Source organism: Hippocampus guttulatus, chromosome 1 (genome assembly GCF_054856545.1).
Source record: "Hippocampus guttulatus isolate MCC_2025c chromosome 1, RoL_Hgut_1.0, whole genome shotgun sequence".
NCBI classification, from domain to species: Eukaryota; Metazoa; Chordata; class Actinopteri; order Syngnathiformes; family Syngnathidae; genus Hippocampus; species Hippocampus guttulatus.
The window spans coordinates 14,875,412-14,988,495 of record NC_141261.1 but is presented as its reverse complement, the minus strand read 5'-3'; the positions used below and the strand labels follow the sequence as shown (position 1 = coordinate 14,988,495).

Below are 113,084 nucleotides of genomic sequence, written 5' to 3'. Positions count from 1 at the left end.
ATGGTCCACTCGGACTCAATGTCCCCCGTCTCCCCCGGAACATGGGAAAAGCTCTGTCGGAGGTGGGAGTTGAAACTCCTTCTGACAGGGGATTCCGCCAGACGCTCCCAACAAACCCTCACAATACGTTTGGGTCTGCCAGGACGGACCGGCATCTTTCCCCACCATCGGAGCCTACTCACCACCAGGTGGTGATCAGTTGACAGCTCCGCCCCTCTCTTCACCCGAGTGTCCAAAACATGCGGCCGCAAATCCGATGATACAAGACATGCTCATACTTATAATAAAGAATGCTTAGTGCACTGTGTGAAAGTTAGGGGGACACAACCACCTTTCCGAGAATGTGGTTGGAAAGAGATAAGGTAATAAGACAAAACAAGAGCAAGGTCGGGCGCGGATGGCGCTGTCAACACCAGCTGCAGCTTACTTGGACACACATGTTTGTCATTTTCACTCACGTACACACACATAGTCACACACGTTCAGTGTGCGTCTTCGACAGCCCTCACTCCTTAGGTTGGACACGCCCTATAAGATTCCCATTGAGGAATAAATGAGAGGGCGAGCGGGGAGACGTGACGTGCAGAGAACTGAAACCTAACGCTTCTCCTTGTCCCCCCCCCCACCCCCCGAGTGATTTGGTACCAGAATCGAGTGTCTCCTCTCCTCATTGGCTCTTGATTATGAATGTCGAGTTGATGACTGACAGTAAATGAGGCATTTTGTCTGTCTACATGTGTTGCTCCACCATTTTTTCTGATATCCAGTGCTGAAATGTTTCTAACAATTCGTTGGCGTGTCTGTGCCGTTTGTCATTGTGCCAAAGCATTACGCGAGTGTTTGTTCCTCGAGCAAAAGCGCTGGATTGTTTTTGACACAAAAGGCGTAATCCTCAATTTGGAGTGACATGAAACAGACAAAGGAATAGGTTCTCGAGTTGCCGAGCTGCTGCTTCACGTGAAGTGAGTGGCGTTTGCTGCCACAACGCACCGCTTGTATCTCAAGTCTGCGCTCTCAAGACAAAAGCATTTTTTTAAAAGATTTTTTGATAGGGGCGGAGCAGATATTTGGGATTGAATTCTCACGCATTTTATCCATTGCCGAGTGACTGGGGGATACATTTGATAGCATAGCAATAAAATTCAGCAGGAATCTGACCACAGAAAAAGAAAACGTCGCTAGGGTATCATGAACAAGCGGAATGTAGATCGCACTCAGTATTTCATCTCACAGGCCGGCTTTCATTCTTACGGCCTTCATTTTTGGCACCGTGCATTAAAAAGAAAAGAAAAAGCTGCGGTTCCTAACAGTGCATCCAAATGAGCTTTTGTGTAAATATTTGACAAGACAAACATGCTGGCTGATTATGCAATACATTTTTCAAGCTATGCCTGCCCTACTATGCCGCTTACATCGGTAAAATAAGTCCTCCATTGGGTGGCAATTTATCGAATAAAATAGATATCTCTGTTCATTTCAGGATAACGTCAGCGAGGCCTCCCCATTAATACCTGAAGACAAAATACAGCATGATTGTATACGCGCAAGATCAAACCAGCCACGCGCTGCCGTAAAGCGTGCGCGGAAACACCCGGTACCTGTAATAGTTGGGCTTGAAGGGTCCGTTCTTGTTGAGGCCCATGTACTTGGCCTGCTCATCAGAGAGCTCCGTGAGGTGAGCGTCAAAGTTGGCAAGATGCAAACTGGCCACGTACTCGTCTGCAGGGGGGGGGAGACGTCATCGCAGTGCCCAAGCGTTCAATCCAATTTCACTGGATTGGCTCAGAAATATGATTTCTCCACAGCGCTAACTCGACCTTCTCCAAACCCAAATCCAATCAAGTTGGGACATTGTGCTTTTTCTTTTTTTTTTTTTGGAACATGTCGCAGATAAACTATTCAAAGTGAAGGATTATTGGCGAAAACCAGCAAGCTTGAACGTGACATATCTTTGTCTTAGTAGGCGGAACATGATTTGCAAATTCTGTTTTGATTTGTGTTTAACACGACGACTTCATTGGATTTGGGTTCTTGATTTCCACCTATGGGGGGGGTTCATTGCAGAAATTTTTTTGTGACATTTTGATTTGGGTCGGGGGGGGGCTGTGTCATGAGATACTTCTACATGGCATGAGTGACCACATTCAGTACGTGCGTCGCCGTGGCTTTGCTTTGTCGGGCGGAGAAAACACAAAACACATGCGCATGTTTACCCATTTTCTTCGGCAGGAGATACACGTCCTGCTTGTAACGTCCCTCCGGGGCGTTGAACAACTCAATTAAGGCCAGAGCCTGCAGCCAAGCAATCACACAAGAGACAGTCAGTCACAAACATTGCCATGAACAACTTGTGTTGTGTGCGCAGCCCCTGACATGACATGGGGAAAAAACATCAACAACAGAGCTTGAGAGTGAAGCCAGGCGTGTGCATGGGTTGGCATTCACACATCTATTTATTTTGTTTTTGTTTCAACTTGTCCTCGATTATTGGCTGGAAAACCGCTCACACGTCTCGTATTAGACTTTAGCTTTGGCGCCGTCTGGTGGTGAACATCTATTTTTAAACGAAGGGAAGCAACTCTTGAGTCAGGCCCCAGCTTTTTCGAATGCTTTGCCACCACCTCTTGGTATCCATGGATCATTACGGTCCAAAGCATTTTTTGTATGAGCATGGTTAATGCTCCAAACATTCCCTCTCTACTGGGCTCACAAAATACCGAGGCCACAAAATATTCCGATGTAGCTACGAAATGCGTACAAGCAACAAAATACTAATTTGTGAGCTTCACATCATTCTGATGAACAACTTCAAGTTCGAGCCAATAGAGAGCGCATCTTAAAATGATGTCAATAGATCGAAATGGTGATCAGACGAGGTGCGCCTCATTTGCTTCTCCAAATGTCCAGGAATTAGATCAGTCATATCAATTGGTATTTTCTGTGCACATCTGACTCATTTAGTGGCCGGAATTTGGTGTTTCGTGGCCACAAATGACAATTTTGCCTACACTTTATATCGACAGTCGGGCCACCAATTCAATTCCCATGTCATGTGCGGGGCTCCGTCGTGGTGATTGAAGGCGGAGCGGGCGCACAAGAACCGACCTGAGTGGTCGCCGTGATGGACAACACGAAGGTGGGCACCGTGGAGCAGCTCAGGTTCAGCAGGCGACCCTGAGAGAGAAGGCAAACAAACCAAGATGGACGCCGACTACGAGCGCCAACATTCCAAAGCGATCTCGCCAATGATCCGTCACCTCGGCCAGAAGCACAACCCTCTTGCCGTCGGGCCAGATGATGTGGTCCACCTGCGAGCGGACCCTCTCCCAGGTCAGCTCGTGGCTGCGTAGGCTGGCCTGCGTGACGAGGATCAGACACAATCGGAGAGTCGGCGAGGTTTGGGGGGAAGGGTGGGGGGGTCGTCAACACGCAATGGTTACCACGTCAATCTCCGTGTTGGAGTGGCCCATGTTGCACACCACGCAGCCGTTCTTCATGCGATCCAGTTGCTCTCTGGTGACGACGTTCTTGTTGCCTTCGGGAGCAAAAAGACTCCAGAAACTCACAACGGGAACACAATGGAGCCAGTAGCTTGGAGGGCCAAGTGCTTTCATTGAATGCCTCTGTCCCATTTTTTTTAAAAATTAATTTAGGTTGGTTAAAGTAACCTTGGTGACGGGTCCATTGTTTGACTTGATAAACTCCGCCCCCCAAAAAGATGCGAATGTTAAAGGAAAACGACTAAAAATTGATCAGGTTGAAATGAAACCAACACGTTTTACAGCTTGAACTCCAACTACTCAAGAAATTGTGTACAGGTTAAAATAAAACTAGAGAGAAATTTTGTCCAAGTCTGATTTCAAGCGTGTGTGTGTGTGTGTGTGTGTGTGTGTGTGTGTGTGTGTGTGTGTGTGTGTGTGTGTGTGTGTGTGTGTGTGTTTCTCTGCCGTCTTACCAGTGCAAGTGATGACCACGTCCATCTGCCGGATGACCTCGCCCAGTTTGACCACTCGGAAGCCGTCCATGCTGATTGGGTGTGATCACACAAATATTGTCAACACCTTGAAAAAAAATCCCAACAATTCCAGGATATATTCGCGGCTTCCACTAACAACATGGCTTCGAACAGAGACTAACTAGTTTACAAAAGCATGGGCAGCGTTCTCAACTCAACTCAACTCAACTCAAGTGTATTTCTGGAGCACTTGAAAACAATCACCGCTGCAGACAAAGCGCTGTATGTGAAGCAAAAAGAATTCATACAACAATAAATCAGTAACAAAGACAGTAGAAAGCACAACAGCGGTCCAACTCAAAATCAAGTCTCATGCTGAGCCAAAGCCAAAAATAAATTTTAAAGAGAGTTTTAAAGATGGGCAGCCAGGGGGCTTGCCGAACATTCATTCCAAAGAGAGGGACCGGCAACGCAAAAGGCTCCATCCCCTCTGAGCTTAGTTCTCGGTACCTCTAGTGGTGTCTGGTCCGCAGACCTGAGGAGCTCAGAGTGGGGTCAGGCCATTTCAAGATTGGAAAACAAATCAGAGGATCTTCAAAATCTTCTTCAAAAGAACTCTATAGAGATGCCAGAGTAGGAGTGATGCCTTCCCTGTTATGAGTACTCATCAAGAGGCGAGCAGCAGCATTGTGGAGCAACTGGAGACACTTAACGGAGGATTGACTGACTCCAAAGTAAAGTGCATTACAGTAAACCTGCCGGGATGTGACGTTGGCAAATTAGCAACTTTTCCGACCCCTCCGGCAACTATTTTTCCCCCCAAAAAACGAGCAACATGAATAGACATGAAAAAAAATCTGAAGAGACTCACCACGCCTGTAGGGCGCAGATCGGGTCAATCTCAGTGATGCACACGATGGCTCCGAGCGCTTTCAGAGCCGTGCAGCAGCCTTTGCCCACCTACGCCACATACAGGGGGCATCTCAGTCCATTTGATATGCTGGAAAACGTTTCGATGATGGGATTGCTTTCTGCGCTATTTGCTGACCATCTTGATCTCTCAAGAATGGATGCGGTCATGAGTTCGGGACTCTCATCTGGATCGAAGTTGTACTTTGCCACGTTCTTAGGGCATCGGCAGGGAATTACAAATCTTATCAGGGCCTGTCAATTACTTCTATTCATTCGTTCGTTCATTCATTTTCTGACCCGCTAATCCTCACAAGGGTCGCGGGGGGTGCTGGAGCCTATCCCAGCCGTCTTCGGGCAGTAGGCGGGGGACACCCTGAACCGCTTACCAGCCAATCGCAGTCAATGACTTCTCAATTTTTGTAATAGTGGCGGGTGTTTACTGTTCGCTCTCCTCAAGTCTTTTTTTTTTTTTATCAGTTGAAAGCTATCATCATAACAATGAACAAACATTGTGACTTTCTATCACGTTCTCATTTATGGAGATGCACCTGTGAAACACGCGTTATGGGAGCATTTCAATCAATTCCGAAGGATAAATCACCTCTCCGTAGCCGCACACCACCACTTGTTTGCCACCAAACATGATGTCCGTGGTCCTCTTCAAGCTGCGCGCCCCCCCCCCCAAAAAAAATTGTGAATTTCGGTGTCTTTGTCCGAAGGACGGATGTTGCACTCACGCTCACCCGTCCAGGATGGATTCGCGGCAGCAGTAGAGGTTGTCAAACTTCTGCTTGGTGACCGAGTCGTTGACGTTCATCGCCGGGACGCACAGCTTGCCGGCTTTCGACAGCTGGTACAATCTGCAACGTGGCCGCACAGTCAAAACTCGACCGGCAGTGGTTCTCAACTCTTGTCACCCAGGGGACCCGCATCGTCCTATTGTTGGAAAAGTCACAACTATGCGTTTTTTAGCCCCCACGCCCTTGAGTATAAATGTATAGTATGTTACCTTTTTAAATGAAGTTTCAAATGAGTTTGTCCGCCAGCCAAATGCTGAGCTGCACTGCATTTCTATTTCCTCAATATTTTTGTCATGACGCCATTCTGTTTGTCTCCAGCAGGTGGCAACGGAGGGCCTTCTCCTCCAGATTCACACCTGTTTTTCCAGTGTGCCGCGGAAGTGTTTTTGTTCATATAGTTTGTTCAGTCCACTGCCTGCCTGCCTTTTTGGGTCCTCCACCATCAACCTTAACCCGATGTCACTGAAAGCTAATCATGCCAGAAATGTTCATGCAATTATTGACTCAGACCTGAATTTTAACAAGCACTTTAAAGCAATGTGCCCATTGTCATGGGAACAACCTAGCTCGCATTAAGGGTTTGCTGTCTCAACAAGACACAGAAAAACGTGTTTATGCTTTTATTTTCAGGAGACGACATTAGTGTATCGTTGTCTTTACAGGGCTAAATTAAAAAAAAAAAAATCAATCAGGCAGGTGCAGCAAGTCGAAAAATGCTGCCGCCAGAGTCCTACCCAAAATCCAGGAAACTGGACCACATCACACCTGTCCTCGAATCACGACACTGGCTTCCCGTGAGTCAAAGAATAGATTTTAAAATCTTTCTGTTGGTCTTTAAATGGTCTTGGACCAAAACACAGGCAAAGTGTACTTGTATTTGACAAAGGCAGCCAGGCCCCTCAGGTCACCTGGAACCTGAACCCAGAACGGTTCCCAGAACCGGAAGCAAACAAAACGAAGCAGCATTTCGTTACTGTGCTCCTCACCTGCGGAAACAAACTCCCAGGAAAAAAATGAAGCTATCCTTTATTTGCATTGTTGGCTTTTAATTGCTCTAGACTGAAGCTAATTATTTGAGAAGATTTAATTGTGATTTTTGCAAAGGTTATGTTCACTTTTGTGCCTTTCTGTGACTCTTCCACTCTCTCGATTGTCATTGCAGACCGCTCGCGATACTCAAGGGTCTCACCGATGAACTCCGGTGACGCTCTCCTCAACGATGCCTCGCACTTTCTTGAACACGTTGGGGTACTTCTTGTAAACCCAGTGTGTCAAGTCTCCGCCGTCGTCCAAAATCTAGAAAAGAGGCCGATGAGATCGGAAGGTCTCCTCGCCGCACCGAAGCCGCAGCCCCACTGTACCATATTGGCCTGCCAGCCCTCCGTGTTGACACAGCGGTCGATGCACCACCAGAAGTCGTCCTCGGTCTCGCCCTTCCAGGCAAACACGGGCACTCCTGCGGGAGACGACAGGCGCGGAGGATCAAGACCAATGGCCGCAAAACGTTGGCACACTTTGGGAAGCCCACCAGATTTTTTCCTTCTTCATTCCAAAAACTTCTTGGCTGTCCGTGAGTGGGAATGTTTGCCTTTAAGTGACACACCGATCCGTTGTTTGTCTATCTGTGCCCCGATACTGGTTAGCGACCAATCGCTAGTTAGTATGTATGTGCTCTGACATTAGCTAGCAAAGCGTCTATTTTTTGAGTGCCCCCACCAATTTTTTCCCCCTTAGGGTTAAACTAAAACGAATCACGTTAATAATTACATCAATAAAGAAAGATGTAGAGGTTAAACTAAACATACAACAACAACAACAAAAACGTGTACAGGTTAAAATCAAACCAGCATAAAAAAACAAACTCATACAGGTTAAACTACAGCTATCAAATGTGCAAAATAAAACTGAAAAACAATCATGAGGTCAAAACAAAACTACCACAGAAAGCAAAGTGGTGTACGTTAAGCTAAAACTATCAAATTAAAATTAACCGTGCAACAGCGGTTTTGCAGCTTAAAATAAAACTACCCCCCGCCAAAAAAAAGAAGTTGCGCAGGTAAGAATAAAACTACCAAGAGACTTTGTGCAGTTCAAATAAAACTACCCCCAAAAGATTGTACATGTTAAAATGAAATGATGGAAGGAAATTGTTTTGTAGATGAAAATAAAAGCAATCCAGTTCATCACGTTCAAGCAAAACGATCAAATACAGGCTGTACCGGTTGGAATATAAAACTACCCCCACAGGTTAAAATAGAACTAACAAAAAAGTCACAAGGGTGAAATTAAAGGAGCATAGCGAGACCAGCTGTTCAGGCGAACATTCAACTTCCCAAAAAGTTGCACACATTGAGAAAAAAAGAAGAAAAAAAAACCTGCACAGAAGAAAATAAAACAGGAATACAGAACAGTTGTTGATGTTGCATTTCACGCGGTTGTCAAAGGAATGAAAAAGGAAGTGCGGACCTCTTGCTCGGTGGCGCCTCACCTGTCTCGGCCAGAGCGGCGGCCACCTCGTTCTGGGTGGAGTAGATGTTGCAGGCGGTCCAGCGACACTGAGCCCCCAGAGCCACCAGAGTCTCGATCAGCACCTGACAGGCAATCGAGACGGACACATTGACAAGCGCGCTGGAACGCAAGCAGAAAAAAAAAAAAGAGTGGGCAACCTACTGCAGTTTGAGCGGTGATGTGGGTACAGCCCACCACCTTGGCCCCTGCCAGAGGCTTCTCACCCTGGGCTCGCTTCCTCAGGGAAATGAGGGCCGACATATCTGGAGCAAGCAAACACATGGAGCGGACGCTCGTTCAAGGTCAAAATTGCCACAAGGTGCAAATGTCCCGCTTTGATCTCATTTCGGTGCAATTGGGACATCCCTGTCAGCAAATGAAGCGCACCTTTGCTGAGAACGACAGTGACCGATGTGACCTCTGCTTCTCTAGTTCGACGGGTGCGCTCCGTTTGCCGACCCAACTGTTGAGGAACGATCCCGATAGGAATCGCTTGGAGTTGGTGGCCATGTCTTAGAATTTGGAAAAGACTGTTGATATTTTTGGACTTGGAATTTATTTGGATGGTGAGCATGCAGGAGCCTATTCCAGCTGACTCTGGGCGATACTAACATTCGTCAAAATAAAATGCCGATAACCGATTCATCGTATGACTAACTTAAAAAGGGTCAAAACAATAAGAATGTAAATTACAGGCGGAAGATTTATTTCACACTTGCCTCGAACATTTGTTTGACTTTACACCAAAGAGAAAAGTCTGCCTTTGGGGGCGGGCTGTCCGAATGCCACTGTCTTTGTCTTATGTTACAATGTGTTAATATGTGTTTAAAAAAAAAAAAATTATAATAATAATAATAATCTGCAGAATAATTGATGAATCTTATTATTATCATTATTATTACGTCTTTGGAATGTGGGAGGAACCGAAATAAAGCCAAGATTCAAATCTCAGACCTCACAACTGCGATGCAGACACATTCGCCCCACCACCAACATTCTGCGCCTCTTTTCTTATCTGATTATTTTCAATTCTATCCATAACTTGCACTCACACGCATCTCAAAAAAAAAGAAAAAAAAAAGAGTGATAATTCCAAAATGTACCTTGTTCGGCAATCTCAATCTCACGGCGGCCAAACTCGGCCTGTTTGATGTTCTTCACGCAGAAGTCGCTGCTGCCCTGTGTGTTGACCTGAGCTTTGTCTCTTGGGGAGGTTTCATCATCGGAGCTGTCGGAGTACGACGCAGCTGGCGGAAGAAGGAAGGAAGGAAGGAAGGGTTGAAGAAAGGAAGGGAGGAAGGACAGAAGGAATCAAAATGGGAAAGGAGGGAAGGAAGGGAGAAAGAATGAATAAACACATCAAAAGAGGTCATTTTATGAATGTACCGCATGAACACGCATAAATGACTGACACACAGTGAACCTGGGAAGCGCTTCACTTTTTCGACATTTTGTTATGTTGTCGGCTCATTCCCAAAATAGACCGAATTGGCATGCATCCAAGGCCTTCGGTATCTATTTCTGAAAATCTGTATGCGCGAGCGTGCTAATTTATCTCCCAGCATCCCCGCGCCGTTTCTCCAGCCCGCGACTAATTGACAAGTGGATCGTATGAAGTGCTGATACACACACACACACACACACACTGTGTAGTGCACGCCTGTGAGCAAACAGCTCTTGCCCAGTTCAATCCCCTAATTTCACCTCAACCAAAATCCGGACTCACCGTCGGCTCAGCTATACATCGGCTGGGGTGAACTGCACGAGACGGGACCGCGCCCTTCAAAGTTAATTTGAGTAAAGCCGCTGAATAGGATGAAAAAGCGGCTCATATGTAGATTAGGCAAAATGAAAAAAAAAACATTTGGCAGGACTGTTGATGCTATAAATGCTCGGTGGGCCCGACGAAAAAAAAGGAGCGGGACGTAAATGTGCCCAACTTGAAGCAGCGCGGCTCTCGGCACCTGAGCTGTAGCTGTCCGTGGACGACTGCGAGATGGACCGAGAGAGGGAGCGGCGGCCAGCCTTGGTTGGGTATTTGCTGAACTCCTGTTTGTCCTCCGTATTGGCAAACTGGATCTACAGGAGAGGAAAAACACGACAGTCAGGCGGACAATTTTAGAGGACTTTTGGAAATGCTTTTTTTCCCCTCATCGACCCCGATGGCATCCACGTCGTTTTGTCCGCAGCGTTTCAGGCGTGTGTCAGTCGCACGTGCCGTTTTTGTTCTCGCAGCTATCGAGAACATTTTGCAAAATAAAAATGCTCTCACGGGGCAATTATGTCTTGAACGGCAACCAACTACAATAACGTGAATATAAAACCCCAGATTGTTTCTTTGGCCTTCTAATTCCTCAACATTTGCGAGCATAAGCTCGGTCTCTTGCAAACATATCCACCGGACTTGGGCGATCCCTTCGTTCAAATGCTTTCATTCACTGAGGAATGCTGTCTAATTTCCTCCTTATTTGAGATGTCCATACAATGTGTTTGCACCAAAAACCAACACGCGCGTCAGCAGAGTTGACACAACACGAGTCAATCCGGGAGCACGCCAATGACAAGGCCTTGTACTTTGACAAAGTCAAACTCCTTCAAGGGAACTTGCTCAAATGGGCCCAATTCTGAATTCTATCAGGAATGTGCATTGGAAAGACATAAAGAAATGAATAGCCCCCCCCCCCGCAAATAACCAATCGAGAGGAAATTGAGTGGACCCGTCTATCATAAATTTAAATATACTGTGTGTGTGTGTAAAATATATATTTTTTTTGGGGGGGGGGGTTCTCTCCACAGATTGACACAAAAAAAATGGGCAGGCATGCCTAAATTAACAGGATGCACCAAAAAGTCGCAGATTGAACGCAGCTCAGCCATTTTGGTTTTGAAGCAGCCATTTTGGGGCGTAGTCATCAGTCAAGCCCTTTTGGGGCTGGGGGAGGAGGGTAAAATAATGAGCCATCGACCCCAGACACCATTTTATCTGATGGACATGAAAGTGGGTATGTTTGGTCATAAAAAAACGTCCGAAGGGCCCCATGACTGAAACGACACAGAAAGTCGGCCATTTTGGTTCGAACAATTTGAGTGAATTCCATCGTCAATGACCTCACAGAAAGATTTTGGGGAAAATAAATACATCAAATTACAAATAAAAATGTGCCCCAGACACCACTTCCACCCGTCGGCAACAGGACACGCCCAAAAGTCTGAGTCTGAAACTGAAGAGCAATTCTACCATTTTGGTTTTGAAGCCGCCATTTTGAGTCAGTTGGCTCACACGTTGAGAAAGTGGAGGCGGTTAGTTATCTACGGTGGATCACATTGAAGTCAGAAGATTTTTGGGGGGGGGCTATATGCCATCTGGTCTCTTCAAGTCTGACAAAGTTCAGGCGTGCGACGGCCCCTTGACAACTCCTCACAAGGTCATACAGTTGTGCTCCTAAGCTAACGTAGCCCCACCTGCCTGCGCTTCGTCATTGGTTTCAGCGCATCTAAGATTGACGCATTTCATATTATCGGGCCGAGCTCCATCTTCCGGTCCGGTCGAATTCCAAAGCACCTCAGGGGGACTGCTTGTGTTCTCTTTCAAATCTAAGACTGGAACAACTCCGGATAGCCTCAGATTGATTTGGGGACATGCAGTCACCCGCTGAAAACGATGAGCATTCGCTCTCTGGTGGACAGCACCTTTCCCTTCCTCCCCAAGTCATTTTCATGCCCAAAGAGGACATGGGTGAGCATTTTTCCCAAGCGGCGCGCCTCGCTTTGATCTGCCGGAGGTGCGGAAGAGCAATTCAAGTCTGCGTAATTGCCGTTCCTTTGCGGCCACTCACCCTTTCCGTGTGCGCCATCGCTGCCCGGTCCCTTCCTCGGCGTCCTCCTTGTGACATTTCAGCACCTGATGGACTCGCTGATAATACGGTGGGAAAAAAACCCTCCCAGAAAAAGCCAGGTGGGTGGCACCCGTCACCTTTCTAACGAGCGCGGGAGGGAGACGGGCACGGAGAGTGAGAGAGAGCGAGAAAGAGGCACAAGACGGGAGCATTTGAGTTTTCTTGTCTTCTTTTGTTCCTTCTTTCCTGGATTTTCTTCTGTCTTCTCTTCCACGCTTCCTTCTTTCAGCGTTTCCTTCCTTCTGTTGTTTCCTTGCTGCCCTGCTGTCTGCTGCTCTTTTGCCCGTTCCTTTCCTTGCTCCCATTCTCCCTTCCTTCTCCTTCCCTCCTTAACTCCTGACTTGCTCATTCGTTCCTTCCTCTCTGTATTTCTCCTCTGTCCTTTTTTTCCCTTTTCTTTTTCCTTCCTTGAGTTCCTTCCTTCTGTCCGCGCTTCTCCCATTCCTCGTTTTCCTCCATGCCCCCTTTTTCATTCCTCTTATTTCCTTCCTCCATTTTTTTTATCCATCCGACCTTTTGGGGGGGGGGGGGGGCGACATAAATGCCCGGGCTGACGCTCAGCGATGCCTCTCCTCCAAATTGGCACAACAGGCACAACTTTAGCAGCCTGACAAACAAAGCCGTCCAGGTACACCTCCAATCTAAAAAAAAGTATTTCTCAAGGCGATCACTGGCCAAGCGGCAGACTTAAGCTGGCTCCGTCTGGCCGCGTGAGCCACTTACTGACCCGGACGTCATCCAACAGACGGCGTTAAACCAACGCGCTGGCCGTTTGTCTACGTCTTAAAATAAATGCCTCAAGGCTGTGGCGTCGCGACGGATTAGCCCCAAAAAATAAAAATAAATCGTGCAGCTACATTGTGAGATGGAAGAATTCGCATTTTCCCAAGATAAAGTCATGTTTTGGTACCAACGCAATGCGACGCCGCCCACGTATGTCGCTGGTGACATATGAACCGCCACTGTTGATATGATGTATGTATGTCTTTTTTTTTTTAAGGAACATGACATCATCATTTATTGCAAATTACCCCCAAGCTGCGGACTCGCAGACCTCCCCCATCGACCCCCCCGAGGGTCCGGGTACCCCAGTTTGAGAACCGCCGGGAGAACACATTCTGCTCACCTGCCAGGCAATCACAACAAGATGTGGGACTGTGTTCCAATATGAAAACATATTGGATGGTAGGAATGCCGCCGCGAGCTTATGACAACAAAGCACTTTGTTATGAATACATGCCGGAGGATCAAATCCAACTGAGCTGGCACCGGAGAAAAACAGTGAACGTGCGAGTCAGGCGCATGCTTCAAGGAGACAGATTGTGCTCGTTTTTGGTACATCGGCCTTTGTTCTTGAGACAGTAAAAAAAAAAAATCTAACTTTTTGAAACAGTCTTGATCAAGTTGTCCAAATTGTGTGTGTGTCTGTGAGAGAGAGAGAGAGCATGTCCGCAAAGGAGAATGTGAGCGAGTGAGTGAATGAGTGAATGAGTCCGACTGTCCGCGAGTGTGAGTCGGTGACCTTCTGTCTCCTTCCCATGGAGCCATTACACAACCTCCCCAGCTGAGAATGACATCAACCGAATATTTGTTCATACGTCAGCATTTGAAAAAGTCTCCTGTTAATACAGGTCAAGTTGACCTGTGAATATCTGGGGGGGGGGGGGGGGGGGGGGGGTCTGCTGGAGTATTTCTCCTCTTCATGTTTATTTTTATTTGACATCCATGTTTTTTTTCCATTGGCAAATGCCTTGATTTACTTCATTTAATTCGTTCGTGACCAAGCTCGTGAGTCACATTTCACCATTCGCATGTTTCCGATTGAAATGAAGTGAACTGCCACACAGTCGTCTTTTCGTGTTGGTGTGCCTTTGAGGGGCGTGGTCAAGTAAGTGATGTCAGGAGTCACAGTCATTTAAGGAGTGGTGAGCACGTCTGCCCCACAGTTATGAGGTTCAGGGTTCCAATCTGGGCTTCAGCTCACCCTTGAGCCGAGTGTGCATAAGCAGAATAGAAAATTCATGAATGGATGTATCGAGGGTGGCACAGTTGCGACTGGTTAGCACGTTTGTCTCACAGTGCAGAGGTGCAGGATTTGATTCCGGCCTTCCTGTGTGGAGTTTGCATGTTCTCCCCCGTGTCTGCGTGGACTTTCTCCGGGTACACAACGCTGATGTATACTGAATCAGATCATTAGTGATGGACAAGCGAAGCTTCATGAGGCACTCGTGATCGTTTTTGACTCCTCTAGATGGCACTCTTGGTTTAAAGATGCAGTGGCATTTGAACACATTTTCATTGAACTAAACCAAGAGCATCATCGAGAGGAGTCAAAAGTGCTTTATGAAGCTTCGTTTTCCCTTCACTGCTGATCATGATTATTGTAATACAGATTAATATATGAACCCTTTTTTCCGGAGCAATTAATGGTTAATTTGTCATTATTTTAGCAGAAGGCGAACCTATAATAACAAAATATTGTATAATAAATCTAATATTGTTTGTTGTAAAACAGACTAAGTTATTACTTGTGTTTTTTTTATGAATTTTTATGGGAAGAGGACGTTGAAAAAAAATAATTGCCAGCACAGATTATATCGCGATCACAATATTTAAAATTGTACTTAATTAGATAATTTTTCAAAAACGCTTTCAGAGCAAGCCGCCACTCAATATCGGGTTTTGTAGAGACAAAGAATAGAGTGGTCGCAAGTGAATAGCGGGGTACATACAGACAAACAAGCCTTCCCACTCACATTGGCACTTGTGGACGACGTGTTCTCTCATGAAGCGAACAGGTTGACATGTTTTTGAATTGTCGGGTGGAAAAAAACGCAGCCAACTCGAACCCAACCAACCCAAACGTGCTAACTCATCACTTGTCCAACGCGTTTCTCGGAGCCCGACGTTTTGATGTCTTCATCATTTAACGCTACTGCGGCAGGACCAACCAACCGGGCCAATAATACGGTCTCCGCCCCCCATGACTCGTAATGCGGCGGCACCCCCCTCTTCAGTGGCTGGCCGAGCGATGGCGGGACGCCGCGTCCTTACCTTCTTGACGGACTTGAGCGTGGGGACGGCCGTGAAGGCGGCGGAGGGCATCTCCCCGACGTTCATGTTCACGTCACTGCTGTTCTTGCTCACGGTCATGGCCGAGTATTTCTCTGCCACGTTCTCGGTCTCCTTGACGTACTTGGTGCCTTGTTTGACCTCCACCATTCCATCGGATGCCGTCGAGTCGCTCATCGCGTCTGCCGAGTACGGTGTCCCGTTTCGGGGGGTGAGAGGAAGAGGTGACGGATGGAGGAGAGCAAAAGAGAGCGGTCGTGCGGAATAACCACAAAATCAATAATGGTTTAACTTTCTACGTGATTAACAAGCCGTTTTGTATCTCGGCGACTTTGTTTGAAGACACTCGCTCGGTTCTAGCGGCGGCTGGGATCGCATCCGTCCGAGGGCAGGCTGCATCTCCGCGGGGAGGGGGGAGGAGGCGATGCAGCGGAGGGGAGGCGGCGATGCGCGTCAGCGAGCTGGTCACCTGAGTGGGGGCGGTCGCCTCCATCGCCGCCGCGGTTCAAGCGGGGCAGGCAAACCAACGACAAAAAAGCTATTATTGGACTTTGTGACTTGCTTGGTACTACTGAGGTAGCGCGACAGTCATACTGGGTGTTTCCAACTTTCCATGGTGCCACAAAAGGAGATTTGGGCTTAGACAGCCACCCCCACTTTCCAAGCGAGGCCGGTAATAGTCCCGCCGTCTTCGCCGTGATTGGTCGATTGTGAAACAGTCGTGCCACCTGAGCTTCCGGAAAGTGTGGGGGTGGGGCCTCCCTTCCATCGGCTCTTTCTGTTCTGTGGCGGAAGGTTATTAAAAATAAAGGAGTTGCTTTGTACAGAAGTTGCTATGACGGTCGCATATTGTCCATTTCCATGGTAACACACTCAGTCCCCGCACCTATTTTAAAGTCCACTAATAGTCCCGCCTTCTCCACCGTGATTGCTTTGACCTCGTCTGAATGTGCCAATTGACAGCTATCCATCCACAAGTCGAATAATCAATTGCCATCGCATCCAGAAAGTAGGCATGTATTTTGACAGGAGAAAAGTGAAGCAGTGGCTTTCAAAACAGTACGACTGTCACCTCTACAAAATACAACAGAGCAAAACAGTTTAAATACAAGCAATAATCACACACAAGTGAACTATTGCAGTTTTATTAAATAGGCGAGCAACCATTTTTTAAATAAACGGTTCATGTAAAAAAAAGAAAAAAAACATTGTTTCCTTTGATGAGTAAAAATGTACAATTCAAGAAAACACTTGTGTAGATAGAACATTTTCCCTACAAATACAAACCATAACAACATTGTATAAAATGTGTCCAAAAAAGCTGACAAACTAGTTAAGTACACTGAAGGGGGTGTGGGGGGGGGGGGGGATTAATATATAATATTTTCACAGGAGTTCATTTTTATGTGGGGGTTGTCAAGGCAAAGGAGGATCACAACATATGCATTCACAAGTTCAAAGACCAAAAAAAAAGGCTGTACCAGTTAAATGTTATGACTCATTATCGGCACTGACAGGAGCAGACTTGGTGTAACCAGAACTTCAGTCCAGGGAGAAAATAAATAGCAGGTGCTATTTGGTCAGAGGAAGCATTTCTTCAATACGGCTTGAAAAGAAGAAGAAAAAAAAGGAGAGAAGGTGTCAGCATATTTTAGTCCAGGGGAAAATAGTCGCCAAAAATGTTTGGCCAATGGAAGGACAAAAACAAAGAATGGGAAGTTCCAAAAAAGCGGGTTGTCGCTGCTGCTCCTGCTGGCCTGCTAGCCGGAAGCTGAAAATGGCAAGTCAAGGAGAAGTGCACCGGTAGTTGACCGATGGGATAACGAGTCAAGCGTAGTCACGCTATGACACTCGGATCATCTGAGCCACCGTCTCGTCGGCCGCCACCTGTGCCGCTTCCTGCTGTTGCTGTGAAGAAAAACGTTGGCTATTTATAGCACATTGAGACCAAAATAGAAACAAGGGCAACCAATTGCTTTGACGATGATGTTACGAAATGAAAAATAACAGGAATGTACAAAACGTTTAGAGGGTGCGGAGTGTCTATTTTGGCCAGACATTGCTAGCCTGCGAGCTAACATCAGCTGTACGGCACGCTATCCGTTCAGTGTCAATCGAGCACATCTCTGCCCTTAATCCAAATCCGTCTAAATTTCCACCACTTCTATTTTTGAGTCAACTGACCCACTGAAATGCGAAATACGGCCAGCGCCGCGGCTCACTTCAAAGCAATTGACCACAAGTAACCTCTTTTCGACTTGACACGTCACATCTTCAAACTACGGCAGTCGAGAAGAACTCAAATCATCAATGCCTTGGTCAAATGACACGCAGGGGTTTTGTTTACTCGTGGTGAAATCGGAGAGTGCTCCACCCTGAAGTACGCGATGTGGTGCCAACAAGGTGAAACTCTCGGTGTCCCGCGATTGACCAGCACCCAAACCAAGAGCATGAATGCGTTTCAGCCACGCGCAACCAGGATTGAAGCTAGCTTCCACGGTACAGAATGGGCCGATGTACTGACTTGTTACCTGTGCCAACGCCAGCGCCATTTCTTCCTTTTCCTTGGGTGAGAAGAAACGCCCTCCATCGCCTCGCTTACGCTGCATCGCGTGACGGTGGCGAGACTCGTGCAAGTATTTCTGAGAGTAAAAACAAGCGCTTGCTTTGAATTTTTTTGACTGACGCCGGTCAAGCGGCATGTTGGAAAAATGAGCCGTACCCTCCTTTCTTTGGGGATCTTGCCCTCGGCCTCCAGCTTGGCTCGGGCCTGGCGTCGCTTCAGGATGCGGTGGTACTGCTTTGCGTTCACATAAAGGGGCTCCTCCTCCAGCATCTCAGCGCCCGGCAGAGGAATCCGCTGCATTGTGGGCACCGAGCCACCTCCCGGCACCATCTGATCCAGAACACTTTTTTGCATTAGGGCTGAAACGAATCCTCGAGTAATTCAGGTACCTCGGATCAACAAAATAGCCGAGGCATATTTTCTGCCTCGAGTAGCTGTCAGGAAGAAGTCATCAAGCTCGCCACAGCAACAATGACTCACGCTATGCATGGCAGTCGCACGCTGCCAACCCGGGAAGATGGCTCACTTTAAAATCAATCTTATCTTCCCAAATAACAGATGCACATCAATGCCTAGGTATGCTTTTATTTCTAAGTTGTTCTCGGCAGGGAGACTTGACTCGTTTTCCAGACTGTGTTGGGACCGTCACAAACTGTTCCGACCGATGTCAACGTCGCCCTGATATCATGTTCAATCGCTCATAAAGGGTGCGAAAAACTAACTTTATTACTCTGGCACTGTATTGTACGGGAAATGTGGGTGAGGTGTGGTGGTGCGGGGGGGGGGGGGGGGGGGGGTCTTTTGTAACAAGCAAAAAAAATTTTTTTTTATATTTAACCGAAAAATCTGATTATTGGCTCGAGTTTTCACTAAGATATCCGCAAACGAGCTGCGGCTCTAATGTGCTTACATGTCCCTTAAAGCAAAAAAAAATAAAAATAAAATAAAAATAAAAAAAAAGACAGTGCCCACAGCCTGCCTCTCCAATTGATTGCGATAAAAAAAAGCAACGCAATAAGATCCTGGATACCTCAACACTGGGTCTTACCATGACCATTCCACCTGCATTGACCATGTTGCCAGAGACGGGCAGGGTGACGGTCACCGTGCCTTGGCTGTTGCTGGTGTTGGTGGTGGCGCCTCCCGCCTGCACGATCTGGGCGCCCGCCAAGCTGGCGGCGGGAATTGTGATCATTCCTGACAAACACAGATCCGACTTTTAGACGGCTCAAAAGCAGAAGGCCAACAAACATCCCCATGTCCCCACTCTTTTTCTTTCTCAACTTACTGGTACCCGTCTGTAGAAATCAATATCCCCAGTGAAATGTCATCTATTCATCTTGCCCCATTCCCCGAAAACCCCTTTTTTGTGATTTGAATAAGAAAGCAGCAATGGATATTTGAATAGTTTTTTGAAAACAATAAACCATAATAGAGAATGTAACGAGGTGAGGCCTCGTGAAGATCTCGAGTCCCCCGTTGACATCGGGCGAGATCTATTCCAATCAGGTGCCGCTACATTCAATCAGAAGCTGCCTCTTGACAAATACAATATACAATACAATACATCCTGATTTATATACTGTAGCGCTTTCACAACATGACCAGCTGTTACAAAGCGCTTAAAAAAGTTAACAGAAAGTAAAATAACAAACACAACACATAAAATAAAACAGGGACAGTCGTGCAGTCCTAACCACTTTTCCCTCATACGCTTTGTTGCTTAAAGCAGTTTGAGATGAAAGAGGAGAGAATCAAAGTGTCCTTTCTCCAGTGGATCACAGACGTCATGCTCAAAATGTGCACATGTCGGCTACAAGCGGAGTTTCAAAGTCAACAAGAAGCTGTAGCATCCATTGACCAAAAAAAGGTGTGATTTTTTTTCCCCCATTCTCTAATTTTATTTTATTTTTTAAGAGTTTTAACTTGTCAATTTGACCCAAATCGTAACAAGAGTGTTGAAAGAGCGGAGCCACATCAACGAAGCTGGTGTGTTTTGCACTGGGAGTGGACCGGTGTGTGTGATGCGGCGTGTGGCTTGGCGCACCCTGCTGCAGGACAGTTCCATCCGCATTGACTGGCTGGTAGACAATAGTCTGGCCATCAGCTGTCTGAGCCACTTGTTGGCCCTGCACACTGATCTGCTGACCCTGTGGGGAAGAGACGCTCTGTCAAGTTTGTTTTTTTTTTCCCCCTTTTTGGTACAATGGATTATTAGATTGGAAGCGACACGGTGGACGAATGGTTTGCAAGTCTGCCTCATCAATTCATCCATCCAAACTTTGTGGTTCAAAACTAGATTCCGAATCTCCTACGTGAATTCCGTTGGTCGTTAACCATTTAAAACAAAGACACTGTCCACAAGTCTGAATGCTCTGGACAAGCAAAGCTTCACGAAGCACTCGTGATCGTTTTTAACTCCTCTAGATGGCACTCTTGGTTTAAAGATGCAGTGGAATTTGAACACATTTCCATTGCGGTAAACCAAGAGCGTCATCGAGAGGAGTCAAAAAGTGCTACATGAAGCTTGGTTTTCCCATCACTGCTGAATGCTTGTCTCTCTTTGTGTGCCCAGACATTAATCTCTCTCTCTCATTTGCATGAGACACAAAATGACCCCCCACGCCAAAGTGCGTGAATTCAACTAGGCAGTTCCGAGAGGATGCAAGGAGGCCGTCATTCTTTATTCGCTATGAACGGTAGCTCAAGAATGCAATAAAGTAGGAAAATATGTGGAATAAATCTCCTTAACGCTTTGCCGGCGAGTATTCAAGACCTGGTTTTGTCCGGCAGTGATGGCCGTCTGGGGTTGCTGGATGATGATTTGCTGAGGCTGGCCCTGCTGACCTTGGAGCTGCAAAGTTTGACCACCTTGCAGCTGGATCTGACCGGGCTGCACCAGCTGGATCTAAAAAAAAAAAAAAAAACACACAATGCATCAGTACACCAAACGTACACAAAGATCCCGTTGCGAGTTTCGTGCCTCACCTGTTGCAGCCCCTGAGCTCCGGACACGGGAACCTGCATGATGGTCTGACCCTGGCCCCCCGACATGGCCTGCACCATGATGGGCTGCCCGGACGACGTGATGAGCTGCCCCCCGCTCACCTGGACCATCAGAGGCTGCCCCTGCACCTGCACACCAGGACAACCACTGTCACAGCAGCACGGCCAGCTTTGACCGATTTCTTTTATCCCAAGAATATTTTTCAATATACAGTCACCCCCTCGCCAATCGGCACAATTTCCCTTGGCAAACAGAACGAGGGCTGCAAAATTTGGGGAATGTTGACATACTGGAAGCTTTCCAAGGGAGCTCACTCTCCAAATGAAATTCCTATGTCGTAAACACAAATGTTTATGTAACGTGGGATTGGCGACTGCATACGTACGAGATGCATGGCGTTGATGCTTTTTTTTCTGTGTTGTTCCAGACCACAGGAAATGAATCAAACCAAAGGGAAGGAAGTGTGAGTTTTTAAACTCTCTGTCTGAACCAATCAGAACATTTGAACCGCATTTCTATGACCCTCTTAGTTCGAAGTGCACTGCCGGCACTTTCGGCGATTGGAAACCCCTTTTGAGCGAAGGAATTAGTGAGCTGGAGTGTTCCAACGTTTCTCCCCATCGCTCACGAGATGCAGAGGTTCACTGTGGTCTGAACTCTTACGACGTTCTATCAGTCAAGCGTTTCATCCCGAGCGGCGACAATTTCCACGTTAGAAAACAAAAAGTGTCGAGCTGAATGAAAGCTGAATGAAAGCTTCTGCTGTCTGGATGAGCAAAGGGCGTGACAGGGAATTCATGCGAGTGGCTTCTGATCACGCCGAACCAAAAACCTCACCAAACAGCAGTCACGGCACAAAAATGACGGCACGGGCAGACGCCGGGTGAGACGCTGTGCTGAGTGAGCGGCATGCGGTGATTTCAGACAGCTGGGCGACGCATGCCACGGATCAGATGCTTCATGGAAATACAAGCAGTCTGCCCCCGACTGCTGCATGCAAATGCATATGACTCCAAATTTGCTACATGGCATTTTCTTTGGTCCATATGAGCTTTTTTTTTTTAATTGGGGGGGGTCCGCCTACTTTTGTAGATTTTCCTCTCTGTTGGAAAGTTAAACAAGTACCTAAGGACACAGTATCGTCAAACAGTCCAATGTTCTGCCAGTAACTCAGATCATTATTGTCGTAAGCGTTAATGGGCCAGAAAACAAATTATTTTATTCATTCTATATTTCTTTATTAATCCGTTATCAGAATTTTATTATGTCAAATATCAGAATCGGTATTAAAAAGAAAAATTCTAAAATTGTCTGCCTGAAGAAAAAAAACAACAACAACAACAACCCTAAATCGCATTTTTGTAGCTGTTTTATGAAACAACCTGCAACAGATTCATGGGATTCCCGTTCGTTTCAACGGGGAATGTTGATTCAGTCTTTTCTCTGTACGAGTCTCCCGATTTGCTTGTATCTTTTATGACTAGAGTGAATAAAATGAAGAAAGAAATCCAGGTTCAAAACGATGCGCTTTCCCAACACCCCTTCTTGAGCCAGTAGTAGTATTTTTTTTACGTCATGTTTTCAAAAATCTCGTTCTATAACTATGACCCCAAGGTAATACCTGGGTACTGGTAAATGTTGAAACATTGTGACAATTTTTCGTTTCTTATTATGCCCCCTGTACAAGAACGGGGACGGGCGGGCAAACGTCTGACGTTACTCCTCTTGGAAATTTCAAACTCGGAACAACTTTACTGATGCACAACCAACAGTAGATGACATTGATGCGAGCAAAGATGGAGTCATAGAGAAGACGAACGCCACTGACACGGTGGCGGCCAAGACACCACTACCTGGAGTGTCTGCACCTGCTGGCCAGAGGCCGTCACCACGGGCGCCTCCGTTTGCAGCTGCACAGCCGTCACTGTGCCCTGGGCCTGCAGGCAAGGCACCACAATGCAACCTTACAAAAACCAACACAGTCGTGCTACCTCGCTGGTAGGGAACGGCCCAAAAAGAAGCACAATCTGGAATCCGACTCAGAAGCCTTAAAAGATCACATTTGTTAAGACTATAAACTGCTATTCCCCCGTGCCTCCTTCCCCCATTCTTTAAACCCAGCAGCTTTTAATGTGACATCTATGAATTGTTACCGATGGGCCGCTGCCAATACATTTACCCGTAGTCTCGTCACATCTGACCAACGACCTGCAATCTTGACACAGTTATTGCAAGTAAGTAAGATGCCACCAACTTTTCAATGTTATTCACTTGAACAGAATTCAACAATGTCTGGTCCAATACTTTTGCTCACCTGAAAAGTGTGTGCCTTCAAACAAAAAAAGTACTCTGTCCAAAGTTGTTTAGCCCATCTCGATGTAAATACCATGAAATAAAAGCCGGACTTTAGTCTTATATTGATCTTTTGATCTGAAAGCCAAACGTTTTCCGTATACAACAAAAAGAAAAAAAATGAATTGACCTTGCCGTTCCGAATACATTTGAATGGGACGATATGTTTCTTGGCCACGTCAGGTCTGAGTGCCTGGGCGTGTTATTTGATTGTTGACTATCCACCTCTGCTTGGGGCGGTGGTGCGAGCTTCCCGAGGGATGAGAGTGATTCATTGTGAACTCACCTGCTGTTGGATCTGTCCATTGGCAGTCTGCACTACGATCTGCTCTCCGGTCGCCGTGGTGGCAGCCGTGTACTGCTCCATCGCCGCTTAACCAACACGCCGTTCTTTGACCGAGACACAAATTGTCAGGGAGATCACACAGTATTTCACACAGCTATTCACGGCACTATTAGAGCCCCCCCCCCCCCACACACACAAACATTTTATTTATTATATACATAACTGTGACCACAGGGAATGCCTGATAAGCTCATTATGTCATGGTTAAAAAAACAAAACATTAACTATATGTGAAAATTACAGCTGTGGAAAATATTAACAGCCCGCATCCACCCCAAAAAAAGACAATAACACTTTTTGGGTATTTATCTGTTCTAAATGACAATATTTCTATTTGAAAATAATGTCAATAGTTCAAAAATGTTTATTTTACTTCATGGTCATGCAGACCACTGCTCAACAGAAGAACTGGAAACATTTTAAGGGTTTGTTAAAAAAAATTGACATTTCTCAGACATTTGAAAAGGAGATCCGCGTTTTATTTGTAGTATTTTTAGCCTGTCGTAAGAACGCACATTTGGAAAATAAGAAGACATTAATAAGACGAAGAGTATTTAGAGTTGACTGCAGAAGCACTTAGCATAGCTTTGAATAACATACGCGTAAAAATAAGCAATTTCAACATGTTCTTTTGATCGCGCGGGGACAAGGCGCCTGAGCTCATTCAACAAGGGGGATAATAGGGTCGGGGTGGGGGGTAAATAGGACTCGTCTTGGGGCCTCGTCGAGGAACATCCATTTGAAGGGATTTGATCCGCGGGGACGCTAGTAGTCACTTCCACCAATCCGCGATATTTAGCCAGAAGCCGTTCGAGGGCGGCGAATGGAGCCATTCTCCACCGTCCCTTTGTTCGAGCTAACAAGCTAAGGAGTTAGCTCGCCCGACCGATCACGTCCCGCAAATTTGGGCACAGGCCCCGAAACGTACCAGCGTCATTCGATTTTTGTGCACTTTGTCGGGTTAGTCATTTGGTTGGTCCGCGGCAAACCAATCCGTGCTGACAGCTACCCAATGCCTTCAATCCGCTCTCCCTTACCGTGTAGTCGCCGCTGTCCGGTTTCCCTCTGATTGGCTCCAGTACAGCTCGCTAAAGCCCAATCAACAAAGTGAGCGAACAAAATGGCCGCAAATGAAGCAACCCAGTCGGGGGGAGTGGGGAAGAGGGGAGGAGAAAACGTGGGAAGGGTGTGTTGCAGTGTCTCCAGGCATCCAACAGATGTCGCAATCCGCACAAGTGGGGTTAACCGTAGAAACATCAATTTGGCCTCTAAATGTCAGCGTCTGGAACTGAAGGACACGTCTTTTGTTATGTAATCGCCCAAGATGAGATACATATGGATATGGTATTCATGTTTTTTCTACTTTCATGTAAGTGTTTTGAAAGGCGGGGCGTTTTGTCAATTGATTATATTCGATTTTTCCATTGCGCGTATCTAATTTGTCCATATGCACTCGCCGTACAAAAACAGGAACTGGTTCGAGTAGCCAAAGAATGTTATTTCCTTTAAAATGGATGTCGGTGAGGCACTCGTCTGTTGATCCACACACGACATTTTTTCACGTTTGCCAACAAACAAGCGTCCAAGGCCTGCGACTCACGTCCGCCATGACCGCCGGACGTCTCGATGTCCTCTCCCGGTGGATTCGAGCAGTAGCGACCTCGTCAGCGTGCTTTCTCAAAGAGGTGCCGCCGCATCCCCCCACGGCGTTTTGCCGTTATGCCAGCAGCAGACGTGTGGGAAAGCCACGCGGAGTTCAAAATAGAGCCCGCAAGGAAGAAGAAGAAGATGAAGACCCAATCATGGAGGAGGTCGAGGACAAACTCAACGCTTTGCTGGAGTAAGTTAAATTCCGAAGTGTCATAACCACCAGTATTGATGAGTTATATTCCAGTCAACTCTATTATTACTACTACTGCAAGAGTTTAAGCGTAAATGGGCTAGTCCTATCTGAACATTATAGTGGGGCGCACGCTAGATATCCATAATATAACTGGAATATTTAGTAGACATTAATTTGTCGGACAGGACAGCCAAACAAAATACGGGACATGATGCACAACACTTTATCCTTAGGTGTAGAATTGTACGTCACCCACTATTTTTGGTTTCTATTAGAGGTGCAATAATTAATTGAGATGTAGTTAACATATTAATGTAATTTTTTTTGATAATCAATATACATTTTTAAAAAATCTATATTTGAAACTTTACGTGCTAATTTGACCCACGGCGTAAGAGGAGGGTTAATTCGTCTTACATTCCAGAATCTGTATTTCGGCCAAATAATTAAAATTCTGTTTTTTCTAGAGAGAGTAGGAAAAAGCATCTGAGGATCAAATACAACATAATGGACAGGAAGATGACACCGTCAGGCGCTCCAGAGAGGACCTTGACTTGGGAGGCCATGGAGACCATCAGGTGAGCTCTATGGGGAGGACGCTGACTTGGATAAGTAACGAGCGGTGGCTAGGAGAGATGACAAGTATTCGGTACCTCAACCCCAAACGTTCCTGCACACGAAAAGTTCCCGGATCCCTTAATTTGAGTCCATGAGATTAAGGGATCACAGATTCCTGGTTCACAAAGGTCCCCGGACCTCGAAGGCTCCTGAAGATGAAAGTGTCCCACAGTGCTGTGCACTTGAAAATGTCAGAGCTTCTGTTAGCCTACCTGCCAATTTAATGGGCAACGCTGCATTTGAAATCATGGTTCCTGTTTCAGGTATCTAAAGCGAGAGCATCCAGACGAGTGGACAGTTGAGCATTTGGCTGAAGGCTTCTCGGTCAGCCCCGAAGTGATCCGAAGGGTGGTCCGCAACAAGTTTAGCCCGACGTCTCAGAGGAAAGCAAAGCAGGACGCTACGGTAAGGTTGCAAAAATTCTGTGAATCGTAAACTTTACATGGAAATGAACAGGAGTTGATGGGAATTAATTAGTAATAAACCAAACTAATGGAAAATGGAATCTAATGTATTTGTGGAAACTGCATTTTCACATAATTCTGACTGAAACAACCGGATTTCATACAGCGGTGACTACATTTACAAGTGCCCAAAGTTATCCGTATTATTTATTTATTTGGTGAATTTGCTATTCTTACTAATCTAAGTTACATTTTTGGCCGATTCCTCAGCTTGACATCCCACGGAGACTTATTGAAAAAAATTTCACCCCTTTGCAATCCTTCACCAAGGTGATGTCCAGGCTTCAGCGTGCAGCATTGTCTTCGGGCGAGGCCGGAACAGAGCGAAGCCGACCGGAGCTGCCCGCGGGCCGCTCGCTCCGACAGTTCTTGCCTCCCGGAAACCCCCAAGCCGCTTTGGTTCCCGTGGATGTATGTACGCATGAACCCCCTATTAAAGCTTCCGCCCTCGTTACCGGTCCAGCGATGCTGCCAAGACGTCCCAAAGGTGCCGCAGCCACGACGACGCGGCCAGGGCAGGACAGTTTGATTGACGTCGATCCGGCAGAGTCGCAAGATGAGACGTGGGATGGACGAGTGTTTTCTGAGGAAGAGCTTGACGAGTTTAGAGATACTAAGCCTGCGCCCGCGGTGCAAGTTGGGAAGGATTTCTTTGATGGCAACGGCCACTTTTTGTACAGAATCTAATGAGCACAAGATGCAACAGATTTGAATGTAATCTATCAAATAAAATCTTAAAAAAGTGAAATACAGTCACTTGATGAAGAGGTGGCTCAAATTCAGATTTTTTTCTCTTTTTTTGACATTTGACGAGTTTTGCAAGTGGCGCCCAAAAAGTCAACATGGAGTCACAAGGAACAATCGAAATTTATTGGCAAACCCAAAGATAAAATTGCCTGACATGATACAAACAGCAGATAAAAAGATATTTACAGGTAACCCTTATTATATATCCTATTTTTAGATGGTAAGAAGAATGTGATAACGTCACTTTTATTATGTTGGCCTCATAGCATAATTGCCTTGGTCATTTTGAGCTCGCCGTCTCAGTATTGAGAAATAGTCATGCGTTTGTGAAAATTTGTGTCTGTGTCGATTCTCTGTCGCTGAATTGAGGCAACTGGTGTCTGAGTTCGTGTTTGTTTTGTTTTTTTCTTGTCAAGAACGTTCAAAAATAACTTGGGCATCGATGCTATGAAGCTAACAATTTTTCAAATATGATCCACACCACATGTACTGCATTCTGAACGTGCTCAAAACAAATACATTAAAAAGAAGTGCAGATATCTCAAGAGGGGGGAGAAAAAAAAACCCATCCGAACGGGACATTACAGAACATTATTTTAACATGTACAAATGTCGCGAGTGCCTGCCCGCCCTTCATCTGTCAAACAACCAAGTTGGTCTCATGTCAGCTCTGATTATTTTCAAATGTGCCGGCAAGTGAGCCCTCCAAATAAGAGCTGGCTTGCGATGTCACAATGTGACTTATTGAAAAATCTCCGCCCTCGTTGATCCGTTTTGTTAGAATATCAGAGAACTGTTACTGAGACGCCTGGAACGCGGGAACAATTGTGCATAGTCTTCTACTCAACTTCAAAGCCAAGTCGATTGTATCAGTAGTGCCCATATTTGAGTTTCAAGTCTAAACATGCATTTCAAAGGAAAACGAACCTTAGAGAATACAACCCAACTGGTGTAACAATTGGTCTAAAATTTATTTGAGTCCAAAACTTTTGAAATTGTGACAGAGGGGCTTGTGGTTATGACTTCAGTTTTAGTTTTGTGTTGCAAAAATTGCAACACGCCAGAAGTTGGACAATTCAAGCCCACATCGGGCAGCTTTGATTAGAAACGTGCGGATGTTTGTAATGCGGCGACACGAGATGTCGACTGCTGCGTTTCGCCAACCGTCGTTTAGCTGCCAATTTGTTTGCCACTTGCGATCGCAAAACAAGAGTGTGTCATGGTCGTTATGTTGTAACGTTTGACATTACGTTAGCGTTCATTCATTTTCCGAACTGCTTAATCCTCACTAGGGTCGCAGAGGGTGCTGGAGCCTATCCCAGCTGTCATCGGGCAGTAGGCGGGGGACACCCTTAACCGGTTGCCAGCCAATTGCAGGGCACACAGAGACGAACAACCATCCACACCCACACTCACAGCTAGGGACAATTTAGAGTGTCCAATCAGCCTGCCATGCATGTCTTTGGAATGTGGGAGGAAACCGGAGTACCCGGAGAAAACCCACGCAGGCCCGGGGAGAACAAGCAAACTCCACACAGGGAGGCCAGAGCTGGAATTGAACCCGGTACCTCTGCACTGTGAAGTCGATGTGCTATTACGTTAGCAGTCTAGCTTAAATTAAAATCAGTTCATGTTAGGAAAAAAAAAAAATCCCGATAGTCCTCGATGCTCAGTAATTCGGTTAAACGTGTTCATCCTTGACCTGTTAACTCAATTCTTAATGACAAGATGTAATGTGAAAAGATTAGAAAGCTATTGACGTCTAAAGTTCCTGGACCGCAGAGGTTTCTCGACTCCAACGGCTGCTGCACATCAACGGTTTCTGCACCCCAAAGGTTTTTGGACATCCAAGGCGAGTCCAAATGTTCCAGGATGTTTTGCACTTCTAAGCTAATGCTTCTTGACTGCAGAGGTTCCTGGCCACCGATGGCTGCGGGAGGTTTAAGGTTCTCTGGAATATTGTCTCGAGTGTTTTGCATCCTTCACTGATCAAGCGTAGCAGCTCGAGCTACATCGCAACGCAAAAGCGTTTGACATGCACGGAAATAAGTCTGTACATTTTATTGCTATCAAACGGACGCTTGGAGTTGTGCTGTGTACTTCAAGGGCAGAAATTCTCATACTTTCTTTCCAAACTAATTTCTCTTCACTTCTGAGCATGTGCATTCAAAGAGTTGGCAAGAGGACAGCTGAGTGACACCAGATCAAAGTGCAAGCGAAAAAGAAGTAGCGCGACAAAAGAAGCGTCCGGTCGCCAGAACGCGAGGCTGGAAACCCCTCGAGAATGATTGACAGACCTCTTCGGCTGCTACTGCAACAGGTCCTTCAAGACAAAATCGGAGAAGTATTAGAGACCAAAACAAAATGGGAATTTCTCCATTTGCGAGACTAATAAAGGTTTTCTTATTGTTGAAACAAAAAAAAGAATTTCATATCAAGATTAGAATGACCAAACTGATCATATTACTGAAATAAAGACTGATGCATACTCTGAATACAGTGAGGTGGGGGGGGGGGGGGGGGGAGACTGATAGCTGGGTGTGTGATTCACTATCATAAATGGGTTTTTTTGTTGGTGGCTCCATTTTTATAGAGCCCTATCAATGATCAAACCATACAGGTGACGTACAAAGCCATCGGTCACCATCTGCGCCGCGTTGACATCAGCCTACCTCGTCAGAATCATCGTGAAAGTCGATCTTTCCGTTGAGTCCGTGCTCGCTGTCCAACTGGTCGTCCAAGGTGTTGTCCACGCCTTCCGCCGCATTTTCGTTGGCCTGTTGCTGCAGTACCGAGTATCTGTGGACCAGGAACCTGCGTGGGGCACACAAATCACTCACTCCACATCTGTCTTTCTGGCGCGCACAAAGAACAAACTGGTTGCTAGTCCATGACAAAGCACACATTGGCAAATAACCAAAATGCAGTGGCGCCTCTACTTACGAGCGTCACTTCGTACGAAATGTTCAAGTTACGAAACGCCTCAACAGGAAAATATTGCCTCGTTACGAAAGAAATTTAAAGATACGAGGGGTATCAATACAGTATGGTCTGCCAGTCGCAGCTCCGAGTTTGCCAAACGCAACATCCTTATAGCTGCTCTGCCATTGGCTATTACCAAGCATCACCCTGGCATCCCATTGGCTAATAGGGACCTCTACCTTACACGTCAATGTGTGTAGATCAATAAATAGATCGATATGTGTCCATGCAGTGTCCTCGTCATTGGGCCCTCGGGCCATTAGGCGTTCCGATAGTTTTACGGAAATGTGAATCACACAGAAAAAGTGTTCACCGGTCGGGCGATCGCTCACTATGCTGATCTTTGGCATGGACATTTTCGAAGGATTGTTTCAAGCCGACAAAAGCAAACCTCCTTGGGTCATTTATTTGTTACACATTTTGATGCATTTTAGTGCTTTAGAAAAAAATGTATGTCCGAATTTTGTGGGGCTTGGAACGGATTAGGGCATTTACCTGGAAAACGCGTCTCTACTTTTGCAAATTTTCGAGTTATGAAATTTCTTCCAGAACTCGTAATTCATTTTGTAAGTAGAGGTACCACTGTACATGCGCCTGGCAGCAATATATAAAGGTGGCAGAGAAGTCTCTTAGAACTTTTCTCTATGCAAATATTATATACTCATTCCCACTACCTGTATACTGCATTTCATTTGGATCCTATACACGCACGCACACACGCACCTCCCATTCCCCTGAGAGGAGGGTTAATTGCGTGGGAGGGGAAAAAAAAAGGCACTCGAACCTGCCGCCGCAGACGTATTTCTTGATGAAGAGGACTCCGGCAGCAACGCTCAGTAGCATGATGACTATCGTGAGCACAATGGCTACTGATGTAGAGGAGTTGCCTTTTTTCTGCTAGAAATACAAAAGCAAGACATGACAATTAACAGCCTCGAAAGAAAAAAAAAGAAGGGGAGAAAACTGGAAAGAAGGAAAAAAGACAGTAAATAAAGAATATATGAAAAAAAAGAAAAAGAAAGCCGGAACCTGCACTGACCTGCATATCCGGGCCCAGCAGATCACTCACACACCTCACACTCAGGTCAATTTCTTTACGATCAGGAATCGTACCTCCCTCACATTTATCACCAGGGATTTTCCTATAGCTGTAGAGACAACGTTTATTAGCTTTAGCATTAGATTTATTCATTTTTTTTTTAAATATATGGTGTATTTGTCTGGTGCGAGGTTAAATAAGGTCACAAATATCCACTCGTGAAACAGCCACTGTATCACAATCCACAACTTTAAAGCGCAAATACTGGAAGTGCGGTGCACAGCTTTGAAGTTCAACAAAATTTACAAAAAAAAAAAAAAAAAAAAGATTATATCTCCTGTGATTTCACAGCATAAACGATTCCAACAAAAATAAACGGAATATGTCGCCGTTGTGCAGAAAACTCACATATCCAAACAGTGACAACTGCATATTTTTTCACATCTCCGTACAATTGGTCTGTCCCTGAACCAATGTCATTCATTTTGTTTCAAATATTTCAAGGGGGTCCAATTAAGTTTGGATTATCGGATACGGGTTTAGTGCAGTTTAGGTTCATCCTGAAAGTTCAGCCCATTTTTGCAAGCAGTGTCAATACGAATGATTGGAACAAATACATGAGACACGCAGCCCCCTCGAATCCAAACCTGAACCGAGAACTGACTGAAATGAAGTCTGGCAAGGTTCTTATTACCCTTGGGTCCGCAGCTGTTCCTCTCGACCATGCAGACAGAACTCCAGCATCTTGCCTTGCAGGTCCGGCTCCTCCACACACTCGGCGCTATTCTCTTTGCGGTAGTATCCAAAGTCGCTACGTCAACGAGGAAAAGACGTCACAAAAGCGGCCTTGGAAACAATTGTGACTGAACATTTGTTCAGATTAATTGCTTGCTTGACTATTTTAAGTTTCTGGTGCCCATGCCAAGTGGGTCGAGTTCGACCTAGCTTGTTATCTTGACTTCAGAGTTTTTGTGACGTGAGGTGCATGAATCAATAGTCCGTCACATGATGTAAAGTAATCTTGAGAATGAACCAGCGCCCTTCATCGCTGGCTCTTCTGACTTACCAGAGGAAGTCATACAAAGTGCACGGGCAAGGCGTCAGCTCCGTGCTGACCAAATAATCTCGTCCGTTCCAGCAAACGGAATCCTTGTGGAGACGGCGGAATGTTTCCCTGTAGCCCAGGATGCAACCGTTGCTGGGATCGCTGATATTATCCGAGTGCGACAACCACTGCACGTAATCGGCCTTCATGCCTACAAAGAAAGTCAACAAACAAACAAAAAAAAATGACATAGGGGGCGCCACACTCCAATTTTCATGGTCAATGCTCTTGCTGCGTTTCCCAAAGCGCAAAAATGCCCTTCCTGCCCTTTACTGAACGGGACAAACGGTCAAACACACAACCGCAAAATGAATACACCCACAACGAGCAGACAAGAGCATGAGTGCAGCTCCCGACATCGCTGACTAAGCCACGCTCCTTAAAGCCTGTATGTCACTGAGCCGCGACCGTTGGAGCACGTAGCAAATGTTGGTCTTTCGTCAGGGTTCTTAAAAGATTGCAAACAGTTTTTTTTGGGTTTTTTTGCCGCAAAAGGTTTTTGAACCTACTCCAAATTTCTTTGCGACAAAAACTTTTTTTAAGCTGTTGGCGAATGTCCGGCGAACGTCTTTGCGGCGGTTTGCGACCTTGAATGAATCCTAACGAAAATCAACACTCAGGCCGTGTGCAAACACTCAGCAAACTTGGTCGCTCAGTGAGACGCGGGCTTAAAAGGCACACATCAGCGTGTCCTAAAATGTGTATGTGGGTGACATTCGTGAGAGGCCGCGGGTTAAAAAGGCGCATTCCTTTGGTGAAGCAGCGGAAGTTAAATAATTTCTTCGAATTGCGATTCATTTCAGAGATGTCTCGCCATTATGCTAGGTTCGGAGCCGTCGAAAACATTGGGCAGCGCCATGTGCAACTATTCGGGTTGCTTCGAGAAGAGAAGAGAGAAGAGGGAGGGGCGGCGGGTCCTTCAACAGACACACAACAAAAAGTTTAAACATCGCTAGTCAATCTGGTGGCCGGTGGTTGTGTTATTACGTTGGCTAATGCTAAATGCTATGCTGGTCGACAGTTCAACAGCTGAATGCACACACCCTTATACAACCTTTTTTTGCTGGGTGCCGGCAGCGATTGGAAACTGGCCATGTCGTTTACGTCGCGCCGGTCCCACATTGTAACATTGGAAAAGCGCAACCCGAAGCGCCACACCCGACCCATACGTGGTCCGCGGTACCTCTGCTCCATAGTGTTGCCACTCACAGTCTCTGGTAATGAGGTCCCGGAAGTCGATGGTGGTGGAGACCCAGTGTTGGTTGAGGATGCTGGTTTTGTAGCCCCAGATGCTGACGTTCATGGAGCGGGCGCCCGGTTCCGACGCCAGGCCCGTAAAGAAGATGGGCTCATCGGTGAACTTGTACGTGTGCCAGCATTGTCCTTCATCCGTAGAGAACCTGTCAGGACATCAGAGAGTCTACAAAACTCAGAAAACATCAACGAGTCAATCTTTTGTTAGCTACCTAATTGGCAAGTTTATATTGCGTCAATATTTGGGTGAAGGTCGAAATTCGGTTTCAACACAACCTCTTTACATTCGTAACTGTCATCAATTGGGATATCCCGATCTAAACAGGTGAAGTAGGGAGAACGGTAGTGATGGACAAGCGAAGCTTCATGAAGCACTCGTGATGGTTTTTGACTCCTCGAGAGGGCACTCTTGGTTTAAAGATGCAGTGGAATTTTAACACATTTCCATTGCACTAAACCAAGAGCATCATCTCGAGGAGTCAAAAAGTGCTTCATGAAGCTTTGTTTTCCCATCACTGGAGAACGTCACAACGCGTTTCTGCTTCTTACTTTCTACCATCAATAAAACATATGTTCACGCCGATCGCCAGAGTAATAAAGCAGTCGCTTTCCTCCTCGCTTCGAAAGAGTGGTTCGCTTCTGTGCTGCGTCCGAGTTTCGCCATGATTGTTTATCTCGGTTTCTGTATTTCCAGCAAGTGGCGCTCCAGACACACGGACTTATAGACACACACCAAAATGTTTGTCTCCACACAGGGTCCTTATCGACAGAAGAACAGAAAACAATCGGGAAACGCCACAGAGGAATACGTTTATCGAAGTTAGGCTCGGACAGCGCGCGGCAATGTAAGATGGCCACCGGTGGCTTCACGTCGCCGCGCATACAAGTACTTCCTGTACTCAAAAGACCAAGATTCCTTGCGGATAGAGAATGTGTGGAGCACAAACGTTTTGATGGCGTGTCCACTGTGCTGTCTGAGAACATGAAAGCGCTCGCCTAACTTGCGACACCCGAGCTCCGGCCCCCAATGGCATGTGAACAGCACGAGACAAGAACGCTTACTTGATCACGTCGACCGGTTCTTCGGGGTTGTGCTCCACGGCCACAAGCAGCCCGCCCGAGTCTAGAATGGCATAATGATGCGGCCCATCCAGAGCCTTCATCCACGTGTAGCCGCCGTCATCAGACACAAACACGTCGGGGGTCATCACCGAGATGTCGTCGCCGACACTCCCTGCCAAGATTCGGGCATACATGTCCACTTTAACATTAAGGTCCAGAAATACAAAAAAATTTAAAAAATGTGTCAGAGAGAACGATTTGAAAATCTCATTACCATGGGCTAATATTAAGCCCACAGCGTTCGGTTCGCTCAGGGGCACCATGGGGGCGTTTACCCTCATAGCAGTGCTGTATGTCGCAAGGATGTGGAGAGCGCACTGTTCAGACAGAGACAAAGTAGCATTTAGTACATGTGCAGCGCCTCCTCCAAAGTCCACCACAACTAATGAAATGAAATCGAATGGCATAGTCGTGTGAATTCAACTCAACTGTATTTCTTCAGCACTTTTAAACAATATAATACAAACCTCTGTACCTGGAGCAAAAAAATAAAAAATAAGTGATGATCAATCTGGTATGCGCACGTTGACCACTAGATGGCAATATCATACATTCCTGCACACTACACAGTTTTGATGATGAACTACAGGTCAAATCCCGATCGTCAGACTATACCGCACAGTCCTCAGTGAAGTGTGCCCGTAGTAGAAGTGCATGTAGTGTTTGAAAACACTACATGAAAAAAATAATAATAATAAATTCTGAATTGGAACATCAACTGGCGCTGCTGAGTTGGATCTGCTTGTTGTTTTGGCAATTTTGCTGCTAAAAAACTGGAGCGAAGTCGTAGTTAAAGTATAAACTCAGGCTTGGGCTCCGAGACGACGGCACTATGGTACCACGCCTGGATTTGCAATGCACGATCTGCGGTCGCCAAGGATGGCAACTGCACGGGAAGAAGACACATGTGAGTTTGACATATTTTTCTCATCATAATTGCAGCTTTTCTGGGGAAAAGTAGTCTTTTTCAAAAATATAAAACTTCTATAAAAGTGGGGTTTTCTTCTAAAATTTATTTATTTTATTTTTTTCGATATCCACAGCTTTTATTTGACATTTGGGAAAACCTTTTATGTTTAGCCATTGGGCCAATCTTTTACACCCGACTTTTGCAAGGAGTCTGAACTTCAAAGTTTGTGTTCAGGATAAAGCCCGTGTGTTTCTGGTCACTTGCTATAATTGTCTCCTCACCTCTTCTGGTCGCTTGCCTTTTGAGTCACAGTTGCTGATGGTGGGCTTCCGCAAGGGGGTCCACTCTCCTCCCATGTTACGGGTCATCACTGACCTCACAGACTTGTCTGCAACAGAACGTGAGCATTTCTTTTACTGACTGAATTATGACTGGGCCTTAAAATTAAATCCGCCTCCCCCACAAAAATCCAATAGCAATTCATAATCCCCCCCCCCCCCCCTTCATTTATAGAAAAAGCAGATGACAATGACATTCAAACCAAGTTTTGCATCTTGTTTTGTTTTGGTCGTTATGGGATTATTTACTTTATTGATGCTGATAAACAAGTTTTTACTAATTGTTTTTCTGGATCCCATCGATCTACGGCTGCTGGGGCTCTTGTTTGAGAACCGCTGCTCTGAGACGCGTGGGCAGGCCTACCTTCGGTCAGGGTGCTAGTGATAAAAACTCCCCGCAGGGAGGTGATGTTGGTGAAGTCGGACTCGCCCCCTGTGGTGGTGTAAAGGTGGCGCTCCAGCGACTTGGAGAAGACGGTGCCCCGGTCGTCCGAAACGTAAATGGTGCCGACGCCATCATCTGAGCAAACGGGTGACAGTAAGAGTCACGTTCTTCAGCCAAACTGAGTCAGGTTATTGGACTGACCCTCCGGTTCGTCGACGTGCATGAAGACCATGTCGTTGCTCGCTCCCAAGATGGAGTAGAACTGATCGGAACCGATGGATGGCAACTGAGCCATGTTCCAGGTATCGCCCTGGTCCACCGACACGTGGATCCTCCTCTGAGTGGCCTGCAAAGAAACGCCAGAAGTTGAGAAGACGACATCGAGAGACCACCAGTGACGACGGTCCAAAAATTAAAAATAAAAATGAAGTCTTCAAAACCCACGGAGAAAGCATAAGCCGTTCAGATGACGGCTTTTAACTTTCAAGTTCAATTTCGTGCAATGAATTCAGGCCATCAAGATGGATTTTGACTAAAAAATTGATTGGGCATTAAAATTGATTGCAAAATAATTTTTGGACTTATTGTTAGCCAATGACTGCGGTGTATTAGGTATTGCATCATTTAAAAAAAGTAAATCAGGAAATAAATAAATCGAGGAACCAGCAACGGACGTCACCCAAGAGGGCGTGGCGATCTCAACCTTTTTGAAACACAGCTACTTCTTGGGTACTGATTATTTTTTTCCAAGAGCTACTCGTCTGAGATAAACTTCTGAGGCAAAACTATGAGAATTTTTCGAATAGATAAAGATGACTTACCCCCCCCCCCCCCAACATGTCGGAAATCAGTCCTACACAATCTAACAGCGGTAGGTCACATTTGCAAATTTCAATCATCTTTCCATGAATTCAACACCAAGAAGCGTATACAAAGGCTCGTTAGTTATTATTTTTATTATTATTATTATTTTAGAAATGCCCAAACTTTTTATGGGCACAACGACATGCTATTTTGCCACGGACCCACCTCGCCCGTCATCACAGAAGCAAAGAGGAAGCGACCGCCGAGGCCGAAGGAGTAGATCTTGCTGGCGACGGTCTTGATGTTTTGCCCGAAATCAGTCGTCCTCCTGATCTCCAGCGCTCCGCGGGCATCTGAGCAAACACAAGGGGGCAAACCAGTTGAAAAAAAACTGCGCGCCGGCAACACCGGATAGCAGTGAGGCACACTCATGAATGGTTGCCAGTTTGGAACACTTACTACAGGATCCGTTGCGATTGGTTAAAAAAAAGATGGCATTCTTCGTCCCCCTGGAATGAAAGTAGGAACGCTTATTTTCATTCATCACAACGAACTAAAGTGGGTTACAGCAAAGGCAGGGTCAACGATTAGGTGTTTATTTTGAAGAATAGAACGCAGCATGATGGCCCAAGATTTTTTTTTTGATGGCTGCTGTGAGCACAACGTCTTTACTGGTCGCAGCATTAAAATACCCGCTTGAAATCTAACGCACTTGACTATCAACGTTACTCAGGTGACAGGCAAACATACAAGGAAGCGCCTCCGGGACAACAAGGCGAGTCTGCTTGCCAAGTGGCTTTTGACTGCAAGGGCGGAGCAATGAGGAAAAGACCCCGGGGAATTGATGGGAACTTGTTTATCTCGTGCCAGCGTTGGGAGTCATCAAGTTGGATTAACTGGGGCATGAACTACATCTTCGATATCAACACCTCTCGGAGAGTGGATAGAAGAGCACTTGAGAACACGTTTCACTACCGTATTTTCCACACTAAAAGGCGCACCTTCAATGAATGGCCTATTTTGTAAGTTTTTTTCATATATTGGGCGCACCGCATGATAAGATGCCTCCACTAGATGGAACTACGCTCAAGGAAACACCAACAGAACGATCAGATGTCAGTAAAACGTATTAAATAAAGCAGCGACACAGTTCGGCCCGGCCGGGCACAGCCCGAAGAGGCAACGTGGGTCCCCCTTCCCATGGGCTCACCACCCATGAGAGGGGCCAAAGGGGTCGGGTGCGATGTGAGCTGGGCGGCAGCCAAAGGCGGGGACCCTGGCGGTCCGATCCTCGGCTGCAGAAGCTAGCTCTTGGGACATGGAATGTCACCTCTCTGGCAGGGAAGGAGCCCGAGCTGGTGTGTGAGGCAGAGAATTTCCGACTGGATATAGTCGGACTTGCCTCCACACACAGCCTGGGTTCTGGTACCAGTTCTCTTGAGAGGGGTTGGACTCTCTTCCACTCTGGAGTTGCTCAAGGTGAGAGGCGCAGAGCAGGTGTGGGCATACTCATTGCCCCCCGGCTCAGTGCCTGTACATTGGGGTTCACACCGGTAGACGAGAGGGTTGCCTCCCTCCGCCTTCGGGTGGGTGGACGGGTCCTGACTGTTGTTTGTGCATATGCACCAAACAGCAGCTCAGCATACCCACCCTTTTTGGAGTCCTTGGAGGGTGTGCTGGAGAGTACTCCTGCTGGGGACTCCCTTGTTCTGCTGGGGGACTTCAATGCTCACGTGGGCAATGACAGTGAGACCTGGAGGGGCGTGATTGGGAGGAACGGCCCCCCCGATCAGAACTCGAGTGGTGTTTTGTTATTGGACTTCTGTGCTCGCCACGGATTGTCCATAACGAACACCTTGTTCAAACATAAGGGTGTCCATATGTGCACTTGGCACCAGGACACCCTAGGCCGCAGTTCGATGATCGACTTTGTAGTTGTATCATCGGATTTGCGGCCGCATGTTCTGGACACTCGGGTGAAGAGAGGGGCGGAGCTGTCAACTGATCACCACCTGGTGGTGAGTAGGCTCCGCTGGTGGGGGAAGATGCCGGTCCGTCCTGGCAGACCCAAACGTATTGTGAGGGTTTGTTGGGAGCGTCTGGCGGAATCCCCTGTCAGAAGGAGTTTCAACTCCCACCTCCGACAGAGCTTTTCCCATGTTCCGGGGGAGGCGGGGGACATTGAGCCCGAGTGGACCATGTTCCGTGCCTCTATTGTTGAGGCGGCCAATCTGAGTTGTGGCCGTAAGGTGGTTGGTGCCTGTCGTGGCGGCAACCCCCGTACTCGCTGGTGGACACCAGCAGTAAGGGATGCCGTCAAGCTGAAGAAGGAGTCCTATCGAGCCTTTATGGCCTGTGGGACCCCAGAGGCAGCTGACGGGTATCGACTGGCCAAGCGGAACGCGGCTTCGGTGGTCGCCGAGGCAAAAACCGGAGCGTGGGAAGAGTTCGGTGAGGCCATGGAAGCCGACTTCCGGACGGCTTCGAGGAAATTCTGGTCCACCATCCGACGTCTCAGGAGGGGGAAGCAGTGCACCACTAACACTGTGTACAGTGGGGATGGGGCGCTGCTGACTTCGACTCGGGACGTTGTGAATCGGTGGGCAGAGTACTTCGAAGACCTCCTCAACTCCACCAACACGCCTTCCTTGGAGGAAGCAGAGCCTGGGGACTCTGAGATGGGCTCTCCTATCTCTGTGGTTGAAGTCACCGATGTGGTTAAAAAGCTCCTCGGTGGCAAGGCCCCGGGGGTGGATGAGATCCGCCCGGAGTTCCTCAAGGCTCTGGATGCTGTGGGGCTGTCCTGGTTGACACGCCTCTGCAACATCGCGTGGTCAACAGGGAGAGTGCCTCTGGATTGGCAGACCGGGGTGGTAGTCCCTCTTTTTAAAAAGGGGGACCGGAGGGTGTGTTCCAACTACAGAGGGATCACACTCCTCAGCCTCCCTGGTAAGGTCTATTCAGGGGTGCTGGAGAGGAGGGTCCGTCAGGAAGTCGAGCCTCAGATTGAGGAGGAGCAGTGTGGTTTTCGTCCCGGCCGTGGAACAGTGGACCAGCTCTACACCCTTAGCAGGGTCCTCGAGGGTATGTGGGAATTCGCCCAACCAGTCTACATGTGTTTTGTGGACTTGGAGAAGGCGTTTGACCGTGTCCCTCGGGGAGTTCTGTGGGGGGTGCTTCGTGGGTATGGGGTACCGAACCCCCTGATACGGGCTGTTCGGTCACTATACCACCGATGTCAGAGTTTGGTTCGCATTGCCGGCAGTAAGTCGGAATCGTTTCCAGTGGGGGTAGGACTCCGCCAAGGCTGCCCTTTGTCGCCGATTCTGTTCATAACCTTTATGGACAGAATTTCTAGGCGCAGCCGAAGCGTTGAGGGGATCCGTTTTGGGGGCCTCAGTATTGCATCCCTGCTTTTTGCAGATGATGTGGTGCTGTTGGCTCCTTCAAACGGGGCTCTCCAACTCTCACTGGAGCGTTTCGCAGCCGAGTGTGAAGCGGTTGGGATGAAGATCAGCACCTCCAAATCTGAAACCATAGTCCTCAGTCGGAAAAGGGTGGAGTGTCCCCTCCGGGTCGGGGAGGAGATCTTGCCCCAAGTGGAGGAGTTCAAGTATCTTGGGGTCTTGTTCACGAGTGGGGGCAGGAGGGAGCGGGAGATCGACAGGCGGATCGGTGCAGCGTCTGCTGTGATGCGGACGTTGTATCGGTCTGTCGTGGTGAAGAAGGAGCTGAGCCAAAGGGCGAAGCTCTCAATTTACCGGTCGATCTACGTTCCAACCCTCACCTATGGTCACGAGCTATGGGTCGTGACCGAAAGAACGAGATCCCGGCTACAAGCGGCCGAAATGAGTTTTCTCCGCAGGGTGTCCGGGCTCTCCCTTAGAGATAAGGTGAGAAGCTCGGTCATCCGGGAGGGGCTCAGAGTCGAGCCGCTTCTCCTCCACATCGAGAGGAGCCAGATGAGGTGGCTTGGGCATCTGATTCGGATGCCCCCTGAGCGCCTCCCTGGTGAGGTGTTCCGGGCATGTCCCACCGGGAGGAGACCCCGAGGAAGACCCAGGACACGCTGGAGAGACTATGTCACCCAGCTGGCCTGGGAACGTCTCGGGATCCCCCGGGGAGAGCTGGAAGAAGTAGCTAGGGAGAGGGAAGTCTGGGCTTCCCTGCTAAAGCTGTTGCCCCCGCGACCCGGCCCCGGATAAGCGGTAGATGATGGATGGATGGATGGCGACACAGTTCAACAGTTCGAACATTGACTCGTTAACGTTGAACTCTCTTGCCGCCGCTCTATTTCCGTGATCAACTTAAGTTTGAACTCTGCGTTGTCAGCATGTCTCAAGCAAGGAGCCATTTTGGGGTTGACATATTACCGTCATAATATACACAAAGCGCATCGGATTTTTAGGCGCGCTGTGAGCTTTTAAGAAAATGTAAGGCTTTTAGGTGCGCCTTTTAGTGCGGAAAATACGGTACTACCTGAAGAATGAACAGTAAATTCAAGTTGATGCCTATAATGCAGGACTTTTTCAGTGTTTTGCATCTCGGCAGTTTGAGTTCCAACCGGGTCGATCTTCGGTTAATCTGCCTACGGGTAGTTGTGAAAACATGTATCTGCAAGCCAGCGTTTTGAAGAGAATTGGCAAAATAAACACCCACAGCCCACCGCAGTTTTGTAGTTGCCCATGCCAAGGCAAATAGCAGCTACGCTCAAGAAATTGACAGATTTCTTTGCATATAAATGTACGATCACAAATGATTGATGAGAGGAAACGATGCTCTGATTAAATTGCTGTCTGTAAATGTTTGTCAAAATGATTTGTGAGCATAGTTTCCAAAGTTGAATTCAAGGTCTAACTAGTACACTGAACGTTTGAGTCGACGTCGCTACTTAGCGGAAGCTAAAGTTGAGAACACTGTTAGCAGGGGCGTGGCGGCCAACGGGAATTTCGAGAGTTTCCTGACCGGCTGGTCTATTTTCCGTTTTGTTCTGTGAATATACCTCGTGCCCAGTTGAAGCACAAAGTATATTTTTACCTCCCTCCCCATGCGTCATCTACTTTTCCCACGAGGGATCCGAAGATTCAGGTATTGTGGGTAAACGTCCAAAATGAAGAGCAGACTTGCCCCAAAAAAATCTGAATTGGGCATCACACCCTGCAGTGTGAACGTGGCCTGTCTGAACGTGACATCGAGCTGCCGGGATGGAAACCACACGCAAATTGAATATTCTGCACCTCGCCCCGATTTCCACAGACTACTTTCGATTGCCCGGAGAGCTTTGAAATCTGCAGCCAAAAGCCGCGATCGCGGAATCGCGGATTCCTACTGAATGGAACGTGGTCATGTCACGTGGCTTTTTGATGGCGTGCATTCCATGTACAGTACGGCGTTGATGCTTTGCCGAATATTCTTTCTCCACCTGGCCCGTAACCACATATAAGCTAACGAAATACCGGCGTGTGTTCTTTCAGTCTGTAACTGAACTCCTGAGAGGCATCATATTGTGACCATCCTCTCCATTTTAAGTGCTTTGCCGCTATTTTGTAGATGATTGCAAACCCCTTTTAGGAGAGGCGTCAATTGCTGGAGTTTTGCTATTCGCGGCAGGCCGTATCCCACTTCACTGTAACTCCACTTTAATACCGAGGCTTGTAGACAAGAGGTTGGTCTCTCACCATTTCACCATACAGACCGTGCTGTGGATCTTTCTCCAATTGAGGCCAAAATCTTTCGTCAGCCACAGCTCCCTCTAAGGACAAAAATAAGGATGTCATGATGACAAAAGACATGTATTGAAAATTCTGGGGGGTTTTTGTGTATTTTGGATGGAAGAAAGGCGCACATTGCCTTCCATCCAAAACTGTTGTTGTGTGATACTTAATGCACCTTGTAGAACACTAATTGGTTCAGATAAGGTGATTGCAACCACCTGGGAATGGCCAATTGTTGCTTGGACCTGATTGGCCTGAAGCTCAAGTGAACTCCCTTTATAAGAGGAATGAGGAAGTCACTGCGGCTGGACAACTTGGAGAGCAGTGCTACACGTGGGCTGCTCAAAACTGGTCAACTGTCACTCCTGAAAATAAAGAAAACTGCAAAATCTCCTTCCTGAATCCTGGCTGAATTGCCTTTTTATTCTTTTTTCACCTGGCGTGCTGTTTCGCCGCATAACAAAGGACACAAACAAAGACGTTGAGCGATTATGCGGTGAAGCCGTTTGGCTTCACGGAGCTGAAACTGAACAAACAAGGATGGTGTTAATAAATGTACTCTGTGTCAACACTTGACTGATTATTGACGAGCAGGAGTGATTACTGCAATAAAGCCGAGAGGAAGAAGGTAGGTCAGCTGTCCAGAGTTAAACTATGCATTAGGTCAATTTGAATCCTGTATTTTTTTTTCTCCGCCGTTTTGAAGAGTTCCCAAGTGTCAATATTTCCACAATATGTCCCCCGTCAGCTTACTTTGTTGCTGAGGCCCAGCAGCACGTCGGAATTCTCCGGATTGTACGTGATGGCCGATGTCGGATTGAAGGGCAGCTCCAGGTGGGTGAAACTCTTTCCAAAGTCGCTCGAGACAAAAATCCGAGAGTGGTGACCACCGGACACCTCGCCAGTCAAGATTACCTACCCCGGCGTGGGACAAAATCCAGATTGACCAATCCAAAAAGATATCACACCAGGAAACCGCGGGTCCACTTCACTCACTTTGCCAGAATTCTCAGGGCCGATGGCAATGCCAAACTGCGATCGGATGAAGGTGTTGTTGATGAGCTCCGTGACGTCCAGGAAGGTCTTCCCATAGTCCTCACTGGAAGAAATCAAGCCACCGTCAAATCGGAGAGCGACTCACCGTGTCTGACATCAGATGGGACGGCAGCACAAATACCTTCGATAGAGTTTCGACTGCCCTAAATTGATCATGAAGATGGGAACGTGGAATGTGGTCAAAGCTAGGATGACCTGTCACAAGAAGGAAAACGTATAGCGTTGGATGAAGGCGGGCTGATTCGTCCATTTTATCAATTAGTGCGACTTCATTTGTTAGGCCGCTTATTCATCTCTACGGTCAAAGCTGACGGCCACGAATTTGCACAGCAGCTTTGCGACCCCTCGGGTGACTACCCCCCCCCCCCAAAAAAAAGCGACTATTTCCCCTAAGAAACGGACGAGTCACTAAGCTGTCAACACTAACCGGCCTTTTGATTCTCTCTGTTGCCAGCTATGCTGTTCAAGTTAATCGTGCACAACCAACAACAAGAAAAAGGATAAATAGTTTGTTTAGGTGACATGATACTTACCCCCGTGCCATCTCCAACCCAGGCCAGTAACACCGATCCACTTAGGTCATTGAAAGTATGCTGAAAAGAAAGGGGGGGGGGTGTACTAGTTATTGGTCACATTCATGGTGGAAGAGGTTTTGAAAATCATATTTATTCATCAATCATTTATTTTATCATAAAGGTTGAGTTGACTTTTTAGGTCCACCGTAAGTCAGTTTTCCACAAAAAGATGCCACCCTCCTCCACGCAAGGTGACTTCTGCTCATTTTTCACACCAAGGTAGCGAGCAAGCAATTAGCACAACTCAAATGTTTCCAACATGTGGATAAATGAAACGTTTAAATGGCAACCATGACTGTTGGATGTCTTCAACCAGAAAAAAAAACAAGCCAAACTACTAATAACTAGCACACAGCCGGTCACAAGGCCACTTCCTTGCGCTCCTCTCCGGTCGGGAAGTTAGTTGAGAGCAGGGGTTACCAATATGGTGCCCGTGGGCACCAAGTGGCTCCCAAAGACGACATAAGTAGCCCATGGGCTTGTGCTGAAATTGGTGCACTAACAATGGGCCTTGTGATTCTCTCGGAAGGTTTGAAAAATGTAAACACTGGGAGAGGTTTATAGAAATAAAAATGTTATTGTGAGAAATCGTTAACAGGATGAGGGTCTTCACATAAATGATTATCATTAACAACAACTTCAGTGTATTTCTGGAGCTGGAGCACTTCAAAAGAAGTCGCTCTGACCTTCACAAAGTTTGGTGAAGGCAGGTTTGCAGTTAAAAACCCAAATTAGATCGTCGCAACACACACACACACACAAAAAAAACCACAAACAACAGAACACTGAAGCGGTTAATCCGGTTGAGAGATATGCAGCGAGTATAACGAGTTACACTTCCTCAACATAGTAGCCATGATGTGCTACACACATGTAGATGTAGATTTTCACTCCAGCTTGATCCCACTCCCACAGAAAAAAAAATCCCGTCGCAGTCTCCGACCACAGTTAAAAAAAAAAAAAAAAAAGCCTGACCCATCCTGCCTCTAGTGAAAATAATTCCCACTCTTGACCTGCTCCCGTCAGAATGACTCCCGCACCGCTCCCTCAGCTACATTCAAAAGGGCTGCGCATCTGTCCGAGGTTTTTCTTTTTTTCCGACTGAATATCCCACTCCTATGAATGTTTTATCCTGTACCATCCCAATGATTAAAAGTAAAGTTGACTCCCATCATTCCCGAAAAAAAACTCAACCTTTACTCCACACTAACACAGTATGCGCCTTGGATAATTGATCCAAGGAATATTATTGCTGTTCAAGGAAAAGAAAGGAGAGTTCAAATGTGACCATTTGGCCCAAAACACAACAGGAGGTTTAAAAGACAAGCTTGGGGGCCATGCCATGGCATTAGAGGGACATCATTGTTGTAGCAATGTTGATCGGAAAGGTTTTGCAGAAAAAGGTGAAAGATTTTACAGAACTGACACGAGTATTTTTGCACACGACAGACCTGAGTGAGTTAGACATGAGGCTATTTAAACAACTTTTGTATGACAAAAAGGGAGGAGCTTCATTGAGTCAGGCCATAGCTTTTTCAAAACAAGTTATTTGCCGCAATCCTATGGCATTTGTAAGAAGTCACAACCCTTTTTGTGTGGGGATTCCCTGGAGATTTTAACTATTTTTTTGTTCCGTCTGCAATCCAGCCACCGTTTTAAGGTCAATTTATCGTTGAGATACAGGTACACTGACTTCAGCAGTGGCAAAGTAATACAGTATTGTACAATATATTCCAATTGTGATATTTTGTCCCTCCCATACAGTTGTGCGCCTGCAATCAGGCCTCTGTTTCAAAGCCAATGAGTGTATCTGCTACTGAACACATTTTGCTTATCAATATGTTACAATATACTGCTATAATTACTTAGGCCAACCCAAAGTGTTCAGCACCTGCATTCCAGCCACCATTTCATTGGCCAGTTAGTGTCCATGGACCAGAGCCGCTATTTTCGATATAATACGATGCATCACGATTCCAATAATTTCTCCCACGTGTATAATTCTGTAACTGCAGTCCAGTCGCCATTTTAGTGTGCCTGGACCATTGCTTCCATTTTTAACATGTTGCTGTATCGATAAAGTTTTGCAATACCGATATTTTGTCAACCTTTACTCTCCGGCACCTACATTCCAGCCAGCAGTGTAGAAGCCATTTAATTAGGGCACATGGACAGCAGCTATTTTACACATTTTCTTCTACTGACAGAGAACGACATATCATGGTACCGATATTTGACCCACACATTCAAGTTCTGCACCTGCGATCCACCCGCCATTTTAGGGCCAATTGGCGTACCTGCCTACCTGGGCCGATCAACGTGTAAAGGGAGCGCAGCTGATAACTTACACGGTGCGTGTTGTTGTCCAACTTGGCCTCATATCCTTGAAGAGCGTCGCAGGAGGCGTCCGGCTGGGCGCTCCTCTTCCTCACGCTGTGACCCCAACCTGCCGCAGCGGACCCCTTGGCTCGGTTCGAATCTCGAAAAAAAGTCCGTCCAGACGCTTTGTTGAGGTCCAGGAAATCCGCACCAGCTGGCAGAGCTAAGAGGGACAACAGCAGGAAGCCGCGGAGCGAAAGTCCCATACTTGTCGCCACTGTAAGGTTTAAAAAAAAAAAAAAAAAAGGAAAAGAGTTTGGAAAAATAAATTTATATTGAAGCCTCGCTGATATAATTGAAGGTCGCTACGGGCTTTGGTGATGCGAATGAGATCAACAAAACACAAACGCCGCTGACAGCGATAATTTCACGATTTTATATCCGATACATAGACCCTCAAGTCCAGAAAATAATGTAAAAATATAAATATCTATGTACATACAGTATAATAATTGACGATGGGAGCTGAACGCCAAAGAGCGAATGGTCCACTTGACACCAAGCGGACTTTTTGGCTCTGTACCGCCGCTCACCGAAAAACGATGACGCAATTGGCTGGCATTTCATTAGGCTCCACCCATTTTCTCAATTTGATTGGTTATTTGGATAGAGGGCGGTGCCATTACGAGGAGGTAACAATGGGTACGGCTGTCAAGAGACGTCCATGGTAGGTTGAGAGCAAAGCTGTCATGTGGAGCTACAAAAGAAACAAAAGCCAATTAACTATTAATCTGACAAAAGAAAATTTCGAATACTTCCCCCCTCAACACCGGACGCCAACTCTTTTAACGGCATTTAACTAATTTGGACTTAAATTTTAAATACTCATGATAGTGACAAAGTAATTCAATGGTTTACAGAAATCCCCCTCACAAATCTGATTTGGGGGATTCGAATCTGGAGTCTGGCTTTTTTTTTGTGGAGCGGACGTGTTTACCAGTCGATCCCCGTACACTCTCTCTTTCTCTCTCCCCCACATATATATATATATATATATATATATATATATGTGTGTGTGTGTGTGTGTGTGTGTGTGTGTGTGTCTTTTAATAAACATAAGATTTTAAACATTTATTATTATTGTGGGAACGTGTGTTCCACATGCACGCAACCCTGTTGCCATGACCTTTTTAACACGGCAAATGAGAAAAGCAGTGAATCACATGACCCGCTGGACTTGACATCCTCAGTTTTCCAAAAGAATGATAGAGCAAATGTATGTCCACAGTTTTATAAAATAGTTGATTGAATGTCTCACTGTACTTCATACAACTCCGTTAGGCATCTGATCAGAAGAAGACAATTCTTTATTCGAATTTTTTCTTTACTTATTTACATAAGTAAAATTGTCCTCTTGGTCAACAGTAATAGCTGGCTAAAAACCTAACTTCTACTCCTGAGCAAAAGCTTACGGTTCATTTTTCAAGGTTCATTTTTCAAGAATTTTGAAGCTAAAATGTCCTCCAATTCTGGAATGACCCATAGCGAAACATGCTGGGTCACATTGACCCAGTTACATTATTATCAAGGTCACGGGAGGTCCATCATAGTGTGTGTGTGTGTGTGTGTGTGTGTGTGTGTGTGTGTGTGTGTGTGTGTGTGTGTGTGTGTGTGTGTGTGTGTGTGCGTGCGTGTTTATGTGACAATGGGCTGCTTCCGCAAAACCATGACTGTGGTCATGAGTGCGGTAGGGCAAACAACTCTTCATATTCTCTGCTTCAAATGAAAACTTCACTAATATAAATGTAATAAGTCTTGATTTTTTTGTATCTGATATAGCAGTGTGAGACCACCTAAGAGGATAAATGCAAGTATTTGTTGAGAACGGGAGAAGCAGATCATGTGCTCTTTCTCGTCAAGTTATTTGATTATGCTCTTGTTTACTCGCCGGGCGGCAAAACCAGTCTGACACGTTCCCATGATACGCGGCAGTGAAAACAAGAAAAAAGCTGCCAAAAATAAAAAGTGCCGCAACAAGTTTACTGAATTTCAAGGCTTTCACAAACCTGTGCTGGAAACCCCTCGACGCACTAGTTGGCATTCCTTGCTTTTTTACAGACACGTGTAATGATGATCATGTGTTGAGCACAGTTTGAATCCCAGTGGAGTATTGCGTCAACCTGAATTTTCTCTCAGATTTTGCCCCTGCTAATTTAATAGAGCTGGCTTCAAATATCAAATAACACAAATAATGATGTGATTTCCAAACATGTGGCTGTGGCACACTTGCATGAGAGATCAGCAGGGAATTTGCCAACTCAATATGTAAAAAACCCACCCATCCATCCATTTTCCAATCCACCTATCCTCACAAGGGTCGCAGGGGGTTCTGGAGCCTATCCCAGCTGTCTAAGGGCAATAGGCGGGGGACACCCTGAACCGGTTGCCAGCCAATCGCAGCGCACACAGAGACGAACAACCATCCACACTCACACCTAGGGACAATTCAACCTGCCATGCATGTTTTTGGAATGTGGGAGGAAACCGGAGTACCCGGAGAAAACCCACACAGGCCCGGGGAAAACATGCAAACTCCACACAGGGATGCCGGAGCTGGAATTGAACCCGGTACCTCTGCACTGTGAGGTCAACGTGCTCTTTTCAACCTTCTGGGATACTGTATTTCTCCTCTTTCCGCTATAGGGCACTTGATTTTTGTGCGCTACATGCTTCCTCTTTGAGAGTTCAACTGCAAATTATTGTGTGCAGATGGCCTGCGAATGTATAATTATTCTTTAACTGAATGTAGTGTCGTACGTTTTGGCTGAGTAAGTTCAAAGTGAAAGTGCTCGACTATGCCACATTCAAAATGGTAAATGTCTGCATCCGACGTATGAACCACGGACGTATAATGGATATATGTACTGTATACGTCATACACACGTCCAAGAGCGCTTCGAGTTGCGTTATCATGAAACCCACTGGAGTTGCAGGCATGACACGCCCTTTCCAATATGATTGGTTGCTCCCTCGAGGGATAATCAGCTCTTGGCTACGTAGGTGTAATACGGGTGTGTGCGTGTGTCACTGCCGAGATCTCTAGTGGGATTGTGAACGCCTTGACACATTATCTTCCGGTGACGTCACGGATCACGTGTTTGACACTCTGCCTGTGACTGAAGTTGAGGAGAAAGTTTTGACAAGCTCACAGGAATCGAAACCAGCGGCCAACATTCACGATTAAAAAAAAGAACCACAGCAACCATTTCCTGTGGGGAAACGATGGAATCTGTTGCCCAGGTAACAACAACACACAGCAAACGCTTTATTTTCAACTAACGCCCCTTCAAAGAGCGACTTTGTTCCAGCAAGTAACTTCTCCTCTTCTTTCCAATGGCCTCTCTCTCTCTATCGTCTTTTAGAAAGTGTTGTCGTCAGGATTTACTCTCGACTTGGGTCCTCTGAAAGAGCCGTTGGCGTTCATCCGCTTGCTCGAATGGGTAAGTTTGGTCGTCGCCATATGGCCAGAAGAGCCGTCTCGTGATTCCGTCTTTTTCGCTCGCGACAAAACGAGCGCCCAAATTGATTGACTGGAGCCATTTCACCACTTTGGTGGTGCTGCAATGAGGTTTATATGTTTTGTACTTCCGTGATGCCGCGCGCTAATTAGTTAGCTGAAGTTCGTGAGGATGCTAAGCTAAAAAAGGGGAGCAATATAATGCTTATACATTTTCTGAATCGCTATGTTAATTTCGCGTTTTATTGGGCGTGGCTCTTGTATACATTCTGCCTTGCTGCAAGCCCAGGCAACATTTTAAAGAGGAAATGCTCATATTAAAACACTTTAGTTCGCGAGTAAACATTTTGTTTCCGAGTACTTTGGACCACCGGTATTCGCGATACGCGAATAGGCAAAATCCGCGTATAATTGATTCCCATTACAAATGTATTGAAAATTTCTTGAAGGAGCGAGGATAAACCTACCTCCAATACTGTTTTCCACGAAAAATGAGGGTTAAAATGATAATAATAAAAAACACTTATTTACGTATGTGTTCAATATATGTGATTAAAAAAAATCTGCAGGTGTCAATTCGCGAGTATTCAGGGGTCTACTGTCCAGCATTACCTCAATTTGTTCCGTGACCAAGCTTAATTTAAAATCGTCATCCCCCATGGAAATGAATTCAAATGTGATTAATCTGTTACCACCACCCCCCCCCCCAATTTTTTTTTATCATCAAAAATGTGTTAGTTTAATTTATTAAAGTATGAAACAAATTAATGACATAAACTGGTTTTATAAAGTATAACTGTATGCTGGAGGCAAGCGAGTCACAACCATTGCAGCTGTCGTGTTTGCTTTAGGGGGCTTAGCCCGCTGAGTGACATCAGGAACATGCATGGCCGGTTAGTCTTTGGGTGGGCGTCTGGACTAGGGTGCAACGATTAATTGCATTTGCTATATAGTCGTAAAATATGATTTGCTTATTGCAAATGCTGCCATTTGACTGGACAGAGTTCGGACCACAGAGATGTCAACACAATATAATTAAAGCCCGCTGTACTTTTTGCGCAACATTTTTGGTGGATTTTCCGTGTCGTGTTATGACGTGAGACCTTGAGGTGTGTATCTCCTGTCTTCAGAGTTAAAAAAAAAAAAAAAACGAAATTGGCTCATGTTTATATGACCATCACAAGTGCGTTGAACCATTGTGTGCGATTGCAATTGCAGGTGTTCACAATCTTTGCCTTTGCCACAACCGGAGGCTACAGCGGTACGACCAGCATCAACATCCAGTGCCCTGGCAGCCAGAATCAAGAAATCCACGCAGACTTCAACTACCCGTTTAGGTTAGCATGGCGATAATTATAACAACAATAACAGCTCAGATTTCTGTAGCAACGTGCGAATCAATCTGCTTCAACTCAATCAATAAAATTTTTAGACTGGTAGGGGCACAAGGAACATATTGCAAAAAATGTTTGTGACTTCCCCTCAAGTTCGCCTTTTTATTGTTTTCTATCTATTATTTTTATGGCGTTTCATTTAGTGGCGTGCCGTGAGATTTTTGTCCTCTAAAATGTACGCCATCTAAAGTGCGCTTGCGCTCTCGCCGTCGTTTCTTCTCCGTGTTTCTTCAGGTTGATGCAGCACCCGTATGATGTTCCCACCTGTGTCGTCAACGCAACGAAGCCGGCGGTCTACTACCTGACTGGAGATTATGCTTCATCGGCGCAGTTTTACGTGTGCATCGGAGTGTTGGCGTTTCTGTACAGCACCGCCTCCCTCGTCATCTATTTGGGCTTCCAGAATCTGTACCGGGGATCGAGTCGTGGCCCGATTGTGGTACGTTTCCGTGGCTTCTTGACATTTCTCACTCGAGTGAAAATTGTTACCTCGTTGTTCTGTCATGATCCCATTTGTGACGCTGGTCAATTTGGCAAACGTTCAAAAGAAAAGCTCTCATTCAGAGCTACATTGTATTTGTGATATGGTCAAACTTTAATTAACATTAACATCCATCGATATTTTTTATTTTTTAATCCCGTTTACTCTCGTTAGGATCTATTACGTGTGAAAGCGATCCATCCGTCGTCAAATTCAACAACCAAGGCAGCTTGTCACGTTTTCCACACATTAAAAAAAAATGGTCGCGTAATCGATTCAGGAAAGCAACGCAGGAAAATGCTCTCGCATTCGCTGGCCGGTGTGAACGAGGCTTCACAGAGCAGCGTCAATGAAACGTTGGCCTTTCTCGGCAGCTGACAGCAGCGCGCTTCGCTTCCGTTCTGTCAGGACTTCGCACTGAAAGCATCAGCGAGTGCTTATGCCGTATGTTGAGGTATTCTCATTTTATAGACCCTGTCAATTTTTGTTTTTTTTAAAAACTGCTCAGAAACGATGAGTTTCTCAGATTTTTCTACTTAACGGGGAAATGTTTGATTAAAAAGAACTTTTGTTTTCTTCTCGAGACTACGAACATAAATCCCAAATTAGGAATACAAATGATCCTTTTTGATCATCTATTTGCAGAAAATGAAAAATGATCAGAAGACTTTTATTAATCATTTTTTCCCCCCGCAGCTGTGCAACACCGGTGTTGGGCGGACCCCTTTACACCTGCAAAACCCTCGTTTTCAGCAAACTGAAACCCAAAAAAACCGACATATTTGTTAAGATATCAACATTGCAATGAAGTCGGTTTTTACGCTTGTGCTTGGTTGCCGTGGTCATGGACAAAAACGGCCAAAGTGAAGTTGCGAGTTGGGAGCGATGGCGAACATGGCTAGGCGAAGACTGGGGGAGGCGAGTCCCGCCCCCATTTGTGAATGGATTGTGGATGCTCGGGCTGACGTGTCTACTTGCTACAGTTGTTGGAGCTTTCGCAAAAGCCGCCATCATTTCTGAGGAGCCGCACGGCAACGAGGCTGACTCTGACAATGACGCGAGAGAAGCGGGCGTCTTTGATGGTGACCTCGCTTGGCGGTTCATTTCGGGTACACGAGATGAGGGTTTGAGGATGAGGTCCAACGGAACGCAGTTTTGCTCCTGCTGCCTTTCCAAAAACACCCGCTAGCGTGCGTGCACGCTTTTGTGTTTTTTTTTTTTTTTTTTTTTAAAGGTCACATATGTTTGATCGTGCCTTCTAATTGTGTTCGGAAAGTGTTGGAGATTTCTTCCCTCCAACGCGAAAAGGTGCGTCGGCATGAAAATGTAAGGTAATTGTCATAACAAAAATGTTCATGATTATTGTCGTGATCACATGATAACACAATATTGCTAAAAGAAAAAAAACGGACAATTTCAAAAGATTTACACTCTGTCCTGTGCTCTTTCCACAGAGTCAAATTTGTAAACGGCAACAACCAAAGGGAATCTGAATGTTTCACGCACATAAATCGACAGCGATATGTTTAGAAGCGGTGTGGCTCCATGAACACATGATGCGGTTTCGCTAAACGGTTTGGGTCTGGAGTGCCGCGTAATTGTCACGGCAAATGTCCCCCGGCGTCCATGCATGTGGCATTTTTAAATGGCCGGCCAAATTGATGAAATGACATGTTTTGTTTGTCAAAGGACCTGCTGTTGACAGCGGCCTTTGCATTCTTGTGGCTGGCTTCCTCCTCCGCTTGGGCCAAAGGCTTGTCCGACGTCAAGTGGGCCACCAGTCCCGCCACCATTCTGACTTTTCTCACCATGTGCAAGGATGTCAACACCAAATGCACGGCGGGTGCGATGCCTCACATGGGCCGACTCAACGCCTCCGTGGTAAGTTCGTTCCCCTTACATAAAAACAAAAAACAACCAAACCAAAAAAAACTTAATAAACACCAAAAAGTCCCTTTTGTCATAAAATTCAAGAGGATTGAGCCTGCTTATTAAATTCCTGAGAGAAACGCCATTTTATTTGCTCAATTCACCCAAAAACAAAACAAAAAAATTGCCATTTTTCAAGTTAAAATGAATTCTTCAACAGAGCTCAAACTACCGTTTAAAGTTCTGGCGCGACAGAAATCAATGTCAACTCGGTTTAATTGGACCAATTCAACAGCGGTTGAGATGTCATCAATCTTGTGAACTAAGCTGAAAGTTTGGCACAAACGGCATTGAAACTGTGATTTCAACTTTTTAAAGATCATAAGATTTTAAAGTTAAACCTTGTAGGTGCAAACGCACCCAAAATGTCATAAAACACCAAAAGCGACTATTCCAACCCACTCTCGCCGTTTGACTTTGCTTTTATTCGTCGTCGGAGCTTGCACGAGTCCCTGACAGGCTGTTGTGCCTTTTGGCGTGGATGTTGTCACTGTAGCTTTGATGGTGAAAATAAATGGGACACTTTTCTCTTCCCGGCATCCTTTGTTGTGATAAAGTCACACAAAAAAAAAGCTGAGAGAAAGACAATGAGCAAAAAAAAAAAATATATATATATATATACATATATCCGTTGTCAGGACAACCACTGACTCAATATTGGCGCCGGTTACAATGAGCTCTACTGCTATTTCATTCCCCTCCCCTTTTTTGTGTGCGCACAGATTTTTGGTTTCCTGAACGTCATCTTGTGGGCTGGCAACTGTTGGTTCATTTACAAGGAAACTCCTTTCCACAAGACGGCCGCACCGCCTGCAGCAGATGCGGAGGGCGGAGGTCGGCCATCATAACTCCTCATCCCGTTCATTGTCTTTCCGGCACGTCGGCTTCTCGTGGCGTGACAGCGCTCAAAGAACGGCTGCAGATTAGAGGGGATACTGATTCTTAGGCTAAACATTTACACTGAAAGTTGAAGGGTCCCAATCCCGTTTCGTTGCCTATATCCGGTGGGGTTTTTTTTGGGGGGAGGGAGGAAACTCATCGTGATGACCAAACATTGATGCCAGAGCTCCTCTGAATTACGGTACATGGCGTCTGCAAAAAAACAAAACAAAAAAAACTCCTTTTGAATTTGTCCAGAATACCGATTTGCAGCTGGGGCTCATCGGTGCCAATTTTCTTGTCAGTGTTTTTTTTTTCCTAACTTTCCAAGGCCTGAGTCCATTTGAATCATTTGATGTAAATGTCGATGTTTAGAATGCAGTTCTCAAGAAGAATGCAAACCTTTGGAATAGTTTTACTCCCATCCTCTCGGATAATTACAACATTTGAAACTCAACAACTAGAATAATCGAGGCCCTTATTCGATATGCTTGTGTTGATGTGCGCTCGACTAGTAGTAATAATAATCCCATAAGATTAATATTGGTGCTGCACTTGAATGACTTTATCCAATTGCCAAAAACAATTCTTCAAGAATTGTTCCCCATCCTTGAGTGAAGGAATTTGTGTTCCAAATTGTTTGATTTGCTTCCGAAAATGAGATCTAAGTGAGGTTTTTCTTTTTTTAATTCCATTTTCTGTCACTTTGCATCGCATCGCTCGGCTATTCTTGTTTACTGGTTTAAAACTTGAGCTTTTGATGACTATGGTTATTATTTACATTTATTTACACATTAAACTGTTCTATATGGGGGGGTGGGTTCTCATCTCCTTGTCTTGAATCTTTGTTGATGTAAAAAGAAGACTCGTCGTCGTCATCATGAAGGTCCAGTAGTATTTCAGCGACTGAAGCAATCAATCCTTTGACTAATAAAATCTGCTTTGTTACAAAATGGCTCCGACCAGCCTACATTCTGCACAAAACATTTGTGCTTATTGTAAATATCTGCTTGCTCAATAAAGCCCAGCTGTGTCCATTGTCATTTGTCTTATTAATAAACCCAAGTGTCAAAAGTCTCGCTATGTCGGCAAAGATGAGGCAATACAACAAACTTGTTGAATCGTCGCAGGAAGTAGCATGCAAGTGATCAAGTGGATGGCATGAAAATACGAGCGCAGTTTGCAGAGCCTGCCCACGTTAACATTTGCAGTTTAGCAGTGATGTTAAGTAAGGCATTTTTGGCTGAAAAAAACGACCATGTATAGTAAGGCGTTTTTAGCCGAAAAAAAATGACCATGTATAGTAAGGCGTTTTTAGCCAAAAAAAAACGACCATCTATAGTAAGGCATTTTTAGCCCCAAAAAAACGACCATGTACAGTACGGCATTTTTAGCCCCAAAAAACGACCATGTATAGTAAGGCATTTTTGGTCGGAAAAAAAACATGACCATGTATAGTAAGGCATTTTTAGCCCCCAAAAAAACGACCATGTATAGTAAGGCGTTTTTAGCTGAAAAAAAAAGACCATGTATAGTAAGGCATTTTTAGCCCAAAAAAACGACCAGGTATAGTAAGGCGTTTTTAGCCGAAAAAAAACGACCATAAGGCATTTTTAGCCGAAAAAAACGACCATCTATAGTAAGGCATTTTTAGCCCCAAAAAAACGACCATGTATAGTACGGCATTTTTAGCCCCAAAAAACGACCATGTATAGTAAGGCATTTTTAGCCCAAAAAAACGACCATGTATAGTAAGGCGTTTTTAGCTGAAAAAAACTACCATGTATAGCACGCCGTTTTTAGCCGAAAAAAAATGACCAGGTATAGTAAGGCGTTTTTAGCCGAAAAAAACGACCACGTATAGTAAGGCATTTTTAGCCCCAAAAAAACGACCATGTATAGTACGGCATTTTTAGCCCCAAAAAACGACCATGTATAGTAAGGCATTTTTAGCCCCAAAAAACGACCATGTATGGTAAGGCGTTTTTAGCCGAAAAAAACGACCATGTACTGTATATAAAGGCGTTTTTAGCCGAAAAAAAATTACCATGTGCTCAACCCGTATTGTTTTGTGGTTTTTGTTATTGTAAAGTGTCCTTGGGTGTCTTGAAAGGCGCTTATAAATAAAATCTATTATTATTATTATTATGTATAGTCAGGCGTTTTTAGCCGAAAAAAACGACCATGAAAAGTAAGGCATTTTTAGCCCCAAAAAAACACCCATGTATATATATTACGGCATTTTTAGTCCCAAAAAACGACCATGTATAGTAAGGCATTTTTAGCCCCAAAAAAATGACCATGTATAGTAAGGAATTTTTATCCCCAAAAAACGACCATGTATAGTAAGGCATTTTTGGTCGAAAAAAAACCGACCATGTATAGTAAGGCATTTTTAGCCCCCCAAAAAAGGACCATGTATAGTAAGGCATTTTTAGCCCAAAAAAGACGACCATGTATAGTAAGGCGTTTTTAGCCGAAAAAAACGACCATGTATAGTAAGGCGTTTTTAGCTGAAAAAAAAAGACCATGTATAGTAAGGCGTTTTTAGCCGAAAAAAACGACCATGGATATTAAGGCGTTTTTAGCCGAAAAAAATGACCATGTATAGTAAGGCGTTTTTAGCCGAAAAAAAACGACCATAAGGCGTTTTTAGCCGAAAAAAACGACCCTGTATAGTAAGGCGTTTTTAGCCGAAAAAAATGACCATGTATAGTAAGGCATTTTTAGCTGAAAAAAACGACCATGTAAAGTAAGGCGTTTTTAGCCGAAAAAAACGACCATGTATAGTAAGGCGTTTTTAGCCGAAAAAAACGACCATGTACTGTATATAAAGGCGTTTTTAACCGAAAAAAACGACCATGTATAGTAAGGCGTTTTTGGCCGAGAAAAAAAAACGACCATGTATAGTAAGGCGTTTTTAGCCGAAAAAAACGACCATGGATATTAAGGCGTTTTTAGCCGAAAAAAATGACGATGTATAGTAAGGTGTTTTTAGCCGGAAAAAACGACCATAAGGCGTTTTTAGCCGAAAAAAACAACCATGTATCGTAAGGCGTTTTTAGCCGAAAAAAATGACCATGTATATAGTAAGGCTTTTTTATTTTCGAAAAAAACGACCATGTATAGTAAGGCATTTTTGGCCGAAAAAAACAACCATGTATAGTAAGGCGTTTTTAGCCCCAAAAAAACGACCATGTATAGTAAGGCATTTTTGGCCGAAAAAAAACGACCATGTATAGTAAGGCATTTTTAGCCCCCAAAAAATGATCATGTATAGTAAGGCATTTTTAGCCCCAAAAAACGACCATGTATAGTAAGGCATTTTTAGCCCCAAAAAACGACCATGTATAGTAAGGCGTTTTTAGCCGAAAAAAACGACCATGTACTGTATATAAAGGCGTTTTTAACCGAAAAAAATGACCATGTATAGTAAGGCGTTTTTGGCCGAGAAAAAAAAACGACCATGTATAGTAAGGCGTTTTTAGCCGAAAAAAATGACCATGTATAGTAAGGTGTTTTTAGCCGAAAAAAACGACCATAAGGCGTTTTTAGCCGAAAAAAACAACCATGTATCGTAAGGCGTTTTTAGCCGAAAAAAATGACCATGTATATAGTAAGGCTTTTTTATTTTCGAAAAAAACGACCATGTATAGTAAGGCATTTTTGGCCGAAAAAAACAACCATGTATAGTAAGGCGTTTTTAGCCCCAAAAAAACGACCATGTATAGTAAGGCATTTTTGGCCGAAAAAAAAACGACCATGTATAGTAAGGCATTTTTAGCCCCCAAAAAATGACCATGTATAGTAAGGCATTTTTAGCCCCAAAAAACGACCATGTATAGTAAGGCATTTTTAGCCCCAAAAAACGACCATGTATAGTAAGGCGTTTTTAGCCGAAAAAAACGACCATGTACTGTATATAAAGGCGTTTTTAATCGAAAAAAACGACCATGTATAGTAAGGCGTTTTTGGCCGAGAAAAAAAAACGACCATGTATAGTAAGGCGTTTTTAGCCGAAAAAAACGACCATCTATAGCATGGCGTTTTTGGCCAAAAAAAAGGACCATGTATATATAGTCAGGTGTTTTTAGCTGAAAAAAACGACCATGTAAAGTAAGGCGATTTTGGCCGAAAAAAAAACGACCATGTATAGCACGGCGTTTTTAGCCGAAAAAAAATGACTAGGTATAGTAAGGCGTTTTTAGCCGAAAAAAAAACGACCATAAGGCGTTTTTAGCCGAAAAAAACGACCATGTATAGTAAGGCATTTTTAGCCCCAAAAAAACGACCATGTATAGTAAGGCGTTTTTAGCCGAAAAAAACGACCATGTATCGTAAGGCATTTTTAGCCCCAAAAAAACGACCATGTATAGTAAGGAATTTTTAGCCCCAAAAAACGACCATGTATAGCAAGGCATTTTTAGCCCCCAAAAAACGACCAAGTATAGTAAGGCATGGTCATTCTTTTCAGCCAAAAATGCCTTACTACATACATGGTCGTTTTTTTCGGCTAAAAACGCCTTAGTATACATGGTCGATTTTTTTCGGCTAAAAACGCTTTACTATACATGGTCGTTTATTTCAGCCAAAAATGCCTTACTATACATGGTCATTTTTTTTCGGCCAAAAATGCTTTACTATATACATGGTCGTTTTTTTCGGCTAAAAACGCCTTACTATACATGGCCTTAATATACCGATGATTAGCTTTAAACTGCTACCAGTAAATTATACACAGTGAAGACAGCCATCGTCAAGTTGAGGGGGAAACAGCAAACAACACTGACATTAGCGAGAACTAGATGTCCCTCCAATATTGATAAAAAAAAAAAAGGTCAACAAGGCTGCCAAGAAGTGTGTGTGTGTGTGTGTGTGTGTGTAGCTGGCAACCAGTTGAGGGTGTCCCCCCGCCTACTGCCCGAAGACAGCTGGGAGAGGCTCCAGCACACCCCCGTGACCCTTGTGAGGATGAAGCGGATCGGAAAATGGATGGATGGATGAATGCAATCGTTTTTGGTTACAGCACTGAGACTCGGTGAACGCTTCCTGATTCAGTACTGCTTCAAAAACACGAATGATATTCATATCACAAGTCGGACAAAGCGCATCCCTGCATTCAGTATTTATTTTGCTGGAGGTTATGTCTTGTTTTAGTCACATAAGGCTTACACAGCGTCGTTACACAGAGTAAAATGTATCCACGATGACTCGATGCATGACTACAAAAGGATAGGTCAGCTCTGTCGTGGTGATCCGTGACCTTACGTTGATGCTACACTTGTCTCTGTAAATGTCTGATGGATCCACTCAGGCTGGATTTACATTGCAGGTCGAATGGCCCAATTCCCACTTAATGCCCAGATTCCGTATGACCGTGTCATCTACATCCACACAAAACAACACAAAATTACATTTGATGATAAGGACACAAGCGTCAACGCCAGGAAGTGACAAGTCAGAAGTCAACGATTAATACATAAATAATGCAAACATAGCATCGTTTCTCCTCCACTGATTTCACTGAGGAGAATTTCCACATGACAACAAATTAATTTCCTCATTTAATGCATCTCCAATGTAGCATACAGTGGCACCTTGAGATACGAGTCTCATTCGTTCCATTAAAAGCACTCAACTCAAATCATCTTTTCCCATTGTACTGACTGAAAAGCCATTCATCTGTTCCAGCCACCCGAACAACCCAACAAAAAAATGGTGTAATGTCATTGTGTAACCCTTTTGAGGACAGCGGTTACGACAGTGGAGAGCTAATCATGGTATCAGGTTGCAGGGTGCATGAAACGGTTAAAGGCAATGGAACTTTGTTGTATAAACATATGCTAATTACAATTTATTATGACTGCTTTTGGTGTGTGTGGCTTGGCCACCGGGGGCAGCAGAATAAGGTCATGAAAACAAAAACAAAGAAGACTTTCAAACAACTACTGTCAGGAACTCTGCGGTAAAGTTAGCTGTTTTTCGCAGAGGATCATGAAAACATGCTCATTGGTAATTTTTATATTCTGTCTGTCTTCATGTCTTGATGCACCCTTTCTGTTCGAACATCCTTTGCTGAAAGGCTTTTAAAACGTTAGCCCATCTATGATGATTTGCTTTGCATGTTAGCGTTCAGCTAGCGGAAGGCAACGTTGTGCGGTCGTAGCACGCTACGACCGATGGCTCAGATCTCCCAAAACTCATAAATCGGGTCACTCGGATCTCAAGGCACCACTGTAGTTGCATCATATTGAACGGTCTACAAACTGCTAATGTAGCTATTTGACGATACTTCATGTTCTATACACTTTTAATGCAGCATACAGAATTGACATGATATTGATGTCCTACATTGTACACCGCTAACGTAGCATATTTACATCATTTTTAATGCTTTCTATTTTGCAGCGGGCGTTTTCAACATATTTGTGCAGACGCAGGCATGTCGTATGTCACCAATGTCGGTGTATTGATGTCGTCAAACTGGCCTTGATGTGGTGATACATCCCATCCGCATTGGCAGATATCCCACACATATCGGATTCCTGGTCTGAGGCTATCCGATTTCTTCTTCTTTTTTGTTTCCTCAAGGCTGCCATGGCACATATTCAAATGGTCACTTGAGAGCAAAGACATGGGAATTGGTGTCACTTGAGGCGCGCGATGCAAATCCTGCCTGATCAGCTGTTCCTGCCTCTCCAATGGATGGATCAAGGTCGGCGACAAGCAACCCCCCTCCCCCCTCGCACCGGATGAAATGTATAGTCTCCCTCAAACATATTCACAATTTGCTACGTGCAAATTCATCGATTGGTAGATTTTGGGGAGAACCAATCCTCTAAACGTTTTTTTTTTGTTTTTACTCAGGCCAAATCTCTGTCCAATGAAAAATAGTTTGGTGCTGCCTTGCAGCATCTTGCTGCCATGGAACTATGCTGAGGTCAGGTAAGGAGCTTCTTGTCGTCTATTTCCGCCATCTCGTGGCCACTTGATGCCTAGAAGATATTTTGATGTACGTTGATGAAGCTCTACGTCATGCTTTCCCGCCATTTTGTGGCATCTCGGCGCCATGGAACTCCGTTCACGTACCGTACGTTATCTAGCTATGTTCGGGAGCTTGATGGCATCTCCAGGCAATGACAGTGGCACCCTGCTTTCCGAGTTGAAGTCGCTCGCTTCACCAATGTATCAAAACGTTGATCCCCATTGGAATGAATTGAACTGCTATGAATCCGTTCCAGTGCTCCCAAAATCTATTTGACATGCATGCTCGGTGTGTAAATGAAAATCGATTTGAATGGGAAAACGGATTTGGATTTAAACCATATGAGCGCATCAACTCCAACGAGATGGTTCCGCTTTGAAATGGATCATATCGCAACCCACTTCTCAAGGTGTGCATTGAGTTGCCTTTCAATTGGAGGGATGCACACCTTGAAATATACACAACGAGGATGTAAATGAAGTGGTTCTCGAAAGTCTCACTAAACTAACCCTGTCGAATTCCCGTGCTCCCCAGCGCCTTGAAAGCGCCCCGGGTTAGTATTTACGATGCGTTGAGGTTAGCTTCGTGTTAGTATCAGCTGTGAGTGTTTTCATTTTGTATTTCTGTGTTTGACTATGAGTAATACGATACAATTCAACTTTATTGATATCTCGCTTTCACACTAATGCTCAATAAAGCGCTGGAGGTTCATCAACAATTGTCGCGCCCCCCCCCCAAGACCCACCACCCCCACCCAACTTATCTCCAGTACCAGCATACGTGAAGCTTGTTTGTCATTTAAATGTTCCCAACGGCACGTTTTTGGGTGGGGCGAATGACTTGGATTTTGCCGATTTTTGCTCTTGGCGGCAGGGCTTGGGGGCGGGGGGGCACTCTACCTATGCTACCGTATGTTGTAGGCGAGAAGCAATTGCCGTCATATCATCGATCACATCCTGACCTGAGTGTCTGTGTCGATCGCCTGGGCATCCAGGTCGCGGTCGGCATCGGCAAAAGTTGAACTGGGGGCGACTGGACTCTACTGGGTCAACATGCCAGAAAAGTCCAGTCGCCTCCATTCAACTTTGGTTGTTGTTTGAACAAGCGATGAGTCCAGTCGCCTGGACCACGTCCTGGGACGTCCACTCCTTCTTCCTTCACAGTATGTCAATCAAGAAGTGCTACACGTTAGAATGCTGGAAAACAAATCAATCACTCAATCAAACCCAGTCCCGCTTTGTTGTTCCCCCCTTCGTGCTGATCTTCGTCCCCTCTCAGACCATCATGGGAGTGTCCGAGAAGACCGAGCTAACGGACTCGGCAACGGACTTCTTCCTGGTTCCTTTCATCAGCGAGCGAGCCTCGGCGTCGGCCTCCTCGTCATCCTGGTCTCCGTCGGGGTTCAACTTGCCATTCTGGCCCCGCGCTTCCTTGGCGTCGGTGAAGACCACGTGCCTGTTGAGCGCCGAGGGGTCCCCCCCGTGGGTGGGCGTCACGCTGAGCACCGACGAGCGGATGCTGTCGTCGCCCCGGGCTTTGCCCTGGCCGGGGCAGCAGAAGCAGCGGCACGGGGTCAGATAGAGGTAGACCAGAACCAGGACCACGCTGGCCAGGCAGCCCACCAAGGTGGTGTAGGCGGTGTTGAGGGTCTCGCCGCTGCCGTGCATGGTGAAGTTGTGGACCTTCAGCACCACGTAGATGGTCTCGTTGAAGGCCTCGCTGGTGGCGAAGCAGGTGTAGGTTCCCGAGTCCTCGGAGCGGACCGGACTGACCCGCAGGCTGCCGTCCGGCAAGACTTTGGCCGTCTGGTTTCCGTCCGGAGTCAGCGGAGAGGGCCCGGGAAGCGTCCAGGTCTTGAGCATGTTCCTGTGCTTGGTGTCACAGCCCAGGGTCAGCGTTTGCTCCAGAAAGGCTTCCTGTTCCGCCTCCCTGAAGGTGCTGCAGTTCATGCTGTCGCCGTTCAGGTCGAACACGTCCATCTGAATCTTCTGCGCGCCCGGCAGCACGCAAGTGAAGTCGTCTCGGAAGTCCACCACCGAGTTGAGCTCGCGGAGGTCCCAGTGGGCGACCAGCGAGTAAAGGTCACAGTGACACGCCAGCGGGTTCTTGTGGAAATACAGGCCGTTTTTCAACCAGGCGGGCAACATTCGCATTTCGTCCAGAGGAAGCTTCTTGATCCTGTTGGACGACACGTCCAGCAGACTGAGCTTCTCCAGACGGGACTTCTCCCTGATGAGCTCCACGGGGAATCGGGAGATGTGGTTGTGGCTCAGGTAGAGCTTCTGCAGGTTGAGCGTGGTGATGAAAGCAGAGTGGTCGATTTGGGTGATTTTGTTGCTGTACAGCAGGAGAATCTCCAAGTTGACCAGCGGCTCAAAGACAAACTCGTCCAGCTGCTGCAGGCTGTTGGAGGACAGGTCCAGATAGCGCAGATACTTGACGTTCACGAAGGCCTCGGAAGATAGGAAGAGCATACTGTTGTGGCTCAGGAGCAGGTTGTGGAGTTTGGGGAGCTTCGCCGGGGTCCAATCCGACTTCAGCCTCACGATCTCGTTGTAGCTGAGGTCCAGGACGGCCATGTAGAGCGGCAGCCCCGCCGGGACGCTGCTCAGGTTCATCTTGGAGCAGCTCAGGATGTTGGAGGCACAGACGCAGGGTGCCACCGCCGCCCCTCCCGGAGGCCACAGGAGGCCCAGCCACACGGCCAGCGACAGGGTCCGTGCCAAGCGCTCGCTCCGGGCCGGCGCCTCTTTTCTGCCGGGCGGCCGCGACATGCTGCGTGGCTGCCGATCGATTTCTGCAAACCGAGGACTGGGCCGGGGTCTCAATCGCAGGGAACGCTCGCTGGAGACGTCCGGGACATTGCTTAGTGCGGCTGAAAAGGTGGCAAGCAAACAGAATACCTTCAGTCTTCCCTCTCGTCAGGTCCTCCGAAATTGGAGGATATTTTCGGTGCAGTTTGAGTTTTTAATGACAAAAAGGTTTGTTTTTTTTTGGGGGGGGGGGCATAGTGAAGAGGTTTTACATTTGTACAGCATTGGTCCCCAACCAGGCACCGATACCGGAGACAGACCTGCAAATTGTGAGCAACTTTACTGCGTTCTTTTATTTAATTCTACATTTGTTGCGCAGTAGAATAACACCGTTTGAAAGATAATAAAATCTTCAATGACTCTGGAATTATCATTGTTGTCAGTACCAGTGCTTTAAAAGTGGTCATTTTAAAGCACTGAATAAATGCGCTTGGATTAAAGAAATGATTTTCCTCTTTTTAAATGTTATTTCCATCCATCTATCCATCCATTTTTGTCCGCTTATCCGGGGCCGGGTCACGGGGGCACCCGCTTTAGGAGGGAAGCCCAGACTTCCCTCTCCCCAGCCACTTCTTCGAGCTCTTCCTGGCGGATCCCGAGGCGTTCCCAGGCCAGCTGGGTGACATAGTCTCTCCAGCGTGTCCTGGGTCGTCCGCGGGGTCTCCTGCCAGCGGGACATGCCCGGAACACCTCACCAGGGAGGCGTCCAGGAGGCATCCGAATCAGATGCCCGAGCCACCTCATCTGGCTCCTCTCGATGTGGAGGAGAAGCGGCTCGACTCTGAGCCCCTCCCGGATGACCGGGCTTCTCACCTTATCTCTAAGGGAGAGCCCGGACACCCTGCGGAGAAAACTCATTTCGGCCGCTTGTATCCGCTTTGACGGAAATGTTATTTCAAATGGAAAAAATTAATTTCTTTGGAGATAAAAAAAATACAACTTAACCAGGACTGCGGATAATCATGAAGGGCACTTAGAATCAATACAGTGTACCCAAACTTTATTGTGCACATTGCAGGTGAAGATCATGAGAGCTCGTCGTTTGTTTTGACCGGAACAGCTAGCCGAGCGCACGCTAGCGTGTCGTCTCGAGCAAAAACTAACATTAGCTTTGATATCCATCACAGTAATTGTAATTGGAGTCATAATAAAGTCAACATAAAGAGCACCAATACATATGTAGGCTGCCCCCCCCCCCAAAAAAAAATTGGTCTGTTTTTCAAAAACGTTGGAGGTTAAACTTTCATTCAATTCCGAAAGGACCCTAAATCCAAGCGGCCAAAAACATCCATTAAATAAAATCTCAATCATAAAAACGAGTGAAAGAAATCAGATTTCGGATTGAATAAGAAAGAAAAAAAAGAAGAACAAATAAAGAAATCGACGCGGTGTTGACATGGAACTCTCCGGACTGCACTGGAGTCAGAAAAACACGTCGTCCATTCATCTTGTCCTTCCATTGACAGCGCATCGCGTCACGTGTTTCATCTCGCACATCCCTCCGTTCATTATTTAGGCTTCGAAGAGCCCCCCCCCCCACGCCCCTCTTTACCCTCATCATACACACATTTGATTTGTGGTGCAACCTTGAGGGAGGGGGGGGGGGCTGTGGACGAAAACAAACATGATGCAAACGCTTACCTTCATCTTTGAAGCCTCCCCCCCGAGCCTGCTGGCGTTGCACGCAGATGCTCCCCCTCCTCGCCAGCCCTCCCGAGATATCCTCGCCAACGTTGTTGTGCCGCTGCGGTGCTTGACTTGTGACGCGTTTGCGCCAAAGGAAGTCCGAGCCGCAAGACTGACGATGAGGAGGATGAGGATGCACTGAGCATGCGCACACGCGATGGCCCGGCCAGCCTTTTGAAAGAAGCAAAACACGCAGGGGGGGGGGTCAAATATTCACATTGTGGTGGAAGTAAAAAAATTAAATAAAAATATAAAAAAGAAAGAGAACTACTGATTCAACTCCTTAAATTCATTTCAGTCTGCGCTTTGGAACTTGCGTGAAAAAGTAAAAATGACTTAAAAAAAACAACCTTTGACTCAATTTCTCTTCAGTACGACAGTATGGCACTGTATTAATATTTTGTATTTGAATAAAATCACGAATTACACAACGTATTGTAACAATACCCAAAGAAGATGACACATCGTGAAACGAAAACAACCAGTCAACGTTGCTTTAGAATTGTGCGCTAGCTCAGTGCTAACAAACTATGCAAAAGACCATAGACGGACGAACAAAAAGCCCGGCGCCGCATTGTCAGAAGCCTTCAAGCAACTATTTGAACGTAAATGGTGGAGCAAACACCAACCGGGAGGTCCAAGTGAAGACGCGACTGATGGCTCACTTCGTGAACGGCCACTGAGGCGGCCTGTGCGCGTTTGTCCAGACGACGTCTCGGAAAGTGATTCACGCTCCGCTCGACTCCACTCGCTGCTGCGATGGGGATGCTGTTGCCAAGCAACGGGCACCCGTGGCCTTTCATCCGCCGTTGATCTCCGAGGTGGGCCTCCGCGAATGCGATCGGAACTGTTCTCGCATGGTCCCAAATGTACGGAAGCGTGGAACCGCCAATGTGGAGGAAATATTTTTGACTGGAAAAGTTGTTCGAACGTACTTGCAGATACGGGATACAGTAATACGGAGGGTTGGTTACCTTCCAAAGAGAACCCCCGATAAGTGAAATCCCTGAAGTGGTCATCTTTTAAAAATACCGTGAGAGATGAACCGTGTTATACCGAGGGATTACTGTAAATGCCTAGGACCCGGGTTATTGATTTCCGCATGAAATAAACAAATAAATCAATAACATTTCTTGTTTAGCATTTAGGCTGCATTATACCAAGACGTTCAAAAAACGTAAATATGGTTTATGAATGTTTATGGTTATATGTTTGCAATGCCTAATTTCCTTTCTCGCATTTTTCCCATGATGCCACAGGTTTTGAGCAAGTCAATATCCCCCCCCCCCCGTAGCATTATATAACCTTTTGAGCCACGAACTGTAGTTTAAAACCCAAACCTGAGTTTGCAACCTGACTTTGAAATCATAACCATAAATTAACACCCGACTCGGAAATCCTTACCCTTGTTTTAAAGCCTGCTTTAAAACACGAAGGCCAGTTTAAAACTCTTAATTTGAATCGCCAACCATAGCACAGTGGATGCCTGTGGCGACCGGCCGATTTTGATCCCTCCGAAAAATAAGTAGTTGACACATGTGCTTTACTTAACTTTTCCTAATTTTATCCCCATTGATTGGTGATCACTTCTGACCATAGCAGGATGCCCCTTCATCTACCCCCCACCCCGGTGACGTCATCGATCTCCGATTAATCTTTAAGCGCGGCTAGCATCCTTGACGCTTTCACAAAATGGTGTCAAACGCAATGGAGACACAATGAGCCGGGAACATCACGACAAAGAAAGATGACAGAGTGTGTATGTGAGAGAGAGAGAAAGAGAGAGAGAGAGATGCAGGCGTCTTGTTGAGACTCATGTTGGGTTGACTTTATCTATCTGATCACAAATGTAGGTTCACTCGAATAAAGCCATGATTTAGGAGCTCAATAGGAAATGACTCCAGACTCGAGGCCCAGACCAGAACCGGCCCGCCGCATCATTTGACGTGACCCGTAAAAGCAAAATCATGTGCTAAAAATCAGAAAGTCTTTCCCAGTCATACACAAACGCAAAAACACACTCCCGCACGCACACCCCCCGCCCCCGCCCCTCTCGCAAACGCGACCGATCAACCCCAGCCAGGCGGACTGTGAGTCATTCCCATTTCTTCCCGCAGGGGGCGACAGTGACCGATACATCCCCAACGAATGTGTTGTTAGTTGATTTTTCCGGATGTACGAAATGTTTTAATGTGAGCGCGACATCAAACCTTGACGTGTTCATTCTCTCAAAACACACTTGGGCAAATCATGCCGAAAGAAACACGGACGTATTGTTGAATGAATTTCATGAATAAACCTATTTGACATGGAACCATTTGCAGTTGAGAGCGAACGGATGAGATCCCTACGACGATGAGTGATTCTGCGCAGCGATTGGTCAAACGACGCCCTGTGAAGGAAACGGCACGAGCTGTCAACAACCGCCACCGACGACAACCTTCTAAACTTTTTTTTTTTTTTTACAAACGGGCAAGTGTTCTTGAAACCTTGAACGTGACTGTCGGCGCACTTTGAAATTACTGCGTTCTGTCAGGCTCGAACTTGCTCTTTCCATTCTGATTCAGCTTGATGGATTTGTGAGACAGCTGAGCAGCCTGGACAACACCCTGGCGGACAAAGAGCATCGTGAGCACAACAGAACATCCCGTCCTCCTCCTCCTCCTCCTCCTCACCTTGAAGCTCCTCTTCCTCTTCTGGATGTTGCGCTCGGGCTGGAAGAGGATGACGTAGACTTTGGGAATGTAGAGCATCCCGAGGGAAACGGATGCACTGAGAGTCATGGACACGGTCAAAGTCGCCGTCTGGATGAACATCTGCGCAGAGGACGCAGCGTTTAACGGGCTAGAATGGAATCCGGATTACAATGAGTCTCAAACTTTTTTTTTTTTTTTTTTTTTTAATCAAGTAACATCTTCTGAGGGTGGAATTCTCCCATCTCATGAGAACTCCACGCTACGGAAATTAAGGCCACCCTCGGACTTCAGCGAATCACGCGCCATTGACGGTCACGCGCATATTTTTGCAGGTGACGCTTTGTGGGTGTGTCAGAAACACAGATTGGAGAACAGAAAAGAAAGAGTGCGCAGTAAACACGCGTGATAAAATGATTTAAGCGTCACTGGGAGAATATGCCCATAAATGCAAGTGGAAAGTTGAATACAATTTTAGGTGAGACTTTCATGCACCGCTAGAGGGAGCCTGTGTCAATACATGTTACATCTAACCTATGGACCCACTTTCTAACCCGCTTCTCCTCATAAGATCTCGCAGGGCGTGCTGGAGCCCAGCCCAGCCGTCTTCGTGCAGTGGGCGGGGCATGCTCACAATCGCACTGGGACAATTTTGAGTGTTCCATTAACCCGCCGAGCATGTTTTTGGAACGTGTGAGGAAAGCGGAGTACCCGGACAAAAGCCACACAGGCACGGGGAGAACATGCAAACAACACACAGGAAGGCCAGAGCCGCAATCGAACCCTGCACCTCCTCCTGCACTGTGGGGCGGTTTTGCGCTAACCATTCGATCACTGTACCGCCCATATTACATCTAATAAAGATGATTTTTATCTCATTTAATAGAGGTTATATAATCATTATTTTTTCTGACATTTTCGTTCGACGTGGGCTTTGACATTTTTCGAATGTAAAATATAGCAAAGGATGTGAAACACAAGTCTAATATCAATATTCAGCAGCTCTAGACTAGACAGAAACAAGCTGCTTGGTTCCATAATTACAGCCTGCATCAGATTATAATTTTAATCTGTCCAATCCCAGCCGGTGTGCTTGGATGACTGCAACACTTTTCTCCAAAGACCATTAAAAGTCTGCTTTCCTGACCTCAGACTGAACGACACCCATCGCCCCCCCCCCCCCCCAGCCCCTTCTACAAAAAAATCCCTCACTAAAAGCTTCATGAATCCCAAACATCACAACGGATTCCGTTTTTCATTACCTCAATTCGGCCACAAAATGGCGACAGTGAAATTCACAACATCGGGACACTGTCGTTTGACTTTGGTTACCATGCAGAGAGAAAGCGATTGTTTCTGTGTTCTGCACTGCATGCAGATCTTTTGCTTTGACTTTTTCCCCCACCATGGGTCCGAAGCAAGTGACGTGTCAAATGAATTAAAAGCTTGAACTCATCGACTTGGCCAAAGCAGTGCGTTTTTTTGAAAAATCACACTCCAAAGTACTGCACTCAAAGGACCTCGCCTAACGTCAAGCTTTTTCTCTTGCCGGCGTTCATTCATGCAAAATCTATTTCAATCAGATGACTCAATTATTTGATTGGATAATCGATTCCAGAAATATGAAATAGAAGGAATTTAGGCTCGATTCTCAAGCGGCACTGTAATAGCAAGTGAGTTGCTGGTAGGCACTCAGGCCCGAAGGATTAATTGGCTGGCTGATTTAATCGGCCGATATTAACTTTTTCCAAAATCAGCACACAAAAAAATAAAAAGAAAAGAAAAAATCTGCAGATTTTTTTTGGGGGGCGGGGGTTGTTTTCTTTTAAACACATTACAACATATGACAAAAATTCAAATATCCACTCCTCCCCCCCAAAATATGGTCCGCACACAAAATTGTCCAGATTTTTCTTTCTGTTGTGGGATTAAAACGAAAAAACGGATAGACAAAGCTTTGTGAGACAGTCAAAAATCATACAAAGCATTAACGGACCACAAAAAAAATACTTGATTCTGTTTTTAATTAATCAGCAGATTAATCGCTGATCAGAATTTTATTGCAGTGAAGAGGTCCTGAGCTCCGGTGTCGCATCCTTACCTTTTCGGTGGATTGGGCCGTCCCGAAGAAGATGGGCACGAAGGCCAGCCAGACGATGCAGGTGGTGTACATGGTGAAGCCGATGGGCTTCGCCTCGTTAAAAGTCTCCGGGACCCCCCGGCTTTTCACGGCGTACACGGTGCACGTCACCTAGCGACACAAATGCGGTGGGTCAGGCGGTCGCTTGCGCGCCGTGGGCGGGGCTCGACTTCTTACCATGAGCACGATACTGTAGCCGAGGCAGCAGATGATCGACAGGTCGGACATGTCACACTTGAGAATTCCTCGGGCCAAGTCGGGGTTGGGGGGCCGGAGCTCCTCGTAGTCGACAATGGTGTGAGGCGGCACCACGGCGAACCACACAAACACGCCCAACACCTAACACACGCGCACACACGCACACACCAACAAATCTTGAATCCCCAAAACAAGCAATCGATCATTCCATTGATCAACCAAAGAACAACAAAAAAATGGCGAACCCATCTGGCAACTCATTTATCAAGTAACCAACCACCCAACCGGCAAATTGACCGACCATCCTACCAAACCAATCAAGGGACGAATCCAGCCGGTGGTCATAAGTGACGCATGGCGACAATTAGAGCAGCCCAGAGAAAAGTTGCCAAAATTGGACTTTTTGCCGAATACCTGAACCTAGCGATGGACAAACGAAGCTTCATGAATCACTCCTGATAGTTTTTAACTCCTCTAGATGGCGTTAAATGTGTTAAAATGTCCAATGTCCCATTTTAACACATTTCCATTGCACTAAACCAAGAGCATCTTCTAGAGGAGTCAAAAAGTACTTCATGAAGCTTCGTTTTCCCATCACAGCCTGAATCGACGGTATCCGTGACGCCGGGGGAGAAACAGGAAGTGGCGTTCTCACCTGGACCGAGACCAGGACGAAGGTGATGAGCAGCTGCGACGTGGGGCTGATGAACTTGGGCGGCGTCACCGAGCGCTTGCCCTGTTCGAAGATGCGATAGATGCGATTGGTTTTGGTCAACATGGCCGAGTACGTGATGGCCATGCCCAGACCCAGCAAGAGGCGCCGGAAGGCGCACACCACCACGCCGGGCTCGGCGATCATCAGGAACGTGATCAAGTAGATCAAAAAGATCCCTGAGGGAGGACACGGAGTCGCATCATGAAATCATACATTGCCGTCGGCTTTAGGAAAGATTTTTTTTTTTGTTTGAATGGGACTCGGCTCATTTGATATCATCTCCTTCAGCAGCACAGGTCTTGTAAGTTACCAGTCGTGCGGGTGCACCAGTTTTTAGTGTACACCGGTATTCTGGTCTCACGGAAAACATATTCCATCAAACACAAATATTTCAAGTCACCTCTGAAACGTGTGACAGAGCCTCATTTAAGGCGCCGGGACACTACGCCCATGTTTGGACTTCCTGAAGGGAGCAGTCCGCGCATTTCCTGCGGACGAGTGTGAGTGAAAGCGTGTCAAGGTATGCATCGAACTATTGTAGAGCAACCGAGTGGGTCCCCTCGATCGCTGGGAACGGTGTGGTGTCCCGTTTGTAGATTAAGCTGCAGTGGAAATCATAGAAATGTCCTGTGCATGCATGGTTGGCACAAGTTTTTCCGCGTGCGCCCACGCAGCTTCGGGGGAACATTGGTCTCGAGTGTCAACCAACCGGTCTAAAGCGGGTACCTGTCCCGGGTGTGCACCAGTCTAGTGTTTGATCCGGATCTTTATACAGCGTCAGCAGATCTTGCTGATGAGATTATCATCCGAATCGGGTGTGGTGGAGCAGGGAGACGAAAACGAATAAAATCCAGGATAGAATTGCCCACCCCTTCCTTAGTGCGCCTGGAGTGCGGATATGGGTTTAGCGTGTGCCAGTCTTTCACGTGTCACCAACCTGTCAGCAAAACGTAGCTGAGCTCCCGCCCAGAAGCTCTGACGATGGGCGTGTCGTTAAATCGGACGAAAGTGATGACGACCGTGCAGGTGGCCAGGATACCGAGCATGGAAAGGGAGGCAGGCACCAGGGCCCAGGGCGACTTCCACTCCAGTTTGATGATGGGCATCGGACGACAGGCCGTCCTGTTGGGGACCGGCCGCATGTCCGCCGGGCACGTCTCACAGGTGAACTGGTCCACTTGGTACTGATAGCCGTCGCAGAGCTGGAGACGTTTGGGCAGGGAAGAGAGAGTCCTTTCAGGTGTCAGGAGTATTGATTTGTCTGCTGACTTTTTACTTTGACTCGCTGGTGGTTAGTTTTTCAATCTCTGTGGCTATTTTAATGTGGACTACCTTGCTTCATGCAAGTGGGCAGACCGATGCTGCCACGCTTAGAATATCGCGGGTGTCGGACCAAAACCCCCAAGATCACAATTTGGTTAATTGCATCCGTCCATCCATTCTCGACCGCATATTCGGGGGCAACGGCTTTAGCAGGGAAACCCAGACTTCCCTCTCCCCAGCCACTTGGCCCAGTTCTTCCCGGGGGGATCCCGAGGGATTCCGGGCCAGCCAGGAGACATCATCTCTCCAGCGTGTCATGGCCTCCTGCCAGCGGCACGTGCCCGCAACACCTCACCCGGGAGGCGTCCAGGAGGCATCCAAATCAGATGCCCGAGCCACTTCATCTGGCTCCTGTCGATGTGGAGGAGAAGCGGCTTGACTCTGAGCCCCTCCCGGATGAGTGAGCTTCTCGCCTTATCTCTAAGGGAGAGCCTGGACACCCCCCGCAACCCGCCCCGAGGAGTAAACTCATTTTTGGCCACTCGCATCTGGGATCACGTTCATGGGTGAGGGTGGGAACGTAAATGAAGCGGTAAAGGGAGAGCTTTGCCTTCTTCAACGCAACAGACCGATACAAAGTCCGCAGGTTCATTCCAGGTTTTTACAAACTTATTTGATGACTCACTCCACACGTGCGGGTGTTATTATCTGAAGCATTGGAAATGGCTTGCTCTCTTTGACGAAGCAATGTTGATGGTTGAACAAGCACGATGATTTGGGGCTCTCGTGGAAAGGGAGCATTTTGGAGGTGCGAAGATTTGGCCCGACGCCGGCGACATGCGGGCAGAGCATTTACCTCACAGTGCCAACAACAGGGGACCCCCTTGACCATCTTCTTCCTCTCTCCTGGTTTACACGGTAAACTGCAAATGGAGTCTGGAAGCGACTTATCTCCCCCAGACCACTGCATCTCCTCCACCTGACACACACACACACACACACGTAATGACGTCTCACACAGGCGCACGGTACGCCACATCTAGTTTGGGAACGATCGGAGCGTTTACGTTGAGACGCAGGTTGTTGGTCCACTGGCCAATGACGTGGTAGCCGGGGTGACTGCGATTGGTCATCTGGAACTGGAAGATGTCATAACGGCCCGGAGCGTCTCCGTTCTCGTTGAACAAGACACTGGTGCCTGCACTTCCTGTTTTGACAAGACACCGCCCCGACCCCATGTGACCACACTCAACTCCATTTTGCGTCACACGCGTGAATGGAGGGACCGTCGTGGACGTTGGGCGCGCGTGTGCGTTGCATTTCACGTCGACGGGCGAACAGACGCGTTTGAGTGCGGCGCGGTAATCTCAGAGATGAAAGTGGACTTTTCGGAAAATTCCGGAAAAAAAAAATGTACACACACACGCGTGCGCGCACACACACACCTGGCCAATCACGCATGAATTAGTTTACACAAAATGCTATTCAAATACTCGACATTCAATGATTAATCTTCCTTTTGTGTGCCCACGTGTACCCTTTGTGGCTTACGTTCTCGCCGAAATTTCAAAATCTCAGAGATATGGCGAGGCCATGAGAATGCGAGGCGAGGGTATTATTGTTGTGGTGACGCCACTCAAGCTAAGCGAGCCTCAGCAGTAGATAGTCCGCTGCTCTCTGCTGTGCGTGCTTCAGCGCGAACATGCACGCAAGCGCATCTTTTGATTTCAACATGGCTACGCTCGTGAAAGCAAAACAACGAACACAAACGCCTTCGTTCAATGTTTTCAACTCATATCCGGATTAATTTTTGGGCAAATTTTCCTCAATTCTCTGGAGAGATTTTCATAAAAAATGTGAAAAACCCGGAATTCCGGGAAAATCCGGAGGACTTTCATCTCTGTAATCTGACCGTTGAAGTTGACGTCTCGGATGTAGCCGAGCAAGGAGCGTCCCTCCACGGGGTCCATGGCGCCGCACACGCCGCCGTCGGATTGGTTGCCGCAGAGCCGTTGCTGCATGCTGTGCAGGGCGTAGGCGACGGCGTACACGGCGTCAATCACAAACTGAACTTTGCCTTCCTGCTCGTATGGAGAGTCATGGCCGATTTTCTCCTGGCCTGCGGGGGGATGGACACAAGCACGTTGCAATTGGTACGACCAGTGCGCGATTAACGCGAGCCGGTTTCCGAAGGAAAGCCGCTTGACCTCCATCTACTGGGACGCTCTTTGTCCTCGCCATTGGGACAACTTTGGCGCAGTCCACATTAGAAAATGCTGGGTTGAACAATTTAGAATATGATCTCATTACTACTCCATCCCCCCCCGCCATACAGCGATTGTGATTTAAAATGCGATTATTTTTCTCCCCATGTTCTCTTTCCGTGTATTTTTTTTTTAACAAAAGTAACAAATTCATCTGTATATTACAAATAAGCAAGAGCTGATTTGTGATAAATAAATGTTTTGATCTCACAGGTTAAACTTGGACAAGAACCATGAATTAAAATGAAAGACATTTCTATTCCAGTTGTTAACTGACTAAACAATTGGACTAACAGTCTTTAAAGCTTTCACTACTTGAGAAAATTTGTGTGAAAATGCAGCGTCAACTTAAGTCAGAATACACACGCACACACACACATTCACACACACACACACATACGCATATTTTACCCCAGGTTGGGTTCATTATTTTGAACCGAGCGGACTGAGTTGAAGACGGGCGACCAATTTCCGGCCAAATCCAGCGTACCGAAGTTCAAGTAAACTGCATGTGACCAGTCTTTCAGAACTTGAAATCCAGTTCAGAGTGGACACCCAACCCATGGAAAATGGGTGGGGCATCAGGAACGGTGCCAAACATATCGTGCCAATGAAATGTCATGATAAGCCCCCCCCACCCCCCCGAGGCAAAGTTGCTTCTTTTGTGTTTTGTATTTTCGACCCCAACTCCACCGAAAAGCTATTCTTGGAAGCACTGACACATCGTTGCAGCGGGCCAACTCGCATCAGGTCTACCGTCATGTTATACTCCACCTCCAATGAGATTTGAGTTCACCTGTGCATTTTTTCTTGTCGGGCTCCACTTCGACGCCAGGTCGGGTGAGTTTACAACGGAAGTCGTCTTCCCAGAACTCATTGAACCAAATGTTCCGGCGGTTGTTCTCCAGTGAGCGAGACATAAAGTACTGGTCAAAGCCTGGAACACACACACATTCTCTTGCCGGAGTGCACACATGACAGTATTCAACTCATTTGACAACGTGCAACAGCTTCGCAGAAGAATTACACACACACACACACACGTTTTTGCACCAGGGTGGGACTTGGTGTGTGAGGGATTCGCTCCGGGGGAACCAAATTTCAAACGCGCAGTTAAATTGAAGTCCCCACGTCGTAGCAAAAACGAGAACCCACAGTCTGTGTGTGTGTGTGAGTGTTCTTACGGTGTATGGACGCTCGTTTGGGGAGGATGGTGACGGCCCCCTCGGCGACATCCTCCAGCTTCATGACGGGCGAGCTCTTGGCCCCCCAGCTGTCAGAGCCCACAAACAGGAAGTGGCCAGTCAGGTTGGCACGCTTGGCCGCCTCCAGGACCTGTCTGTCACAAGCGAAGGGGCCGGATTATAGTTGGTCGCCCAGAGGACGGGATCGATTTGGCGGCGAGCGTTTACTTGATGTCGTCCTCGTTGGCAAAGATGATGATCCCCCTGGCATTGCTGGTCTCCATCAAACGATTGACGATCTTGTCAAACTCACCGTCTGTTGGCTCACGGGGAATCTTCACCGACTGGGCGATACACACACCACCTGAACAGATGCGTCAACCCCGCAGCTATTAATTATTATTATTATTGTCATAACAAGAATCGCGGCTACAACATTGTAATAACGTGACAGAATCGGGCCTATTACATTGTAATAACACAATTATCAATTTATATCAATGTATGTCATCCCAAAAACAGATGTTTATCTGGTTTGTGTCTGTGAATGGACAAGCAACATCACTGTTGAAAGGGGCCGGTATGCCTCAAAGAGAATAGCCATCTGACCGGCCTCTCTTGAGATCTGCACAAAGGCGTCCACTCCGCTCTCGCCGTAGTTTCCCTCGGAGGCCAAGGTGGACACGTAGTTCCAGCCCAGGGCTTTGACGATGTCCAGCATGGCCTGCGCCTGGTACGAGTCCGGCGGGACCACCCGGGAGAAGAAGTCGTAGCGGTTGTTGTCGCTCAATTCCGGAGCGGTCGATGCGTAGCTCACCTGAGGGATCTGAGTGACCGGCAGAATGCGTCAGCGACCGATCCAGATTGGAAAGATAGATGCGTGCGTGGAGGGGAATGCCAAGACGCACATGGACATTCTGGGTGTGAATGCATAGCCAGACGATGCATTGGGGATGTGAATGGACAGACATGTTTACGTTTCGCGTGTGAATGGATAGACGGGGTCCGGACAAAGACAAGGACAAACGGCAGTCAAAGGGATTACGGTCACTGCGCAACAGCCCAAATGTGTGCCACGCTTCAATCAAGGGAGTAACAATCACATTAGTACGCATTGTGTGCGTTGGCAGATTACCATTTCACGAAAGCGAAATGAGATGAGCGGAAGGTTACCATGGTGACCGCATTAGCGTGTTCACGTTAGTCTGCTCATCGGTGTTGGATTATTTCCTGTGACGGCCGTCTTTCAAGTTGGTTCTGATTGCCTGTTTTGTGTCAGCCCCACCTACTTTCACTGCACTGCTCTTGGACCACCCCCCCACCACTACTCCTGCCCTCGTGTGTGTGCGCGCACGCACACACGCACGCACGCACGCAGTTAAGAACATTAAAAGCAGCAGTGAAGCAGACACTAATTGCTTCAAAATTAATCCGGCATGCATAGTCTGTGCTTTTCCAGTGGAGGAAAAAAATAATAAAATAAATTTAAGGGATTATGATAATGAGCATGTATGAAATTAATTTATTTGTGTTTTGGATAAAATGAATTAATCAATCGCTAACTAATCGATCATCAAATGAACTGAAAACGACTGTGATAATCGATTCATCGTTGAGTCATTGTTCATCTTAAAATTGGCCAAATGGTCCGATTTGAGCTGCTCAGAAGGTTTGATATCGACTCATGATCTTTGCGTTGCAACAAAATCCGACTTTGGAGAACAATGAACAACATTTCTGGTACAGATCAAACCAGAAATTCCATCATGATCAATTCGTGGAAAAAAAAAATCCTTTAATCTGTGACATTAAAAAACGGTCTGGGCAACACATTTTTGGACTCGACCTTTTCATGCATGTAAACTTTTCAAGATGGAATTTTTTCACAACGAGTCTGAATTTGCCTCAAGCACATCAGGTTTGATCGCCATAATAATATCATATGTATTGTAGTCCTATATTCATGAATTGAGGGTTAGGTTGACCAACAGGTGGATTTTTTTCCCCTGAAATTTTATCCCAATAAATTTCAACACGTGGTAAAATGTGCATGGCGCAATCTAAAAAAACAATAATCCAAACAAAAACCTGTTGCAGTAGACAAAAAGTTGACTTTTTTTTTTAAACTAGCATGAAAAACGCATTTCATGACGCATAAAGCCATCACGGATTATAATTTGCTGTTGTTGACCGATACCATTCGACGCATCAAATTATCGATTCTAATATTTGATCGGGACAGTCCACATTGACAGCTGGGATGAGTAAAGGGCAACCCCCCCCCCCCAACAAAAAATCAGGGTGGCGAGTTACCTCAAAGAGCCGCAGGATGTTGGCCACCATGATGGACACGGAGCTCGCCGAGGCGCCGATCACCGCCACCACGCGCTCGGGCTTCCGGATGAGGGGCGGCCGTCCGTCGGAGCAGCGGATGTCGGACGTGTCCTTCTGGATGATCGCCTGCACGAAGGTCAGCGACTGCTCCAGGGCGTACGTGTCCCGGGAGCACATGTCCAGGATGCGAGCGCCCAGCGTGACGTTGGGCAGCAGCGCCGGGTCGCCGTTGATGCGGTCCAGCGCGTACAACATGGCCTCCATGCGGTGGATGCCCTTCTCCTTCTTCAGCTCGCCGCAGGGCAGGCCGTGGGGTCCGCGGGCGTGGATGGGGAACAGGCCGCCCAGGGTGATGTCGCCCGGGATCTTGATGGAGTGGGGGTGGAAATGCTGGTGGGAGGCCCACGCCCGCACCGAGAGATCCAGGAGGAGGAGGACGACCGATGAGGTCATTCTGATTCTGCGAGCCGCACTTGATTTCTCTTCATCCTGCCGCTATGTGCTGCCTGCGACCAATCAATACAGGAGCCAATCAATCCCAGACTTGAAAGAAAATCACCCCAGTCACCCCAACACGTCATGATTTGTACAGTCGAACCTCCTTTTTTTTTCACCCCTTTAACGTTCACATTTCAAACTCTTGATTTCACATCATTTATTTTCCATTTGCCGATTTTGTTTCCAACGAACATATATTTAGAACGTCAACTTCATGACGACGACCAGATTTTCCCCACAAAATAATGGAAAGGCCTTCGCTACAATGAACCGTGGGACGCTAACTGTGGCCGCGACCTTGCTTAGGAACAAGATATACGGTGCGGGACTCCTCTCCATTAATCGACTGCTACGTTGTTGTACTTCCGGAGGCGCGGCGCGGTCCCCAGCACGTGCTACGAAAACACGACCGCTAAACGGAAGCAAATCTCGCCGTCCTCAAAGGTTGAAATTGTCTCACGCTTTGGAAAGGGAGACCCCCCCCCCCCCCTCCAGACCAAGCTCAGCCCGGATTGCCAATTGTATCCAAAAAGGCGTTTGATTGCCACAATGCGGTGGCAAAGCATGACCTGAAGCCAGTGATGGGAAAACAAAGCTTCATGGAGCACTTTTTGACTCCTCTAGATGATGCTCTTGGTTTAATGCAATGGAAATGTGTTCAAATTCCACTGCATCTTTAAACCGAGAGTGCCATCTAGAGGAGTCAAAAACTATCACGAGTGCTTCATGAAGCTTCGCTTGTCCATCACTCCCTGAAGCTCCTACCTTCAGTTCCTTGCCGCCAACATGCCATGTCTCAACTTCCACAAATCCATTTTTCATCCATTTGCCTGTCCAAATCGAACTTCCAGCCACTGCTGCGTCTCGCTACCAAACAATTTGCCTCAGCCAACGACATCTCCTTTTCGATGGGGGACTTTACAGCTTCAAACCGTGGCTGCACAGAAGAAGACATGTGCCCTGTTTTCTCGACACCGCCGTGGCACCTCTGACGCCAGCTCAGAAGCGGCAAATCTGCCCGTTGGCTCATCCGATTGCGAACCAGTAGGCTCGATCTCACAGAGCCCCGGTTAAAAATTTCCTTCACGTAAGATGCGCAGTGTTACCGGGCTCACATTGAATTTTCACCCTGAGGCTTATTTTTTTAAATTGGAATTATTTCATTGAAAATGTGCACTTCAAGTTGATTATGAGGTGAACCCCTGCCCCCACTCCACCTGCTGCAAGAGCGCAATCTGGATTATTGTCGACATTTGATCCTCAGGAATGAAACACCGGACCAACGTCAGCTGATCGATGAGCGCTTCCCAAATAAATTTGTTTTAACCACAATATCAATCATCAGAAATAGCCACACGCGTTCAAATGTGTTGTCGTTAAGCAAGAAGCTTACTTACGCAGCGAGTGCCTCCTCTCGGGCGAGGTGGGAGGGGGTTGCTGGGGGCTCACGTCCCGGCTGCCCCACTGTGGAGGTTCTGCTCTGGTCAAACTCACCTGGCGGATGGGGAAGTTATCCACCACGTAACGCAGACGCTCCAATCAACACAGAGTGTGTGTGTGTGTGTGTGTGTGTGTGGGGGGAGGATTTTTGGAGAAGCGGTCGTTGGCTGACAGTGACCTCTAGTGGTGAGGCCATGAATCAAGTCTCACAAATGTCAGCCAATTTTATTTTGGGCAAGTGGCTGCACTAAATTCAGTCATCAGGATCCAACTCAAATTTTAAGGTAGATGTTTAGTCTACTTTAAAAAATGTAGTTGGATCCAAATGATTTTTGTGCAAACGCTTGGCAAAATAAAATTGATGACATTCAACAAAACGTTTGTCAATGCACCCCAAACCGCCATGATTTTTTTTTTGTTACACAGGCTTTTAACAAAGAAAAATAGCACTGTATTCTGAAGATGTCAATATTAAAAAACAGACCCAAAAATGGCAAGAAATAAAGGATGTATTAATTATAATTTAGTCGAAAGTCTCACATGCACACTGAAGTATACGTGTTGAGGTGTGGCTTTAAGGGGCACACCCAAGTGACATACGGCGCAACACAAAGCTTCAAATAAATAAGTAAAAAATAAGATTTGGACGGAATAAGACAAAAAAAAAAAAGATTTATCACTTCATTTTTTTTAACCTGTGTTAATGCAAAAGGGAAGAAATTTCCCCATTCTTGACTGGTCATCTCCACCTTCAGATTTTTTTTTTTTTTATGTATTCATAATGTACTCTGTGTTTCAAATGGAATGTTTTGTCTCCAGCATGGCAACTTCAGGGCAACCGACTAACCCGCCCAAGTCCGGACGCGTTCTCCTGACAATACACAAGAAGGAGCCGCAGCGTTGAGAATAAATAAAAACTTTTTAATATTTGGTGGTGTAAATATATTGCGAGTACAACACGAGAAGAAGACGTTGGAAGAACGACGACGAGTCCCATCATGCATTGCGCTATATTGCAGAGAGCTTTGGTGTCATTTACCGAAGGCGCAGAGAAAACAGAATCGCATCTGAAAACATTCAATAAAAATTAAAAGAGTCCCTCGAGAGGAGAAAAACCGTGACAGGAGACTGCAAAATAAAAGGTTTCCCTTCTTGTGCAAATGAAAAAGTCTGGCGAAAATTCTGTTTTCTCTGCTTTTCTCAATAACAAATGAAAATGTAAACTCGGCCAACAATACTACATTCAACAGTCACATGATCAAGTTGGCTCAGCCCACGCGGCGTTCACATTTGCTTTCTTATTTTGTGTGTGAAGTCAAATCTTTTTCAGCATGAGCGAAAGTATTCCTTCTGATCAGCACCGATGAAACACAGCCCATTTCCTGAAGCTACAAGTCCATATAAATAATCGTCCTCAGGAAAAAACCCCCAAAAAAAAACAAAAAAACAAAAAACAAAGAAACACAGCAATCTAGTGTTGGTGTCGGGACATTCTGTGAGCTGATTGGACCGTTGGGAGAGAAAGAGAAAGAGATAAAGAGTTGACTTGCTGACGCCAGCCAATCGGGAGACGTGCGATGATGTCACGCTGCCGCGTCAAAAGCTTACAAGACGGTCGATTAGGGACGCCCGAGTGCGAATCCGGACCAGGGATGGGCAAAGTAGATACAGTACCGGTCGTTCTTCGTTGCAGCCTACAGAGCATTTACATAAAGTCCAAAAATATTTGTTTCATACATTTCATTCTAGAATGTCATTATTACTACTTTCTTTAATCTCAGTCTATGATGTATTTATTGCTGACAATATCATATTAGTTCTTGGTAAATACACACACATTGATTTTTTTTTTTTTAATGGCATTAAATTGGTGAACTCTTTCGAATGAAATGAACCGTGAAGAATCAAATGGAGAAAAAAGAGAGAATAAAGTGGTATTTTCTTATTAAAATAAACTATTTTACATCCATTTGAACACGTGTCCCTTGAACACAAACGTTTGCCCAGCCCTGATCAAGAAGCTCGAACGGCATGCTGCTCAACTCTAAATGAAAACCTGTTCACACCGCAGCCATGTGCGATCCTTCAGAATGTTTCACGGGGTGGGGGTCAAAAGTGACGTTTTCATGTCATGTCCAACTTGCTGTGTGTCTGAATTGTCTGGACAGCCTTTAAATGTGAAATGAAACAACCCAATCCATCATTTGCGAGTTAGCATTCCCCAAATGTGTCCGGGAGCTTTTATGATGGCTCTGGGGAACAAGGCAGAAATGAATACATTGATTTGATTGAACACCTCCGAAGCTTCGGAACGGGTTTCATGGCTGACCGTCACTGCTTAAAAAAAAAAATTCCTAAACATCTGGAAAAATAATTTTGCTGTGACAAAAAATGATTGTCACTACGGATCGGATGGTCCTTCATGTGCAAGAAAAGTCGTAGCAGGGGCAATAAAATGATCAAATGCCTTTGGTGTCCTCATCAGATTCAGTCAGCCCCGATGAAAATGCAGCAGAATAACAAAACTGGGTTTTGTTTTTTTTTTGGTAAGTAGCCAAACAGTTGCACAGCTGCCAGTCCAATGAAAAGTCTCTTCAAACATGTTTACGTCATTTGATAGCATTTTCTCCCATTGGATGCAGTTGATTTGGGCATGCGCCATAGCCTGCTCTGCCAACTACAATCTGAGTGGTTAAATGATACTTAAATAAGACCCCCCCCGAGGTGTTTTTACAAGTTAACTGACAAAACAAGTCATTTTGATCATGCATATTCTATTTTCAGGACCACGAGGAACATTTCGCATGTGTCCCTGAAAATCGCTGTCTCGTGGCTCTCTAATGTCAGACGTTGTGGCGCGTGAAGAAATCGGAGCCGGGATTAAGGATTAGCGCCAGGACAGGTCACGTTTGAAAGAGGTTTCGAGATGAAAAGTGGATTTTTCTGAGGGCTGCCACTGTGGCCGCTGAAAAGATTAGCATGATGGGCTCGGCATGTGGAACTACCCAAGACATTTTGTGTTCGGCTATTCATTTGTCCAGACACCTCATCATTTGTGACCCTTGAGCGGAAAAAAAAAAAAAAAAGTTTTTAATTCTCGGGATGCGTCAGGAGTCATTCATCCACTCAGCTGACGGTGTGAACAAGCTTTTAGTTGCCGCAATGACAAAAGAAAGCAGACCCGAGGGGGTTTTCTGAGGCGTCCCTAATCAACGGGACTGCATCATGTGATTATTTACAGTCACCGACACAAACGCTGCTCTCTAGTCACACGCAACAAACATGGCTTCCGGAAGAACGCATCACCTCCCGTTCGTTACTATTCCTGTGCAAATGCTTCGCTCCAGCTGTGGCCGATCGCTCCCAACACCGTGTGATGTCATCAGTGAGGCGACCGGAACCTTGAACTGACCTCAGAGCGGACGTGATGTTCATGAAAATGGAAGACCTGTTGCCATGGACGCAAAGTCCCGTCTCCCGTTTGCTCGCTCCTTCGCAATGGCGTCTGCATGCAAACCTTTGCGTCGCTGACCATGTCAGAAGAGGAGACTCCGCCTCCTGCTCAGATTATTTACTGATTGCAGAGAAGGGAAAAAAAAACATTTAATTTCTTCATCTCTAAACAAGTGCACATATGTGATGTCACGTCAATTTTGGGCCGGAGTGTTCGTTAGGCCAGTGTCCTTGCGTAGAGTCCATAAAGGTGTACGTGCACACATGCATTACCTTGATCTGCTGATCTCGTTGCTTCTCGTTCCAGTTGAATCTCCGGCAGGGAAAAGATGGACGTCGCTGGAATAAACATCAGAGTGAGACATCTCTTCTTTATTCGTGTATTACTTTAATTGGCTACTGCAATAGTAGACGAGCGTAGTAGTGGTCACATAGGAGGTGTTGAATAGTAGTAAGCGTCGTACTTGTGTAGGAGTGAGTGAGTGAGTAGATAGTGTCGAGTAAATGGGTCATAGTCGTCGTCGGACAATCTATTATGGAGCTGCCAAAGCGGCACAAGGAAGCGGTGACTGATCTCTGATGAAGGCTGAAGTGACAGCCAAGATTTTCTCTTCACTAAAAGAAGGCCACTGTCTTAAAAATAGATAAATATATAGAAAATTTTAAGTGAAACCTAGTCACGTCATCGTACTAGTAGCAGTAGTAGTCAAGTAGTAATAGTTGTGGAGTGGTAATAACTAGTGATACTAGTCAAACGATTAAAATATTTAATCGCGGTCAAATGTATAATTTCATAGTTAACTCAGAATGAGCCGTAATTAATTAGATTTTTTTTTTATCTATTCTAAATTTCCTCCCATTTCAATGCTCTCATCAACATAGAATCATGGATCAGTTTTCTTCGTGCAAAATGACATCACTTCAAATAGAAGTTGACAGAGTGTACATTTTTTGGTGACGAGCAAGCTTGCCCCCCCCCCACTGGTTGAGTTGAACAAGCTCTTAAATCAACTGTGTCGTTTCTCGAGGAGCAAAGTCACACAAATATCCGACAATTCCGTTGTTGCGTGGACTTGTCATTTTCGCCTGCATACGCCAATAAATAACGAGGTGGCTGCCTAGTTTACCATTAGATCAAATGTATCATACGGGGGAATCCCTCATTCTAGCGTCATGCTTCAATGGGCCATTCAACCAAAGTGGTGCTATTTGCATCATCCCCAGGTCATGAACAGGCAACCCGCGCATGCGGCTCTTGAGGTTGCTGGCCACCGCCCTAAGCAGTGACTCAAATCAAAAGTGACTCTTTTCAAAATTTTCCTCTTTTTTTCTAAATGCATTGTATTAGATCGGGACCCAATATCGGCAGTTACTTCAAAACAAAGAGTCGGATTTGAACTCGGGTGATAAAAAAAGTGTGATTCGGGACATCCCTATTTTGTAGCAATCGAGTGATTGTTTTGCAGGACTCTTATCTTTTCATACTTGTGGGAAAAGCAATGCGGTAATCGTTCTCGTAGTACCGGTCTCGTGTTTACTTACTGTCGGGGAGTGTGCACACTCGGTTGCCAAGGTTACTGAAGTAGCAATGAGTCATAGCCTCAGCTGCTGAAGTTCTTTTCTTTCCTTCAAACTACACACGAGCATGACAAGAGCACAACACAGAGTCATAGTTTGGAATAAAACGACAATTGGCCCACACATGTGATTGCTGAGTGTGTGTGTGTGTGTGTGTGTGTGTGCGTGCACAAGGCCTTTGCCGACCTGCAAGAACTTTGACAACAGCTGGACGCCATTGCTGCCGAGCCTGAAAACAAACACACAACCCCACCCGGTCACAGGATGAGCCGTCATGTGGTGCGTCTTGATTGGGCACATTTGTGAAACAGCCAACACATCAAACATTGACTGACTGCAACTAAATGAAACGGCATCAGAAATCAGAAAGGAGGATGGGTGGGGGGGGGGGGGGGGGGGCACAGGGAGGGTTTGGGCATATGTTTTTTTAATGGTCCTATACTGTAAAATCTCCGACATGTGGTAGTAGTTGAGTTACCGGGGCGTGTGATCGCCGAGGTTCTCCGGGGGGTACTGAGGATAATTTGCTGCCACAAATTCCTCGTTGGAACTGATTCCTGGCCAGCTCTCTTCAGTTGGCGTTCCTGTGAAAACACACACACATACACACACACACACACACACACACACGCGCGTTCAACATGCATTTGTGTCACATCGGATTAAGAGGATCACAAGTTTGGTTCTGACCCAACAACTTGAAGATGAAGTGAAGTTCCTCCTCCACGGTGGAACCAGGAAACAATGGCCGACCTGTTGTCATCTCGTACAAGATACACCCCACGCCCCTACATGCGAGCACATGTGCACACACGCGCACACACACACACACACACACACACACACACACACACACACACACACACACACACACACACACACACACACACACACACACAGGTGAGAGGAAGGTCTATGTAGATGAGACGGTGTGTTGTCACGGTCACAAACCACATGTCGATGTGTGTGGAGTAGTCGGTGCTGCCCAGAAGGATGTCTGGCGGGCGGTACCAAAGGGTGACCACCTCGTTGGAGTACGTCTTGGTCGGGATTGACTTTGCCCGGGCCAGACCTGCGAGACCAAATCCCACCGATAAATCGTACCGCACGGACAAAGAATAGAACTAGAAGAAGAAGCACATGGAATACAAAAACAACGCCATGGGCAACCACTACAACCACACAAATAACCTCTAGAACAGGGCTGCCCAAGCTTTTTCGACCCAAGATCGACTTTTCAAGCTGGCAAACTCCCATGATCGACCCTTTTTAAAAAAAAAAAAAAAAAGTTATTTCCGAAGCTCTTCACAATAAACAGACGGCAAGAAGTAGCGTGCGTGCCTGCAGCTCTGTGAGCCTCAATAACTACATTGCTACTAAATATAATCATCATAGTAAAATGAAAAAACAGAACATTGTGTCACATAAAACTAAGCCATTATGTTGTATTTGGCAAGATATTTGCACGTTTGGATTATTTTGTAGCTTTCAACCTTTAAATGTTAAAAAAAATAAATAAATCAATTTCACTCAATACCCAATCCATTGAAAAATCACGTGATCGGACCGGGACAGCCCGATAGAGAACCACTAGAACCTCATGAAAAACCACTTTGAGAAGCATGTGGACAAAGAGCGCAACTTCTCACCAAAATCGGCCAGTTTGAGTTCTCCTCGCTCGTTGATGAGCAGGTTTTGCGGCTTGAGGTCTCGATGGAGAACTTTCCGGCGGTGACAGTAGGCCAAACCTCGCAGTAACTGGAAGAGGAAAAGCTGCGAGACGACAAGGACAAGACAAGATCCGTCACGTCAACACCTTGACGGGTTCAAATTGCACGCGTGCGCAAATGGCAACCATGAAAAAGGGGCAAGAGGGTGACGCACTTGGACGTTGTGCATGTGGATGACGTTGCCGCAGTCGTCCAGGTACTGTTTCAAATCTTTGTCCTAAAACACACAAATATGCTCAATGGGGGCATGTAACTATGCAAAAAAAAAAAAAAAAAAAAAAGGTCACAATTATTTGTTTGTGTCTCACCAGGTACTCAAAGACCAGTGTGAGGGACTTCTGTGTGTGAATGATGTCATGAAGCGTCACGATGTTGGCATGTTTCAGGTCCTTCAGTAGAGACACTGGTGCAGAAAAATGACACAAAATGAGTCACTGAATGTTCATGGATTGGATTATTTTCAGAAGGATGATTCCCCCCTGCCCCCACCCCCATCCCAATTGTTTTTTTTAGAAGCTCTCGTAGCACTGTTTGATGAGCTTCATGCGAAGTGTGTGTGTGTGTCCATCCATGTCACATGGGCTCGTTGATATACATGCTAGATGCATGGTGCTGATTAATGATGGGAAAAAGAAGCTTCATGAAGCACCCGTGATACTTTTTGACACCTCTAGATGGTGCTCTTGGTTTAAATATAAAGGTCAGTGCGATGGAAATGTATTAAAAATCCACTGCATCTTTAAACGAAGACCCCCCCTCGAGAGGAGTCCAAAGCGTTACACAAGTGCTTCACTTGTCCACCACTAGTTGCTGATGCTTTATGACACTTTGCCTTTTAAGTGCTTTGCAACCATCGTTTGGCATCTATACGCGATTCCAACTTCCTTTTAGAGAGTCTTTCACGAGAGCTCAGTCCCACTATCGATACAACGCAGATTTTTGACACAACACATGGGACGTCTACAAGCACCTTCTCTGATCGCCGTACACGGAGCTCCTTCTTCATGTTCCAGACGAATTTCCTTCAAAGCCACCAAGTTGTCTGTCAGCTTACTGCGGCCTTTGTAGACGGTCGCATAGGTGCCCTAGACACACGTGTCAAAGACGCACAGGTCACAGACAAGCAGACGGGCTAAGAAGTGAGAGCGACGTGTCGAAGTTCGGACCTCTCCCAGTTTGTCTAGTTTGATGTAAGTCTCCAGTTTGCCGAAGCCAATCTCTGACTGCATTAAAAAAAAAAAAAAAAACAAGGACAGGGGAGCATTAACGATGACAACAAAAGACAAAGGGTCCACGGTCACACAACGGAGACAGACCAGAGAGACCCTACGCAGCCGCCTGCTAATTGGCTGTTCAAACAGAGCCGGGCCAATCACGTTGCACTTCTCCAGGTAGTCGTCTGGAAGACGGATGTCCGCAGGCAATGACAAACGTTTGTTGATGTCCTGCGAAGCACACAAAGTAGTTGTATTTCGGGTGTTTTGTGTAAACAGGGATAAAAAAATAAAAAAAGTGATACGTCCCTAAATTGTAATCGGACAATTCTATTGTTATTTTGTCACTCCTGACACGTGCTGTTCAACGGTTAGCCTGTTCTACATGTCCAATCGGCTTTTATTTCTATTATGAACGGGGGTGAAGTTAGGCTATTGCAACTAAGCTAGCAGCTACTTGTTTTCAAATAGCCCGTCGAGCAGAGAAAGGCATACATTTTCACTTTTGGATGCAGCACTTCATCATCAAAAATGCTCGTTTGTCGAGAGCTGCCAACACATTGGCACTGGCGTGACAGAAAATGGAAAGACGGACGGATGAGTGGGTCGACACTCCAGACACGCGGGGGTCTCAACTCAACTTTATTTATGTGGCGCTTTCACAACAGCTGCAGCTGTAACGAAGCGCTTTACAGTAATATAAAACAAAGCAGCACCCCACCCCCATCTGCTTTTTAGTTTGAAGTGGTTATAGATGAAAGAGGAGTTCTTTAGAAAAGCTTTTGAAAAAAGTCTTGTTTACCTCAGTGGATATCTTCTTGGTCCTGAGTCGAACTCGGACTGGACTCTGGACATCGTCTGAAGAGGACGTGGGCTCATTTTCTCCGTCAGAGCTCATCTTGACATCCTCGTGTACAATCTCTGCTTGGACACAACAAGATACGACAGGGCTGCTGTTTATTATGCTTTGTTTATTTATTTCTATTTTATTTATTTTTCCGAACTTTTTTGTGTGTGTGGCTTTTATAATTCAAAGCATGGACCCGCTGACATATATTGCGTAGACGAACAACGCTGAGACGCTACTGTAGTTTACAAAAGCGGTCAGTGTTGTCAACTTAGCCATTTGGTCGCTGCGCTTACAGCGGAGGTCGAGCCATAGTGTTTCTTTGCAATAAAATGTTCTAGGCTGGTGGAATAAGAATTCATCAGATGAAACCACCCGTTTTCATTCATCAAGGGCGCAGCCATTTTAACACTGCACCGTCCTCTTCTGTCAACTGGAATTGACATCAAAGAAAATTTTCGAAGATGGATTTTTGTTGGGGGAAGAAAAAGGCAATTTCATTTCAGGCCATATTTGGCCAACCCTAAAGCTCGAGTCCTACCCAGTCTGCTGCTGTGGTTCAAGTATGAGCTCAAACTGCGTCCTAAACCTCGAGGCCGGCGGCTGTATGACTGGAAAAGAGACTGAACTGAGGAAGACGAGCCTCTGACTTTCACTCCCGCCGATGTAGGACGAATCGTGCCGGTCTCTGAGGGGTTAGAACAAAAAGAATAGAAAGACTTGACTGTCACATCCAGTGCAGATACAATGAAACATTTGTGTTTCAAAAATATAAAATACAGATAATATATAAATGATTTCAAATGTCACCAAATTATACAGTACAAATAACAGTAAGGCATAGTGGAATACTGTTATGCATATAGTTACCTTTAAATACTAATAAAATAATATTGCAAAAGTATCAGAAATGTGAAAGTATCAGAAATGTGAAAAAGTCTTATTGTGAGTTGTTGCTGTTTTTTTAAGTTTTGTTCACAGGTACAGTACGTTATGAGCGAGCATTACCCGAGTCACTGTGCGATGTGACGTCCTGGTGGTCGCTCAGCGTCCGCTCTCCTCCCCCACCACCCCCTCCCCTCCCCAGGGTGAGTGACAGCTGCCGTTTGATCTTCCTCATCCTCTCCATGAGGGGAGGCCGCGAAGCTGAGGTGGGCGGGGCAGCCAGCGTGGACGACACACCTGCGCACAGGAGGTCAATGTCTCATTACGGTACGCTGACATGACGCACAATAGCAATCTCAGTCAGGAAAGGCCGATTGACACGGGTTTGATGTCTTGCCCCGTCTGTAGTCTGGTGCCATTTCTCAGGAGACTACAAATCTAACATTTGGTACGCTGACATACAACACAATAGCAATGTGCATAATAAAAGCAGTATAGTAGTTAAATCAGCGTGCTTTGTTTTGCCCTCTTCACTTATTTTATTTATTTGTGGCAAGAGAAAAACGTTATGGCTTTACAAGAATTCAACATTAAAATTATGTGAAGCATTTGACAAATTTTTGCAAAAACTAAAATGGAGCGTGGTGACACTGATTTAGTGACCGCACGATAACAGCCTCTGATACACACTGTCAAACTTGGGAGTTCAACATATCTGCGTCGTCTCATGTCTACTTTAATTCACATGACAGATCTGCAAATGAATTGCACATTTCTAAAAACTGACACAATTTTCTCTAGGCGGAATTACACTACAAATATTTGACATGCCAATTGCCCAGAAGAATGTAGGTACAGATAACTGAAAGGTTCTTTTTGATTAGGCAAAACTGAATTGAAGATTATCTGAAGTCACTGCCAGTTATGACGTCACGACGAGTGGCGACCTCTCCGGCGCGCCGTTATTTACGTCATCCTCCCCATAGCATGCTTAGATTTACCGCACTTCCCGAACAAACACATTACAGTACATTCTGATTAAAGGTCTGTCCAATGCATCAAATGAATACAAACGAAACACTTACTGTATTTGTGTTGTGAGGTATTGCTGTACTTATATTTAAGATATTTCCACGGCGCATCTCAAACAGACCGGAAACGGAAAATCTTTTTTTTTTTGTTTCGGCGCACGGGCGCAATGCCTCCTGGGAGATATTCGATAATCTTAGCTCTCTACTTAACAAAATGCATTGTGGGACGCAGCGATCGTTGGTGACAGGGGGCGATTTATGATCATTACATATTCGCACAGCACTACAACATGGAAAACTCACTATGTAACGTACGATGTGATTTCAAACACAGCCAGGTTGCAGCTGTTAGCAAGCGACGGTGTCGTCTCACGTTCCGGCGCTTCCCGGGATACGACTATGCTCTCGTTTCGATATCGAGTACCTAAATATAAGGCGCGGAGGCCGTCTATTTGCTGCACCTCAAGCCTTGTAAAACGGAGGAGTGGCGTGAGCCCCCGATTGTCCGCCGCCGCAAGGCAAACATCGCGTCCTTTTCCTCCTCTCCCGCCTCCTGTTACGGGCAACGTGAAGACAGCGGCAGGTTACTCACCGGGAGGCCCGGTCCTGGCGTCGCCCGGCTTGTCTTTGGCTCGGTTCAGCGTGACAGTGTGAAGGATTCTTCCTGCTCCCAATAATCTGCCGCCATGTTGCTCCTTCGCACATCAGTGACGTCACGCCCCCCTCCCCAACGTCTTGCGCGCGCATTGTCTTATCTTGTCTGTCGTACTGTACTACACTTCTAACGGTATATATTTTTATAAATACATTGGGGAAAAAATCATTCATACACATCTTTAATTAAATGCACCATTTTGAGGAAAAAAATCCTTAATCATTTATGCTGCTTCTCCAGCCGGCTCCTTTTCACAATGACTTCTGTGAGGCCAAAAAAAAAAAAAAGATTGTACCGCCACTCAAACAAAGTGTTATTTCACCATGGCAGTCATTGAGAAAGCAGGGTACTAAAGCAATTGTATACTTGTTCTCTACCTGGCCTTCCTGAAGAGACTGGAGCGACTGGTCAGGAAGGCCAGTTCTGTCCTGGGCTGCTCCCTTGACACTCTGGAGGAGGTGGGCAACAGAAGGATGCTAACTAAGCTAAAGGCTATGATGGACAATCCCTCCCACCCTCTCCAGCCCGCCCTGACAGCACTAGGTAGCTCCTTCAGCCAGAGACTGTTACACCCGCGTTGCAAGAAGGAGAGATACCGACACTCGTTCCCACCGACTGCCGTCAGGCTGCTGAATAAAAATAACAACAATAATAATAATAATTACATGTGAAAAACAATTGTAAATAGCACTGCGATTATCCCTTTTGTATTTATATTGCACTTAATTGAACGGTGTCTGTTTGTTTTTCTTCTTTCTACCCACATTCTTGCTGCTGGAGGCTGTAAATTTCCCCAATGTGGGACAAATAAAGGATATCTTAATCTTACCACGGCAGTTTGAATGTGTTTGTATCAGTCGAAAAACAAAACCTGATTTACAAGAGATAAATTGCTTCCGAGCGAGAAGGAACATTGGCTATAAATTACATTTCAACAGTTTTTTATTTAGACATCGGGGAAATTAACAGTTGACATGGTCATTGACGGACTGGCTAATCAATCAAGTTTTCTCTTGCTAGGATTAATGGCAGCCATGACAATGAAATGCATAGCGTGCTAAAGAGTGATCTTTCGGTGGCAGGCTAGCCATGACTCACACAACCCAACTGAACATTTTTTAAGACAGTCCTGCGATCTTCTTTATACACCAATTTACGACATCCTCATGCTTTATCCTCCAAATCCATAGGTTCCGCTGAATTATGAATTTAAAAAAAAAAAGAAATTGTGTAAAGCATGTGTGTGTGTTAGGCTAAACCCCTTGTGGATATAGGTCGCTGCAGGTTTTTTGCGATTGTTTTTCCAAGTTGCTCACTTTTCTGCAACCCACAAATTTCCTGGCTCCGATTTTTTAAAAATTATGAAGGTCTATTAGGCTATGTTATCTAATTAGCATAGAAGCGACTGCACTTGTAGGCTTTGCGGTGGAATATGTCGGGGTCGACTATATTGGCTAGATAGTGTGTTACTAGCACTCCAGCCACGTGGCAAGCAGTTTCAGCATTTACTCCATACCTTTGATGCCCATATTAAAGCCCATATACTGGTACATTTGTTGTAGCTCATTATTCGGATACATTAGTTAGTTAGCATGTTAGCGACCTCTCCACTCGTATTAAATTGCACAATTTTACACATAATCATTGGGGGTGAAAAAAAAAAGTGGACTATATATTTTGTGTCACATCATTGTTTCTTCACCAGCTACTAAGTTTGTTGGGAGTTAAAAATTTTGGCCAACAAAGAGACGTTTGATTGGCTCTTGAGGTGGTGGAGGTGGTCCTTCTCTTGTGGCTTCCGGCTCCGAGAGTCCATCATCGTCATCATTGTCTTTTTCTTCTTCTTCGCTTGGATCTCCTCCTCTGTCTGGCGTTGTGTGAAGTCCCACGTTCGCTCTTCGGCCTGACGACGACAATACGGCGTGAATAGATAGAGTGACAATAGTTTGGCTTGCAGTAACAGAGAGACGGAAGGGGGAGAAAGACAAGGAAAAAATGGGAAAGAGATAGAAAAATGATAACAGTTCGGGCTAGAAACAGGAAAGAAAAAAATGGGGAAAAAAGAGGAGAACAAAAGAGAAAGAAATCCAGGGATACACGCAGAGGAGAAACAGAGGTAGTTGAGAAAGTGAAAAAGAAAAGCAAAAGAGGCAAACAGAGTAAGCGAGGCAGAGAGAGGGAGAAAGAAAGTCAAATAGAACAAGAGTGAAAAACAGAAAAAGACAGCAAGAGAAAAAAGGGACCAAGCCCATAAAATTACAACTGAGTGAATAAAGAGAAAAAGGAAACACACAGACAGGGAGAAGGAGAAAACGAGAGAAGAGGGACAGAGAGTGCTAACAAGAAAGAAGAAATTTCAGTGAAAGAAAAAAAATGGGAGATAGGGATAAAGAGAAAGAAAAAAGGAGGATGACGATTGAGTGAACAAGAGAGAGTGGACAAAATAGAGCTTGAATGAAAGAGTGAAAAAAGCAGGTGACATGTAAAGTGGAAAAAGAGCAAGACAGAGAAAAGAGAACAAAAAAAAGACAGAAAAAAGTGAAAGGAGAAACGAGCGAGTGCAAAACAACTGTTTTTTCCCCCTTGTCTCTTTCTGTCATGTCTTTCTCTCCGTCTGTGCGCATGCTGGTAACTCACGTGCTGCTGGGCGTCCGTCTTCTTCCGCTTGCCCTTCTTGCTCTCTCTGTCCATGCGAGCACTCTTGTCCACGTTGTCCATGTAGAAGTTGGCTTCGCGCTTGGCCTGCGACACTTCGGTGCGGAGGCGCTGATGAAGAACCATCCGCTCGTACGCCAGACGCTCGCTCAGATGCGTCCACTGGAACCTGTGCAGGTACTACCACGCCGACGATTTCCTGTTAGAGACCTCTTAGCACGGCGAATAGCGAGCGGTCGCCGTACCTTGATGCACCAGAGGTCGGACATAAAGGTCTGGCGTTTGCGCGTCGCCATGGGCGTGTTGTGAAGAGACGCCGCCACGCGCTTAGCCACGCGCTTGTCACGGAACTCCACCCAGCCCTCGGTGAAGTCGCTCCTCCTGGAGCCCGATCGCTTCTTCTTCGCCTTCACCTGGCCGTCTGCACCCGCGCCAACAAAACACAAAACGGTCGCTTAGAGCGGTTGGCAAAGTTGCTACGTTCTCAACACTGCACGTTTGAAATCTTCTCATTGCCATTTTATGTAGTGGTACATTAGTGGAGACAAGCTTGAAGCAACGGAAGCAGCATAAAAAATTATTCACACGGACAAGCTCAAAATTCATTGATAGAATCAATCCATCGCCTATTCGTACCTTCAGGTTGCAGGAAGATTCGTCCAATCTCGCCATAGACAGACAAAAGATTTCTCATATGTTTGGGCCTGAACCTCGGAGGGATGTGACCCAGGTACAGAATTCCTGGGACACACTTTTTGTCTGAGGAAGAGGAAGTCTTTGCCACCCCTTTAAGGGTTAGCTTTTTACGCTTTTCTTCTTTTTGAGTGGAGAGCTTCCCATCCTCCATCTCGTCCTCTTCTTCTCGAGTTGTAGTTTTCTTCTCCCCCTCCTGCTCTTTTCCTCGGGTTATAATACTATCTTCCGCCTCCTCTTCTTCTTCTTCTTCGGCTGTAGTATTCTCCACCTCGTCCTCTTCTTCTTGAGTTGCAGTTTTCTTCTTCCCCTCCTGCTCTTTTTCTCGGGTTATAATACTCCTATCTTCCTCCTCCTCCTCCTCTTTGGCTGTAGTCTTCCACTCCTCTTCCTCCTCCCATTGAGCTGTCATCATCTTCCCTTCTTCCATTTCTAGTTGAGCTGTCTTTGTCTTTTTCTTCCGCTTGTCCATCTCTGTTCACTAGAAATGACAAGATTTGGTTAGAAATAAACGATGGCTACACGTCTATATGGAACATAGCTGGTACACGTGTACGGTTCCTTACTGTATCTGATATTTTTGTTACTACGTTCTTTTAAAAATAGGTTGTAAACGCGTCAACACAAATTAGTGTAAGCGAAAGATTCTGTTCATTTCACAAAGCAATGACGTTAATATTTTTCATGTTTTATGTGGTATAGTGTAGAAACGTTCACCAGTATTAATAAAAAAAAAAATCCAGATCGCATTTATGGGTGTGAAACCCATGGGCCATGACTAGACATTGTTGTCTTTGATAAATTTCTGATATTACATCTCCATCAGTGTTAATTGAAGTTTTGTATTCAAAACGAATGGAAACGCACTTACACAGCAAAAAAACAAATCCAAACACTGGTCCGTGAATATCATTCCTCTTCACGTGCAAAAGACGTCGCATGGTAGTGACGACAAAACAGCGACGCAGGCACATTTCCTTTTAAAACACGCCGTTTCATAATTAAGGCATGGTTTACATCACGATTCTAAGAGGTGGGGGAAAATATTTCAAAATGTGTTATCATTTAATACATATAATTTTGATTGTATCATTTAAATATTTATTCGTGATGTTGAAGTTGGTTGGATCCAAACATGATTTGGAATAACAGTAAGATTCATTCATTTTGTTTTTAAAAGAGGGCATAAGCCACCTAGAAACAAAATCTAACTATTTGGTAGCACTAAAACACGAAACATAAGGTCATTGCTGAATTTTTAACAACACAGCGTAAAACAATTGGATTTTATTTATTTAGTGACAATATCCAAACCGGTGTACTTTTATTCTGAAGTTAAGTTTATAGGAAGTGAGTTGCCGACGCTTCTGGGTCGACACGAACATGCAAACTTGCTGTAACTTTCAATCCATTTCTTTGCAAATTTATTTTGGAGGCAGACTAAATCCAAAAAGTCGACGAAGGCTGATTTGATGTTTTTTTGTATCGTGGATTGTCAGGACAAATGTCGTGGCACATTCTGGACGCTCGAAGCTATCGTTGAGCTGCAAACAATATGCAGAGACCGGTGACCACTCTGCGCTTAAGTCCGCAGATCAAAGTCAAAGTCCTCAACGCCGGGTTTCAGACGCTTGATGACGTCACGCAAGTCAGCGCGCTCGAGCTTAGTCGAGGTACATACAGTATTCGTTTTCCTCCCATTCCACTATACAAAGGGCTTTGGATGAAGAGCTAAAAATTGGATTCAGGTTGCACGCACACGCGCGCGCACACACACACACACACACATAAATAAAATCAATGAATATGAAAGAAGTCTGATTGGCTGGCGATCAATCCAGGGTGTAACCCGCCAGCGACCCAACATGAGCACGGGAGATGTTAATGCGGACGAGCACGATTGAAAATGCATCGATAGTATTTCAGCAATCTAAGAACACTGACATCAATTCGGAGTAAAATGACTAAGACCCGACAATCTTTCCATTTCAGAGGCGGGTCTGAGCCAAGAGGAGGCGCTGGAGGTGCTCCAGGTTGCGAGGAAGGAGGGAGGAGCTGATGAAGGAGGAGCAGGTGATGGTGCTTCTCTGACCGCGCTGGACCTTCTGCAGAAGGAGGAGGCGCTAACTCGCATCGTGACGTTCTCTTCGCGGCTGGACGCCGCGCTCGGAGGAGGACTTCCTGTTGGGAAAATCACGGAGATCTGTGGAGTGCCCGGAGTGGGGAAAACACAACTATGGTAAGAGAGAAACACACACACACACACACGCGTAATAATAACCACAACTTGGATTTCTATTGCACCTTTTGAGGTGGTCTTAATGGAGACGGTCCCAACCGCTCAATAAGCCGCAGTAATATTAGTCGTTCTTCGCCGAGGATAAAATGAATGAAAGTGCAACGATGGCAGATGTGACACAAATATGCCATCAGTCTCCAGCTGGCCGTGGACGTTCAGGTGCCTCCTTGTTTCGGCGGTCTGGGAGGTCAGGTGGTCTTCATCGACACGGAGGGAAGCTTTGTGGTCCAAAGAGCGGTGGACCTCGCCAGCGCCGCCGTCCGCCATTGCACTTTGCTGGCTGAGGAAGCGGAGCAGCGAGACGCCGCGGCCGCCTTCACCGTGGAAACCATCCTGTCCAACATCTTCATGGTAAGGTGACTGACTGTCGCCACCCTGACGCGAAGTCCGGGAGTGGTGATCATGAAGATCATTTCCCGTCCTGGTAGGTGCGTTGCCATGACTACGTGGAGCTCCTGGCCGAGATCTACCTGCTGCCCGACTTCCTGTCGAGTCACCCGAAGGTCCGCCTGGTGGTGATCGACAGCGTGGCCTTCCCCTTCCGTCAGCACTTTGACGAGCTGCGCAGTCAGCGGACCCGCCTCCTCAACGGCCTGGCCCAGCAGCTCATCTCCATGGCGACCAAGCATGACGTGGCGGTGGTCCTGAGCAACCAGATGACCACGCGGCTGCAGGGTGGGCAATCTCAGCTGGTCCCCGCTCTGGGGGAGAGCTGGGGCCACGCCCCCACCCTGAGACTCCTCCTACGCTGGGCAGGTTCACAAAGGCAGGCGACCATCTTTAAGTCTCCCGATTGCGAGGAAGCGACAGTCAACTACCAGATCACGACGGAGGGCTTCAGGGACGACGACCGATCGGAGCGGCCGCCGAGTAAACGCCCCCGAACGCTCGCAGGCCAGTCGGCCGCCTGCTAGAAACAAAAAAGTACGGCAGCTCGTTGTGGTGGTCGAAGCGGCCGTCCCGAGGGTGACTTATATGGAACCGATCGGAGATGAGCGCTTATTTGTAAATAGGACTTTTGTCTCCATTAAAGATGTCGAAAAAAAGTTGCGCAGGTCTATTTATAGACTCCAGTCTGACTAGTCTGAACTACAGCGACGCTTTGGGAAACAAGTCAAGATGCAAGGATATCGAAATCTCACGGTTGACTTTTAACACGATAATCAAATTCACAGTTGGAGCGCACAGTGCAGTGTTGACATGGTGCATTGTGTTTGTCATTTACCTTTTTCCTTTATCGTTTCTCCAAAAACTCCCCAACAATGCAATACAAAATAGAAAACATCTTTACATCGTGCTTTCACAACAGCTGCACCCGTGACAAAGCGCTTTACAGAACGGTTAACGGGTCAATAAAAAAAAAAACAACCCTCTTTAGACAGTCCCAATTAGTTTCCAAATCATTTTCAGAGGCGGCCTGGCCCGATGGCGCAGTGGTTAGCGTGTCGACCTCACAGGGTTGTGGGTTTGATCCAGACTCCGGGACTCCCTGTGTGGAGTTTGCATGTTCTCCCCCGTGCCCGCGTGGGTTTTCTCCGGGTAGTCCGGTTTCCTCCCACATTCCAAAAACATGCATGGCAGACTGGTTGAACACACAAAATTGTCCTTGGTGTGAGTGTGAGTGCGGATGGTCGTTGGTCTCTGTGCGTGCCCTGCGATGGGTTGGCAAGCGGTTCAGGGTGTCCCCCCGCCTACTGCCCGAAGACAGCTGGGATAGGCTCCAGCACCCCTTGTGAGGATAAAGTGGATCGGAAAATAAATGGAGGAATGGATCATTTTCAGACATTTTGTAAAGAATCCCAAGAAAGTCTTAACAAGTCAATAAAGACTCAAGCAGGGGGGGGGGGGCAACTGGGCGGTCCTCCGGGTCTGTATGAACTCAAGTTGCCGTTTGAGAAGTCTCGTGTCTCTCGTGCGTTTTAGAGACGAGTGAAATTTTTTTGAAATTCTCACGTGTCGATGACGCGTGCGCACCTTTAACTTGAAAGTCTTCAAAGTTGCGGTGGCGATGGAAAGAGTTGTCGCTAAAGGCCGCTGTGCTCCCTGATCCAGGCGCGATATCGGGTCACTCGTGTGTAGATGCCCGGCTTGTTCCTGCGAGCGCAACCGTCGCCCCAGCTCACCACGCCAGCCAGGAAGACCCGCCCACTCGGGTTGACGACAGACAGCGGACCCCCGGAGTCCCCCTGACGGGAGTCAAAAGATGAGATGGTCTCAAAAGACTTGCGCAACTCTTGAAGACTTCGAAGTATGCGTGAAGACTTTTTTCAACAAGGATGGAAAAGGAGCCTTTTGAAAAGTCCATCTTCACCTGGCAGGCGTCCACGCCGCCTTTGAGGACGCCGGCGCACATCATTCCATCGGTCACCTCGTCGTTCATGACGCGGTTGCACGGCGAACTGTCGATGATGCGAACTCGGGCTTTCTGCAGGATGCTCCCCGCCACACCTTCAAAGTGACACGAGGACACAGCGAAAGCGTTGATTGATTGACAACTTTCTTCGCCGAGACTTAAAAAGAGCATCAAGTGACCCCCACCCCCACCCACACACCTCCCTCTCTGCCGGCGCCCCAGCCGGTTATCCAAGCCTCCTGGCCTGCAGGAAAGCGGTGCGCGGGGGAGGGCAGGCAGATAGGCCAGATGTGCTGGTTGAGCGGCACGTCCGAGTCCAGCTCCATCAGCGCCACGTCGTTGTCGAAAGTGAGCCGGTCGAAGTCGCGGTGGGCCACGATCCGCGTCACCTTCCTCCTCACTGTCCACTCGTTGGCGCGGCTCAGCACGCGCTGGCCCAGGAGGGCTTCCCATTGGTCGGCCCGGGAGTGCCTGCGACGCAAAGCGATTTGCTTGCGATTGGTCGTCTGCTAACGGCTGCCCCGCCCACTTCAATTTGATGAGTGGACACACTTTGATTGAGACTCTGCGGTTCAACTCGTCGGTAGTGACTCTTAAATGAGTCACGTGGCTCTTTAGAGTATCTTTTTAGACTCAAGTCTGTCACGACGCTTCAAAAAAGTTCAACTTGTGTAAAGACAGCTTTTGCCATTTTCAAAACGCTTCCAGCTCGTTTGTAAAAGCTCCTGAAAAAGTCGGACTTGTCAGTTCTACTGGTCCTTCAAGACTCAAACTAGTCTGCGAAGGCTCTTGAGAAAGCCCGACTCATCTGTCCACTCGTCAAGTCTTTCGTTAGTGTAACTGATCTAAAAGATTGTGCGGCAACTCCGAAGGCTCTTCAAACTACTGTAGGTTGTAAAAGTCCAACTAACCTGTAAAAACTCTTCAAAAGGCTCTTTGGAAAACACGGACTATTCTCTAAAAACTCTTAAAGTGGTCTGGAAAGGTTCTGGAGTCTGGAGCAAATCTGACAAGTTGATCAAGAGTTCAACTGGTTCCTCTGCTCGTACCTGACCGAGCCCTTGTCCTGGACGCAGTGGGCGGCCGTCAGCAGCCAGCGGCTGCTCAACACGGAAGCGCCGCATGCGTGACCCTGGCCCACCAGCTGGAGGCTGACCTGCCAGGGCCACTCGCCCTCTTGCGACGCCTCACCGCCGACAATGCGAGAACTTCTGTACGGCCGTAAACCGCATTCTGGGTGGAGCAAAACAAACAAACAAAAAAAAAACCACACAAACAATTATCTCTTGTGCTACGTTTGTTTCTCAGGAATAGCAAACTGCTCTCATGTAGCGGGGTCAATTTGACCTGTGATCCAAAAGGGTCCGAAACAAAGAAAAAAAACCATGCTATGTTCAAGGTACACGGACAATTGATTATGTGTATAGATTGTACAGTATGTTGAAGTTGTGCGTCCTATTGGAAGATGATCGGACACCTTTTCAAAGGAAAAGCTTAGCGAGCTAATTTGTACTCAAGATAAGTCACGAGGTATTGAAGATGTTGAATTGAAATTAACAACAAACAAAAAGAAAAAAAATGTTTTAAACCAGGTATTGAATGAGCTTCAAACCGGAAAACTGCTGTTGATTTGTCTTGAAAATGGGTCAATTTGACCCATGACGTGACAGAAACGCTGAACGGCGTGTGAGCGCTCGAGATGGACGTACGACAAGCTTCCTCATCGGACGCATCCTCGCAGTCCTCCTGGCCGTCACACTCCGGGTTGACTTTGTCCAGGCAGCGTCCGTTTCTGCAGCGAAAGCTGGAGTCCGGGCACGTCGTCATGGCGACCGCTGCGGGACGTCACAGGCGCGTGTTAGCGGCGCAACAGTTGATGTGATGACGTTTTGGTGTCATGATTCGTTTCGACACCGATATTTTTGCTTCCACACCGACTTGTCGTTTTGACAATTGCGTCTCATTTTGAGACGAGGTCAACACAAAGCAGGGTCATTCGCACATTTTTCACATTTGAACTCATCAGAGCCGTCGGTGCAGTCGTCTCTGCCGTCGCACACTGTCGCCCGCGAGACGCAGTGACCATTCCTGCAGTGGAAGGCGTTGGGAGAACAGGCGTCTGCCAAACACGACAGAGCGGGTCAAATTTTTAGGGATTTAATTTTTGAATGAAAATGACAACGTCAGCACAGTCCAGAGTCTTGAAGTCTCATGAGTTCAATTGCAATTACACACACAAATATGGATTGTTCTCATTCGCATCATACGGTCGAACCTCTTTTCAACGTTGCCCTTTAACAAGGTTTCCACCCCCCCGTCGCATTCCCATTTCAAATTGCCAATTTCATGTCATTCATTTTCCATTTGCCGATGTTGCTTTTACAGTTGCAGTCTGGTATAACGCGACCGAAGAGAGGAAAGACGAGGAAGCTATTGGCAGCGCAATACTGCCACCTTGTGGTCTGTTACAGGTTTGTGGACGGAACGAAGCGCTGTTGCGTCGTGCAGTGGTCAAACAGTCTGCAGTGTAAAATAGTTCATTTTATACCAGAATAACACAATGTGATTTTAAAAATATATATAATTATTGAAACAGAAACTCACCGCAGTCTTCTTCGTCGCTGGCATCTCCGCAGTCGTCCATGCCGTCGCAGCGCAGACGAGAGTCCGCGCACAAGCCGTGGGTGCAGCGGAACTTCCCCGGACAAGCTGCGCCAAAACAAAACAAACCATCAGAGGTACAACTTGTATCTCATGCGCGGATCTGTGAGCCTACTGCCAGAGTGATCAATTTGTCACGATTTTGCATACTGCGATCGATGGCCTATTCAGTCACATCAGACCTCAAAAGCGCAATGACGCAAAAACCTCTTCATAATTCTCAACGTTTCTTTTTACTTCCTGCTTTCATTATGAACGTGTTGGGCAAGACGTGGAGTATGACGTAAATGCGCGCATTTTTATTTCATGCAACCATGACTGTGGATGGTCTGAGAAAGAACGACTTCTCAGCCATGTCATTGGCTGTCAAAGTTGTGATTTCGATTGAGAGTGACTGTAAGGACCAAACGTTCTTTGCCGAAGGCAGATTCTCTTTGCGTTTGTATTCAGATGAATATTAAATTTGATCTTTAAACATAGTTAACATCAATAAATTGCGGCAAAGAAAATCGCATCTATGTGAAAATGACATGAAAGTCACAAGTAGCAAAATGTTCTCAATGTGAGGTAGCCAGGGAGTGAGCGGTGGTGGCCCCGCCCACCATGTAGCCCCACTCCTGGTTAGAGGTGCATGAATCGTAGTAGTAGCAGTCATGCGCTCCCGCTTACGAGTCAAGAGGTGAGCGGCGGCATTCTGGACCAACTGGAGACGCTTCATGGAGGATTGGCTGACTCCAAAGTAAAAGGGGCGTTACCGTAATCCAGCCGAGATGTGATGAAGGCACGAATGACTCTTTCAAAGTGCTCGGGTGTAAATGGTACACGGGAGGCGTTTGGACAGACGGTTGAAGGGCAACTCGATCACACAACGACACGACGCAGACTGTTTGACTCGTGGCGAAATACTCAACAGTCACTCGGGATGAAGGCCTCAAAGGCGGCGGAGAAACCCTGGTGCACATATGACCAATCCGAGTTGAACTTGACAGTCATCCGGTTGCTTCTGCTGGCCACTGCTGTTCTTCCGTCTTTCGCACCGCACAGCCTGCGATGCAAAAAGGACGTCTTTGAAACGCACGGATCATGAAATATGACGCGAATATGGTACATAGAGAGGCATGACATGTGAATGACATTGATTCCATCTGCAGCTGTTGTGAAAGGCGCCCTAGAAATAAAAGATGTCGTGTATTGTGCAGGACGTGGAGCGTGATGTAAATATCCGACCCTCGAGGTGCGCACAGAAGCAACATGCATATTACAGGTTGATTTCTGTCTTTCACAGAATATAAATGCAGTCATATTGGCTACTGACGAAATACAGACTAAACCAAGAAGAAAATTACCTTCGGCCGTTGACTTCCACATAATCTCTTGAACAATTACTGGAGTCATTTCCGACATAGAATTTGCTGAACTTGACTTTGACCAACTTGCCCTTGGACACCTGGAAAACACACACACACACGCACACACACACACACAAACGGCATTTTAGCGCATGTCAGCGGGGACACGCTTTGAACTACAGAAGCTGCTCCCAAAAAAAACAAATACCGTATTTTCCGGACTAAAAGGCGCACTGGATTATGAGGCGCACCTTCAATGAATGGCCTATTATGTAATTTTTTTTTTCATATATTGCACGCACTGGATTATAAGGCGCAATCTACAATGCATCCACTAGATGGAGCGACGCTCCTTCCGTTGGACTTGAGAGGCGTTCATGACCACCTCCGAGAAACGAAAATTCACGATTACTTCAATGAAACTACGAAAATTGAAAATAATTCATCAGAACAGAAAATCAAGCGAGGAAATCACAAAAATCAATTCTATAGCCCCCCTACAGAATTTATTCTGGCATTTCCTTGAGCGTCGCTCCAACGGAACAATCAGGTGTCAGTAAAATGTAGGAGACTGGACTGTCTCAGAAGTGCTTGACATTTATTCCTTTGTTGTGTACTGTATTCACAAACGAGGAAATCACAAAATAAATTCTCTAGGAGGGGCTATAGAATTGAATTCTAAATACGATATATCCCAACAAGTAAACCTGAAAGGATCGGTCGCCCAGCCCTAACGGCGAATAGCAGGTACTGGCCTGGATGTTCCACACGCATGAAGTCTGAGGAGGGTAGCTAGACGGGAAGTAAGGCGAAGAGAAGACGCCCATGTCACCGCTCAGAGTTCCTCCGCAGTCTGCCGGCGGCACGGAGGTTAAAAGCCCCATTCTGAACACCTCACCTTCAAATGGAAAAAAAACCCCAAAACAGTCGTGCGCCCACCTGGTGGCGCCAGAGAGACCTGCGAAAAGTTGGCGACGAAGCCCGGAAAGTTCTTTTCCTCGTTGGTAACCAGGGTCAACAACATGACATTGCCCGACGACACGAAGGACAGCGAACGGCGAAGAAGGCCGCAATGTCTGAAAACACAACAAATAAACTCGGATGGTGTCGTGACACAAGAGCTATTCGGATGCAGTAAACATAGACGGAAAAAGACCGCGGTTGAAGAGATGGAGATTGTGAAAATGGAAGGTAAGATTGAAGCCATAAAGACAAAGAGAGCAGAGATTGTGGAAAGACAAAAATCGGATCAAGAAGGAGCACGCGAAACTGGGATCATACATAAAACCGAGGCCGTAAAGATGGAGATTGTAAAAATGGACAATCTAAAGATGGAAATCAGAAAGATTTAGGTTGTCGAGCTGGTGGCCATGAACGATGTAAAAATTGAAGTCATAAAGATTTCCATTACAAAGACGTAGACCGTAAACTCAAGTCGTTAAGATGGAGATTAAAAAAAAAAATATGGGTGATGTAAAGACTGAAGTCGTAAAGAGGGAAATTGTTCAACTGGGTGATGTAAAAGCTGAAGTCATGAAGATGGAGACCCCCAAAAATGGATGACGTACAAAGCTGAAGACAAAGACGCAGCTCATGAAAACAGATGACGTCATATCATTAAGATGGAACTCGTCAAATGGCGTGACGGAACGATTGACGAGGTCAAGATCGTAAAACGGACGATGTGACGTCTCAGTCATAAAGATGGATGTTGAGAAGATGGAGATCACGAACATGTACTGTATGATGTAAAGCAAAGGTGTCAAACTCGAGGCCCGGGGGCCAGATCTGACACACCACGTCATTTTATACGATCCCCCCACCCCCCTCTTAAGGAAAATCATCTTGCATAATCCTTGCTAAAATCTGCGCCGAAACGTCAAATTGTCGCGTGCGACGAATGACGTTGAGATTTTGCAATCATTCGCTTCCCTCACTTACATTTAGTGGAACAATAATTGAACAAACTGTCAACTAGATGATTTGAGTGATTTCAAGACTAGTACGGTTTTCACAATCCCAACCTACCCTGGAGAGGGAAGACGTAACGCCGACGTGGCCTGCGACAAAAATGAGTTTGACACCCCGGACATCAAAGACCAAAGTCCTAAAGACGGAGAGTCTCACTCTGCGATGGTGTTTTCCTCGATGGGCGCTAGCGAATCATAAATCCTGACAAAGTCGTGTTGGCAGTCATCCTCCAGGATCAACTTTTGGAAGTCCAGTCGCACGCGGTGGGCGGCGTCCGCTCTCAAGCGCCACTGCAGGAAGATGTTGGACGGGTACGAGGAATCGGGGAAACCCGGCGACCGAATGACTCCGCCCTCTCGGACATGCACGTCAAAGGACTTCTTGACTGGAAAAACAGCAAATTAGAGCCTTGTTATTCACACTAGATCAGTGGTTCTTAACCTGGGCTGGATCGAACCCCAGTGGGTTCAGTGAATCGGGTCTCAGGGGTTCAACGGAGCCATGGAGGTTTAAGACACACCCGACTCAACATGTCAATGAGTTATGACACGCCCGCTTGGCCATCACTGGCTGCAGATGATCACATGACATAGCTTGTCCAGTCAGCGCTGCGGGAAATTTTGTTCGCTCAGTAGTCACCGTGTGACTGTCGCGATAGTACGTCGTGTGATGAAAAAAAAAAAAAGTTAATACATGCTAACTATGTCGAGCAAAAGAAAAGAAAGTGGCCGGACGAATCGAGACGACATGGATTGACAGGCATCACGGACTGTGATGGCAGTCAGCGTCTGCATGATTTGTCATGCCAAGTTGAGCACCAGTAAAACTAAAGGAACACTTTTTGAAACTGCGTGGAGAGTCATTTTGTAGTGGTGAAGCTTTGTGAAGCTTCGCGAAGCACTTGTATACACAAGTTTCAAGTTTCACGAAGCTTCACTTGTTTTTGACTCCTCTAGATGGCAGTCTTGGTTTAAAGATTCTGTGGAATTTTCATACATTCCCATTGCACTGACCTTTATATTTAAACCAAGAGCACTATCTAGAGGTGTCAAAAAGTATCACAGGTGCTTCATGAAGCTTCGTTTTCCCATCATCATCATTTTGTGCACACAAAGAAAAAAACGTATACCTTGAAAGTGTATTTACTTCTTTCTGTTTTTAACAAATGCATTTTTTATGTCTTGAATTTGTAAAAAAAAAAATCGTATTTAGATTTTTCACGAATGAAGGCTTCGATGAACGTGCATATGAACTGGTTGGGTTCTTAAACTCTAACAAGGTTAAGAACCACCGCACTAGATATGAGGTTAAAACTCAATCGTTGGAAATGTATTTTACAAAATGCTTGTCCTCATCAGAGTTGGGTTACGATGAGCCAGAGCCTGACTTTGGCCACGAGGCCAGCTACGACCCAACGTGGGCAAGTGGCCGATCAATGTCATGGCATTGACAAACAAATCGGGAGCCAATGCCAGGACAGACAGAGACAAACAATTGGACTGGGTGCCAACCAACGGAGTTGACAGGAAAAAAAACGTATTCTTACCCAATAAGGATGGTGACATCATGCGCGGATCGATGGCTGCACACAAAAACACACACATTTATAAACATGGACATCTCAGCCGGTTGGCCGCGACCGAAGACGCTTGATTGACAGTCGAGCGGTGCGGGTGGGCTGACCTCGTGTGACGACGGCGTCGACGTTGAGCCAGCGCTGGGGTTTCAGCAGCACTCTCCCTTGTCGGCTTTGTGGACTCCCCGCCGCAGTTTGCAGCGACCGGACGGCCATATCGGCCGAGGCCTGCTGCGGCGCGGGGACGCTGAACTCGGAGCGGTAGTACGCCGTCACAGAATCGCCGCCGCCGTCGCTGCGGCGGGGGAAAGACGGCGGCTGATATGACCTGATATTTGATATTTGCTTGAGGTGGGAAAACCGCGACAACGATGCGCTATGCCGACTTCAACCACTGCAAGTTGTAGAACAATTGCCTTCATATTTTGGATTTTATGGACATTGAAGTGTTTTCTTCTCCAAACGCCGCTCACCATCGAAGGTGAACGGCGCTTCGTGAGAAAAACCCTTAACGGCACATAACATCCAAAATATCCTCGAATATGAAGTGGGCATAAGTATAGATGTCCACATAGGTTTTGGTGGCGATTGATGGCCGTTTTCTGAAATTCAGCAACGTTACGGTTTGCTACACTCACAAACACAAAGAGCGTCTAATCTGGCCGCAACACTCTGATCGCCATGGTCATGTTTAATGCCTTCAAAATACGATACAATGCAAATTCAAAGTGCATGAAAATGACGACTCACCACAGCCCCGAGCTTGATTTTTCTGCAAGCAGACGGTCCCATCTCGTGGTAATAGGAGACAAGAACACTTCAAGTGTGTGTTTTATGTCCAGTCTACTTTGTAATTTTGTTTTAGGCGCCGTTGCTGCAGAAAACCCCTGCCTCACACAGGTAGCATGTCGGAAATAGCAACAGTGCTATTGTGGCGATCTCAGAATATTCAGCCATAACTATAATCCAGTTGTCTCAAACGTCCTTTTAAGGCCGCCGTCATTTGCGATCTCCAGCAGTTTTTTTAACTAATTTTTTTAAAGTCTTTTTTTTAGCGTTATCAGTCATGTGACGCAGAAGCGTGGTTTGACACGTCAAGCGTGACACAGACGGATGTAACGGAGAATGCGGTAATTTTTCAAAAAAACATCTTTCGTATTCCGAAATAAATAAAACGGAATTAAGGCAAGTTCTTTCTGTGCGGCCCGGTACCAAATGCCCTGCGGACCGGCGGTTGGGGACCCCTGCTTTGGGCTGTTCTTTAGACCTGAAACCGAATTCGCCTTGTCACGTGACTCACCTGAAGGCTTCCACCGACGAGCGTTGGAAGTATTTGCCCAATGGCGCCTTTGTGTCATATATCACTTTTAGCTGCAAAATGACGAAAAACGTTTTGCTTTAGCCACAGCTGACCGCCCCCGCCGTCCCCCCCCCCCCCCCCCTGCATGTCTCGGGGCTACGCCGCTACTCACCTGCTGGCTGACGAGCGTCGCCATCTTGACAAAAGGCTCGCTGCCGGGGTCCTCGTAGGCCGGCAGGAAGCGCTGGTTGCCGATGGACATGGAGCCCACGTAGATGCGCTTCAGGGCCCCGTCGCGGTGCACTAGCCAGATAACGACACGCACATGCTCGGGTTACAATAATTGCGAGTTTTTATTTCATTTTGTTTTAAATGCATTTTTTATGAGTTTTTAGAATGAGGTTGTTCGTTTTTATCTTTCAAAAATGCTCTGTTTATTTTGTTATTAGTTTTAGTATTAGTTTTTAAAAAAAATATGTGTTGCGTTTGTGGAGTGCAAGATAAAAGAAAAAGGCCACAGTTTTGTGTCATAAAGTTAAGTATATTAAAATTCCCAAATTTCCTTCTGCACCACGCTTGGGTCGTAACAGCGAAATAAATATCGCTACATTTAAAAGAACCCACAAAAGCTACAAAGGCCGTTTTTTGCTATAATTACAGTCTAGTTACTTTTCTAAATGTAAAATGTGGCTATGTTAGATTTTTTAAAAGCCCTCTCAGTTTTACCACTTGTCGTTCTTCTCATTGGTTCTCATAATTTCTAATAGCCTCGGTTTATGAAGACAGACGAAAACACAATGACAGCACACGAGGCAGGTTTAAAAAAAAAAAGAAAAAGGCATTTGCTCACAGTGGAAGCGCCACACAAGCATCCCGGTGAGCAGAGACAGCGCGGCGGCTGCCGACACCAGGCCGGCGGCAATCCACAACTTCCTGTGACGCACTGCCCTCTTCTCGAGCTTTTTGGCATCTGGGGCGGGCAGAAACTGAAGGCTGGGATCCAGGTCCAGATCCTGATGGAAACGCAGCGGTTGCCGTGGTGATCCGGTCAGATAAAATTGTCATGAGGAAGGAAACGCTTTCAATGTTCAAACGCTGACTTTGGCTCTCAAGGACACAGGCCTTTTAGAGCACAGGTGTCAAACTCTGGTCCTCGAGGGCCGTTTTCCATCTTGCCCTTTTGCAGCACACCTCATTCAAATGATCAACTCAACGGCAAGCTCTGCAGAAGCCGGATATCGATCCTGTTCATTTCAGTCGGGTGTGTTGCAACAGGCAGGGATTTATAACATGCGGGACGGCGGCCCTCCAGGACCAGAGATTGACAAACAAAGGACTGGTCACTTACCAATGTCAGGGTCGGCATTGACAAACACACCTACGCAATTTCTTGATCTTCAATGAAGCAAACATGTTTGTTTTTTTAAATGCGGCAAGAAAACCCCACACCGGCACAGGGACAAATGTGCAGACTCAACACAGGGTGGCCTGAGACCAGATTCCAATCGAGAACACCGAAACTGTGAGGTACTAGACACAATTGGCTGCCGCAGGGGTGTTCAAACTCGGACCTCGAGGCCACCTGATTCAAAACATTGGGTCATCGGCAAGCTCTGAGGAAGCAAGATAACAATCTTGATCTTTGGAATCAGGTGGGTTGCAGCAGGGAGAGAAGGAAAAACAGCGACCCTTGATGACAGAGTTTGGACACCCCTGGCTTACTTACGTCTAAATGCTAAGCATGTGGACTGTACACACTCACACACACATTTCGAACCGGTTGGTCCGGTGGTGACGTCACTCACCTGTCTCGGGCTGAACTTCTCTCCCGTCTCCAGCGGATCCATGATGACGTCACTGTTACCGCCGGGATCACTTTCTCTCCCCCTCTCTCTCTCGTTCACTTGCCTCAAGCCCCGTGCTCGCGCTCCTCCATCGCGAACGGACGAGTGCGCGCGTGCGTGTCTGCATGTGAGAGAGCGAGCGCGAGAGAGAAAGACACACCGAGAACGTTTCCAAAGATTCTGTAAGAAGTGAAAGTGGATCGAATATGGTTGCCCCTCAGGCTAAGGGGCACAAGGTGTTGCTCGGGATTTTAGTCTCCCCCGACCCCTTACGAAAAAAAACCCCACTCAAAAGCAGGGGGAAAAAAAAAGAAACGTTGTTCTTTCCCGTCGACGAAGCTGCTCTTCTCCAACAATGCATTGCGCGACTTCACCTGTGCTGGGCGTGGCTTGATTGAGAGAAGGGGCGCGGCCTCGGCGTCTGGCCTCTTCTCATAGGTTGTTTAAAATAAAAAAATAAAATGCGGAAAGTGCGATGAAAACGCCTCACTTCTCTTTTGATTTATTAAAATAATTTGATACACTCATTTCTCAGAAAGATGCCAACATTTCTTGAAGATCATGGTAGCAGGTTCCTGAATACAGGTGTTTTTTCTTAGTTTTGATTGTGTGTTAAAAATAATCAAAAATAAAACATAAGTTAAAAAGGGAGGCATAGCGGTTTTTTTCATGTCATTTATTGGTGTCATGAATATACATGTCTGTGCTTTAATCATAGTTCATTTATTCATGATTAATTTGTTCACTGAACTCCCTCACCCTCAAAATGGTCACGCTAATGTTAGCTCAAATTAGAATTCGGTAGCTCGCCGTTGTTGGCGTGGATATCCTGGACCCCCGAGTACTTCCTGTGTAGGCACAAAGATTATCGGGAATTAGCATCGGTCGTCACTAAGGTTAGCTGTTGTTGGTCAATTAGCATGATCAAAGACTGAAGCAAATTTGCGCGAAGGTTAGCCTTTGTTATCGTGAACATCTTGGACTCTCAAGCTTCTTCCTGAGTGAGACACAAACATAAGCGAAAACAGATGCAGATGTGTTGTCATGTCCAAGCGGGATGCTTTGCCTCGTTCCTGCGTGAGGGACAAATCTGCACTTATGTTAGCCGTTACTGGATGGTCCGCATACATGCTGAATGACGTGCAGCAAATTAGCATTAGCAAAGCCCGATGCAAATTTGCAGTTATGTTGACTCTCCGCATTGTTGCGCAGCTGTCATTGGGTGGCACCATCGCACAATGGTCCTGTTACATAACATACAACATCCTGAGACATATTGCTTGTGTGTTTTACACACAAAGTACTTGGCCAATAAATATAATTCTGATGTTAGCCTATTGTTGGCATGGTGTGGGTGTAAAAAGAGCATCAATAACCGCTAACGTTAGCCATTGTAGCTGCGGGCATTTTAGATGGCCCTGCTACTTATCGTGAGAGACATCATGGCACAGAATGTAGTGAGTTGACAGAAAGTTTGTTTGTGTCATCATGTTGATGATAAAGTATTCTGAAATTAGCATCAATGGCACTAACATTAGCACGGTTCACCTTTTATTGGTGTGCCTGTCGGAAGAAGTCCAGTGAACAAAGAGTGTGTTGAGATCAAATACCTACAACGGTATCCATGCATAGTAGTGACGTCTCTCAGCATTCCGGGCCAGGATCTTTCCTGAATGATGCCACGTCTCGGTGGTTGAAAACAAAAATCATAAGAAAGTTGTCATGCAAAATAAGAAAGGAGCATTTCTGCCTCATTATATGATTCTTTTTTTTGGAATACGCTGGCTCAATTTGAAGTCTTACGAGGCTCATGCACAGACCGGGTTGCAATGTCGAGACCTTTTTTTTTTCTCCATTTTTGGGGGTCGGAATTGATTGACAGGTGCAG

At 46.3% G+C, this 113,084-nt stretch overlaps 11 protein-coding genes across 19 annotated transcripts; 3 read left to right on the top strand and 8 right to left on the bottom strand.

Annotated features, from left to right (window-relative positions):
* Positions 1-1,066: 1,066 nt before the first annotated feature.
* Positions 1,067-15,556, bottom strand: ahcyl1 (adenosylhomocysteinase-like 1). 2 transcript variants are annotated; one of them, XM_086112950.1, is made up of 17 exons: positions 15,126-15,556; positions 10,140-10,254; positions 9,279-9,422; positions 8,338-8,438; positions 8,156-8,258; positions 7,029-7,123; positions 6,857-6,963; positions 5,611-5,727; positions 5,469-5,532; positions 4,827-4,915; positions 3,956-4,026; positions 3,441-3,535; positions 3,258-3,356; positions 3,106-3,174; positions 2,214-2,292; positions 1,599-1,719; positions 1,067-1,511 (listed from the first exon to the last, which is right to left on the bottom strand). In XM_086112950.1, the coding sequence occupies exons 1-17, from the start codon at positions 15,318-15,320 to the stop codon at positions 1,505-1,507; spliced, it is 1,671 nt and encodes a 556-aa protein (XP_085969076.1). In that variant the 5' UTR covers positions 15,321-15,556; the 3' UTR covers positions 1,067-1,504. The 2 variants fall into 2 exon arrangements, with proteins under 2 accessions (XP_085969076.1, XP_085969086.1); XM_086112960.1 differs by lacking the exon at positions 15,126-15,556 and adding an exon at positions 12,012-12,572.
* Positions 15,557-16,238: 682 nt separating this feature from the next.
* On the bottom strand, positions 16,239-24,633 carry nfyal (nuclear transcription factor Y, alpha, like). Of its 5 annotated transcripts, none has more exons than XM_086112992.1 (10): positions 24,452-24,633; positions 23,355-23,458; positions 22,567-22,653; positions 20,698-20,844; positions 20,486-20,617; positions 19,757-19,859; positions 18,758-18,906; positions 17,866-18,039; positions 17,675-17,785; positions 16,239-17,051 (listed from the first exon to the last, which is right to left on the bottom strand). In XM_086112992.1, the coding sequence occupies exons 2-10, from the start codon at positions 23,433-23,435 to the stop codon at positions 16,986-16,988; spliced, it is 1,050 nt and encodes a 349-aa protein (XP_085969118.1). In that variant the 5' UTR covers positions 23,436-23,458; positions 24,452-24,633; the 3' UTR covers positions 16,239-16,985. The 5 variants fall into 5 exon arrangements, with proteins under 5 accessions (XP_085969118.1, XP_085969132.1, XP_085969128.1 ...); XM_086113006.1 differs by having other exon boundaries at positions 22,570-22,653; XM_086113002.1 differs by having other exon boundaries at positions 24,343-24,455.
* Positions 24,634-24,796: 163 nt separating this feature from the next.
* Positions 24,797-27,104, top strand: ngrn (neugrin, neurite outgrowth associated). The gene is made up of 4 exons (XM_086113036.1): positions 24,797-25,254; positions 25,725-25,835; positions 26,139-26,280; positions 26,610-27,104. The coding sequence occupies exons 1-4, from the start codon at positions 24,908-24,910 to the stop codon at positions 27,024-27,026; spliced, it is 1,017 nt and encodes a 338-aa protein (XP_085969162.1). The 5' UTR covers positions 24,797-24,907; the 3' UTR covers positions 27,027-27,104.
* Positions 27,105-27,187: 83 nt separating this feature from the next.
* Positions 27,188-47,266, bottom strand: sort1b (sortilin 1b). Of its 2 annotated transcripts, XM_086112915.1 has the most exons (21): positions 47,192-47,266; positions 46,719-46,966; positions 44,329-44,388; positions 43,917-43,990; positions 43,736-43,838; positions 43,493-43,654; positions 42,704-42,777; positions 37,485-37,534; positions 37,251-37,378; positions 36,423-36,567; positions 36,201-36,356; positions 35,780-35,886; positions 34,803-34,905; positions 34,529-34,700; positions 33,422-33,612; positions 32,174-32,363; positions 31,802-31,918; positions 31,108-31,216; positions 30,853-30,965; positions 29,759-29,900; positions 27,188-29,409 (listed from the first exon to the last, which is right to left on the bottom strand). In XM_086112915.1, exons 2-21 carry the CDS (start codon positions 46,953-46,955, stop codon positions 29,395-29,397), a joined length of 2,448 nt encoding a protein of 815 aa, XP_085969041.1. In that variant the 5' UTR covers positions 46,956-46,966; positions 47,192-47,266; the 3' UTR covers positions 27,188-29,394. The 2 variants fall into 2 exon arrangements, with proteins under 2 accessions (XP_085969041.1, XP_085969032.1); XM_086112906.1 differs by having other exon boundaries at positions 46,719-47,258.
* A 2,560-nt stretch (positions 47,267-49,826) lies between these two features.
* sypl2b (synaptophysin-like 2b) lies at positions 49,827-55,932 on the top strand. Its single transcript, XM_086112858.1, has 6 exons — positions 49,827-49,989; positions 50,112-50,189; positions 51,425-51,543; positions 51,835-52,039; positions 53,771-53,962; positions 54,733-55,932. The coding sequence occupies exons 1-6, from the start codon at positions 49,972-49,974 to the stop codon at positions 54,856-54,858; spliced, it is 738 nt and encodes a 245-aa protein (XP_085968984.1). The 5' UTR covers positions 49,827-49,971; the 3' UTR covers positions 54,859-55,932.
* Positions 55,933-59,999: 4,067 nt separating this feature from the next.
* Positions 60,000-66,492, bottom strand: amigo1 (adhesion molecule with Ig-like domain 1). Its single transcript, XM_086112844.1, has 2 exons — positions 66,329-66,492; positions 60,000-64,749 (listed from the first exon to the last, which is right to left on the bottom strand). The coding sequence occupies exon 2, from the start codon at positions 64,646-64,648 to the stop codon at positions 63,149-63,151; it is 1,500 nt and encodes a 499-aa protein (XP_085968970.1). The 5' UTR covers positions 64,649-64,749; positions 66,329-66,492; the 3' UTR covers positions 60,000-63,148.
* Positions 66,493-68,644: 2,152 nt separating this feature from the next.
* LOC147210573 (metabotropic glutamate receptor 6-like) lies at positions 68,645-81,165 on the bottom strand. The gene is made up of 16 exons (XM_086112819.1): positions 81,060-81,165; positions 79,144-79,670; positions 77,440-77,656; positions 77,059-77,194; positions 76,831-76,985; positions 76,443-76,583; positions 75,295-75,501; positions 74,450-74,589; positions 74,239-74,361; positions 73,057-73,321; positions 72,060-72,295; positions 71,384-71,545; positions 71,168-71,317; positions 69,049-69,189; positions 68,863-68,982; positions 68,645-68,765 (listed from the first exon to the last, which is right to left on the bottom strand). Exons 2-15 carry the CDS (start codon positions 79,615-79,617, stop codon positions 68,893-68,895), a joined length of 2,637 nt encoding a protein of 878 aa, XP_085968945.1. The 5' UTR covers positions 79,618-79,670; positions 81,060-81,165; the 3' UTR covers positions 68,645-68,765; positions 68,863-68,892.
* An 837-nt stretch (positions 81,166-82,002) lies between these two features.
* Positions 82,003-92,992, bottom strand: LOC147210572 (cyclin-dependent kinase 16-like). The gene is made up of 17 exons (XM_086112831.1): positions 92,433-92,992; positions 90,933-91,106; positions 90,466-90,612; positions 89,880-89,998; positions 89,180-89,308; positions 89,030-89,086; positions 88,834-88,948; positions 88,172-88,266; positions 88,018-88,080; positions 87,783-87,906; positions 87,085-87,205; positions 86,824-86,921; positions 86,612-86,717; positions 86,320-86,362; positions 86,098-86,188; positions 84,829-84,894; positions 82,003-84,676 (listed from the first exon to the last, which is right to left on the bottom strand). The coding sequence occupies exons 2-17, from the start codon at positions 91,051-91,053 to the stop codon at positions 84,639-84,641; spliced, it is 1,533 nt and encodes a 510-aa protein (XP_085968957.1). The 5' UTR covers positions 91,054-91,106; positions 92,433-92,992; the 3' UTR covers positions 82,003-84,638.
* A 427-nt stretch (positions 92,993-93,419) lies between these two features.
* On the bottom strand, positions 93,420-96,804 carry abt1 (activator of basal transcription 1). Its single transcript, XM_086112807.1, has 5 exons — positions 96,715-96,804; positions 95,787-96,324; positions 95,396-95,571; positions 95,133-95,330; positions 93,420-94,398 (listed from the first exon to the last, which is right to left on the bottom strand). The coding sequence occupies exons 2-5, from the start codon at positions 96,313-96,315 to the stop codon at positions 94,204-94,206; spliced, it is 1,098 nt and encodes a 365-aa protein (XP_085968933.1). The 5' UTR covers positions 96,316-96,324; positions 96,715-96,804; the 3' UTR covers positions 93,420-94,203.
* A 397-nt stretch (positions 96,805-97,201) lies between these two features.
* On the top strand, positions 97,202-99,287 carry rad51c (RAD51 paralog C). Its single transcript, XM_086112795.1, has 4 exons — positions 97,202-97,516; positions 97,836-98,082; positions 98,277-98,493; positions 98,571-99,287. The coding sequence occupies exons 1-4, from the start codon at positions 97,399-97,401 to the stop codon at positions 99,054-99,056; spliced, it is 1,068 nt and encodes a 355-aa protein (XP_085968921.1). The 5' UTR covers positions 97,202-97,398; the 3' UTR covers positions 99,057-99,287.
* Positions 99,288-99,412: 125 nt separating this feature from the next.
* LOC147210569 (suppressor of tumorigenicity 14 protein homolog) lies at positions 99,413-111,537 on the bottom strand. 3 transcript variants are annotated; one of them, XR_015101103.1, is made up of 19 exons: positions 111,158-111,537; positions 110,203-110,365; positions 109,525-109,655; positions 109,353-109,423; positions 108,160-108,347; positions 108,023-108,058; positions 106,633-106,861; positions 105,445-105,581; positions 105,261-105,358; positions 104,503-104,603; positions 104,068-104,201; positions 103,100-103,204; positions 102,498-102,614; positions 102,205-102,330; positions 101,545-101,728; positions 100,695-100,966; positions 100,454-100,590; positions 100,117-100,328; positions 99,413-99,871 (listed from the first exon to the last, which is right to left on the bottom strand). XR_015101103.1 is itself a non-coding variant. In XM_086112769.1 (18 exons), exons 1-18 carry the CDS (start codon positions 111,197-111,199, stop codon positions 100,167-100,169), a joined length of 2,433 nt encoding a protein of 810 aa, XP_085968895.1. In that variant the 5' UTR covers positions 111,200-111,537; the 3' UTR covers positions 99,413-100,166. The 3 variants fall into 3 exon arrangements, 2 of the variants coding, with proteins under 2 accessions (XP_085968895.1, XP_085968908.1); XM_086112769.1 differs by having other exon boundaries at positions 99,413-100,328; XM_086112782.1 differs by lacking the exon at positions 102,498-102,614 and having other exon boundaries at positions 99,413-100,328.
* Positions 111,538-113,084: the final 1,547 nt, after the last annotated feature.

Excerpts from the sequence above, each read along its gene's own strand:
- ahcyl1 (XM_086112950.1), bottom strand. The coding sequence starts at position 15,320 with ATGAGCGACTCGACGGCATCCGATGGAATGGTGGAGGTCAAACAAGGC. Across the intron at positions 6,964-7,028 it reads AGGGCTGGCAGGCCAATATG|ATTTTGGACGACGGCGGAGA; the intron begins GTACAGTGGGGC and ends CCTCTTTTCTAG. Across the intron at positions 3,357-3,440 it reads CCAACACGGAGATTGACGTG|GCCAGCCTACGCAGCCACGA; the intron begins GTAACCATTGCG and ends CTCGTCACGCAG.
- nfyal (XM_086112992.1), bottom strand. The coding sequence starts at position 23,435 with ATGGAGCAGTACACGGCTGCCACCACGGCGACCGGAGAGCAGATCGTA. Across the intron at positions 22,654-23,354 it reads ATGGACAGATCCAACAGCAG|GCCCAGGGCACAGTGACGGC; the intron begins GTGAGTTCACAA and ends CCTTGCCTGCAG. Across the intron at positions 20,618-20,697 it reads GAGCTCAGGGGCTGCAACAG|ATCCAGCTGGTGCAGCCCGG; the intron begins GTGAGGCACGAA and ends TTTTTTTTTTAG.
- ngrn (XM_086113036.1), top strand. The coding sequence starts at position 24,908 with ATGTTATTTCCTTTAAAATGGATGTCGGTGAGGCACTCGTCTGTTGAT. Across the intron at positions 25,255-25,724 it reads AAACTCAACGCTTTGCTGGA|AGAGAGTAGGAAAAAGCATC; the intron begins GTAAGTTAAATT and ends TGTTTTTTCTAG. Across the intron at positions 26,281-26,609 it reads AAGCAAAGCAGGACGCTACG|GTGATGTCCAGGCTTCAGCG; the intron begins GTAAGGTTGCAA and ends TCCTTCACCAAG.
- sort1b (XM_086112915.1), bottom strand. The coding sequence starts at position 46,955 with ATGGGACTTTCGCTCCGCGGCTTCCTGCTGTTGTCCCTCTTAGCTCTG. Across the intron at positions 34,906-35,779 it reads AAGGCAAGCGACCAGAAGAG|TGCGCTCTCCACATCCTTGC; the intron begins GTGAGGAGACAA and ends CTGTCTGAACAG. Across the intron at positions 31,919-32,173 it reads ACTTTGTATGACTTCCTCTG|CGACTTTGGATACTACCGCA; the intron begins GTAAGTCAGAAG and ends TCGTTGACGTAG.
- sypl2b (XM_086112858.1), top strand. Across the intron at positions 51,544-51,834 it reads GACTTCAACTACCCGTTTAG|GTTGATGCAGCACCCGTATG; the intron begins GTTAGCATGGCG and ends GTGTTTCTTCAG. Across the intron at positions 53,963-54,732 it reads GCCGACTCAACGCCTCCGTG|ATTTTTGGTTTCCTGAACGT; the intron begins GTAAGTTCGTTC and ends GTGTGCGCACAG.
- amigo1 (XM_086112844.1), bottom strand. The coding sequence starts at position 64,648 with ATGTCGCGGCCGCCCGGCAGAAAAGAGGCGCCGGCCCGGAGCGAGCGC.
- LOC147210573 (XM_086112819.1), bottom strand. The coding sequence starts at position 79,617 with ATGACCTCATCGGTCGTCCTCCTCCTCCTGGATCTCTCGGTGCGGGCG. Across the intron at positions 74,590-75,294 it reads CCGAGACGTCAACTTCAACG|GAAGTGCAGGCACCAGTGTC; the intron begins GTCAGATTACAG and ends TTGTCAAAACAG. Across the intron at positions 71,546-72,059 it reads TCGTCCTGGTCTCGGTCCAG|GTGTTGGGCGTGTTTGTGTG; the intron begins GTGAGAACGCCA and ends CGCGTGTGTTAG.
- LOC147210572 (XM_086112831.1), bottom strand. The coding sequence starts at position 91,053 with ATGGAGAGGATGAGGAAGATCAAACGGCAGCTGTCACTCACCCTGGGG. Across the intron at positions 89,999-90,465 it reads GAACCACAGCAGCAGACTGG|AGATTGTACACGAGGATGTC; the intron begins GTAGGACTCGAG and ends GTGTCCAAGCAG. Across the intron at positions 88,081-88,171 it reads CACTGGTCTTTGAGTACCTG|GACAAAGATTTGAAACAGTA; the intron begins GTGAGACACAAA and ends TGTGTGTTTTAG.
- abt1 (XM_086112807.1), bottom strand. The coding sequence starts at position 96,315 with ATGGACAAGCGGAAGAAAAAGACAAAGACAGCTCAACTAGAAATGGAA. Across the intron at positions 95,331-95,395 it reads CCGACCTCTGGTGCATCAAG|TACCTGCACAGGTTCCAGTG; the intron begins GTACGGCGACCG and ends TCGGCGTGGTAG. Across the intron at positions 94,399-95,132 it reads AGACGGACGCCCAGCAGCAC|GCCGAAGAGCGAACGTGGGA; the intron begins GTGAGTTACCAG and ends TGTCGTCGTCAG.
- rad51c (XM_086112795.1), top strand. The coding sequence starts at position 97,399 with ATGCAGAGACCGGTGACCACTCTGCGCTTAAGTCCGCAGATCAAAGTC. Across the intron at positions 97,517-97,835 it reads CGCGCTCGAGCTTAGTCGAG|AGGCGGGTCTGAGCCAAGAG; the intron begins GTACATACAGTA and ends TTTCCATTTCAG. Across the intron at positions 98,494-98,570 it reads TCCTGTCCAACATCTTCATG|GTGCGTTGCCATGACTACGT; the intron begins GTAAGGTGACTG and ends CCGTCCTGGTAG.
- LOC147210569 (XM_086112769.1), bottom strand. The coding sequence starts at position 111,199 with ATGGATCCGCTGGAGACGGGAGAGAAGTTCAGCCCGAGACAG. Across the intron at positions 102,331-102,497 it reads TGAGTTCAAATGTGAAAAAT|CGGTCGCCATGACGACGTGC; the intron begins GTGCGAATGACC and ends GACGTCCCGCAG. Across the intron at positions 100,967-101,544 it reads CAGGACAAGGGCTCGGTCAG|GCACTCCCGGGCCGACCAAT; the intron begins GTACGAGCAGAG and ends TTTGCGTCGCAG.